Genomic DNA, 144,179 nt, shown 5'->3' on the forward strand with positions numbered 1-144,179 from the left:
GGGGAGTGGTTGAGCATTTGTCAGAAGGTGGTAAACAGTTGTGTTTTGCAACACTTGCTCTGTTTATTCTTTTTGTTGTTACTGTTTTCCTATTTGTTTATTATTATTTCTTCTTTTTTATTCGTATTAAACTGTCCTTTTTTCAACCCACGAGTTCTTTTACTTTTCAGATTTCTCCACCACCCCAGAGCTGTGGGTGGGGAGTGAGTAAACATCTGTGTGATGCTTAGCTGCCTGCTGAGTTAAACCACAACAAACATCATCTCCTCTTTCACTTCATTCAGACCTATGCAATACTAACAACAGCACATTTCTTAAAACTTTAATTCAGTGAATTTCACCCAGCTTTGGGAATAATGTAACCCAAAGGACTAATTCCAACTACTCAAAACCAAGGAAATTTTGTTGCCTATTTGTAACAATCTTTTAGCACAATGATATATTAACATCTTCTGGACTGCAATGTTTTTGTTTCTGAAATTCTTAAATTTCAACTTTCTTAACTCACAGCTAAAGATGCAGTCAAGAAAATTGAATGGAGAGCAGATTTCATTCACCTCTTTTTGTTCAACTGAGAAGGACTCTCCAGCATCCTTCCTCTTTCAGCATTATGAAAATTTAATTCAACTGAACCCTAATCTCCTTATTTTTCATTTTTTTCCTAAACCAGCCCTCTTCCTTTGCTTTTGCTTCCTAGAAAATATTGCATTCACATAGACACTTGACACTTTTTTTATACAAGGCTCACACTTAGTCTTGCATAGATTTGAATTATCAGTGCCTAAATATATAAAATGGATATGAGGACTCCCAAATACGTTCCATCTCATCCATCATCAACGATAATAATTCTTCTTTTTCAGATCAGCTGTCTGTGACAGTTTAAAGCTCAAAAAATAGCCATTCAAATATTTGGTTGTCCTGCCTGCAGCCCTCACTGAAAAACTGGGTATAAGTTGAAGCATTAGTTAATATTTTAAATATTCTTTCAATTTTTTTTTTTTTTTTTTTTTTTTTTTTTCCTTTCTAGAACTGCCCCAGGCTTTCTCTACTACTGCATTATGTGTGCATTTAATGGATGTCCACATATAGCTGTAGCTCATATGTCTAAGGATTGAATCGCCTCAGTAAACTTTTTAGGTTCACAGGGCACACAAGGGATTGTCAAGGAGCTGAGATTATCTAGCATTTGATTATACCAGTGCTGATATATGACTATTATTTTGACATTGCAGCTTTGAAAGTCTTGAAAAGTACTGTGGAAGAGTACCTAATCAAATAGTCAATGTTATTTTACACTGTAAGAACTCTCTAGGATAAGAAAGACAAGAAAGTAAGTCAATAAAAATAATTAAACCATGAAAAGATGAATATTCTTGTTCATATTTTACCTGGTAAAGAGATGCATTCAAAAGCAATTCTAAAGAATCTCAGAAGGTTTGAAAAAAATTGGTTTAGGAAGAAAAAGTGCAACACTCTCTAAAATGTGCACCTTACTTACAAACTACTCATTTTTTCCCCCCTAAATACAAGTGGTCAGAGGGGAGGGGAATTGGACAGGTCTGGTTCAACTCAAAGGTGCAGAGAACAGAAGAAGAGCCAAAATGAACAGGCTGAATTGTTTTTTATTTGTGAGGTCTGCATTTACAGGAAAAAAAGATCTAGGATGGTAGAGCATACCACCTCTACTGTAGGATACGGAGAGGGTGACTACAGGTTGCTTTTTTCTTTTTTCTTTTTCCCAGTTGAGATGCCTGGGAGGTCTTTCCAAAGTGCTGTTTTAAGAAATTGAGGCTAGATAAGGAAAAGGAGGATGACTGGACCAGAGCTTCTACTTATTAGCCTCGTTCTCTCTTTGTAAACGAGATTTATATAGGGCATATGTTCTGCGCTTTTTGTATAGAAAGGAATTTTATTCTTACTGTAAAACAAATGTCAGATCAGTTCATATTTAACTGACTGAGAACTTGCTTGAAACTGCTCCTGACCCCATTACTGAGAAGATGTGTTTGCCCTCTGCCATGGAGACTCAATGTTTATGGGCCCTTGATTGCCCCTGAGTCACAGACTGCAATTGTGTTCAGAAGTGGTTTGGTTTGCTGGTTGTTGTTGATGTGTTGTTTTTTTTTTTTTTCTTTTTTTTTTTTTTTTTTAAGCTGCATTTGGTGCAGCAATTGTAACTGTCTTTTTCTCATAGAGACCAACCCATAATTATCCTTGCCATTGCTATCCTCTGAGAAGGAGCAATTCAAAGCGATGATTTCAGTCTTTAAAGCTTTATGTACCTGAAATCCCTACAAGTTGAGATTAATTTCTCTTTTCCAAAACAGGAGCTGAGAGATCAGTCCAAAGTACTTGAGATAGCCTTCCCTGTGTATCTGGAGCTGAAGGACACTTGTGTTCAGTATTTGCTTCCTAATTATTGACTGACCCAGTTCATATATCAACTCCTGTTTGTTAAACAGGTTGAGATCTACAGTGCTAAGTTTTGAGGTAGATTAGTGAGAAGAGTGTTAGTGCCACAATGCCTTACAGGTAGATGATAATGATGACTGAGATGGAATGTAACTTCTGATTGTCTTATTTTTTACTGCAAGTGCTCTCAAATACAGCTGCTCAGTGGGAGTTTCATACCAGTTTTCTATTCGAGTTTTTTAAAACTAAATCCAAACTTGCAGGATCTGTTTTTCAGATCTGTTTTTCTTCAAAGAAAACTATATAACCCAAATAATAATAATAATAATCATTATTATTATTTATTAACAGTTGAGTTTGTTTAGGAGGTATCACAAGAGCAAGGATATGTTAATAGATCTTAGGGAGCACCAAGTCTAGAACATATTTTTCCACAATCACTGTGAGACTGGAAGTTTACCACAGGAGCACAAAGTCCCCAGGCACTGAAGTATGATTTTAAGTATTTTCTTTCATAGCTATTCCCTAGGTTAGCACAGTGCATAGCTATGCACAAAATATAGTAATTTTCTTTAGTACAACCTATCAAAAACTACTCTGAGAAGATTTATTCTTACATTTGTAACAATGATTTACAACAATAGCAAAAAATTGACATATTTTAAAGAAAAAAATAGAGAAAGTATGAAAATGGAATATCAGGAAACTGTTATCAGAGTGACTTTGTCAATATCATTCATGATGTTTCAGGAGGTAAAATTATATCTATCAAGAAGACTTATGAACACACCTGCTTGGACATCTTGGCTCCAGTGCCTTATCTGAAGTGCTAAGCCTGCACATTTGATAAAGAGTGATAGCATATCCCTTTATTCTTCATCAGAATTACTTATTATCAGCATAGCATGAATATAGTAGAAAATCTAAATCAAAACCCCCTCTATTTATCTTTACCAGCCACTTTCAAGAGTTTCTCCTGTCCCACATGTGGGAGATGTGATAAACCACTGCTACTCCTCTTCAGGCACTGAGATCTGAAGTTTAGCTAACAGTAAACAACATGCTACTCTGGCCTTGCTTACCTCACAAATCAGCTGCAATATGACCATAAATATAGATGATAGCTAATGCTATACTCTGTACTATTAGATGTGTGGTTGTTTCTATTCCTTACCTATAAAACCTTTAAAATATTCCCTTTCCTAGTTCTTTTCAGGAAAGCTACTTCCAGTGCAGTTCACTTTATAAAAATCACTTTGAAGCAGAAGGAAAGATCATTTGGCCCAGTAGCACTTGGATAAGGATTTAGTATAATTCCATTTAGGGTCTTCAAAAAGTACCTCAGAGATACTCAGTAAATCAATCAGCTGTGTCTGTTGTGGAAATCTACAATGCCAGAGAATTTTGACATTAAACTTTCCAGACAGGTTCACTCAAAGCAATCATTCTCAGGGTGAAATGTCTTGCATGTATTATTTGGAAATATAATTAATATTTTTATGCTGCAGTGTATATTGCTAGGGATGGGTTGAGGATTACCCCGAATGAGGGAGCACCACTGTATCAATATGCTTGATAGTGCTTTATTATTTTTAAGAAGCCACTGTCATTATGCTTTTTTTTAGGGGATAGAGGTACACAAGAAATCATTTACTGTGTCTTAAAAAAAAAAGTGCAATGTCCTAAGAAATGTCTTCTTAGGACAAGAAAAGGGAAGGGGACAAAAAGGAAAGGGAGGAAGGGGAAAAGGAAAACAGGAAAAAAAAAAAAAAAAAAAAAAAGGAAAAGGGAGGAAAGGAAGGAAAGGAAGGAGGGGAATAGGGAAAAGGATGGGGTAAAAAAAAGGGAGGGGAGAGGGTAAAAAAGAAGGGGGGAAATAGAGGAAAAAGGGGAACGGAGGAAGAAGGAAAGGAGGGAAAAGGAAAAGAGGGGGGAAAAAAGGGATAAAAGAAGAAGATGGAAAAAAACAAAACAAAACAAAACACCCCAAAATAGAGAAAAGAAAGAAGGAAAAAAAGTGAAACCAGGGGGGGAGGGGTAGAGAGCTACTCCACTTTTAGCGCGGCTGGGCGAAAGCGGGCTGTTCTCTTGCTCAACCGTCTCGGAGTTGCCCGTTCATTCCAGTAGCTGTGCTCCGTCCGGCAAAGAAACAGCCTGGCGCGGCGACGGCGGAGCCAGCGGGCCCCGAACCGGCGGCACAAGAGAGCTCCGGGGAAGAGGCCGGGAGCGGAGGGGACGGCTCTCCTCGCTTTGCCGCGCCTCACCTGCAGGCAGCCGGGCCCAGGTGCGCGGCAGCGGCCCCGCGCGGAGCCGTGGCGACGCGGCGAGGGGAGGGGAGGCGAGGAGGGAAGGAGAGGAGGTGCTCCGGAATTGGGGTCCGGGAGGGCCGGCCGGAGAGCGAGAGAAGGGGGAGAGAGAGGGAGGGAGGGAGGCGGAGGAAGCGAGGAGGGAGGGAGCAACGAGCCATCGCAGCTTTCCCACTCGCTCTCTCCGCTGCTCAACTCCTCAACTCTCCCGTTCTTTGCCTGGACATGTCTTGAGAAAGTTGGATCTCTCATTTTGCCTTCATTTTTTCCCCCTTTTTTTATTTTTTTTTATTTTATTTTTATTTTTCCCACCTTCTTCCCCGCTCATCTCTCTTTTTCCTCCCGCTAGAGCCGGAGCTGCGGATGGCCGGCAACCGGAGCACCGCGCTGTGCCGGCAGGGCCGGGCGCTGCGCTCACTGCGTGCCGGGGCCGCGCTGAACTCCGGGGCCGCGGGCAGGCGCTAGAACTGCGTGGGCAGCGAGGCTGTGATCGCTGCTTCTCCGAAAGACAGCAAAACCAGGGAGAGTAGGGAGAGGGAAGTGTGTGTGGAGATGAATTGAGCTGGAGCGGACTTTGAGAGGAGAGCGCCGAGTCCAGCTGGTCTGGTGAGTTCTTTGTTTAATGAGTTTGTCAGCAGCAGGATTCTCGGGAAGGTGGTTTTCTTGAGTCGTGGTGCTACAGTGAGCGGATTTTAATGAAAAGGCTGTTTGCGCTTCAACCCGTAGATTCTGTAGTTTGAAACTGCAGCATACCTATGTTCCTGCATATATGCGTACACACACATGCACGTCTGTATCACGCGGAGCTGACCCGAGCTGTTTCGCACCTGGAGCCAGAGGCAACGCAGCACCGACCTGCAGCCCTGCGTGCACCGATGCCAGCGCGGTGCAGCACAGCGTGGGCCGGACTCGGCCGCTCCGTACCGGGCTGCCCGCCGGCGCCGTGCCGGCTCCGCTCCCTGCGCTGTGCCGTGGCGCCCCCTCCCGGCCGCCGCCGAGCTGCGCCTGGGGGTCGGGGGCTGCCGGGCCGGCTCCGGGAGTGTACGCCGGGGGCTGCGGGGAGCGGAGCCTCCTGGCTGTGGCCGGTGCGTTCTGAGGGGCCGCTTCCTTCTGATCTCCAGCTGTGGGGCGCACCGGGCTCTGCTAACAGCACCCTCTCCACCCCCCCGGCAGCTGGCTTTATTTATTTATGCGGCTCATAAAAGCCGTGTCGGGGCTAATGTGCCCCCGCCGGCTTCCCCCGCCCGCAGCCGCGAGCCCGCTGCGCTGGGATTCCCCGGGCAAACGTTTGCTGGTTGCGAAGTGCCATCACTTATTTATGAGCGGAGAACTCTCCAAGGAACGTTTGGCAGTGTTTAACGTTGGATCGGCCGGCTAGCGCTAGCCTCAGCGAAGCGGGGCACCCACTCTCCATGCCGAGGGTTGGGACGGAGCCGCCGCCACTGCCGCCGAGGGGAGTGAAGCGGGCGGCGCCACACTCGCTGCCCCCGGCACCGCTCCTGCCCTGTAGGCGGCCGACCGCTGGGGTGCGGTCGTTATGCGGCTGCTGGCGGGGAGGGGGTAGGACCGCGGGCTCTGCCAAGGACAGCCCCGTAGCGATGCCGCCCGTTTTCGGTGTATTTTGGAGATGTCCCTCGAGGTCCCTTCCAGTTCCTGCGGCCGAGCCTCGGCTTGCTAAAGTTTCTCAGTCGCCTTCCTCAGCACTTTCCTATACTTGAAAGCGCCGTTGTCCCCGTCGCTCCTCCCGGCGGGGCTACAGCCGGAGGCGCCGCTCCCGTCCGTCAGCGTTCAGCCCAGCCCCGGGCGGGGCGGATCCGGGGTGCGGGGCTGCCGCCGTGTCCGCGGCCGCTCCGGAACTCGTTTCTGCGGCGCTCCGCGGCCGCGGTCCGGTACGGCGGAGGAATACGGCTCCGGGGGGCGCCGCGGCGTGGAGGGGGAGGAGGGCAGCGGCGAAGAAAGGAAAGCTGCGCGGCGGAGGCAGCATGCGGGGCTGGGTTCGGCTGGCGTCCCCGACCTGGAGGCATTAAGCGTGGTGAGAGGGGGGTTGGGAAGTTATGAGAAGTTTGGTATGGGGCGGATGGGACGGCTGGGACGAGAGCGGTGGTGCCGCGGCGAAGCCGGGAGGGGACTCAGCGCCGGCGTAGCGGGCGGTTGGGGCGCGCGGAGCCGGTCGGGACGCAGGCAGCAGGTTGCTTCTAAGTTTTGTCGAGGAAAAAAAGAAAAGGGTGGTGATAATATTTCCCCCCAAGGCAAAATGTCTGTCTTCGTCTGCGTTCAATGGGTCATTGTGAACTTAATTCCCTCGCGATGCAACGGGAGCGGTTCGCGGCGGAGAAATGTCCCGGGGTGGTGCTGGCCCTTTGTTTGCACTTCGCCCGGCGTCCCTCGTTGCTTTCCTCCCGCATTCCCCTGAGCGATAAGGAGCAAGGACGCGGCGCTCTTCTTTGGGTCTGTGCTACTCAAAGGGAACGGAGCGCTGTTTGAGGGTGGCAGTCAGAGACGGAGGATCGCCCCATTGGCAGTGAAAGCACCCCTGGTTGTAAACTTTACTTTTTTGGCAGGAAGAAAATGTGTTAAGACATCGCGAAGTGATCCAGGCTTCCACCAAGTGGCTTCCCTGCAGCTTAAAAACTTAGATATGAATTTCTCCTGGATGTTGCATGGGAAATTGGAGACTTGCATCTATTACCTGGTGCTTCCTATGACCTGTTGAAACACGTGGAAATACTCAGATGTTTAGTCAGTGAAATACCGCATTTCAGTGTTGAAACGACTTTATTTCAGAAGGTTTTGTTTGTTTTCTGAAATCCTGAGATCTTGTGCTTAGGGGAGGTGAGCTCCAGTAATACAGCAGGCTCCTGGGTTGATAACATAGTACGAGAAAGGAGTTTATATGGCCAAGTTATCATTGGTTTTGGTAAAAGCAAGCAAGAAAAAAAAAAGTATAAAATCCTAAAGATTCGTGCCTTTTATTGGTTTGTTTGTTGTTTGTTTGTTTTTTAGATAAAGCTGAGTATTGGCTCAGTAAAACTGTTTTTGTCCTCTTGAATTTTAGGGTCGTGTTAAATTTTGACCACACTTCTTAATTCCCAAAGATCTGTTTTTCCTTGTACAATGGGAGAGCTCAGTACAAGATACGCTGCTTGCTGTCATGTGCAAATAGTTACAGTTCTCAGTGTGAAACCACCTTAGTCAATGTCTTCACGTGCTGCCTGAATACAGCGGCTGTGTTTTCCTTTTAACAGCAGAGTTCTGGACTGCATAAATCAAAGCACCTCATGAGATTAACCTCTAAGGTGGTGAATGTAAGCATGAAACTCTCTGGAGTTTAGTCACAAGCTGAAACTGTTACATTAATCTCTACGGCAGTGTACATTTTTTGAATAACTTACCAGCTTTACGAATGCAACACTCCTATATGCTTTCATCATGTGTTGCTTTTCTGTCTGCCAACTCACAGAAACCCCTCACTGGTGTCTCTCTTCCTCCTCCCCAAAATAAAAAGCCCTAAGAAACTTTTTCAGTGTTGATTTAAAAAAGAAAAGTCTTACTTTTAAGTTTTAATTGGAAGCTTAAAGATGTTGAAGTAGTTAAACCTGGCTTTTTTTTTTTTTCTGGTGGGGACTACATCAATAAATGCTATTAAACAATGGAAAGAGAAGGTGTAACTGTAGAGTTGTACAGCTGACGAAGTCTCATGATCTCCCCTCCGCTGCTACAATAGACACCCTGTCATAACGGTTTAATTACTGCAGTAATAACTTTTCACTCTGTATTTGTATCAGATGGCATTACTCACACATGCTGATAAAAACTGACTTTAAAGTAAATTGGTGATGTTTTTATTAGTAGATACGTCTTAGTGTTTGAAATATTGCAAATTAAAGAAACTGATGCATGTGTGTCAAAAGACATAGAGAACAACACCAAAGTGCTACCACATTTGTTAAAAGTTAGTGGTGCCTTTCAGAAGGCAATCACTGTACTGGCAGCACCTCTTCTAGTGCTGCCTGGTGTTTCCCAAGCTTGGTGTTAAAGCCATGCACAGGGTTGTCATCTGCCAGTGTAGGTGATGTTGCTCTGTGTTATGGGCTGGACTGGCCTTGGGAGTAGGAGTGGAAGAGCAGTTGGGGTCAAGGCTTATCCTGACAGCTTTTTGGCCCAGTCTTTTTCCACACGTGGTTTTTACGTGATTGGTGAGGATAACTCCTGCAGTGTATCCTGTTGGTACCTTATATATAAGTTAGAGCTTGTTTTGCCCGTTTGGCATTTTTCTGTTTTACTCTGTTTGCCGCTTAAAGTTACAAGTCTATATACTGCAAGCATTCTGCTAAGAGAAACAGGCATATATAAGACCAGGATCTTATCCAAATTTTCTGCATTTGTAAATTTTCAGTCTGAGGTCTGCCAGCCCTGCCAGTTTCTCTTTTTCTCTTATCTTTATCATGAAGATGGTGCACATTGCTAAGTTGTGAGTATTTTTTCCCATTTCAGATTATGTTAATGAGTTAAATCACGTTGTTAATGTAGTAGCTAGTAAAACTATGATAGGTTTCCCTACAGTTAATATACATATAAGTAATGGTCCTTCCAAGTAGAATATCAAAGTTTGTTGGAATGTAGCATTCCAGAATAAATACAATGTGCTTCTTATAAACCTAGGGGTATGGTGTTTGTTAAGCAAACAGTTCCATTATGTTTTGAAAATGGATGCAGAAAATCTTGAAGTGGTGATACTCCAAAGATTTTTAAAAAAGTAAAACTGAGGAATTTGAGGTGTAGTATAGATGAAATGTTTGTGAAATTCAGTTATGCTGGCTTACTGTTACGAACCATTTGAGTTTAATCTAACACATAAGCATCCTATCTGAATGTTCTCATACTTTCCCTTAGTAATTAACTGTCTTTGCATTTTTTAATACTGTGGATATTTATCAAGATTATATTATGTGTTGATAATCCTGGTTCAAGATTTTTTGGTTTCTGGTAACTCTGCAAATGATGACGCAAGATAAGTGAAATGTAGCAAATATCTAACTTATTTTTGTGTAATGTACTCCACTGAGCAACTGAGTTGAGGGATGCTATTAAGCTGTAGGTTGTGACTCAGTAGACCTTGGAATTTGATGCTACAAAATGGATCCTTACTGGTGGTTGAATTAATAGTCTGCCTGTTGCCAGCTCTGAGCAGACTCTACTTGAAGTTATTACAGAAAATAAGCAAAGAGTACTTAAGGTATTATAGAACAGGAAAATGTTTATGTAATAGTAAAACCTACGCATATGTTCAACTTAGAATTTTAATGAAGAACTTGGGAATCTTAGTGTGGAAGTCCAATGCATCATAATCAAATGTGTCTGAGATAAAAGGAGCAAAAGATAAAAACAACAACAAAAAACAAAACAAAACAAAAAACAAAAAATCCAGACCCATAGTGTTTTACTTAGTAAATACACCATTCCTGACAGCTTATTGCCAGCTGCTGGTAAGTATGGGCTGTGAGTTACAGAATGATGTAGCACCCAAGGTGCACATACTCTCTGCTACTGAATGTTAATAGACAGTAGGCCCAAAATACATCCAGTTTGTACAAGAGTGCAAAATGAGTATTGGGAGTTTAAGGAATTGCATAGAAGTGATTTACAGAGAATTGTTCTGATAGATGAGAAAGACGGGAGAGTAACTTCTGTTTGCCTAGGTGTACTCCTCCCCTGAGTGGCTGCTTCCCACAACTTTTGGAAGGCTTTCACCAAGGAAGTTGGGTGGTTTTAACACCTGTATTTATTTGCATAGAGTGGAGCTTCTTTCACCTGTCATGGTTGCAGGTCCTAAAACTTCCACAGTGAGAGTTGTTTCTGTTGATTACTTAAAGTGATGTAATCATTTCTGACACATCTTTTAGCTAAGACTAATGACTTCTTGAATTGCTTGGAGTTTAAAAAGTACTGATATCAGTTATTTTCATGAGAAAAAGTTACTGCAGTAAACGTTTATTTAGCAGCATGTTAAGAGAATGAAGTCCTGGAGACCCAAGTGTGTGTTTAAGGACAAACCATAGTCTAGAAAAAACAGTAGTGTGAGGAGAGGAAAAAAACTGTTAATCCATTGACATGGTGGTTATTTCAATGTTACACTCATTTGCCCTACTAACTTTTCATTCTTCCAGACTTTTTCAGTAGGGTTTCCAGCTAGTAACTTAAATTTTGTTCTTTGCTATAGCCATAGCCTTAATCAAGTAACTTAATTGCTGTATTTGGAAGACAGACTACACTTCTTTTTTCTTCCTAACAGAAACTGACTGGTTTTTATTTCTTCTTTCAAATTTCCTGTAGCTCTGTGGGTCTGAGTTTTAAGTCCTTCTCAAACTCACTGATTTAGTAATAGCTGTGACCAAATTAGGCGCTTCTGAGTGCTTAGAGTGAACTGTTGATACAACCAGGTTAATTTGCTGTAATTCTTTGTGGTGGGTAGAAACGGTCCATGGAATTTCAGCCAGTCTGTGCTCTTTCAGGTATCTAATTGAGCAGGTAGGAATGAGAGAAGAAAAAAATAACAGCGAGAGAAAATGTGAGTGGGTGAAAAAGGCAATATAATGGGACACTTTTTAAGCTGAGATGAACAGGAGCAGTGAAAATGGGCACTGAGGAGAACGACAGTCAAAGGTAGAGAGGAGGAAAACCAGGGATAAAATGTGGGAGAAGAAGTCAGGAAGAACGAGAGAAGAGCACAGTTAGGAATTAGTATCGATAGTTGTATAACAAAAATCAGCCAGGGAAGAAGATGCTAAAAAAGAGGTAAAGGAAAAATGTTTAGGATTTGAAAGAAGGTCAAAGGAAAGAATGTGTGCTACTTAATAAAATTAATCAGGTTAAAGCTAAATTGCTTTTTACTTGCTGGAAATAATTTTTTCTCCCAATACTTTTTTTTTTTTTTTTTTTTTTTTTTCTCTTTTGAAAGCTTGAGCTTTGTTTAGGAGGCATTCTGAAGCTTTAATTTATCCTGTGAGATTTTCGGAAGTAACAACTAGTATGGATGCTGATAAATATCGTAGTCTTGGAACATCTAATTTCTGAGCTTTCTACCTTTCTTTATGCATGGATTTAGACAATGAAAATTATGCCTTTTCCTTCAAAAAATAGTGCTAGTGAGGGCATGTCTCCATGTCTGTCTTGCTGTTCTGGACTATGTCATTTCTGGAGTGTGTTTAAAAGAAACACATCTTAATGGTCTTTCCAGTTATTTTATTAGATTCATACTCCAATAGCTCTTGATGATAAATTCTTGAATCTGTTTAGGGAGAGGAATAAAGGATTACGCTTCATCCCTTACTGATGGTTTTACAGCTTAGTGGTGCCTGGCTCTTTTTTTTAAGTTGTATGCACTGCTATCCTCTATTCTTAAAAGGAGACTTAGAGCTGGCAAGAATACAACATGTGTGGAATAATTTTCTACTTGTAACTTCTGTCTGTATGTATTATAACAGGTGCTTATAGTGTATGTTGAAGAATCAAGAGAAAATCCATTGTAGTTTCAAGCCATATATTGCAGTTTACTTCTGCATCATTGGACATAATTCATTTTACAGGCTAAGTGAAATGAGGGAGAAAAATTTTCTATCAAAAGACAGGGTTTCATATGAACTAGAGGACTGGAGTGAAAGTTCATCACAAAGTGTTTCAGATGGAGTTAACCGTGTGTTTTCCTTGCATCATTATAATAATTCCTAAACTTGGTCTTGGGGGTTCTTGAGATTTTGGGGTCATTTTAATTTACCTACTTTACTATAACTAAGTCATGTTGAAACATTCTGCAAAAAAGGGTATAGCCTAGATACCTATATAGTAGTTTTCTTCAAAGTGTGATTTCAAAACTAAGTATAAAAGTTATCTAAATAATATTTGAACATCTGTAACTCTTAATGCTTCTTTCTCTTGTTTCAGGTTTTTTGTAATTGCTGCCATGGGAAGATACTTGACTATGATCTTGCTGCTGATGCTGCTGGTGCAGCATTTTGAAAACTGTGAAGGAAGTCAAATATCACATCATGTTTCACCAATGCAATTTACACAAGCGCAGTATAATGCAACTGTGTATGAGAATTCTGCAGCTAAAACTTACGTTGGACATCCAGTGAAAATGGGCATTTATATTGTGAATCCATTATGGGACTTAAGGTACAAAATTATTTCTGGTGACAATGAGAACTTGTTCAAAGCTGAAGAATATGTTCTTGGAAACTTTTGTTTTTTGAGAATACGGACCAAGGGAGGAAACACAGCTATCCTTAACAGAGAGGTAAAAGACCATTATATGCTGACTGTTAAAGCAGTTGAAAAAAATACAAATGCTGAAACGCGCACGAAGGTCAGGGTACAGGTACTGGATACAAATGACTTGCGGCCTTTGTTTTCTCCAACATCTTACAGCGTTTCTTTGCCTGAAAACACAGCGATAAGGACCAGCATCGCAAGAGTCAGTGCGACAGATGCAGATATAGGAACAAATGGGGAGTTCTACTATAGCTTTAAAGAAAGAACAGATGTGTTTGCTATACATCCTACTAGTGGTGTGGTAGTTCTAACTGGCAGGCTTGACTACTTGGACACTAAGCTTTATGAGATGGAAATTCTTGCTGTGGACCGTGGACTGAAGCTGTATGGTAGCAGTGGCATCAGCAGTATGGCAAAACTAACTGTTTATGTAGAGCAAGCAAATGAATATGCCCCTGTTATTACAGCTGTTACGTTGACTCCATCAGAATCAGACAAAGATCCAACTTATGCAATTGTAACTGTAGAGGACAATGATCAAGGTTCAAATGGAGAAATAGCATCATTGAATATTGTTGCAGGTGATCCACTTCAGCAGTTCAGAACAGTGAGATCTGTGCCAGGAGGTAAAGAATATAGAGTCAAAGCTGTTGGTCATATTGACTGGGAGAGCCACCCTTTTGGATACAACCTTACCCTTCAAGCTAAAGATAAGGGAAATCCTCCACAGTTTTCATCTGTAAAAGTTGTTCATGTGACGTCGCCACAATTTAAGTCTGGTCCTGCCAGATTTGAAAAAGAGATATATAGAGCTGAAATAAGTGAATTTGCCCCTCCGAACACGCCTGTGATAATGGTGAAAGCTCTGCCTAGTTACCCACATTTAAAATATATGTTTAAAAATACACCTGGCAAAGTAAAATTCAATTTAAACACTCATACTGGTCTTATTACCACTTCAGAACCCATAAAAGCACAATACTCCTCCCATTTTGAACTTGAGGTTATGACAAGTGACAGAAGAGCTGCTGCAAAAGTATTAATTAAGGTATTAGGCATGAACAGCAATCCTCCTGAATTTACTCAGACAGCCTATAAGGCATCGTTTGATGAGAATGTGCCAATAGGTACGAGTGTCATGAGAGTGAGTGCAAAAGATCCTGATGAAGGGGAGAATGGTTATGTGACCTACAGTATTGCAAACCTAAACCCTTTGCCATTTGTGATTAACCATTTCAGTGGGATTATTAGTACCTCAGAAGACTTGGATTATGAATTGATGCCAAGGGTTTACAATTTAAGGATTCGAGCTTCTGACTGGGGTATACCGTATCGTCGAGAAGTTGAAGTTCCTGTGACTATTATCTTAAATAATCTGAATGACAATATACCCCTGTTTGAGAAAATTAATTGTGAGGGAACAATTCCCAGGGATCTTGGTGTTGGAGAACAAATAACAACTGTATCTGCCATTGATGCTGATGAGCTCCAGTTGGTAAGATACCAAATTGAATCTGGAAATGAGCTGGATTTATTTAGTCTAAATCCAAATTCTGGTGTACTTTCACTCAAACAGTCTCTAACAGATGGCCCAGGTGCTAAAATGTCCTTTCACAGTTTGAAAATTACAGCTACAGATGGAGAAAACTTTGCAAAACCATTGTATATCAACATCACTGTAGCTACTGGTCGCAAACTGGTCAACTTGCAATGTGAAGAAACTGGTGTTGCTAAAATGCTTGCAGAGAAGCTCTTACAAGCAAATAAATTGCACAATCGTGGAGAAGTTGAGGATGTTTTCTTTGACACTCACTCCTTGAATATGCATACACCTCAGTTTAGAAGTACTCTTCCCAGTAGCATTGAGGTAAGGGAGGATCAACCTGTGGGCTCCAGCATAATACTTCTGAATGCTACTGATCTGGATACTGGCTTCAATGGAAAGTTAGTGTATGTTATCTCTGGAGGTAATGAAGACAGCAGTTTCATCGTTGATATGGAAAGTGGAATGCTGAGAATTTTGTCTCCACTTGACCGAGAAGTAAAAGACAAATACAATCTGAATGTTACTGTCTATGATCTTGGAATACCACAGAAGTCTGCCTGGCACCTTCTAGATATAAGAATTTTGGATGCTAATGATAACCCCCCAGAGTTTCTACAAGACAGCTATTTTGTGGAAGTGAGTGAAAACAAAGAGCTAAACAGTGAAATTATTCAAATTGAAGCTACTGATAAGGATTTAGGGGCTAATGGAGAAGTGAAATATTCTCTTCTTACAGATACTGACAAGTTTGCTATTAATGCTGTGACAGGAGTTGTGAAAGTTGTCGGGCTTCTGGATCGTGAAGAACAACATGTCTATTTCTTGAAAATAGAGGCTAGAGACCAACCTACCGAAGAACCTCAGTTATTTTCAACAGTTATTTTGAAAGTCTCTATAGATGATGTTAATGATAATCCTCCTAAGTTTATTCCTTCAAATTATCATGTAAAAATTCGAGAAGATCTTCCTGAAGGAACAATTATTACATGGTTAGAAGCCTATGATCCTGATTTAGGCCAGTCAAGTCAAGTACGATACAGTCTTTTGGACAGTGGGGATGGCACTTTTGATGTTGATAAACTAAGTGGAGCAATACGTATTGTACAAAGACTGGATTATGAAAAGAAACAACTTTATAATTTGACTGTACGGGCCAAGGACAAAGGAAAACCCGTTTCATTATCTTCTACGTGTTACGTTGAAGTTGAGGTAGTTGATGTGAATGAGAACTTGCACCCTCCACGGTTCTCTGTATTTGCAGATAAAGGCTTTATAAAAGAAGATGCCCCTATTGGCTCCTCAGTAATGACTGTATCTGCTTATGATGAAGATGAGGGACGAGATGGGGAGATAAGATATTCCATCAGAGATGGATCTGGTATGGGAGTTTTTCGAATAGATGAAGAAAAAGGTAAGGTGGCTTCCTGTTGTTTTTATATTCTAAGTAAAATAGTATGCCAGCAAAGAGATAGCAATCTGATAAAGCAGACAACCTGCATTGTCACTGTTGAGAGAGATGTTGCTGGGAGAAAAAAGAAAACGACACTAATAACATATACTGTTCCATCTATTGTTTTGGTGAAATTGCATGTATATATATGATAAGTAGTTTTCCTTTAGTATCCTTGCTTTGATCCACCTTGTTTACAGCTATTCTTAGGTCTTAAAATCAGATACAGAATGGAGGTTTCCTTCATGCAAGTAGAGTTGGACAGTGTGGGACATATAAAGTTGAGGGAGTAAAGTGCTTTCTACCTAAGGAATTAATCCTGACATTCTTATGCTTTGCAATCCTTAACTACGCCTCTGTTACTGCATTTAGTAGTGGTATGCATGTGTGATACTTCCATGCCTGCAGGTTTTTATAAATATATCTTATAGTTTTTATGAGTGCCCATTTGTATTAGTAATCACTACTTCATGGAAAGGCTCCTGTCAAAGAAAGCTGCTTTTAAAAAGCTTATGTGAGTCAAGCAGATTGAACTGTTGACTTATCTCATTAATGATGGATAAATTGAGAAGCAACTGTCAGAATTACTCCATTGTCATGTGTTCAGAGAAAAATATAATTATGGCTGAAATAGAAGTGTGGTGCCTTTAATATTTTGCTTGCACATCTCTGTAGCTACTTGTTCTTTTATGTCTGATAAAGATAAAGCTCTGATACTGTGCTACTATCTCGTGGGGTATGCGTGTGAAGAGGAGTTGCTTTTTTTTGCTTTTATCTTAGGGAACAAATTTTTCCTAAGATGCTTGAGTGGGGAAGAATGTGGTTTTGTGTTTGCTGGGCATGTTTTTCTTCGTATTTTGAACTAAATCAAGGAACTGATGATGGAATGTAGAGCATCTAAAAGCTTGACGATGTAGCTTAAAATCTGTCTCAAATTAGTGGGCTTTTTAATCTTTTTCCTGAGGAATCATCAGTATTTTTACAGAAGACAGTCTTAATGGAATCTTTGTCGTGCTCTTCAAAATGATCTGATTTTGATACAGGAGCAGGTTGATATTTAGACAAGAAAGCACATTAAAGAATGTGTGAAAGAGGAAATCTGCAAGTGACTTGGTGATTTTTTCAGCTTGCTAAGGGGCTTTTCTGACTTTACCCTTGAGTTTCCCTCTGTCTTTGAGAGCATCACACTACTCTTTCCTTCACAGTTTGATAAACTGAATTTTGGAAGCTGTTTGATGTTAGAAACATCACATAGTTCTAGGCATAGCATTTTAGCTGGCTTTCAGATTATTATTTCCATGTTATTATGTGGTGTTTGATTTGTTGTTTTTTTTTTTTTTTTTTTTTTTTAAACTATTCTACATTTCATAAGATCCAAACTGTATTAGTGGTTGATATTTTTATCATTTATTCTAAAATTTTCCAGAGAGTGCTTAATGTAACTTTGCCACTAGTTTTTGAATACTTTTTTTTTTTTTCTTTCTTTGAGTCTTACCTTTGTCTTACATCAGGTAATTTTCATAGGTTGGTTGTCTGCAGTTCTCTCCAAGGTCTCAGAAGTAAATCTCTTACAGGGGACCCTAATGTCATAGTCTTAAACTGAGGAACTGCTTTGATTAGCTTGTGTAATTCTTTAAATCTCTAATGCTTATCAAGAAGACACACACACACAAAAAAATGCATTAAGAATGAATTTGGTAGTAGATTATATTTTAACTGTAATATTTTTTGGCTCATGGTAGGGGAAAGCAGATGTCAAGATGATTGCAACAGTTTCTGTACCACCTTCCCTATGTTACTTTGTTACAATGTAAGAAATAGGGTGCATGCATGTAGGTCACCTAAAAGGAAGTATTTTACTTATGTAGTATAATAAAGTCACAGACCACATTTCCTCAGGAAGTTATAGCTACTAAAAGTATGACTAAAGTAAACAAATTGTTTTAATGAGTTTAATTTGAGGTTCAGCCTTATGCTATCTCCAGCTTATATATTGTTAACTGTAAGCCAAGTGAGTGAAGAGGGAGATCATAACTCATTACTTGGCCTTTTCTTTCATCCCTCTTGTAAGTATCAGCAGATAGTTACTTCTAGAGAGTCGAAGGTAACCTTACAGAAGTTCTCAGCTAGACATAAGCATTAGACCATCTATGATTATGATTCTAAATTATAGAATGTTTCTTGTTTTCACTACCACTTTAGAGCTGAGAAGGATGGACAATCTGTTCTGTTTTGCTGCATACATCATCTTGATGTTGATGAGTCAAATTCTTGCTGAGATTATGAAAATGAAACTGCTGGTTCTCACCATAGTCAGTGAAGGGTTAACAAACACTGTCTTCATCTCCAGAGACAAAGTGGGAGAGCATGTTGAGAAGTGTTGCTCACATTCAGTCTTGATGGTAGAACTGAAGTTAAGTGTAACGGCTGATAGACTAAATCAGACAATTCAGTTTCACAGCAAATGAGTGAATCTAAGAAATAGAAGCAACTGCTGGGGGAGAACCTGCAGCAGAAACTATAAATTTATGTAACTGAGGGAGCCAGCAGACTGGGAGTGTAAGTGCCCTAGGACAGTGCAGTGTTTGTAGGCAGTGGGAAGCCTGTTGTAGGCAATCCTGAAGCCTGTTGCTGAGAAACAAAGGAAGTTTCAAACTGAATTTCCCTCTATCCCATTGTGTTTAACCAGCTGTATACTGGAGCAGTCAGACTTGAACTCTTGTGCTTCAATGTATGAGGTGTTACACATAGATTCTATTCAGATTTTTCTGATGATGATTTAACTGAGTTAATAAACCATGGCTACTAGTTTTACAAACATTTTTATTGGAAATTTCCCACTAGGTCAAGTGGCAAGGCTACCTATCAACAAGTGTCTTCTGAACTTCTACAGATGTGGATGTTTTTCCAGAGCATAACCTAGATCCAGAATGGTGTATGGCAGTCTGAAATTTATACATGTTAAATCTATTACTGATGTTTTGCCATGTAATTAAGTTACTTGTAATCAAGAATCTTAATGTTCAGTGAAGAGTGAGGTACTGTATGTGTTATAACAGTAACAAAGTTTCAAATGATGAAAGTAATTTTCAGGCTGAGAAAGGCACGCTATCATACTTGAGCAAGGATCTGTTCAACTTGGTATACCATCTCCAAAGCTCTGAGAACAAGAGCACAGCAGACAAATAATATGTCTAATAGTTTCCCTAACTGGTCATTTTCTGTTTGTGGAGTACTTGTTTTAGATAGGGTTTGTAAGTATTCAGTAGTGTTTTCTTTAGAGTTTTCTTTCTTTGTCTTTGCTTGAAACCATGTAATCTCAAGTGTAGCCTTACTACCATATTGAGAAAATATGATTTGTTTTGATAAAGATTGTTAAAGGAACAAGTAGAAAGTATGAAGGGGGACGTACAGAGGAAAATTCATTTTACTGCACTCCAATCTCCATTTGCATAAAACACTATCAATAAAGCTTAATGAGTGGGAGACAATATTTTTAATATTACCAGAACCATTTCCAGCAGGAAAGACAGTAATTCTTATAGAGAATGAATTGGATTTTAACTACATAGAACAAAGTACTGAATTATACTCTTAAAAGGTAGAGCACTGCTAACAAATAGTAAGTATGTTGGCATTTCTTTGTAGTGTTCTCAAAATTGCTTCAGTGAGAGTGCAGAGTATAATTTACACTTGTACATAAGGGGCAGTTTCATATTCTGCGTCTTTGGTGTTCATTGGCTTTTGAGCATTTTTAATCATCCCACCACTCACTCGTCTTGAGTTTTAATAATAAAGACAGGCATTACCAAATACTGAGCACCATGATCATCAGTGGGGCTGAAAACTTAGGCACCTGTTGCATATGTAATAAATCAGCAGTGTCATTTGAAACAGAAGCCAGATGGCCTACATCTGGTGTAACTGCTGTTGCACCTTTAAACTAGGGTGGCTGCACCCAGCTCATCTGTTGATAATGGTCTGCTCTGGTGCTCTTACGAAGGGTGGCAGTTGGTACAGGCAAAACTCAGTTCAGCAATATTCTAGTGTGTCTGGGAATGTTTTCTGGGTTTTTTTTGTACTGATACAGCTGTAAACCTTTTGATTGTAGAAGAGGCGTTTTTAATAAAAACTGAGACCAGTATGATTTTGGTTTTAAGTCAGTTGTAGTTGAGCAGCCTTACAAATATGGGACTTTCCTCACATTTTTTAAGTGAATAGTTTATGTTGAAGTTTCACCTAACATGTACTCCAGTTTGTTACTTCATTTGTGTACATCATAAATATTACATAAATATGTACAAAAACTTACTTTCACTCAAGTTAACTTGAAGTAAAGAAACAGAACCTAAATTTTCCTTAATTTCCATTTTTCTACTGTATTTATTGCAACCATGCTGCTGTCAGAGTCATACAGTGACTGTTCTGTTTGTTTGGAATCGTTGCAGATCTATCAGTTTATAAGTCCATGAACACTATTAACAGCAAAAGTATTGAGCAAATCTTTTTCTAAGAAAACCGTGAAACAGGAGATTAAAAACTGTGATTGATGAGGTGATGTTCATAATCAGGAGAGAATATTCCTAGTGGGCTTGATATGGTGGACTGTGAGAAGGTGCTTTAAAATTTAGTCTGCTTATATTTGGCAATGACATTTCCTGCTTAGCTTCTGTCCACAGATATAGTCTAATTGGCACACAGCTTTTGACATTGTAATTCCTTATGTGAATATTTTGACTAGATCAAAATGACAAGTAATTGGGAAAAAGACTTTCTCCTAAGAGGGATTTCACATAGTGTTTTCTCTTTGCAAAGTTCAGTGGTTCTTTCCACTCTTTGAAGAGATAGACACCTTGTAATTCAGCTATTTCTAAATACTAAATTGTTGCAGGTTTTTTGCACAAGAAATTCTTGCTCTAGCTGGTTGAGATGCTGATGTTAGTGAAGCTCCAAGTGCAAACTAATTTCCCAAGTATCTGTTTAGCTTCTCAAAAGTTTTACACCTCACACCAAATTCTGCGCTTCTGGGTTACGTTGTTTGCTGAACTTCTGTTAAGTGATTTGCCCTTACAGCTAAATTCTTTCAGTAACTGAGCTATAAATGTACTAGAGTCAGAATTTTTAAGGTTATTCCAATGCAGTTTGTTCAAAATAGACAAAACCTTCTAGAATTATTACTAGATTCTATAGATTCTAACTTAGAATTAAGTTCTTAGGCCTATGGTGTTGATCTGGAAGGTTATTTCTTATATAAGAGGCTGTGTTAGCACTTCAGTTAGCCATTTAGATCTAAAAGGTGACTAATATATGTGCACTAGAGATTTGGGTGAAATTCGAGATGAGAGTAAGAGACGTTTCTCATAATTGAAGGCCTTACGCAGGATATTCCTTGGATTCTGGAATTGCTTGATCAGTCAGTGGCCACATTGGCATTTGGAATTCAGTTAAAGTAAATTAAAGTGAAATTTTTTGAATTCGTGATAATGTCTTTTATGTATTAATGGGATTAAAGAGTATGGATTTTTTTTTTCCTTGAAAAATGTTGTCATTGTTATTAAAAACAAGCACACAGAACTGTCCTTATTGTGGAAACAGTAAGCAGCTTAGGTAAGAGATGCAGAAAAATATTCTCTTGGCTTTCCATGCAAGAGGCATTTACTAAATAATTTTAAAGAATATTATAGAAAGGAGTGGGAGGGGCAAGGAGAGATTAATTTGATAGATGTTTCATCTAGGAAGATTTTTCTGCACAGTTATCTGTTTTTTCTAGTATTACATTTATTTTGTACTTTAACTGGGCCTTTCCTCTCTTTGATATTGAATTGTTAAAGAATAGCAGCGTAAGAACAGGTTGAGTTTGTATAACTGAGATGATATATTTTCATTTCAGCTCTTCCTCTTGCAGTCTTGCCTTTGCAGGAGAGCCCTTGAACTCCTCCAGAAGAAACATTTTGTTGTGGCAGTAAATAATGAAGCCAATTATATTACCAAGCCCATCCTATCTTTTATTTGGCGATAGTCAGGCATGCAGTAAATGGAACAGAGCTGAAACCCTAGCTCAGTCTGCACAGTGAAAGAGACAATTGCATCTGTTTTGTGTAGGACATTTAAATAGAGGAGGCATATTTATGGTGGCTGATTATAGATATCTTAAAAATAGCCTACACTGTTTTAGAAAGGGATATTATTTTCTTCTTTCTAGGTAATGATACCTGTTGGTTTGAATGTGCTCAGTATCATCTTGAAAATAACAGTGAAGATTACACAGTGGAAGATCTGTGTGACTTCACTCTGTTATTATGGCACTTCACTTTGGTGGCCTTGAGCCAAACTTGGGCCATTCTTCAAGAAACAAATTGTTATGTTAAAAAAAAAAAAAAAAAAAAAGGCAAAAAACCCACATTCCTCCCCCCCCCCAGAATTTGTATACTTCAGCTGTGCCTAGATTGAGTAATAATTTGAGTTCAAAAACATTTGTTTAAAATTTCATGCGACTAAAATATATTTTCCACCCATTTGTTACGGTTTTAATAATAAGGCATTTGGCACAAATAGCTGTAACCGCAGCTTACTAAGAATAACTGTTGTCTTTAAATACCTTTTAGTGATAAGGAAAACTGGAAAACTTAAAACTTTTTTTTTTTTTTTTTTTTTTTTCTTTTTAAGAAGCGTAGAACCAGCTAAATACAATTTTGTGTCTGTTTGAATAACTGAAATTTAGATTTGGAAACCTACTGTCAACTAGAGTGAAGACTAATCCAAAGTTCTCTGATAACCAAAAAGCAATCCAGAAAGCTTTTCCCTAAGATAACTGTGGGTGTGTGTTGTATTGCTTTATTGCTGGAACCAGCAGCCTGGCTGCCTGGCGCCTCCGTTTAGTCATGTCCATGTTCTGAAGGAATTGTCTGGTTAACCTGTAATCAGGGCTACATTTTGCAGCTTTGCACTACTGTACATAAGGTCTAATTGTGTTCATTCAGGCTAAGGTCTGGCAGTGAAGTTGCTACTGGGTTAATTTGTGGGATGATTCTCATACATTTAAGCTTCTGATCAGATGAGTCAGATGTGTTAGAGCTAAGCAGGGCATTTGAAGCTAATGTTGAGAGAGATTAAGAAGGCCTGGGTTTGTAGCAGGGTCACAAACGTTCTATCTGTCCTGGAGCTAGCTGATGACCTCTCTTTTTTTCAGTCTTTGAAGGAAATTATGATTTGCATTTGTAGCAGTGTTAGATCACTAAGTGCTGTTTGGTTGTTAATGTTGCTTTTTAGAATGTCTTGGGAAGAATCTGAGTTTTACACAAACATATTCATGGTGTTTTGCTGTGGCTGGGGGATCTTTCAAAGCAGTTTTCTTTGATATCCTGCTGAGCAAAACATTACCTCAGAGTGACCAAACAGAGATTCCATACAATCCCTACCTCTTCTTCTCCCGCTGAAAGTGAAGGATTGTTTTGTTGTGAAAGGTGCTGAGTGGGCTACAATTTGGTTTGATGAAAGCAGAGATGCCTAAGGGCTGCCTCTCTGTAGGAGATGAGCCCAGGCTGAGACACATGTGGTCTTAGAGATTACCTTATAAACAGCAATCAGTTCAGACAGCAGAGTACATATTAAGGGCCTATTAACTTGTTTAGGCTTCTCTTTGACTTGAAAAGCACTTGTGAGAGAGGAATAATAGAAGTGTAGGGTTGCCAAAAGCTATCGAAGGTGCATCTTGCCATATCGCTGTTGGTACATCTGTTGAGTTGGGGATTTATTTCCTACTAAGCATCTGCTTAGCTTTTGAAGTACATATTAAAGTCAAAAGTGAGGAGCTTGAAAATGATTACATAATGTTTATTCTTTTCTTTGAAGATTTTAAACTTTCATCATACAGCGTTTGGACATATTTAACAAAGGACAAACCTACATGAGTACTTGGCAAACTTCCACAACTTACAACATGCAGTAGTTGCAGCTTTAGATCTTGGGTCTAAAAATACTTTTGGCCTTGCTGCAACTATAGTTTGTGGGCCCATTTTACAATCTATGTATAATTCTTGTTACATCTGTGGCTTGATTGCTTTAGTCATCTGAAATGTGACCAAGAAGGAATCTCTATGGTACTCAACAAAAATAAAAGATAAAAACCTCTAGCATTCCAGTGTCATCAAGGAGTGAATTTTGGAAAAAGAATCTAGCAACAGACTGTAAGAGGTAATTTTCCTGTTCAGAAAGCAGGCTTCCCCAAACTCTGTTTTATTCATATTTCTAATAGCTGCTTCTATTTAACTGCAATTTACTTGTGAGCCAGGATAAATTGATACATTCACATTTCTTGTAAAGAGCTGACTGCCAAGCTGGTAGATGCAAGTGGTCTTGACCTACCTACCAGTAGTTTGAGCTCTTTCTGCTTAGAGTTGTATATCTGTGCAGAGTTGTCATTGAGGCATCACTGATATTAGACGTGCATATACTTTTTAGAATAATCTTCACTGACAAGGATTGGTTCAAAAACCTGCACATACAGTAAACCAAGCTTTTGGGTACTTACACAATAGGCTATTTTTATTTTTCTAATGTTAAAAGCCTGTAACCACCTCTATACACAAAGCAAATAAAGAAGTCCTGGGACTATTTATTTGTCCGTATTTGTGTAGAAATTCTTACAGAATTTAAAGATTAGAGGATTTTACATTTTGAGAATTTTTATATAATGAAGTGTAGGTAACAAAACCTTCTGATTTTAGTGTAATGGTAAATGTGCCTGAATGTTACAGATTTGCTGCAATTGCATGGGTGAAGAAATGAAGAATTTGTAACCTAAGTGCTAAAAACGAATACAGGCTTCATGTGTTGCCTGTAGTTCTACTGGTATTTATGCACAGAGGGGGTTCTTGGTAGCTCAACTTGAAAGAATTGCAGTATTAAGAAGCTTATGATGGAATGTATGAATGGAGTTATGTATGTGAATTTTTATGCTAATTCTTTTACATTAATAATAATCTCCTAAATTTCCCCAAAGCTACAAAGGTGATGTGAGTAGCTTTCTCAGTGGCAATATATCTCCATTCTACAAATTTTGCTTTTCCCCCCAGATCCTTTGCGTGTAGATTTGCCATGACAGGGTATATCCTGTCTCTATGAAAATTAGAGATTGCTGTCTAATGATAAGGGCTTAATCTGCAACGAATCAGACATGTGGAAACTTCTGTCTATGGAATTTTCTGTTTGATCTGAGAGGAATGCCCTTGCTGTGCCCTTCCTGTAATGAAAGCAAGGTAGAGTGAATCAAAGTGATTCTAGATAAGATTGGAATGTGTTCATTGGTTATGCATCTATTATATTTGGTGTTACAATTCTGGCTATACGTATTTTTCTGCTTCAGAGATTAACAGCATAGTTCTTACTTTTAAATATGCCTTTTTTGTTCTGTTTTATTAAATAACTTTTTTAATTGATTTAATAAGTTTTTTAATTGATACAATTGCTGAGCAAATTACTCAGCTTTGAACCTGGGAAGTGTCACAAAGACAGATATTGTTAACAAAATATTGAACATCCTGTGATTACACAGCAGGTTCATTGTTACTGTAAATAATGTCACCTTGTTCACTAAATCCTCTGTCTTAAAGATGGGGGTTTTTTTGTGTATGTGTAGCATTGTGAAGAACGGCTAACAGTTTCTCCCCCAGTCCTTTTTACTCAAACAGTTAATGATTAACAAATGTCCAGCTGCCTGTGCAAGGAATGTTAATTACTTTGGGTGGGGAGAAGAGGTGACTGCCTTTGCATAAGGAAGTCTGATACCATAGTTCACTTTAAAGGTAGTTTAAGGGAGTATTATAGTACCAATTTCAGCAGATTAGTCAGAAATGTAACTCTCTTCAATATGTACTACCACACCTATGCTACTAGCTAGTACAGGTAGTATTTTTGATTGCTTGGGTTTGTGGAGAACACCTTAAAGTAAAAAGTGTCTAAAAAGGGGTTGCTTTTACATATGGGGAAAACATGACTCTGAGGGGAAAAAAATATGAATCTAATCAGTTCATAGCTCTCCCTAGGTCATAACACTTTCAGTTAGCTTTCCAAAGGGAAGCTTGTGTTAAGTGAGAACAGAAGCCTGGGGATTAAGAACTGTGCTTGCAAATATTAAAAAAAAAATCATAGAATGAGCATTTCTCAATTACCCTTGTTGCTTGCTTAAAAAATACTTGCAATGAATTCTGATGTTTTGGACTTACCTTTATTTGTCCCAAAGATGGTAACAGAAGAAAGACCTAGTGAGTCGGCATGGAAGAATGTTTTCTTCAAAATAATGTGAAAGCAAAGAAAAATACAGGTGCTACTGTGTTAGTGAAAGATGAGCTGTGAGGTTGTTGTTGACTCAAGTCACAAGTCAATTTTGATGTGCACAGTTTAATAATAAGAGGATGATGATGGAGTGAGAACAAGATCACTCCAAATTTAATCCACATAACCTGCACTAAATATTGACCTAGTATGTGATGATAAGAGCAAATGGAGTTAGAAACGTATGTTTTTAAGTCCAAGGATGATTAAAGATATCTTTGAAATTTTTTTGCTCACTCTAATTAAGCACAAGAATTGCTAGCATTTTTTTGTGAACTGTCTTGCACAAAAATGAATATTTGGGAAAGTCACATGATACAACTCTAATTCTAGTTTCTGCAAATTCTGTGAATTTCTTTAAGCAGGAACATAATGTATTCTGTGTCTATGTGGTATATCAGATACATACAATATTGATGTTCTTTCCTTTACACTGTATGCTAGTGTAGAAAAAGTTGATCTAGTTTTTACTGTTTCTCTGTGGCAATTAATCTTGTTGTTTGACCAAGAATTACACATTTGCATTCACATCATTCATTCTCTTTGATGTTTTTACTGAAGATCCAGAGTTATCTTCAATGAAAAATGTTTTAGTGGGGAGTAACTAATTTCCAGCAGAAATTCTAACAGAGTTGCTTTCTGGTCTGCTCACCTAAATCCTTGTAGGTTCTATTATTAAGCAATAAATATAGAGCAAATGAAACTTACCGATTATTTTTCTAGTAGTTAACATGCCTTAGCTTCTGGCATCTTCTGTAATTTTTCTTTCCTTCCAGATAATTTCAAATATAACTGTGCAGGCAGTTATCCATTATTTTATGTGAACGGGGAAAAAAAGCAACAAAAAACAACCACCAGGGAACTTGCAAATAACTAAGCTTGACATCTGAGGAGTCATTTCTAATTTTCTAGGTGCTTCTTTCCTTTTTAGATGTTAGATATTGATTCTTCAGTATACTTGTGATGATTTACTTAAATGTGGAGGATTTCTCATCTACTTGTTATGATACTCATCACTGAAGAAAATGAATTTTTCTTTTAAATCTCTTCTAATTTCTTCATCTTCATGATTTGCCTATCCTGAAGTTTATATTTGTGCATAAACAATGCTTCTTGTTTATTTTGATTCATGTGCAAAGGCAAATAATGTAAAATTTGTACAACAAGTACTTATTGGTGTGGACTCTCCTCTGGATATGTGAGTAGAAATAAATAATTATTTAATTAAAAAAATTGTATAAACAAATGGATGATTTGAAGGTTAACAAAATGGTGTGTCTCAAAACAAGGACAGATGTCTTTTGATGTCACTGAATCCTGGATACTTTGATTTCATGACTTCAGTGATTTCCTTTGTTCTCTTCACTCCCATACCCACAGGTACACCAGCTCCTCGTACAGACAAATCTGCTTGGGAACAGCGTTTCTGTTGGCAGTTATTAAATGCTGTTGTGTATATAGCTACCTGGTGCAATAACATGAACCGCAGTAGCAACCTGGCTTGCAGTTTTTCACAGCATGCGGCTTGCCTTTTCATATGTATCAGTGTCCTTTCTTGCTCAGACCTGCTTGGGGAACTGTCAATGTTCACCAGCATTTTCCGCACCTGAAAATAGGCTGGAGACTGAAAGCTTGAAGCAAAATTGCAGTAGTCCAGCATGAATTAATGTAGTTAACATGCATGTGCTAAACTACCAGTTTTGCTGTGAAGCAAAATGACCAGTGTTGCTGTGAAGCACAGCAGTAATTGCTTCTTGCTACACAATGGGACTGCTCTGTCAAGCTTGTTGGGCTTTCAAAATGACTTTTATGGAAGTAATATGAGGTAGGCTGTAATTGTTCAAGCTGCAACCAAGAAAGGAAGCTGAGAAAAATGCTCAGTATGTAGGAAAAAGATTCTTGGGATATCTGGAACAATCTTCTTTATTTAGGGCAGTCGTAAAACATTGAGATTTACAGACAAAAAGTGAATCTACTTATTTCAGGACTGTCCAGGTATTTTAATAGTTTGCAGAGGTCTAAACAACTCCATCCTTCTGGATCAACAAATTAGTTTCTATACAATTAAACACATTGCTCTGGTGTGTGATTGCCTTCCCTGTGTGTCTCATTATTTTTTTTTTGTAGCCTCTTCTTCTGCCTAAGGGGGACCCAGGTTAATCTGTCAACTCCAGTTAGTCTTGAAATTCCTGAGGCCATTTGCAGAGGAATTTCCCCTTCAGAGGCTCCCCACTTCCCAGTTAAATTTATTGGAGTAGTAATATAACTACTCACAATGTCAACAATTCCTTAGAACTAGGAAAGCTGACGGTTAAGATTTACTGAATGAAGCTGCAGTTCTTACGTATCTGCTTATTCATTTATGTGTGCGTACATGTACAAATTCTTATAAACACACCAACTTAAATATCTTCTGCATTTCTTCTATCCTTGCAAGTACACACTCAAAAAAATTTGATTAACTTCTTTACTGCTCTGACTAAACAAATTCCAGGCCTGTTGTACAACCCTTCTGTTATTTCTTAATTTCAGACAACTTCTATCATAGTTCTACAATTGCATGACCAAGAATCAAAAGAGTAGGATTTAAAGTGAATAGTGTAGCTACTATTATTCCAAAGATTTTTTGCTTAAACGTAGTTACACAGTCATCAAATTGAAGCAATTGTATTTCTTGGGACACAGAAGCCAATTGTCTAGCTGGAGGAAAGAGTCCTGAGTAAGAGATAACTGGACCTGTTTTACATCAGATTTCTGCAAACTTTGTTCATCCAGCAGAGTGAGATGATGCTTTTGTGGGTACTGAAAACAGTGTTTGGCACAGAATCTGCTGGCAGTTTGTTCTGTTTTCACTAATACTCCATAAACCTGTTGTAATTCTGATGTAGCTTCCATAGTGGAGTCATGTTTTTCAACGTTTTCTTTCAAACGTTAATAACAAAGCTTGTTTTCAAGCTTGCTTTCTTTTCAAAGAACTATAGTTTTTATGTGGTTGTATTACAGTAATTTTTCCAGTTGTCAGAGAAGTTAACACTTAATCCCCTAATGCTGGGGCAGAGGGTGGTATGTACCTCTGCACTGAGTTTCAGCAACATGGAACTTTCCTCTTATAACAATTACAGTGCCTGTCCGAAACATACAAATAGTCTAGCTGAAAGAAATAAGCTGGAGCTTTTAAAATAACCGTAAATGAGGCTGACAATAGGCGCTGTCTGCCATTGTCCCAAAAGAGTTTCTGAACTGGAAGTAATCAGTTGAGTTCTAAGGCAATCCCATCAGGGATCTTCTAATTGCGGAAATTCCCCCTCACCACCCCATGACTTCCTGAAAGTTCAATATTAGTGTATTATTACTCTTAGCCCAGAGTATGTAGTACCAAATCATAATTTCTGTTCATAATCTTTTACATAGGTAATTTTAAGAACATGTTTTTAGAACTTTTTCTCCCCTTTATAACCAGGCTAGGTACTGTTTTCAGTTCATTTCGCTTGTTTTTGCACAAATGTACTGAGAGCTATGTGGCAGGAATTGCAAGCCAAAATGTTACAAGGTCTAATTATTTATAACTCTTTCTTTTGGACCCTAATTTGTTCTGGTTTGCCAGCTTTACTGGGATGTGCAAAATCTGTGTTCTTAATGGTATAAAATACATTCTGTGTTTGCTGCAGAGCTTTAACTGTGCATATCTTTTCTCCTAGCTCTTTGTACTATCTTTAGGTGCTTGGTTAACTGATAGCTGCTCTTAGCTATTGGTCATTCTGTATTTCTATTTTCAAATATCTGTATCTATCTTGTTTGTAAGCTGCATGTGGTGAAAATCAGCTGTGACCCTTTTTCTCCCCTTAACACAATTCAAATTACTGCCATCTGTTCAGAGTGCAGAAGTGATGCATAAACTGTTCTGTCCTTTAAGTTTTATGTCAAGTCCTGGGTTTGGCCATATGCTGGGCTTGTCTGGATGCCAAGTTTTTGTCCTAGAATTTTTTTTTTTTTTTTTTTTTTTTGTATGAATGCATTGTAATTTCTATGCATTTGCAAAGGTGAGTCTGCCAACTTTGACATGACGTTAATAATGTTTGAGTGTCCCAAAAGGTAGTCTCTGTTGTTGCATTAGTGTCATATGCACAAATGGTTTTATTTTTAATGCAGTAGGTTACATCATGCAATTTGGGAGTTTTGGAAGCTTGTACTCATATCAGAATTACTTAAGTTAATTAGATTTGGTTATACTTTTTGTTACATGTAAGTTCAGTGGACTTAAATTTGAGATGCAAACCAGTTCAGAATTCTGAAATCATAACTTTCATGATTTTGTGAAAAAAACATAACATTTACTATGATTCAGGCTTACGTTCAATTTGGCTTTGTTCTGATAAAATCTCAGATCCGTTCTAGTGCTGATTGTAATGCTTTCTGTATCATAAGTTCTGCATACTTTGGAGACCTGTAAGATCTACTGAGATGTTCTTTCCCTTTAACCTCTTTCAACTTGGAGTAACTGGTCCCTGGGAAGAGAGCAAGCATTGGTGGACATGACTTGCTTGACATTCTTGCAGCTCCACAGGGAAATGTCATCTGCTAGTTAAAGAACTTGTGCAAATTCACTGCAGTTACATCAGCTTGCTAATACTGCTAGTGAGAACTTACTTGAAACTTCCTAAGCAGTGATTTATGATAGAAAATGAGCCATTTGTCCTTGGAACAGAAACAGAGTTGCTTTCCATTTAACACTGCTGTCTAAGCATGATTTTTTCAGCTGCTAATATACAAGACACAACATGAAATGAAAAGAGCTTTCTTTTCCAAAGAACTATAAATACGGAAATTTCATTCAGTTTTCTGGGTCTGCCTTTATAAAAAGTGACAAAAGGCTTGTGATTCCAGCATATTAATTTTAGCTTATTTTTAGTTGTTTTATTCCCTAGTGATTCCTGGAAGAGATTTTTTTCAGATGGTTCTCTGAAGCAAAAATTGTAAGCTTTGTTTTGTCATTATTTGTCTTCATTAACTATAAAGAACTAGTAGTTATAAAAAAAAGAAAAAACATGGTTTTAAAAAATGGAGTAAGACCACTGTATGGAAACTTACTAGAAGTAAACATGTAAAATATGGAGATGTAACCAGCTGTAAATACTAAAAAAAGTAATTATGGTGATGATAGTTGCTAGTGGATATTACTTAAGGACTTTCAGGGTGCACGTGAAAACCTTAACTCTGTAGCCTGCAAACATAACTTTTTGTGAAATTTTTCAAGGTTTGTTGGTTGGGAACATTGGCTTTTTTGTAGGTTTTTTTGTTTGTTTGTTTCTTTAAATTACTGTTATTATTGCTGTTCAGAGAACATTGAAGTAGGGCTAACCAAGGTACTTATGAAAGGTAACATCATAATGTTACTTAGAAGAGAAATCAGAATGTAACTTGAGGTTCTGATTTACTCAGGCAAAATAAAAGAATCTCTGAGTTGTTGAAAAGAAATAATGAAGCTATTTCAAACTAAATAGAGATTTTAACAATGAATATTCATATTCCTCAGGTATATTTGCAAACAAGTAATTTGAATTCTTCATGAGTTATGCAAGATGCAATATTGAAGGCTTGTTGCTAGGTTACAGTCTTGCTGTGTGCTTAATTAGATGCTCTTGGAGAAGAGAGAAGAGCAGTGAACACTTCTCTCTCGTTCATGTATGAGTCAAAGCCAAGCAGTAGCTGCTCACCCTTTCTCCTTTTTCTTAGAGCTGCAACCAAGGACGATTTGTATTCTGAAACAATACAGTGTAGCTTGTAGTGCAATTCAGATGCAAGAAGTCTGATGTGTGAAGCGTTTGCGTTGTCAGTGATAAGTTTTAAATTGCTCTAAAGTTCAAGAGTAAATCATTTTTCTCTCAGTGGCTGTTGCACTTCTGTAAAAGCATAAACAAGTAATGCTTCCTGTTCTAAGTGTGTGTGTGTGTGTGTGTGAAGCAGGTAAGAAGGGCTAGCACTTTTCCAGCACTGTTTATTTATCAAAATAGTTCTCCTAAAAGACAGAGATTGTGTATCATTTTTAAAAGTTCACTCTGCCAGCCGCAGGTCTTTAGTATTTCACGACTCAGAGTGCAGAGCCTCTCCTGGCATGCTGCCGTGTTTATACAGTAGACGAGCTGACATTTCACTTCTGCAAAAGGAATCTCATTCCATTCCTTCTAAAGAAGGAGATTGTTTCAAGTTCACAGGATGGAGATTTTGGTCTTTTTCAACTGACATTTTAAGTGCTGACTAGTTCCTTGTCTCTTGTGACAGGGCATATGTGAAATCTTTAGTGCTTCAAGGCAGTTGATTTATTTAGTACAAAGACCAATGTTTTATTGTCTTGTCTTTGTTTGTTTTGGTTTTGTTAAATCATTATTATTTGTCTGATCAAATAATATTAAATTTTATTGGCGTTGAATGCTGTTTTAGAAGAGCTGTAGTATTGGGGCTCAGTTGTTCCTCACAAACTGGTGCTTGGTAGAGGCCTGAGTTACAGCAGCCACAGAGAAAGTACAGGGTTTTTCACTTGGGAATTCAGAATGTTCCCTATTTCAAAACTTTTTTCTTTGCAGAGTGGCAGAATGCCCTGTGGTGCATGACGCTGCTTGGCCGTATGTATGCCTATACTTGGCTACTTCTTCATGGTGTTTCCCAGTGTTGGACTGTAGTGATGGCCAGAGGTTATCTGGTCCATCAGGAATATAGATAAACTGACTGGAGGACTTTTGAAAAATTGTTTCAAAAGTGGAAAGAATCTGAAGTATGTCACTGGTCATAATTAGTACTAGAATCGCAATGTATACCAGGTACTACAGACTGGTATAATTATTATGCTCCAGTCTTCTGTGAGTGTGTGCCGTAGCTGTTAATGTTTGTAGATTTTTATTTTTATTTTTTTTTGTACCCCCCCAAATAACTGCGAAGGAGTTAAGGAAAGAGGGAGAGAACATATGTATTATACAGTATTACACTTGCCAGTTGTCCTGCTTTGACTATGCCTCTAGAAGTTACTCAAGGGGAAATGGAGGACAAAAGAGTATGGATGTTTCTCTTTGAGTCCTCTAGGGACTGCTGGGAAGCAAATAAGCACTGTGTCATCTATACCAGATGCTGTTCCTTTTTTTTTTTTTTTTTTTTTTTTTTAATATTATTTCTATCAGATCTGCTACAACCTTTGAATTTATACAGTCTGATGTGATGCATTTCATTGTTTTAAAGCAACTCTGCAAAGTTTCACAGAAGTTAAAGCAGAAACTTGACTAGAAAACCTGTGGACTTCTGGAAGATGGGATTCTTTGGACCTTTGTCTGCATAAAAATTGATTTCATAAATACCAGTAACTTTCTGGGAAATATGTGCAGCCTATACAAATGCAGGAGAGATTCAGGTAGTAAGCAGCAGTATGTGCTAAGCTGTTTATCACCCCTCATTCTGTTTTTAATTGAAAAGATCGTGTAGACCTTACTGATAACTTCTATTCCAGTGATTTATAGTTTGGTCAGACCTCAAGACAAAGTTACAGACTGATGTATACACAGGCTGCTGCCACTGAGGGACAGTATGCCTCTGGTTGCAACAATATATATCTGCTTACTTGTGAGTCTTTAGCCTGTATTGGTCATTCATTGATGATCATATTTGATCAAAACCTGTGTTTTAACCTGTTGTTAAAATATTTTCCTTTTTACCCTGGAGATGTCTTTTAAAGCAGCTGAAGAAGCTTTTTTATTTGCCCAGTTTATTAGAATTCAGATTAGTTAAGTTTGTAATCAGATTTCAAGAACCGTGTTCCAGGCCAGGGATTTCTCTTACTTTGTTTTAGCTGTCATTCCCAGGGCAAATTCAACTAAACTGCGTTTTCATGCTTTGCTGAGAAATGATTGCAGGTTTTGATTTCCATTATAGAATCATTAATATTGTTAATGAGAGTTCTCATGGATAAGCACACTTAAGGAGGATCATCCCTTGGAATTGGGGGTATTATAGTTTGAGCGTTTGTTAATTAGATAGAATTGGCTTATGCAGGACTATCAGATTTGAGATGGATTTATATGTTTATTTTTGTTTTAAGAGTGACTTTGGTTGTAGTGATTTGGGCTATGGGATTAAAATTGGAAGTAGTGTTAGTTTCTGGCAAGGTTGGATTTAATGTTCCAGTCTTAGCCCAATAGCCATGTTCTTAAACCAGCCTCTTGCTCCCTACTGACTTCTGTCTTGCTTGTATTATATTGTATTTTTTCAGGACTTTCACCTTCTTGTAATGAAATCAATAGAAAAACCCTATTGTATCAAATGGTAAGAATAACTAGTCTAAAATTTTAGACATATGAAGATTGTGAAGTCAGCTCTGATGTTCTCTCGTAGATGATTGAGAAACATTTCATCAGAGCTCTTTTGTTCTCCCCTCTGGTGGTTAATGACTGATGAATAAAAATATTTTTATCTAAGCACCTGAAAAGCTTAAAGATTGCATATCTAACCAAGTGAAAATATTTTTTGAATTCTCATTTCATCATATTTTATGACCAATAATATTTACAGGTCTTTGGGATTGCCACGTATGTTGAAGGTTCTCTAGTGGTGCTCTGTGGGAGATTTATCTACTTGTCTTGCTACATAAAAAGCAAATGGTTTGTAAAAGTTGAAATTACCAATTTGCCTCGGCGTAGAGAACGGGAAATTCGCTGACTAAAGATTTCTTGTTTGAATGGGCGAAGAGTTAGAGAAAGAACCTCCAACATACTGAATACATAATAAAAATACTTAAGCTGTATTCCCTAAATGTGCTTTGCGCCACTGGAAGAAAAAAGTGAAAATACTTCTTAGAAGCCAAATCATGCTGCTGAAATTGATGATGCTGATTAACATCTTGCTGATACCTAACGGCTCTGGCTGAGTGCAAGATTAAAACAAATGAACTCTTTCTTGGATTGATTTATTAGTTTTTTGATGTTTGAGTTCCCATCAGTTTCCTGTTCTCTGTCTTGAGAACCACTAGAGCTACAAGCCAGTGACTTCGTGAATTCTATAAGTATTGGCTTTCATAGCTTCATGCTGTAAAAGCATGAAAAAAATATAAAAATAGGCTGCTGTAAGTTAAAGCTTGCAAAAGGACTAAGTTGGTAGACGAGTAATACTTTAAGAACTAGTTCTCGATCTGTGAGTGGGTGGAAGTATCATCATCATAGTGAAAAGAAAAAAAATAGTCGTCTTTGTTCTTATTTTTTTAAAAGGTACACTACTGAAGTTTACATACATTTGTGTTCATTGTTGTTGCGTAGAAGTCAAAGATGAAGCTGCAAGTGTTCCCATAGGCAAAATCAGGAACGATTTAGTGTTAAACTTGCTGAAGCAGGAATGACTTCAGTTGAAGTAATGAGAAAATGATGGTGTTTTGTAATGGCTGATGTAAGGTCAGCTTGTACGTTAGTTAGAGGGGTAAGGAAAATCCACGTTCGTGCTTTCTGGCAAAAGTGCTGCTGCAAGACCTCAAGAAATTCAGGTTTTGGTACTCACTGACTGCCCCCCACCCTGTACAACCTCTGCTCGGCTTTGTGCACTGGCTCAGTACCCTGCTCCATTTTGTTGCTGGGCAGCAGCAAAATGAAGAGAGCTGAGTCACTGTTAGTGCACTCATCCCATCCCTGTCTGCTCTGGGAGCTGTGAGTAATGTGGGAGAAATATATGTGGGGAACTCCATCACTCCTCAGCAGGTGGGCACAGAGGGGAAACTCTTTGACGTGTCTTTTATACTGGAGGAATGTTATCTTGAGTCTTCATTCATAATATTGTCATAATAATCCCCTTACTATGCGTAATGTCAAATAAATTTTCTAGCTTGCATACACAGCTGTCCAGTACATCTGTTTTAAACTGTAAGTGGGATGAATGATGATGATTATTATTATTACTTTTTTCTTTTTTTTTTTTTTAAGTAGTCTTTATTTGTAGGAAAAGTTTGTTCAGGAATTAATCTGTTAATAAGCATTAAATGTAAACAGTTACATAGGCATCTTTTGTATGTCTGAATGGTCATAAAATGTTTTGTCTAGTTTTTTTCTTGTAGATTGGGATTATAGTGAGCAGAGCATACAGAAAAAAAAAATTGTTCATCTAATAGTTGTATTTGTTGAGTGAGAAACATGATAAAAATGGAAGAGTAATTTTACTGGAAAACATTTCACGTTGTTTCTATTCATGCAGGGAGTATGGGTGGCCCTGTAGAAAATGGGAAATGTTTGAGTATTAGAGCTCCCCTATTGGATAAACATCTGTATAATATGATTTATTCAGTGGTCTGGTGGTCAGACAAATAAAAGGCCTTTCATTGGACATTTCTGCAAAAGTCAGTATAAAATATACAGCAATAACACCAGACATGCAAGTCTAATTTGAAATGAGAAATGAAGTGATAAATAAAGCTGGCCATATTTGCTCTGTTGTACGGCACTGCCTTTTCATCCCCATAATGTTTTTACGAATTTCTTCTTGAAATACTTGTTTTGGTGTTGTACTCTTTATTTTTCTTCCCCTTTGCCCTTTTTGGGTATGCACACTTGAGATGTGACAATTTGCAAAGGCAAAATTGGTTGGATTTGCTTATTTATTTATTTATTTGACTTGAGGTAGGCTCAAATGACTAAGATAGTAGAAACTGCCTCTTGGGAAGATTGCAGGAGTGCTCCAATACCACGAGTGTCTCCCTTTCTGTTTCTTTAAAATCAGACAAAGCTATTTTAAAATGAATCTGCCACTTCTGATGTAGATAGTGTTAGCAATGCAGCACAGGTGTAAAATGATAATGGTTGCTCAGTGCAGCACATAATCATGCCCACTGTGTTCTGCACAGATCACAAGCAATAGAGCAGCATTAATGGGAGCCCTGCTAAGAGGGAATTACAACAGCCAGTCTGGTGTTTGGTAGGACATGAAGGTTTTACAAAATGTTCTGAGGAATGCAGGGAATCTACCCACATTGAAGCTGAAATGCTTTTGTACCATATCCAGCATTAGGTTTACAGGTGAGGTCAGGATAATTCACACGTGTTTTTACTACCAGGCAAGTCTTTTGGCTGAAGCAGAGACATGCAAAAGGTGCAGTGTAGAGTTACGAAAACAGAGTCCGCATAACTCCTTTTTTGAAAGAACAGATTTATGGTATCCTATTTAAATTTATTCTTTATGTTAGCATAAGAAACTGTGCAAGTAGCCACAGCACAAACCTAGTGGCTTTAGTGGATTTATTTTTTTGTAACAAGACTGCCATCAAAAATTACGAATTCTGAAGGGGAGAGATTGGGACTGTAAGATGTAAGTGTCCTTAAAATGAACGACTAGATCTGTTTTCTGGTGTTCGTCTGCAAAGAAGGAAATTACAAAGCCATCAGTCTGCTTTCAAGAAAGCTGTTACAGACTGTGTAATGCCTGTATATTTTCAAATTGCAGTATTACCTGCCCCTCCTTTTTATCCCAGTTCCGGTTTGAGACTATACAAAAGCAATTTCCACACTGACACCTGGTGGTAGTTCTGCAATGCTGTGTTGCTGCAAATGCTACACATGGCTGTACTGCAGCTTTAGGTATTAAGTGCTATGTCTTGCAGCCCTTCTGAAATCTTATTGACAGCTTAAAATGTGGGATGATGTCCATCAAACCTTTATGCTGCTTCCCACAGAGCAAGGAAAGTAATGAGCAAAGGAGTGATTCCTCAATATTTATCTCATTTTGCTGAGCTTAAATATTGCATAATAAAAAAAGTGTCTGCGGTGCATGAAACTGACTAATTATAGTTAGTTTCTTTCCTGAAGAAAGAAAGTGTAGCTGTAAAAGTGTAGTGGCATAGTTTTTTGAGGTCCTGTTCTACTGACTGTATGTACTATGGGGAGAGTAGATTAGCTCAGGTCAAGGGCTGCATCACACACAGTCACATCGTGAATGTATCTAGAGTCCTGGAGCCATGATGTTTTGACTCATCTGGGCTCCTTTACTAATTAGGCCTGCTATGTGTGAGTATGATAAATAAATTAACCAGAGCTATGCCAGAGCCTTTTGAGATGAGCACAGCAAATGGATGTGCTGCAAGGTATTACTCTGCCCATATCCTGTTATGTATCAGGTTCAGTAGCTTCTGTTTGGAAAACATCTCAGATAGGACAACATGTAAGAACAACTGGATCAAGAAAAGGAAAACGCAAACTTCTATGGTGTCATGGCTCTATGAATACGTATTAACCCCCTGTCAAATTCATGCCATGTCATTACTTTTTTTATATATAACATATGTTATGAGCATACTTGGTAGAGAAAGATGTTTTTAAAGTAGATCTGAGTTTCCTTAGCTGAGTTTCCTAGTGGATAAAAACTGAAGTCCCTCCTGATTTATTTAGGTTTGGTTCAGACTAATTCCAGTGTGAGGTTTGTGAATTCTCTAGCTGTTCCTTAAATTAAAGTTCATTTCATGGGTGTAAAATTGAGCTAAGTATTGCTTTTTATTGACAAAATAATGGCAGACAGTGGTTGGTTTTAATGATATGAAGGTTAATTTCAGATCTAACTTCTCTGTGAGATTTCAGTATGAACCTGAATAGTTACACGTATTATGAAAACTCAGTTAAGTAATTCATTTAGGCATGTAGATAAGAATATTTTACATTTAAGTAGCTGCTCTTTAATATGCATAATGGTAAACAGTTCAAGAGTTTGGCAACCAAATCAGATAGTTTAATATGGTATAAAATTCATTATAATCAGTGATGAAGAAAGAGGGGCATTCAAGGCCCAAATTATTCATTATATTTTATCTTTTAGGCAAAATAGCTTTTTTGAATAGTGTTAATTGATCTAATAAATCTCAAAGGATGGTAGTATATTGTTTAATTTCTGTAATATATAATTGCTAAAAACTGCTATAGCGATTGTTATTTTGTGATTTCAGGTTAGTTTTCATATTTGTATCTATGTATTAACTGAGTTTGTAGTATCAATGTCAGTTCTTTTGAACTTTCTGATTTGTCTGGGATTTTTTTGTTTTTTTTTTGTTTTTTTTTTGTTTGTTTGTTTTGTTTTGTTTTTTTTTCTTCTTTTTAAGCTTGTTGTTTTCTCTGTTTCTACACACTTCTGTGTACTGATCATTTTGTCTTTCTTTCTCCTCCGGTTAAAACAGGCATTATTGAGACTGCTGATCACCTGGATCGTGAGACTACTTCACATTACTGGTTGACTGTTTATGCAACAGACCAAGGTGTTGTGCCTTTATCGTCTTTCATTGAAATCTACATAGAAGTTGGGGATGTTAACGATAATGCTCCTCAGACAACAGAACCAGTTTATTACCCAGAAGTCATGGAAAATTCACCTAAGGATGTGTCCGTCATTCAAATTGAGGCATTTGATCCAGATTCTAGCTCAAGTGAAAAATTAACATACAAGATAACAAGTGGAAATCCACAGGGATTCTTTTCAATAAACCCCAAAACTGGTAAGTACAGTACAGTATTTTAAATATGAGTGAATCAATGTTTTTGCGTAAATTCATGAAATGGGCAAGATTATGTCTCTGGTTTAACATTGTTGCCGGGCCTCAGGTAGTTGCAGAGATAACCTGCTAACTTTGTACCAGTAAATGATACAAATCAGTAAGTGTATCTGAGAGTAAGTAAAACAGTTTGTTCAGAGAATTTAACTTCTGCACACCGCCCCTTTTGAGGTAGTTTATGTCAGAGTAGCTCAGGTTTAAACTGGTCAATGTCCATTTGGATTTCTAGTGCAGTAAATATGCTCTTGGAATTTCTTAGCTTAGCTTTATCAAAATTGTTTTTAGCAATCTCTGTCTTCCAGTTTGCATGCACAGCTTTTAAGCCTGTTCCTACCCCTGTCCCCTCCAGTTAATGTTGGACAAGACAGTGCAAGCCGTTTATTAACTGGATGTTATTTACACACATCTTCCATAATATTAAAAAAGAGGTTCCTGGCTAGATAGGACACAGCTTATCTTCTTATATGTTGCACTTGCTCCCTATGCTGAGTACAAATTACAGGAGATTCAGTCAGAAACTTCTCAGAATCCACAGACTTAGACTTAGACAAAGGCTGTATGTGGAAAGGCAGAAAAAAGTCACATTCATTTAGCTGTTGCTCATGGTTAGAATTTCAGGAGATCTAAATGAGCAACAAAACCCAATGAGTAAGAAGCATATTTAGAAGATTGGGTTTACACTAGACTTCTTTATGTTTCATAGAATCATAGAATCACAAGGTCGGAAACGACCTACAAGATCATCTAGTCCAACCACCCTCCCATTTCCAGTGCCACAAGCTACTTTTAAACCATATCTCGTAGCTCCTCATCCAGGCGCCTCTTGAACACTGCCAGGGACGGCAACTCCACCACCTCCCTGGGCAGCCATTCCAGCACCTGACCACCCTCTGAGAGAAAAAGTTTCTCCTAATGTCCAACCTAAACCTCCTCTGGTACAATTTCTGGCCATTTCCTCGGGTCCTACTGTTTGCCTGGGAGAAGGCCAGACCCTTTTACACCACAGCCTCCCTTCAGGAAGTTGTAAAATGCAGTGAGGTCTCCCCTGAGCCTCGTCTTCTCCAGACTGAACAATCCCAGCTCCCTCAGCCGCTCCTCATAAGACTTGTGCTCCAGACCCCTCACCTGTTTCTTTGCCCTTCTCTGGACACGTTCCAGGGCCTCAGTGTCTTTCTTGTAGTGAGGAGCCAAAAACTGAACACAGTGCTCGAGGTGCAGCCTCACCAGTGCTGAGTAGAGGGGGATGATCACCTCCCTGCTCCTGCTGGTCACACTATTTCTAATGCAGGCCAGGATGCCGTTGGCCCTCTTGGTCACCTGGGCACACTGTCGGCTCATGTTCAGCTGAGCATCAACCAACACCCCCAGGTCCCTTTCCTCTTCACGCTCATCCAACCACTCATCCCCAAGCCTGTAGCACTGCATGGCTTATTGTGGCCTAAGTGCAGGACCCAACACTTGGCCTTGTTAAACCTCATCCCATTCACCTCGGCCCAGCAATCCAGCTTATCTAGATCCCTCTGCAGGGCCTCCCTACCCTCAGGCAGATCGACACCACCTCCCAACTTTCATGATTTTAGCTCAGAGTGTAAAAGAATTGCATGTTATATAAGCTGCAGTTGCTGCGTCAGCAAAGCTCTTGAGTGCAAACATAGGTATATTATTAGGAATTTTTTTTAACAATAATTTCTTTGTCAGTGTGTTCTGCATCTGCTTGTGAGACGTTGCCAACAGGTGTGCAGGAAATAACATAAGGAAAAAAAGGCCTTTAGCATAGTTAAGGCCTATAGTTGCTATACTTACAGAAATGTTTGTTTTACGATAAAGGCAACCTGAGATGTAAAACAAGAAAAATTCAAAACCAGTGTCCTAAAGTGAGTGCAGTAACTAACTATTTTTATTTCTCTTTCCTTGTGTGTTCCCACATGATCTGAAATGAAATTTTTTCTGGTCGTTCTATGTACTAGCATTCCTTTCTTTCTGTTTTTGCAAAGTACTCTTGCCTACTCCTTTGATAATCCTTGTCTCAAAATATTGATTTAAAAATAGCAGAAATAGTCTGAGAGTTACCTGGAAAAAACTGACTGGCTTTGGTGCTCAAACTGCAAGTGAACATAAGCTCTGCCTACATTTACACTTTAGAATATAATTGGCCAACTACTGTGGGGTGTCATGTAGTTATTTTTTCTATACCATGTTTTTGTTTTTGTTTTTTTTTTCTATACTTTTTGCTCTGATCCTTTCTATCTCATCTCCTGCTTTCCATATAGTTGCGTAATGTTTCCGATGCTTGTTGTGTGGACACTTGCATGTCTGCCTCACTATAGTTTTGAGGTGAAGAAGCATCTTTATTTTTTTAGGAAAAAAAAAAATCTGTTCAGGAGAAGATTGACTTATCTTCAGATTGTGTTCATATTTTTTCACATCAGTATAGTACTGCTGATCCCACTTATGTTAAAAAGCGAGCTTAAGGGAGCTTCACACTAGATGTTGAAGTGATGAGGAATACTTAGTAGAGTACTAATAAAGATTTTCTGTCAAGTGAGTTTCTCACCTGCCTTTATTATGGCACTGTACTGTAGAATTAAGCTAAGTGGTCCAGAGGACTTCTCTCAGGTCCACATTACAGGGGAAAAAACAAACGAAAATACATAAGCCATTAATTAATTAAGGCAGGGTACAAGTACTAAAAAACAAATTTCTCTAATTTACCTTCAGCAGAGGAGAAAATGTTGTCTTTAAAGGCAATTAAAATCACACTGGTGGGTAAATTCCCTGTTATCTGCTATTGTTAAAATTATAATGCTAGACAGACAAAGATAATAAACATAGAGAGGAGGGAAAGAGAACAGGTGGATGGACCAAGGATAATCCTCTTGCTGTTTTCTGTTGTGTTCCCAGAGTATGCTGAAGTAAGTTCAATGAAAACTAAGTAGCTAGCTCAAGTATATTGTCTTCATACTACGTAGGACATTGCATTTCATATAATCTAATGCTCAGTATTCTTTTTTCTTGTATGTGTTTGGTTTGAAGCTATTAATCTGCCGTAGATACTGATGTACTCAAAGCTTTTTTTGATCACTGGGGTTATCAGGTTTGTTACTTCCCAAATATCTCATCTGTCTACTGAAAATCAGATGCATTTCACCCAAATAGATCTTATTAGTGGTAAAAGCTCTTTCACTAGGACTCTTAAGGAGCTTGAAAATCACTTTAAAAGACATCTGTTGTTCTTGTTGTAGTTATAATACAATGTATTTTTTATCTCCTTCAATTAACTAGAATAAAATATGTTTGACTAGAATTAGTGAGAACAAACCCTGTCTCATTTGCTTTTGCAAATATGTCACCCTTTTGGACCTTGGAAGCTATCATGCTTTAACATGTTTGTCTGAAGATGAGAAACCTTCACAGGGTCCCAGGATTCCAGTCCAGCTTCCAGTCAAACAGGAAGTAGAGCTGAAATGTGAATTAAGTTGTTAACTGTATAACATCATAACATTGAAAGTAGCAGAGTAAGAGGGTTAAACATGTGTTATGTTTATTGCTTTGGTTGGATGTGCAGCCCCAGAGGCAAATTGAGGACTGCAATGGCGTTCGGTCCAAGTAAAGGAAAGATGAGTGTTTGGATTCTTAAAATACATGGTCAGTGACTAAAAATACATTTCAGCTGATACTATGTTGTTGTCTCTTCTCTGTGTTAAGGATCCATCTTCTTCTGTCTTTTATAGAATTTAACACTATGGTGCATGGCTAGAGCTCTTACCCACTAGAGTAATAGAGATTATAAATAGCAATAACCTACCTATAATTTACATCAAGTAAAATGTGTTCTCTGTGTGTAGCTAGTTCATTTCTAGCATCTAAACTAAGATGTGTGTGACTGCCTTTGTGCAACGTGCCTAAATTTTAGATGGAGAAATTGACATGGATCTGTGTGGAGAATAGTTCATCTTTCACAGGAAGTTTTTGTGAAAAGATCTGTTGGTTTATTGATCTATTACCAAAAAAAAAAAAAAAAAACAAAGAAAAAAAAATGGTGCTTGCCTAAGTGTTATCATTTATCTGCATTCTTCTTAGAGTGATCTGTTTCCGAGTCTTCAGTAAATCTTCATTGGCACTTGAAAATATCTTTATTATTTTAAGTATGTATAAATAACTTCATTGAAAATAAATGTTACTACATTTTTCTTTGCATGCAGAAGTGATATTTCACTTTTTGAAACAGAATATACAACAGGACATTATATGACATTTTGTAATCTTTTCAGATATTCTTGGCCTTCAATTAAAGCAAATGAAATATTTTCTTTAGTTTTGGAGTTCCCATACAATGGAGAGGAAAAAAAAAAAGATGCTGTACCATGTAAGCTGCCTATGTGTAATAAGAATAGTTACCATAATATTGTTTCTAGGGAAGAACTAGAGCTTAAATGAATTTCATTACTTTCATTATCAACTTCAACACAACTGCGGATGAGTCTGTGGATTCTCCATCCATTGGAAGTGTTCAAAGTTGGGTTGAATGGGGGCTTTGAGCAACTTGTCCCTGCCCATGGTAGCAGGATTGGGTGAGACCTAAGAATTGATTCCAACCCAAACTATTCAGTTATTCTATGTAAGTTATAGTAGAACTTTGTTTAACTTCTTGTGGAATAGCTTATAACTAAACATGGAAGGAATTGACAAAAATTATAGAGATCCAAGTCTCTAATGTATTAATGTATTTGGGTATAAATAGTTGGAATTGGCAGAAACTGGTATCTATTCAGAACTCACATGCTGGGACTAAAATGCTTAGCCTTACCTCTTTAAACTGGAGTTTAAAAGAGCAGGGAGTATCAGGAAAGATTTGCTCCTTTAAAACCCTCATCTAGTGATCTAAAGCAAAGGATTATGTAACAGTAAATATTTTCTGTTATTGGTTCTTCAGTGCTCAGTGTATGCTTTTTTATGGTATGTATAATGGAAAGTAGTTCAGTAATTTTTTACTGTTGATTGCGGATGTGAAGTTTTTTTCTTTGTTTGTTTTCACTTTTACATTCTGTAATTGCCTTCTAGCAAGGTCACAAGTACTTGAGTCAGTGGAATTCCTCTGGCCTAACACTGCATCTGTTTTCATTTGGATTTTATTGTTTTGCCATGTCCTTATTTGAAAGATGGCTAGTCCTCAGTGATACAGGCTTTGTTATACTAATGCATCAAGCATTGCTGAGATAAGGAGTCTGAAAGAAGCCTGTATTGCTTTCTTGTAGGTAGTAATATCTGCAATGGAATGGCAAAGCAAAAGGAGTTCCAAATTCTCCTCAGTATCACTGAGCAAGAGCTTATCAGGAGATACAGAGAGAATCATAGATATCATAGAGATAGGAGGGAGCACCCTTGCATATTTATTTTATTACCTTGTCCTGTGACCATTTTTTTTATTACATTCTGGTTCTTCTGAATTTTTTTTTTTTTTTTTTTTTTTTTGCCAAATTGATATGCTTCCTTCCACTCCCCTCGGATGTATGCTACATTTATTGTACTGAGTAGATTTGACTTGGAGAAAGAAAAGTAAATAACAGTTTTTCTAGTAACTATCCCTGGCTTCAGAAATTGAAAACAATAATGGCAAATAAGGCAGGGAGCTACTGAATGTTGTGTCATGTAAGAATTTGAGATCAGATTTGCAGAAATGCTGAGAGCAAGAGCATAACTTCCTATGCCTTGGTATGAGAATTGGTACATAGCTTTGAAAATTAGGCTTGAATTTATAACCTGGACAGGAAATTAACCAAATTAATTTTGAGTGCTCATTTCACAATATTTCAATTTTGCTGGTATAAAACAGGAATAATTGCACTACCTAACTGCACAGGAGTGTTGTGATATATCCCAATTCATATTTATGAAGAACTTACTTTGTATTATCTTGAGAATTCCACAGTCATTCTTCTAAGGAAATTAGTAATCTGGTGGTACAGGAGTTAGGCCATTTAGATAAGGCCTTCTTACAGGGGGGTTTCCTACACAGACGCTGAGTGATTGCCCATTTTGGAATCTACTGTATCCTGTGCTCTGTCCCTTAATATATACATACAAGAAAGTGAAATTAATATGACTTAGTCATATTAATATATTTTGTATAGGATTTAATACTACTTGATTCAACTTTTGCTCTTAATTTTTTTCTATGTTCTCTTTTAACATCTGGTGTTTCCGAAAATACTTATACTGAAGTGATCCTGTGGCAATATAGAATTGTGGCAGGTTGCTTCCTGAAATTATATCATACCTCAAAACATGGATTACAGAGTTAATATCAACCTTCAAGCTGTGCTGAATTAAATTTTTAGGCACAATCCTACCATATACTGCTATTTTAATATAAAAACTTTGTTCTGTCAACATTAAAACAACAATTAAAAATTGTGTAACATTGAATCTATGGATTTTGTTCTCTGTTTCTCAGTGTCTTGCAATCATTAAACTTTGTAAATTTATAAAATATTAGTAACTCTTGGAGAAATCATATGCTTCACTCAGTTGTATCCATTTTACACTGTAGCCTTCAGAGCAGTATCTTTCTTGTGTGTGTGGCTGATTTGGAGACTGAAGTGAAATAGGAAATGAATACAGCTGCATACAACTTCCATGGGTTTCCGATAGCACTGGAGAGTGACTCAGTGAGGAAGTGAAGGGGCAGTAACTGTACAATAGAATGGGCTTACTTCTAACAAAGGAAATCTTTGTTGTTTAACTATGTGCAGTTTTTAATCCCAATTGAGCTAATATTTTAGAACTTGAATAAAACAAGGACTACTTCATTGCACACAAATGGGATTCAAAGTTAAATAAACCCCAAATATTGTAGTTGTTTTTCTTAATGCTTTAATTCACAAACAGTGCCATGCTCAATTATTGTTTATGTGTGTCCCAGAGCTCAGAGTGTTTAGCAGCCCATATGTGCCCAACTGTTTGCTTGTCATGTGCAGAGAAAATAAATCACTTTGGTACATTATCTCTAGAAGAGATTTTTTTCTTTACCTTTATTGAATATGTGGATGGAAATAACCCAGATTCTTGTTAAAATTCTGCAACCGGATTGGATTACAGGAGTAGACAAAATACTGTATAGACACACATTTCAAAAGAGTTAATTCTGCAAAAATCTAATTTTGGCTTGCTTTTAGAATATTGTTTAAAACATTTGAAGATCTGTGGTTTAACTAGTCATCTTATTTTGAGACCAGTGGACAAACTTATACCTGTGAAATTTTTAATAATATCTTTATGTTTTTTCTGCAATATCCTGGGATTTGACACTGGAAAAAATAGAAAATTTGCTGTTACAGGTAGCTTTCTTAAAAAAAAAATAAAAAAATAAAAAAATAAAAAAGAAAGAAAGAAAAAAGAAAAGGAAAAAAAAATTGCAAGTACTTATGTAGGGATTATTTCTTTTAATTTGTAGATGTTTCTGTATTGGTTTAAAAAATAAGAATATTCAGCTATACCTCTTTAGAAAGCGGAGCTGGGAGAAACAAAAGGGAAGCAAAGTACCAATGCAGTAATCTTTTCCCTCTGCTCTTTCTGTCTTAGAACACCACAGTCTTCAGGTCATATTCTTCATTACAAATATTGCGTAATGAAGTGGAAATTTAAAAGAAATTGGAGCTTTCTCTACAGAATAATCATTTAACTTCCTCGTGTCCTGATGCAGAAGAGATATTGGAGGCATATTCCTATATATCACATATGCCTTTTGAACTGGAATATATAATGTGTGAAATTACAGTTTATATATTGATGAGGGATTGTTAAGAGCCACTTGCCAAGTACCATCTTTGCACAGTCTAATGGCTTTTGCAGGTATCTTTCTTTCCATGATAACTTCTCTGAGTAGCATGACTGTAATGGAGTTTGTATATGTAATAACACTATGACATTAGTATTGATTGATTTCCTATCAAGAAAAGTTTATTCAGTCAGAGGTAGTGCCCATATCAACAGTTAGATTGACTTGATTTTTGAGTGATGAAGATCAATAGCAAAGTTATGTGAGCTATGTCTAAGTATTGAGATGTTCTGTTTTATGCTGGTGATATTTAATTTACGCATTCTGGTCCAGTGGGTGGTCTCATTTGTATAAATATAATCTCAGATGTGGCAGGATAACTGAGATCAAAACCGAGCCTTTAATGCTTTGATTCCTTAGTTGCTATAGAAAGCAAGACCATATATAAAAATTGTACTTCTGCTCAGTTTTCAGGCATCCTATAGGGTTATTTCAAAACTTTTCACTGAGAGGCACTTCCTGGTTATGGAATGATAAATGCTACAACTTTTCATTAGACATTCTTATTTTCTACTTAATTTCGAACACACCAATATAATTATTCAGGAAATATCAAACAGTTCTCATGATTTGAAAAAAATGAAATCTCACGGTACTGTGTATTTTTCTTACTCTTCCCTCCAGTAATATGTTTCATTGTTTATGTAAGATTTTATTAAATGCCAAAAAGAGTTCAATAGTTGGTCATATTACTAAATTGTTCTCAACTAATGCTGTCATTGTTTATTACTTACTGTGACAGCACCAAAACAGAAGCTGTTTAGCATGCATTTTACCTAAGTTAATAAAAGCAGTTGTATTGCATGAAAGCAGTTTTGACATCAAAGCAATAGGCAACATGGAAGCCTGCTCTGATATTTTCTTTGAAATTGTATATTCTTAATTATCTCTAATAAGTTTTAAAATCTCCCATTGAATTTCAGGATGTTTGTGTAGCAAGGTTCATTGCTATGTATGAAAACTTGGATTTTTATGATTGTACCTGCTAGCTAGAAGTCTTGATGAATGCTTTGTTAACTTAATGCAGGAAGATCAAAATTAGACTTTGTTCAGATACCTTGCATTTCAGATGTTTATGTATATATATATATATATATATATATATATATATTTAATAAACCAACCATTAGCAGCTTTACCAGCAGAGTAAAATCCAGAGAGTTCTTTTTCTTTCCTTTGAGAATTTGCCTGTCTTCATTACTCCACATATGTATTTCAACAAATTTATGAGACATTAATAATGGAATTGTAAACTGTGACAGAGGGAGAGGCCTCAGGACTAACCCAACTCTTCTAACAATTGATTTTAAATATTTCTCTCAATTAACTGTGGTGTTCTTTTTTTTCTTTTTTTTACACGTCAGTGCTAGCCACAGTCAGCTAAAAACAGTGTTTGCAAAGATTACTGAAGATGTTGTTGGGTGATTTTATGGAAATAATTCTACACGTACTTATTGAAGATACAGGTGTCAAAATGAGAGAATAAAGAAGAAAGATGAAGATAGGTTACTTAGAGAATCAATTCCTGATAGAATTTGGGTGTGGCCTTAGTATACCAAATAGTGTGGAAAGCAAGGGTATTTTTTGCAAGGTCAACAAGGACATAACAAAAGTTTATAGTTTTCTATTGATAATAAGAGCAAAGTTGATTCAACGTCAAATTTATTATCATTTCTACTAGCATGCTTTGAATAATTGTATTCAGATATTGGGTTGTTTGGTAGTTTTTTTTTTCACTCAGAACTATTTTAAACATTTTTAGGTACTGTTTGTTTCTGTGGTTTCATAGAGCTCGTGACTCCCAGTTCTATTTTTTTATTTTTATTTTCCCAAGTACAGAGAAACAAACTACTAAAAGAATGTGATTACCAGTGAAACTGGCTATTTACTAAGTGTTCTCAATTACTCAGAATGCTGAATCTTAGGCTTAGGTTTGTTTTGCTGGTGTCTTTATGGGCTGTGAAGTAATTATTGGTTCAATCATTTTCATAATTTCCCAAGCAGTTTTGATAGTAAAATAATTACTGCAGAAGTAATTATACCATTGTCTTAATAAACATAGACTGAACATGAAATACTCCATGACAAATTAGATAGACAATGCTATGTAGTTAATTTCGTACATTTGAGCTATTTCCTATTTTCCTATAATTATCACTAAACACAGATTTTATACTTCATCCAAAGTTTAGTTGAAGTTCCACAGTGTTTGACTCATTTATGGAAATTGGTTTTTTTTCCTCCTTTTACTATGCATCAATAATCTTTGGCGCCTTGCTTGCCTTTGCTCTCTGCTTGTATTTACCAAAATGGTTAATGAGCACTCTGATCAGCAAATTCCAGATCTTTGTATCTAGCTGCTGTTAAAATAGTTCAGATTCTTACTAAGTGCAGTGTGCACACGGTGCTTACAGGAAGTTACATTTTCTAGTCGTTGGATTGAGTAATTAAATTGCCCGGCTACTGATTAACTTTGTATATTGTTGGTATGAAATGTCAGCCATAAGATGAAGTAATTTACTTCTTGCCCCTAAATACAAAGATTACAGTCTGTCGTAGTAATTTGTAACAAATTCATAAGCACTGATATTATTGTACTTCAGTAAATGCCTAATGTGCTGACACAGGCAAACCCCTATGGACTACATTCATTATCTTGACATGGGTTGGATCAAGATCTCAATTACTCATTTGTTTTTTTTTTCATGGAGTACTATGTAGTAATAAGCAGACCATTTATTCATTGGGTGTGCCAGAAATGATTTTTTGTGGATGAAATCCAGAGCGGATTTATCAGCATCTGAAACAGGAATATAAAAGAAGACAATCTGAAAAATCAGTGGAGACTGGAATGCTATGAAGCATTTTAGACCTTTCCTACCTAAATTTACTAGGAGCATGTACACTGTGGGAATGTCCTTCTGCCTTAGCAGCTGCAGGTGGGAAGTGAAGGGGGAAAGCTCTGAACGATGGTGCTGGCTGAATGCTATCATCCTGTATTTAACAGGAAGAGAAGACTGATTTCAGCACAACTTACAAGAGTGGGTCCCTGTTTAACTTTTTCTAAAGCTAGCTGTTTATAGGGTAGTACATCTTATTTTTGTAAAATAACCTGGTCATGCATAAAGCAGCATTCCTTATGCCACAAAAGTGAATATCAGCTACCTCCAAAAACCTGCTGAACACAAGGGACTGGAAAAAGAAGGCCTCAGTGGCTTCATTATTTTTACACTTGTCAGTCTTTTGTTAGAAGAAGAAGAGCAGAAGAGACACAACCACATTTAAATGATATGGCTGGTTCATTCTGGTAATCCTGACTGAAAATCATGGTTTCAATTCTGTTGCTGGTTTTACTGAGAGCTAGTAAAGTACTTAGGGCATGGAAGAGTTTGAAAAAGAAGTCAAGTTACTAAAAAGCAATCTTTAGGACCATGTAGGCCTTTTTTTATTGTATACTCTCTAGTATCATGGTTAGGATTTTTGTTTTTTGAATTCATCAGCTTGCATGCATAATGCTGATAAATTATAACATTTTACTGTCGAGCTTGAAATCGTCTGTATGTAGGACATACAATTTATATTTTATCAGCTGTAATGCTGAAATCTATCCTTTCAAGTAAAACTAAAATCCCTCTGCTAAGACTTTCCACTGACTTATTGTTATTAACTTGTTTGTTTACTTTGGTTGTGAAGCCTTGTCTTCTTGGCTTACATAGAGACAAGATTTGAGTATAGTCTTGCCAAAAGTGCATGCATTTAAACACAGTAACAATTAAGAATTCTGTTAGAAATAAAACAAACCTTTTTCTGGTGGTCACTGTGAAGTTGATTGTAAACTTGAAATCAATTGAAAGAAAGAAGACTGAAAAAAATTACTTGTCTTTCCATGGCAGTGATAAAACAATCATTGTGCTCATCAATCATTTTGTCCATCCTTTCAGAAAGTGTTCAGATACTGAAAGAAGTTCCGAACAATGTCATAAGAGATCTTCCTGAAAAGTTCACTGTATTTAATTATCACAAAAGATGTGACTTGATCAGATAAATGCTTCCCTGAGAAGGAAGCTTCTGATTCTAGCGGACTGTGTATCAGACAAAAGAAGAATACATTCCTCTGTTTGGAAGGAACTGCAAGCTTGAATTGTGTAAAATACACTGTTTTTTAAATGATCAGTAGGAAATCCTACATAGGGGCATAACACATCTTTATCTCCATAGGATACATAATTGACCATAAACATATAGAATGTTTGCTGTGGTTTACCCAGTATGTTAGGATTCTGTTACGCAGTAGTCAAAACTAGATTATCAGTATAGCCACATGTGAATTTTAAATCCATTCTTAAACTCGCTTGCTGATGCACACGTTAAGATGCCGTAAAGAAAATCCCAAGGTAATTGCATTAACATTCATTGGTAATTTGCCATTTGAATCTCAAACTGAAGGATGAAAGTGTAAATAATTAAAGTAAACTGATGGAAAGCTTTAAATTGAGTTACACTAATGCAGTCTAGAAAAATCATTTCTGCTGACTGGTTGTGATTTGCTTTCAATAGAGAAGACAAAAAACTCATCAAGAAAATGGGGCTGTAGAACTGTGACCTTCCTTATCAGATCTAATTCCAGTGTATCTGTTGAAGTTGTTGATAAAACCATTATATATGCTTTCCATTTCCTGAAGCCTTGAGTGCCAATGCGTTCAGACATCAGAGAAGCTGTATTTATTTTCGAGCAGTACAATTCAAATACTGTTATACTGCATTGAAACTAAGCCTATCAGTTCAAACTCACTGGAAACGGTTGTCAAGTCTACTGACCTGCCACCTGCTTCAGTCTCTGAGTTGTGGAAGGTTACACTCTCAGCTGCTCACTCCAGTAGGAACGGGGAGACAGTGGGAAAACCAGAAGAAGAGAAAGCTCATTGATTGTGATAGAGGCAGGGGGATTGGCTGACCGACTACCATCATTGTCAAGCAGTAATTTCAACTTGAGAGAAATTAACTTCATTCTTTCTCAATTAAAATAGATTTGGGGAGTTAGAAACATAAATATTAAAACAGCACCCTTCCTTCCCAGGGCTCACCTGTTCCTTTCGTAGCTCCCCCACAAGCAAAACCATCCAATGCATGCATCTTTACCAACTGAAGGGTGGCTTTTTTGTTGTTGTTAGAAGATATCCAGAGCCCTCACTATCTCAAGATAAATGTGCAGTTGAAAAATCTATGTGTATTTTCATACCTATAAATGCGTACTTGTAGCAGAGAATATTTGGTAGTCATTAAGTGGGGCTAAATTCTTCCTGCAGAGATCATTATTTCTGTTACTGCTGCAACAATCCTTTCTATGAAGGTGTGTAATTGCATAGTGTTAATATTCTTAGTGTGGTGCCTATCTACTGTTTTACAATTTTTTAAAAGTGTTTGCCATTTCAGTATTGATTGGAGGTTATTGTTGAGGTGTTATTTTTCAGATATGGGAGTGAGATGCAGAGGTAATGGGATATAACTAGGCGCTGAGATGAAAGCTTATGTGGGACAGAATAAATCTCTGTTAATATCAGCTCCCTTGTGCTATTTTTTGTAGTTGTTCCAAATGTAGCAGTTTTATTTATATTTTTATAATTTAATTGCACTTTGTCTATTTTAATACCATTAAAAATGGAAATCTGAAATAAATTGTATTTGGATGCGGTTCTAGCTATTCTGATTTCGTGGTAAACCTGAAGCCGACTGTAGATATCCTCAGAATGTAATCACTGACGAATAAGGAGGGAGAACAATGCAGTTGTGTTACCTGGCATGTTGGCGTTGTTTTTTGCATTTTTTTAATGGATATTTACAGTTAGTTTCAGTTCATTACAGCACCCCTCCAGCTAGTGAGGCAGAACAGCTGTGGTTTTATTTAGAGACTAAATTATTCAGCTGCTGCTATAAAAATGTTACTGTTGAGGTGAGTTTTGAAGTATTACTGAATGAAAGGATTGCACCAATTTACTAGAGATACCATTTACTCATCATTAGCTTAGAAGTGTTTGTTGTAAACTTATGTTTTCCCCAGGCTGTCTGACCCATCTTGACATAGTGTGGACTGATTCCCAGGTGGAATAATAGAGATGTAAATTACTGGAGCTCAATGTTCCTGTTGTGTTTTGGGAGCAGAGAAGCAGTGTTGTGTGGTAAGGGAGGCAGAAAGAAAATGAGAAAGTGTGACTGCAAAACAAGGCTCTGTGAGTCAGTTCTGCTTATAAATGAATGCTTTGTCACAGTGATCTTTCATTTCTCTCATTCAGCAGTGAAGAGATTCTCTACAACATGTAATAAGGATTTCAAAACTGTAACTGGATTCTGTTACACACTTCTTCGGAGATTAATTAAAAATCATCTTTCTTTGTCACTTCTCTGTTTGGCAGCACTAGTATCTAGGTAGCCAGGGTTCATCACAATTCCAGACAAGCAGCAGCAGTGTGTGTCAGATGCTGTAACACAATATACTACTGTGCATTTAAGAACAGAAATTTGGCTTTCCTTTTATGTTGCCTTTTTCATGTATTTAAGACATGTATTTTAGAATACTTGATTAGAATTGAGAAGCTTCACTGTAGATAAAAGATGTAGGAGGTGGGTTACCAGGAGGTTCGTGGTGGTTTGGGTGGTGCAGGTAGTAGTAGCATCAGACAACGAAGAATACAGAAGTCTTTACTGCAGTTATGGTGGGCATTTCATAGTGCTAGTATGAATGGCTTTGCTGGTTGTTTCTTGGACAGAATAGGGACAGGTCGCTTTGGAATGGGGGCATTTATTGATCAGATGAGAATTTGGTGTTTGCAGAGGCATGGATTTTCATTTGTTTGTATAGAGCAAGGGGCAGGGCAAAAAGATAACTGAACTGTTACAGGATCAAGAGAGGGATTTCAACCTAAAAGTTTGAGAGCTTTAATTTGCAGTTGAAAGAGCAGAATATTGGCTTCTGTAACACGGAGCTGACTTACATGAATTCCAGGAATTTTCCCCAGCTGCTTTAATGGGCAGTCACAGAAGCCACAGTGCTAGAGTACATAGGATTGCTGGACTTCACTGTCTATAATTCTGAGAAGCTCTAACTGCTAATTAAACCTCTTAATGCTACACTGAGCATTTAGAACATACAGAAATTTGGAAAAAAAAAATGAAAATCTTAATGATTGCTGTAACCAAGTCTTATACAGTGTTAAGCTTTAGGCAGTCATATTTCACTCAAGCTGAAGTTTCACTTAGGAAAGTGGCTAGCACTAAAGGGTTAAATAAAAAGAATGTCATGCATGTGTATGTGATTCTAAATCCAGAAGTGTTACATTTCCTTTGTTGGCACTAGTTTCTGCTGAATTTACAGGATATATATGGTGAAGACTAAGCCCTTCTGTTAATGTCTGAAGTGTTTTAACACCAGTGTGGCATGCTTGTTTGAAAAGGTTGGAGGATTTAACCAATGAAAGCATTGTATGTTTTATTCATACCGGATATTTGTCTGCTTAGCTTTTTGAGTTGTCTTGACCATCTTCATTAACAGAAATTATATATAGAATTAGATTTATTTTAACAGAGTACAGTACTTAGAGTAGGGGAACTATGGATGTGATTCTGTTTGGAGCACATGCAATGAGAGATTTTTTTTTTCCCCCCCCAAAGCTGGCATTTATATCAACAGTGGATCCAGTCTTTATGACTCTCCTGGGGAAAAAGTGGATAGGAAACTGCTGGAAGTACTGTCTTTCTGCTTGCCTGTATTAGCAGTTTCCTACTTGCTACTGCCATGAGAGATGGAATCTAACATTGTGCAGTGGATGCGCACTGAATACTGGAAGTATATTCATAAAAATGCAAACATATTGAGATACTTCTGCTGGAATTACTTTATTCTTCTGCTTTTTTAGATCCTCTCCATCCTCAACCCAGATGTTCAACAGCTAACTCCCTGAGTGGCTGTGCTGAAATTTACCTTGCAACTCTGGTGAGCTTTAGGGGATTAATGCTTCATAGGGTGTCTCAGGCTGAATCTCTCTGGAGGTATTCACTCAAAAAGAGTGGTTGAAATTGCTTGTGGTTCTTGAAGTCACCTACAAGTCCCTTTGCTCTGTGAAATCATTTGAGGCATCTGCTCTGCCGTTTGTTAGTTTCCAATTAACAGTCCTGTGCAGTTCCCCATAGAGCCTATAAAAAAGAAACAATGAGGCATGGCCAGCCTCAGTCAGGAAGTAAGGAGAAAACTTTATTTAGAATGTGACAGCAAATATTTCCAGTTGTCACTGTTCACAGTTCTGTGATCTCTGAGGGAAAATGTTACCCCGTAAAAGTTAAAACTTTATGTACCTTCCACCCCCTCCTAAATTCACAGTACCACCCCAATAGTTTTTCCTTTTTTGTTTCTTTATTTTGTTTTCTTTTTTTTCATTCCCACTTTCTTTGGAATTAAGGATGATTACTTCATAATACTAAAAATAGATATCCTAAAAATAACATACAAGTCTTCTACCTGTTTTAAAAATATAAAAACATGAAGTAGAAAAAGTTAATAGAATTTTGTTTGGAATATTTAAGTGTATGATGGACTTGATAAAATGAAAAACTAAATTTTTTGATAAGCAAGGGCCAATTTGGTCATAATTGAAATGACTGTTGTTTGTACTATTTTTTAATTAATAATAATAGTTTGAGTATTTGACAGCCATAGAATTGCCTTATATATGTTTTGTTCATGTTATTTAGTACATGCTGTCTATTTTGTTGGAATATATAGGCTACAAGTCTCTTTTGACAGGAACTTTGTGTAGCTATGCACAGATGGTGTACAATTCTGTTTCCGTTGGCCTTTTTCTATTAAGCAAAGTTGTAATATTTATTCATGATGTTTTTCTTACTTAGATACTCTGTTTTTATCAATTGAGAGACAAAAATGAAACGTTTTTTTGTTATAGCAGACTAATAACTGTGTTGTAATAGCATGTGCTGGATTTCTAGTGCAGTGAAAATTGGGTGGTTTGGACAACAATAGTGTCTTGAGACAGACAGAACTAGTGCTGTATCTGAGCTAATGATTATTTGTTTCCAGGAACTGAATACAAATGGTGCTGTTAGTTTGGTTTCTTTGCCACACAAAAGCCATTAAACTGTTTGCAGGTACAAGTTGGCCCTACAAATGCTATCAGTGGTGTGTTCACTTGGCACTAAGCCTGAACTAGGAAATTTTGTTAGACCCAACCTGGCTTTTCAGAGTTCTTTCTCTTGTATCATTGCATGCCTGGCACAATTACTCCCCATCATGGGCAATTACATTCAGTTGTAATTGAAAGTTGACTGAGTTAACTTCTTATGAAGCTCAGTAGCTGAAATTTTGAAATTGCTGTTAGGGAGAGTTAATTTTGCTAGGATATTTTTGCATTTAGATTTTTACTGTATTTTTACCAACTTTTCATTTTCTTAATTTTGAAGAAAAACTTGTAATATCTTCCTAATATTTTGTCAAACTTGTATCATATTCATGCAGCAAATGTGAAATCTTGCACCAAAAAGTCCTTCTCTTTCTCTATTACTGCTATGAGCAATACTGTTTGAGTCCTCCATTTTGCACACACAGACTATTGTTCCCCAGCATAAGTGCATCTCTTCAGGTCATCCATGTTGCTAAAAACACAAGTGGATGTTTCTCTTGAAGTGATTATTCAAATTATTTGCATAGTGTATGGAATCACTCTTTTAATAAGGTGCACCCCTTTGAAAGTTAGACTTAGTGAAAGAAACATCCATTTCTGCTGTCAGAAACATGATGTGCCAAGATGTATTGGAAAACAGAACTGTGTCTGTTGTCTAAGGGCTACTGCAGCTCAGCTTTCAGGTAACAAAGAACATTTTTAATGGCTCTTAAGGATTGGAAGCCCCTCAGCCATTCCTTTTAATGAAAATTCATGTGCTGCAAAAATGGAGCAGACCACCTAAGAAGAAATTAAGATCGCATGTACCAATGACTATGAGCATAACCTAACCCCCATCCAGATTATTTTCTTGAAGGATCTAAATAATTATTGTTTCATGTTACAGGTCTAATTACAACCACCTCTAGGAAACTAGATCGGGAGCAGCAGGCAGAACACATATTGGAGGTAAACAATTTATTTGCTTCTTTGATTAACAGTGACTGTAAGTTCATTGTTCTTTTTCAGAAGGTTTTTCGTACTTGATTACCACGTGAAGAGTTTAGAGAACTGGAATTGGAAGTAATTTGCTTTCGTGTTTGTGAAATATATTGCAGTGTACAATACTATCTGTTAAATACTATCAGTGTGTTGGGACTTTTTATTAAGAATGAAGATACAGATGAAGGCAATATTTTGTTTCTATTTCTGCAAACCAAGATTTTCTTTCAAAGAATACAAAGATATGATTGCTACAAGGATGATCTTTTTTCTCTTCAGAATAGTCAATATCACCCTTTTGAATACTGACCAGTTAACAAGCAATGCAGAAACATTATTATAAACACTGAGAATGGAAAAAGATTGAGTAGACATTTATTTCTGCATAACATGTTTATCAATCATGTAAGTGCTTATAGCGAGAGCAGGGTTAGTCTGTTCTCGCTGGTGACAGGTGACAGGACCAGGGGAAATGATCTCAAGCTGTGCGAGGGTAAGTTTAGGTTGGATATTAGGAAACACTTCTTTACAGAAAGGGTTGTTAAGCACTGGAATAGGCTCCCCAGGGAGGTGGTTGAGTAGCTATCCCTAGATGTGTTTAAAAACCATTTGGATGTGGTGCTCAGGGACATCTTTTAGCAGAAGGTTGTTAGTTAGGGCAGTATAGTTAAGTTGAGGTTGGACTTGATGATTTTTAAGGTCTTTTCCAACCTGGGTGATTCTATGATTCTAAGTAGATCAGTTGTCAAAATGTGGATGGTAGGGTCCAAGAACATAAAATTTGCACCCAAATCATTTTATTTAGCTTATTTAATTGATATCTGGAATTTATGTAATAGATATTCTTCTCTGACGTGCAATGTGAAGGCATTATCCTTCACCTGAAGTGAGGACTTAAGATGTAACCATCACTATAAATATTATAGTTAAGATTTGGATCCTCTTTTGTGCTTTTTCTTCGGGATAAAGGTAGGGAACTGCTAGGTTGAGTAATCAAAGCTAACTTTAAAGCTTCTCTAGTTCTTTTTCTAACTTATCTAATCAAGTCTGGACTTCCTCAGTGTTTGTGAAATCTGTGGAAATGTTTTCTGATAGAAATGCAAACAAAAGACTGCATAGACTTGGGGAATGAAAGCCTTGACAGCACAAAATAGTATTTCGCAGAACTCCAGTGTAGATACAGTGTTCCTGGCTCTTTTCTATCACTTTCATGTACTGAAAACTAAATTTAAAGAGCTATTGGGGCAAATTTTAATTGTAGTTTTCATTTTGGTAGCAGCTTTGGAAAGAACTCTTTGCACTTAAGTAGTAGCAGTAGGGTGGAATTTCTTCTGCAGTGTGTTTCTAGTAGAAGCAGTAGAAGCAAAGTGAATTAACTGGCAAATCTGGTTTACTACTAGCAACATTATTCCTGTAAATTATAAAGCTACCATATTATTCACTTCTAAATTGCCTCTTGAAATCTGCTTGTGTCGTTTTCCTAAAGCATTTAATGCCAGTTGTATCTCATTTCTGTGACCCTCTTCTATGTGGATAGGTTGTAAAATTGGTATCTAATGACTTTTGCTTCTATGCATAGCATATTGTACTGACTTTTCTGTTGGATTTATACAGTTAAATAAATTGAGCTGTGGATCATTCTCTGGCTCTGAAACCACCAGGCATAGTATGGCTTTGAAAGTGTATAACAGATCCCCAGAACAGACTGGCCATGTCCAAGTTGCCTCTTGAGAGTGGTGCCTGAATTATATGAATTCTTAGATTGTACCTAGTCAGCATCTGAGAAAATGCTGATCGTTTTGGTCATAACTTCTCAGAGTTCATACTAGTGGTGTAAAGTTGAGTAGAAATGCTTGTGTTCCAGATCCTGATTGGTGTCATCCTGCCAACACAATCTGTAAGAACAAAACTTTGCCTTTTGATATTACAATAAAATAAATAAATAAATAGAAATTGAGCAAATTTATTGTATAATATTACAAGATATCGTAACATGTACAGAACTCAGGCTTTTTTAAGGTTGCAGTATCAGACAGTGTCACACAACGGTACATAGTCTACTTTCAGTGTACGCCATAAAGAATTAAGCTGATCGCACTTAGTTTGGAGCATTGATTACTTGCTAGTGGTATTCTTTGTAACTCATCATTCTTTCTTCATTTAGAATCCCAGTTAGTTATTAAAGTTTTAAATAAGAGGTTGCTAAGCATCCAATGCCAAAATCATTAACTGCAATGTGATAGTGACAGTGTGGCCCAAAGTAGCAGTTTTTCCATTTGTTTGTTTTATGTTGACATCTTTGAAAATGGGTTGGAAAGAAACCCAGAAATGCACGGAATGATGGACAGTATTATAAGCCACTTGAACCTCAAGTGCTGTGCATCTGGCTAATTAATTGAGTATTGAAATGTTGACCAGATGGGTAGACAGGTTTATTCTTTGTTTGCTATTAAAAGTGATATTTGATTGCACTCCTGCTTATGTAGTAGTATTTAGTATGTCCCATTCCTTCTATTCCCAGCTTGTAACTATTTTCTGAGTGCCAGTTGGATAGCTTACTTCTAATGCAATTATTTCAGAGTTAATTTCATGTTATTCCCTTATATCTTGGTGTTCTATTTGTTATGTCAGTAGTGTCTCCTGTTGCATCAAATCAAACTACAATTTGTCTTTTTTTTTCGTGGCTCAGGGCAGTATTATGTTAACAAGTTATTCTGTACTCTCTGAAAATTCCTCTTCTTATATGTGTGGGTTTTGTGAACTGGAAGATACATGATGTTGTTCAATTCTATGTACTAAAGAGAACAGATAATCATATTTTGAAATCCTGCAATCTATTAGAGATGAGCTTGAATATTTCCATTTCATGTCGCTTAACGTGTTTTGTCATGATTAATCGCTGTTATCATTTACACCTGTTCATTTCCTACGTGCTTAGGAATGATACCCACACTTCATTTCTATTTCTGTATTTCTTCCTAGAAAAAATGGGAAAGGACCAGAAAAGAGCATATCAGATTATATGCAAAAGTAAAACCATTGTCAATCATATCAATAATAAATTCCTCTTCTAGTCAGGGATTTCATCAGGGATTCAATTCTACTCTTCAGTCAGTAGACCTGCTTTGTATCCATGTTGTATTTTTATGTTGAAGACAGAATGAAGTCAGAAAATGATGGGCCTGCTTCTGTAACTCTCTGATTGACCACACACTTGCAGGGGCAGGAAGCTGGAACCTCCATATCTTTTTCCTTCTTTGAAACAGGTTCTAAATTAACTTAGCATATATGCCTTATTAGCTTATAATTATTGATAAATTATTGGCAATTATAATATTGTTGAATAATAATTAAAAATAAATATATATTGATGAGGGATTAAGTAAGAAAGAAGTAAAGTAAAAAGGTAAGATTGCTACGTATGAAGTGAGTTTCTCCATCAGTTTGGTCTGTTTCTAGTATGTAATGTCTTTTCTATGATTTTTAGCTTCAAATCAAGAAATATTTTAATTTTATTGAATTTTTATTCACTATCTGTATAACTATCATTGTATTGGTGCTAGCATTAACATTGCAGATTTCTCACTCATTTTGTGGCTTTGTAGTAGAAACTGACTACTGCTGGAAGAACAGACTTAGTTTCATTTCCCATTTCATTTAGGCTTTGGAAATAAATTATGTATATTCCTTTAAAAGGCTATTCTTTATGCTTATTTCAAACAAGTTAGTGATTATGTCCTTAAAATGTAGAGTTTTTAATGTATAGGCCGGTCAGATTTTGGAAATTACAGCCTTATAAATTGCATTTTTTGAGGTGTAAAATCAAATGATAAAATTCAAAAGTTGCAAGGAAACACTAGGCTGAAAGTATGTTAAGATATTACAGTGAAATTGTTATCAGAAATACTATAAATTTGTGCTGTTCCTATATTCAAAAATCAATATTTCTGTTACAATGCTACAAAACTGTGGACTAGATTTAATGTGTACCTATGCTAAAAAATAATAGAATCAACTCTTACATGGCATACATCAAGCATTATAACATTAATATAATAGCTGAAAAAACCTTTGTAATTCTTTCCTAACTATTTATCAGATAACTTTATTCAACAGTCTTTAAGTAATTGAAGTTAGAGGATTCATTTACAGCTGTAGGGAAATGTGATTTAGAAAGAGCATTGTTAAAGGCTGCAGTCGAATTGAGCACTAACCCTGCATTTTTTATTTTTTTTTTTAAATAAAACTAGGTAACAGTAACGGACAATGGTATTCCTGCCAAATCAACAGTTGCACGGGTGATTGTGAAGGTTTTAGATGAGAATGACAATAAACCTCAGTTCTTGCAAAAGTTCTACAAAATCAGACTTCCAGAGCGTGGAAAGCCAGAACGTGAGAGGACTGCAAGGAGAGAGCCGATCTACCGAGTTATTGCTGCAGATAAGGATGAAGGCCCTAATGCAGAGATCTCTTATAGCATTGAAGAGGGCGATGAACATGGCAAATTCTTTATTGAACCAAAAACTGGAGTGGTTTCGTCAAAGAAATTCTCTGCAGCAAGGGAATATGATATTCTTTCAGTGAGTCAAAATCTTGTATATCATGAATATGTGAAGTGTTCTTTTATCTGTACTTCCATCTCTTTTTGTTCAATAGCTGGCAGATGAGAAGCTGGAGAGACTGCAGTATCTGAAGAAAGAATCAACAGGTCCAGAAGTATTGTTTTGTATGGATTGTTTTCTTTTTTTAAAGGATGATTTCAGATGTTTGTATCAACAAAGAGAACCAAGAAGCTGCTGCTGTTTTCCAGAACTTGACAGATAATGAATATACTGAGGGAGCATAAACAATCATATTAACTCCCTTTCAGGAAGAAAGCAAAGTAAAAGTGAATTTATGGTAGTGTTTTATGCTACTATCAGGTGCTACATGCTTTTTGTCTTTTTGCTCCCTAGATAATGAGAGGCAAGTAGCACCTTGAGAGACAGTTATCCTTTTGGGATATATCTCAGAAAAACAAACATGTCCAGAGCTTATTATTACTTTTCCGATTGTGTCATAATGATTTATATGATCCTGTAGACTAAAAGGTGTGTTTGTTTCACAGATTAAAGCTGTAGATAATGGTCGACCACAAAAATCATCAACTACACGGCTTCACATAGAATGGATTCCAAAGCCCATCCCACCCACAGAGCCCATTTATTTTGAGGAAGAATTTTTTTCTTTTACGGTGATGGAAAGTGATCCAGTTGCTCACATGATTGGTGTAATAGCTGTTGAACCTCTTGGAATACCACTTTGGTTTGACATAACGGGTAAGGATGCCTTAAGGATGTTTATTATTAGAAACGAATGCATAGGTTCTGAGATACTGGAGGACTCGTGGCTTGGTTTCTTAACTATTCTAATCAGAATTTGGTCTGTCTTCAGCTGTAGATATCTTTTTTTGCACTTCAGAATATTTGTTGCAGTTTTGGAAATGATTTGTAAGTATTGTGCCAGTGAAATTAAAACAGATCAAATCAATTTCATAAGTTATGGGACAGGGAAAGAAAGAAAATGTCAGTTTTATGCAACCTGAGACATACTATACTATTCACACTGATTTCTTTTCTTTTGGTCTGCTCCTCAGTCTGCTTGCTTTGATTCAATACTTTGATTTTCTATTCCTAACCCCAACAAACTTCATCCTGTACATATTTTTTACAATTGTAACACATCTTAACCTCTACCATTGGAAGTGGTGTTCTTAACAGTAACATGACTATGCATAGATGCTGTGATTACAAAATGAATAGTAATTTTTGAAATTTAGACTTTTCTCTAGACCACTGGGCTTCAGGAACCCACTGTATAGTTGATACTATAAACAAGTTCTGATCTGTGTTACGTTTCAAAACCAAGTCAAACAGCAGTGCTTAGTATCAAGAGTGAGGCCTGTGGTAAACTGTTTCTGGTGTTAAGATAGCCATATCAAACAGATTTTCTATCACATTCACAAAAGACAGTAGGGACCTTTTCATGGTAGTCACTGTTGAAAATTTTTTCCCTGATTAAGTTGTGAAGTTGTGAGATATTGAGGAGAGCATCTTTTAAAAATTATTTCTTTCAAATTTAATAATTTTATATGTCTGCTTTATTGGTACATATATACTAAGGGTCGCTAAAAACAGCAACAGTTAAAAACAAAGTTTGTAAAAACTGATACATGAAACAGGAATATGCAAATACTAACTGCTTGAGGATGTTCTCGGAAAACTTTCAAGCTCTTCTAAGAACAGACACAACTCTTCCCTGAATGCATGCTTCACAAATGAACAGCATGTGGCATGATTGATATCACTGCCAATCTATAAATACTTACATAGTTTTCATACGGTTCTTTTTAATATATTCATGAGAAAAAAAAGTTTCTGTCCAAATTGATCATAGCCCAATAGAAAGAGTTTGAATTTAGACAAAATATGTGGATAGATCTGTAAAATTTTGTAGAGTGCAAAGGGTTAAAGATGCCTCCTTGCGTTCTCATAGGGGCAAAGCTATTTTTATTAGAGATATTTTGGGACTGAGACTAGTCTTTTACTGTTCTCCCAAATATACATGCACATAGACATAGGAGCAGAAAAGGAAAAAATACAAAAATAGCTTAAGTGAGTAGAGTTGAAGTATGAGAAGGTTCTTTGTGTGCCATTTCAAATATGGTCATCCAGTAAGCAAACAAAAATGTCTTTAGACCAGAATGAGACCATTAAAGGAAAGGTTAAGGAAGGGAAGTTGTCAGAAAAAGGTGAGTAGTTGACCAAGATGAGAGGGTCATAGAAGAGGTCTTTTCTTTGTGGTCTCAGTCCAGAGTTTGGGGTCTTGGTAGTAGAACTTGTTAACTCGATTGGGGATGTATTTTTCTATTGTTCTTTTTAGTTCATTTTAACTGCTATGCACTCCAAGTGTTGTATACATCTGAAAGTCGTTCTGATGATAGTTTCATTTTGATTTGCTGCTGTAAAGCATGCAGCACAGTTGGGACATTTAAAGTATTTTTATTTTATGCTTAATGCAAAAAACAGATGCTATTTTTAAAAAGACAGCTACAGAAAGCTTCAAGGGGAAAAACAGGACTTGTCCATAGACTGTAAAAGAAATTATTTTATTTTGACTGCTTTCTAGATGAAAGTGTTTTGAAAAGTGTGATATGTGATCATGTTGCCAGCCTGTCAGCTAATTTTATAGCTAGTCACTTTACTGCCCTCTTCTAATGTTTCTAATAGCATGAATTAATTTGATTGACAGCTTTCCTTTGTGTTCTGTGCTTGCTTTCCATGCTTTCTTTCTTTTTGGCTGAGCCAGGAGACAAGCTTGCTAGTGAAGTATTTTACATCTTTCAGATGGCTTGTGACCTGAACTGTACAGCAGAAGGTATCTGCTGAGATCACATAATTTATTACCAGATTATGAGATCTGAAATGAAAGCGTACATTTATAAACTATTTATTTTATTAACCCTTCGGAAATCAAAGTGCTCACAGTTGCATTTGTGACAGGTTCGTTTTTTGTTTTGTTTTGTCATCATTACATTTATATGGCATCAATTCAGAACTTCAGGTTTTGGCTTTGTCCAAAACTGTTGCTGTTACACTTTCAGTGTACCAGACACAGAAGTTTGGGTTGAGTTCTGCTTCACTGGATGAACAGATACCGTCACTGCTATAAAAATATTAGGGAAGGTCTTTATGATTTCCTTGAAAAGGGAAGATGATGATTACAGAGCTTGTCATTGCATTGAGAAAATTAGATGAAAAGGTTCATTTGCCTTGCTTTTCCCTTAAAATGGCAATGACTCTACTGAGACATTAAATTCTCCTCGCTGCCTGAGAAAATGGTGTTGCATGGCAGCTATGAAAGTTAGAGACTCGCTTTCTGAAGCTGACATCTCACACAAAGCCAAATAAAAAATTTCACGTAAACCTGCTCCAATCAAAGCTGCTGTCTTTCATGCTGTTCAGTTCATATCCATTCAAATGATTTGGAAAGTGCTGCTGGACTAGGAAGAGGAAATGGCTTTTGATGAAACTAGAAAAATATCAGTATCTTTGTCCTTGTTACTACTCATCTTAAATTCAGTGAAGCAGAATTCAGCCCACCTTTACTAAACTGATATGTCTGTCATGAAGTTGAACTTTCTGAAAGTGAATGGGGGCCCATTTCAGTATTTACTGTTCTTTCTTAGATAAATTTGCCAACTTTGAAATTTTACTCTCTCACTTCTAGCTTTGGCTTTTCCTAAAAGACATTCAGTGATTTACAAAACACGACATGTAAAAACTCATAAATTAATAAACAAAAAGAGGATGCTGGTTGTATCTGAATGCTATCCTTAGGCAATTTAATTAGAAGAAGGCATGTACACAATCAGGAGGAGTTGGTTTGCCATATCAAGCATTGGTTTGACCAAAATAAAAATTGAATCCTCCATTTTAGACAGCTTATTGAGAGGCCTAAAGCAATTCTAGTTAAATTGCAGTATTTATCATTATTAACAATACTTGGACTTAGTGGACATTGTATTCTCATAACAGTATGTTCAGAGTGGCATGATAATCAATTAGATGTTTAAATGCAGCTATTGATCTACACAGTTATTTAACTATATTTCAAAGGGCAATTTGAAAGTTTTGCAGGGAAGGATAGCTTGTTTCAGAAAGAGATAGGCATAATTAATCATTGATGATTTAAACACTTAGTACTCATCTGAGATCTTATCCCAGTAGAGGCTGGATAATGAATTCTTCAGATACTCTGCTTTGACATGAGTATCCTTTGGAGATATTAGAGCTCTTTTTTTTACCTTGGCTATCTTCATATATTCACAATATTCACAAATATAGTAATTTATATTCTGATTCAAAAGACACAAATGTGATAGCATTTCTTATTTGGATCTTTTGTTTATTTTGATACAGAGCATGTTTTTCACTATCTATCCTGAATGTCTGCCCATAAAATAAATCACATTTCACCTACTAATTGTCAGTTTCCCACAGTTTGTGATCTTAAAATTCTGATTTAAAAAAGAGAATCTTGTCTAAGAATGTGTCTACTAACTGTCCACAAGCCAGACAAATCAGTTTCATCCAAAACTAATCAGTTTTAAATATCTGTAAGTAGCAGCACATTGTATTACCAGGAAAAAAATGGGTTTAGAATAAATGTGTATATATAAGTATGTGTGTATATAATTCCACCTTCATTAAACATCTGAAGACAACATGACCATATATGAAACAGTAGAATGATACTGTGTTTTATGAACCTCTCCCTCTCCTAATTTCCTGAACAAGGTGGCAACTATGACAGTCGATTTGATGTGGACAAGGGTACTGGAACTATCATTGTTGCTAGACCTCTTGATGCAGAACAGAAATCAAATTACAACTTGACTGTGGAGGCAACAGATGGAACCAGATCTATCAGCACTCAGGTAATGGACCTTCTGAAGTTAGTAGAAGGATGAATTTGTAGCTGCATGGGGGGAGGAGTTACCTTCAATCTTTATGTTTATGTTTTGCATGCTGGACAGTGAATATTGTATATATAACTTAGGGAGTTTTTGTAAAACAGAGCTGGATTCTGATATTCCTAGAGTCGTGGTATTTGACAGTCCAGGTGGAAGGTCTGTTAGTTTGCTGTAATCTGAGTCAGCAGCTTTTAATTTGTGTCATTTTCCTACATTAGCTAAATAAAAGAAATTGAAACAATGCCCTTTCATGCATGATTTACTCAAAAGAAAAGGATTAATATTTCTTACCTGAATTACCCCACTTTATCGTACTCCCTCCTAACCTATATATTATATGATTGCTTAGCTTTGATTTTGAAAGATCATTGTAAGACTTGCTGATTATTTTATTTTTTTTTTTTGGTCTAAGATCTGTGGATGACAAATCGTACAATATCCAACTCCTGTATTAGGAAATAGAGTTGCTCCTTCTGCATATGTGCTTATAGAAACAATGTTTAGAAAACAGCATCTTTGTGTATAGTCCAGAATAACACTTTCAGTGGAGGTAGAGATTGCTGCTTTCTGTAGAGTGTTTAGCAATCTCTGACAAGACAAATGTCTTTAAATCAGTTCCTTACTAAGATCCCATGGCAGTGGCAAGTATTTGTAGTTGGGCTGATGGGAAGTTCTGTAAAGCAGAAGCTTCTTGTAACCTAATGGAAATATCTCATAGTAAAGTGAACTGTGAAGATCCCGTTTTCCCGATCTAATTTCTTCCCCTAGCCCAGAACCTGAATATAGTTGGTTTATTAGAGATAGGTGTGAATGGAGCTGTAAGCATAGAGGAGCTCTCCTTTTATTCCAGAGGGAAAAGAAAGGATTTATTTACTGAATTAAAAGTGTTGGATTTGGATGAAGATGTATCCATGTTACCTGTAATTAACTTGCCTCTCTGTTACAGACCTAAGAGCAATCTACGCATTGCTGTTTTTATGTTCACAGATATCTTTGTAATGCATGTAATTTATTTTGTTGTTGTTCAACTTTTTTGCAGTGTATGTTCTTCTGGTTTTTTCACCCTATGTTGTTGTATGTCGTCCTTTCAGCCAGAGCAAAAATATTCCTTGTGGACATTTAGGATTTAAAACAGTCTTTCATTGAGATCACCTTATTTGATAGGTCAAAAACACTAAATGCTGTAGTCAAAATTTGCAAGAGTAGCAGTTTCCCTTTGAGAACTTACTTTTCCTTTAGTGGTGAAGATTATCAGTGATATTCCAGGTGACATATCTCTAGATACTACAGTAAGTCCTCCCACAGCAGAATGTGAGCCAGAACTCACTGGCTATCTTAACCATGGTGCCATTGTTGCTGATGCTGATAGCCACCATAAAAATTTTGGAGAATCCTGCTGTAAATTTATTGCCTAGCTGTAGTAAAAATATTGACTGGATTCGTTTTTACCAAATCCAATTTTCAAATGCTGGAAAGATGGTATGATTTTATGTGAAAAAAATAGAAGAATTCTAAATGCAGTGAACTTAATTTGCCAGGCAAGTCAGAAGACAACTGGTGGCTTTTGTTTTGTTGGGTTTGTTAGTTTATTTTTTCAAGAATTCAGTCAAAATGCCACCATGCAAAGTGTGTTACAGTTACTTGGGAGTTAGTAAGCGATGAACTTGTGGTCTCAAGTGATTGCAGACATTTTACTCAGTGCTGCTGCTTTTATATAGTTGAATTGACATTTGCATCCCAAGCTGTCACATTTGAGCCATGATCTGTTTCGTACACTGAAAGAAGTTGGAATTGGAAGGTCATGAAAATACTTTAACCCTCACCCCTTCTCTTCCCCTGGGTCATGTGATTCATTTAGTTTTTCTCAGAAGTGCACAATGTCGCTTTTGTCCAAATTCTTTAAATGAATTTGTTGTTTTAGCGTTTTGTAAACTGAGTGAATATTATGAACATTTGCCACAACAGTCATCTGCAGAAGAATTGGAATGGCAGTCTTAAATTTATAGTCCTTTATTTCTGTGATTGCTTTTTGTATGATTTTCTTTCATGTCTTTACTTTTCCTCTCTCAGCTAGAGTTGGCAAGAATAGAGCTTGTGGTTTCTGTTACAAGAACACAGAGACTTCTTTCTCATTATCCTCATTTTTCCCCTGCCTGTGGGATAAGCGCAAGTTAGCTGTTACTGTTTGAGTCTCATGTTACTGTGGTATGCAGATTGGGAAGCGTGGATTAGTTCAAACTCTGAAACTGTTGGTGCATGTACAGACTCTTGATTTTAACTGTTTCTCTGATCTCCTTTGTAACTCTTTGCCCACCCAAATCGATTGATCTGCTAAGATAGCCCTGAGGACTAGAGTTAAGAAGATAAATTTCAGGAATGAGGCTTACTTTTAGGGGAATTAAAAATGTTGATGTGAAATCAAAGTTGAAGATGTTGTTTATGGCTACCAGTGTGTATGTTCCATTATTCACTGTACTTGCTGCTGAAACAACTGTGATTAAAGTTGTTATGTTGATATTCTGTAGAATGAACAAGCTGATAAACAGTTAGGAATGACAGGCACAAAAAGTTCGAATACTTAGCACACATTTTTGGATCAACAATATGCAGTATGCAGCTATTAGCTTGCAAAGTGGTTGTAAACGTTTGAAATACAGTATACAATTTAAGAGGCCTTGATTAACAGCAGATTAAGTAATTTTGTGTTTTGGCTTGAAAATGCTGATGACATTTTCAAAACATTGAGGAGGGGGACGAGAAACAAAGAAAACGTCAGTCTCATTGTAAATTGTGTTCTGAACGGACTTCAAACTAGAGGCTTGTGCTGGCCTTGGGCTCTTAACATCTGGAGAGTATTTGACTCTTTCAAGGCTGCAGTTAAATAGTTTTTTGAAAAATACAGAAGGAGTAGGCGTGGAGGCTATTAGAATTTTGTATGCATCTAAATGCCAAATGCATGATGCAAAACAAGGACAAGCAAATTCCTTGCCTACAGTAGTGGTATTTGTTTGACAAATGATGATTAGGAAGGAATATTATTTGAAAAACAAATCAATGTACTTATGTTTTCAGATTATAATGTTTTGGTCTTAAGTAGAAAATGCTATTCACAGGATATGAGAAGCAATATACGAACTATTGAGTTAATTTTTGAAAGTAAATAACAAATCTTGTTTTGAGCTATGCTGCTTCCAGACTTTTCTATGTCTACCAGTTCTTTTCATTAGAAATAACATTTAAAACAGTGTAAAGCTAATTGCAGCATTTTGCTTACTGCTGTGCGACTGTAGAATATTTAATCTTGCCTCATCCAAAATTTATGTGGATATTATGCTCTGGGGTTGATAAGTCTTCATTGACTGAACATGCTTTTAGGCATGTGATCCCCATAATGCTTCCAGAGACATTTTGGAAACAGAATTTATATTATTTATATAGTGTATATACAGCATTTATATTGTCTCTGAATAATGTAACTTTTTGCTTCTGAACTTGAGTATAAACATGCCAAAATGACTAAAATGTTATTATGAATGGAGGAAAATATTTAAAACTCAACAAGGAGTCAAAAAATGCAAAATTATGTTAGAACAAAGGAACATCACTTAAGTATTACACACTGAGTATGTTTAATCAGTGGCACATCTCTTCTCTGAAACACTAATAATCAGTGCATTGCAATGCAAATTTGGATTTCATGAATCATAAATTAATGTACTTCATGTTCTGCCCTGAGGTAATCCTGGTCTACTTTGTTCTGTATGACCAGGCTGTATTAGCCTCCACAAGATCTGCTCATAGGCTTGCACGTTCAGTCAAGCTTCTTCCGTTCCACACTATTTCATTTCAGTGATGGCATTATGGTCTATTAATGTCAAACTTTTTTATTGCATGCCTCTTGATATTAAACTTCTTTCTTAAGATATAATATTCATATAATTTATTTTAATTTAATCTTATAATTTCATTGACATTTTACGTTGCTGTCTTTTATTATACATTTTACTTTAGAGTAGAACAAGTTCTTCATGTAGTTACTTCATTCTCATGCACACAAACCCATCTCTTGCTCTATAAGGCTTTAATAACTGCATGTACAATTTTACTTCTGTATTCTGTTGCCTTTTATTTAACATGAAGACCTTAACAGTTTTGGTGACTGTTTGGCCCTGTCACATCTAGAAGAAAATGCTCATGTAGCATCTGTCACTTAGCATCAGCAAAAATTCTCTGACTTGAAAGCAAGGTTTCCTTGTTTGTTTGTATAATAGTTTAGGTTAGAAGATATCTTGTAGCTCATCTAATTCAGACTCTGGTGGCTCAGAGCAAAGCAAACTGCAAAACTGCATCAAGTTCTTCAGGAACTAGTCCATTTCTGTGTACCTGAGATGACAGGGCTTCCACCACTTCTTTGGATGTGCTTTTATGGCAATGTTAGGCAACCCTCCTGGAAAAGAAGGGTTCTTATGTCTAACTGTAGTTTCCCTTGTTGGAGCTTGAGAGCATTTCATCTTCTTTCACTCACACCTCTAGATTTTAGTGGCCTTCCACTGGTTCCATTTTAGTCTGTCATGATCTCTCTTCTTGCTGAGCTCCAGACTGTAACAGATCTATAAAATCACAGGCAAATTGAAGGAGAGTGATCACCTTAGTAAAGCAGCCCAGTGAACAGTTAGCCTTCATTACTATGAGGGTGTGCTTTGATTCATGTTTTGCTTGTCCATAGAAATTCAGGGATGGGCATAAAGTAACAAAATCACTGACTGAAAAATGGATAGATAAAAGACTTTTTCAGCTGAGGCAGATGGAATCTTTTGATTATAAGTAAATTTAAAACAATTGCATTATTGATCAAATTTGAGTTGTCTTTACCTCTATGTAGAAAAACTGCATGCCTGAGCAAGTGATTTGAGTAATGAACAAATAATGTAATACCTGAGCAAGCAACTTGCAATGATTGAGTCACTCTGTTAATTCCTTAGTGATATGTTTGTTAATAATATAGTTGGCTTCATATTCACAACATTCCTGGTTTTTAACTTAGTACCTGCACGCAGTTTTTTTGTTTTGTTTTGATTTGTTTTTGTTTTTGTGGCGCTGCATTCTCAAATTGCTGCTTTTCTCTATTCATTTTTTGTATTTCAGAAGCACAGATGGCCATGTCTTCCACATGGAAGATTCACCTAACACAGTTGCTCTAGAGTTGCATTTCCTCTCACTTCCGTGTTCAATCTAAATTTCTGTATTTTCTCATTTGAGGGAAAATGCACACAAACTTCAGTAATGATTTTGAATTAAATTAATCAAATTTTACGGCTTTATCTTTTTGCTTATGTTTTTCCAAGTCGGAACTTAATAATCTTTTATGAAGTAGGTAGCAAGTAAAAAATGGTTGGGGTATATTCATGTTGAGAGCATATCATCCATGGATTAATTGTGTTGAATACAGTCTTTTAAAATTTCCTTTATACAATATATATCAGTGTAGTTTAATTTATATTAATATTGGGTTTTCTGCATTTTAATTTCTTAGCTATCCTTATTTTGTTTCATTTTTAATTTTCCTGAGCATGTAAGTGCTCATGAACTATGTAAGTTTATGTAAACTATGTAAGTGATTGTATTGGACCATTCCATATTTTATATGAACTTTTTTCTGCCAGGATGCATTAAAATATATTGTATTTATTCATCTCTAGTCAGACAATCAAAAAAGGGCATATTTAAGGTCAAATGCTTTTCGTTCTTGCTGTTCATTTTCCAATTGAATTTATTAGTGAATATATTTAAAGCCCTGACCTAAAACACATCTTGGGTCACCTACTATTAATTTTCTCACTACTGAAAATCGGTATTTATTCTAACTTTTTCATCTCTAAGTTATTTCTAATCAATGACAAAGGAAAAAAAAGTACACAACAAAGTCCTTAGTTTCCATAGCAACCTCTTGCAAGGGATTTTATCAGTGTACCCAATAATTACATTTCTTTTCTATTTGTTCTGTATCCTGAGAATTCTGGTAGATTTTCCTTATTAATAGCAGTGATAGTTTGCATTTGTCATATTGGATTGTTTCAGACAGTGAAAAACTATGCGTATGAATATTTTCCAAAATGTATAATGGATTATGACTCGTTTATCTGAAATACCAAAGAATATGTGTACTAGAAAAGTCATGGGGCTGTGCTAACATCTGCAGATGCTACAGACCTCTCTACTATATGACAGTGGAGCTCAATGTTATTAATAGTGCATGTTAAACAGGGGTATTACCATCTTTTTACTATTATTTTTCATGTAATCCAGCACGAGTGGCTCCATCTTGTCCTGCTGAATAGTTTTCATTTTTTCCAATATCTCATTTTAATTTTGTTTTGTGCCGGGTCACTCTTCCTATTTTCCTCTGTGAATGAAACTGAGGCAAAATTGTATTTTAGCACAAGCTTCTTCTTAGTTGCTGCTTATATTTTCTGATGATCTTGTTTACCCACAGATGGTTTTGTGGTTTCAAATAAACTTAAAACTTTTTATTCCTTGTGTAGAATTTCATTCCATATCTGGCTTCTAATTCTTAACATTCCACACTTACCCTCTTCACCTGTGTTCCTATATTACATTTTATATGCCAGTCTGTTTTCTCTTTTATCTGAGTGAAGTTGTCCATGAAAATAACTCTTTCTGGTGATGGTTATTTCAGCTAGCAGAGTGGGTAACATCCCAGTTTGGGGGAATATCCTTGTATCTTACAATAGAAATTTACCCAGAAGTTATGCACCCCAGTTCTTTTTGTCCCCACACTCTCACTTCAGTTCATCAGGCTACACTGTGATGCCTGCCTCCAGGGTTTGGTGCAGCACTTTGTTATTTCTATGAAGCAGTCTTTCTGCTGTTACTTAGAATAAAATCCTTCTAATGTTCTTGGAAGCTATTTTTGACTTTGAGGAAGATGAAGCAGATTCAGATTTAGTGAGTTGCATCTTCTCTGTAAATCCTACCTATAACTCTCTTCTCTTCCCTGGAGGAAAAAAAAAAAAGAGAAAAAAAAAAAAATTTCTTACATTGGAAGTATGTGCATATATGGTTTGATTTTTAATGATACTCTTTTTCATTCCTGTTTACTATAAATTATTAAAGCTTTCCCCTCCCAATGTATAATTTCAGGTGTATATCAAAGTGATAGACACAAATAATCACAGGCCTCAATTTTCTGCTTCAAAATATGAAGTTGTTATACCTGAAGACACCGTACCAGAGACAGAAATTTTGCAAGTTAGTGCCACAGACAGAGATGAGAAGAATAAACTGATATATACAATACAAGGCAGCACTGATCCCATCAGCCTTAAAAAATTTCGTCTGGACCCTGGAACTGGATCTCTTTATACCACAGAAAAACTAGATCATGAGACAATGAACCAGCATATTCTCACAGTAATGGTAAATGAGCACAGTATTTGTTCTGTATTCTATAACATGTGCTTCTTAAAAAATCTTTTATTTTTCTCCCTAATGCAATCATTTATTTGTACATTTAATTTGTACTCAATCTTTGTCTCTGACTGGTAAAGATTGAACCTTAAATAATTAGTAACATTTGGTGAACCTCTGAATTATCAGTGATAATTACTGGTATTATGCTAATTGTTTTAGGTTCGAGATCAAGACGTTCCTGTAAAGCGCAACTACGCTAGGATCATCATTAACGTCAGCGACACAAATGACCATGCACCGTGGTTCACCAGCTCTTCCTATGAAGGCCGTGTGTATGAGTCAGCAGCTGTTGGATCAGCAGTCCTCCAGGTTACAGCATTAGATAAGGACAAAGGAAAAAATGCAGAAATTGTATATTCTATTGAATCAGGTATGTTGACATTCTTATATCTTCAGTTTGTTTTTAAAATGATACTTGTCGTGCTTTGTTTCAACTTTAGACACGTAAAAAACAGCTGTGAGAGTACACATTGTATTTTGTGTCATGTATTTAAAAATACAGCCTGAGAGTGTTGAAAAGAAAACTGCAATGGTAAACATTTTTCATCTTCCCTTAATTATTTGTGTTGCTCTCCTGAAGGGAAAGATACCTTTGAACTCTGAAAGAGGCAGAAAATACAGAATTTCATACCTTATGTTCAGATCTGAAAGAGCTGATTCTTTTTGGGAATTTATGGTATAAGTGAAGCAAAAACGTGATGAAAAGAGTAAAATAATGAGACAAGAACTTTGGTGTTTAGCACATTGTGAAAGAAGGGAGCTCAAAAGTAGTGTTTGTATACTTCTGAAGAAATAACTACTAAATTTTGCAGTTTAAGTTAAAATTTCTGATACAGGTAGCATGGAAGGTCTTGTTTTGCCTGGTTACATCTGGGTGATTTTAAATTGGGATTGCTATTCTGGTTCAATAAAACATGTAAGAATTCCTTTAATAGCCAGTCAGTTTGTCACTGAGAGACCTGAGATTGCAGGCCAGAGAAGAACATTGGATGCCACTGCTTATTTTATGCTTCACTGTATCTTTCTGAACTTACCTTTAACAATGAAATTTAAATGATGGTGATTTTCAGTAGTGTGATTATGGGATGGCACTGACTGAGTTCACTTAGCATTTGGAAGTCAGTTCTGGTTCAGTTTGTGAAATCTAAATACAGGCCTACAGTTGCTCAGGTCCTGAGCTATTTAGGCTTAATGAAAAATAAAAATGTCATTTAAACTTCATTAACTGGATGCCTACTTTCAATTTAGAAAGTAATTTAAAAATAAAAAATCTCAGCTGCAAGCATAAGCAATTGTATATTAAAGAGAACAGTTGCTAAAATTTATTTAGTTATGGTTCCACACAGGGTGATATGCACAAATGTTTTATTTTTGTTTGACGTCGGTTACTTTGCAAAGGTGTAGGAATTGTTTATTGTAAATATTTTCATTTTTTTCCATCAAAGCGTTGACATAAAAACACTTTGAAGCACTGTGTAAAAGAAGCCATGATTATGGTTGCTCCAAGACAAGGAATATATTTGATAAATTCCTTAGTATATGTATATTTTTTTCTATAATTTGAGGATATATGACTTTTCTAGGCAAGACATGAAACTTTTCTCTAGCCTTTCCTAGTTCAGCAGTGCATGTGTTAGAAATGACAAAATGCTGCAAGAAAAAGATTCTGTATGCATGCTGTCTAAAATGAAGTTACATGCTGCTCTCTTCCTTTCTTCTAGCTTTTTGTAGGAGTAAATGTAAGACTTTGTTAGATTTGTTTTATAGGAGAGTGACCAACTGGGAGGCTAAAGCATTGTAACTGATGTTCTAAGCATATGGATAGAACATTCTTTAAATGTTTGTAATGGCTGCTTAGATTTGTAATTGCATATTCTAAGAATGCCACTGTGTTTAGAGCCTCCGCTTAAAAAAATAAATAAATAAAAGCTGATCTCTTGCCTACTTGTATGCATAACTCAGAAGTTCTTAAAATTTTTTTCCGTGCTGAGATCATGGCTCTAGTAATACAAATTTTAAGGAACTACAGTATTAATCTTACTCTATTTAGTACATGAGCTGAATATTTTGTGCAGTGAAATACAGCCATGTATTTGAAAAACATGAAGAAAAATGGTTATCAAGCGTCAGCTTGTAATAGTCAGAAGATAGTATTTTTCTCCTAATACTTGATCACAGGGAATAACTTACCTATATATTAACATGAAGTGAGAGAAAATGTGAATTTTGGTCCAGTTCAGAAAGGTTCATTCTGAAGCAGAGATTTAAACAATACTTGCATAAACAACTGAGATTCAGAAGTGCCATTAAAACACTTCTTTTTTTAGAACTGTCTAATTATTTTAGATCCTGAAATGGGACCTGAGTTCCACTAACGTTAATTTCTGAATATAAGTTCTTTTCAGCTTCAGTAGGTACTTAAGTAGGCTTAAGCACAAATTCAATAACAAAAATAATTTGAAGAAAACGTATGATTTATAATGTTGAAAATTGCAGAATACTTGCCTTTTCTTTTTTTTTAAGGAATAGAATATTTTACATTTATTTTTAAGTCTTGAATAGTTTAGTGTTTTATGCAGTGTTTCTACAATTAAATTTAGAATTTCTGCAAACTCTTCTTTACAGAAAACTTTCCAGAGAGGCTACAGATGTTTCTTAAACAAAATTAAGAAACTTTAACATTCTCTATTTTCTCTTTACTTTGTCATTTTTGTACAATAAACAATCATTCTTTAATTTTCTTAATTACTTTATTTTTCTTTATAGGGAATATTGGAAATTCCTTCGTCATAGATCCTATCTTGGGTACAATTAAAGTTGCTAAAGAATTAGATCATAGTAACCAGGAAGAGTACAACTTGATGGTAAAAGCTACAGACAAAGGAGATCCTCCAATGAATGAAGTGACTTCTGTGCATATATTTGTTACAGTTTCTGATAATGCCTCGCCAAAATTTACAGCCAAAGAATATTCTACAGAAATCAGTGAAAGTGCTAGCATTGGCAGTTTTGTTGGAATGGTTACAGCATACAGTCTGTCTTCTGTAGTTTATGAAATAAAAGATGGTAATATAGGAGATGTCTTTGCTATCAACCCAAACTCGGGTGTCATTGTTTCACAGAAGGCACTGGACTTTGAAACTTTGCCTGTTTATACACTAACTGTGCAGGGAACAAACATGGCTGGTTTGACTACTAACACAACAGTTTTGATACATCTTCGGGATGAGAATGACAATATACCAATTTTTATGCAGTCTGAATATACAGGACTCATCAGTGAATCAGCTTCAGTTAACAGTGTGGTTCTGACTGACAAGAATGTCCCATTAGTAATTCGAGCTATGGATGCTGATAAAGAATCAAATGCTTTGCTTGTTTATCAAATTGTTGAACCATCTGTCCGCAAGTACTTTGCCATTGATTCTAGCACTGGTGCCATTCGGACATTAATGAGTCTGGACTATGAGGAGACAAATATTTTCCACTTTTCTGTACAAGTACATGATATGGGTATTCCACGTTTATATGCAGAATATGCAGCTAATGTTACTATTTATGTAGTTGATATCAATGATTGTCCTCCTGTGTTTTCAAGAGAGGTGTATGACACATCCATTTTGGTTCCAACCTATAAAGGCGTGAAAGTCATCAGCGTAAATGCCACTGATGCTGATTCAGGCATTTTTTCACAACTAATTTATTCCATTATCGAAGGCAACATTGGAGAAAAATTTTCAATAAATCCCAAGACTGGAGATATAACAGTACAAAATACAACTCAGTTACGAAGTAGATATGAATTAACAGTGAGAGCATCTGATGGCAGATTTGCAAGCACTGCATCTGTAAAAATTAATGTGAAAGAAAGCAAAGTAAGCCAACTGAAATTTACACAGAGTTCTTACTCTGCAGTAGTCCAGGAGAATTCCACTGAGGCAAAAACAATAGCTGTGATTACTGCTATAGGGAATCAAATAAATGAGCCTTTGTTTTATCGTATTCTAAACCCAGATAGCAGATTTAAAGTAAGCCCAACTTCAGGAGTCCTTTCAACAACAGGAATACCATTTGATCGTGAACAGCAAGAATCTTTTGATGTGGTCGTAGAAGTGACAGAGGAACATAAACCATCAGTTGTTGCACATATTGTAGTTAAAGTCACAGTGGAAGATGTAAATGATAACGCTCCATTTTTTGTCAATCTTCCATATTATGCAGCAGTTAAAGTAGACTCTGAAGTAGGCTGTGTTATTCGACGTGTCACCGCCGTAGATAAAGATGCAGGCAGAAATGGAGAAGTGCATTACTATCTTAAAGAGCATCATGAACATTTCCAGATTGATCCCTCTGGTGAAATCTCTCTGAAGAAGAAGTTTGAACCAGACACAGTAAATAAGGAGTACCTGGTCACAGTAGTGGCAAAAGATGGAGGAGAACCTGCTTTTTCTGCTGAAGTTATAGTCCCAATTACAGTTATGAATAAAGCTATGCCAGTTTTTGAAAAGCCTTTCTACAGTGCAGAGATACCAGAAAATATTCAGCTTCATAGTCCTGTAGTACATGTACAAGCAAACAGCCCAGAAGGACTTAAAGTGTTTTACAGCATCACAGATGGAGATCCTTTCAATCAGTTCATGATCAACTTCAACACTGGAGTGATAAACGTTGTTGGCCCTCTTGACTTTGAGTCTCATCCAGCCTACAAGCTGAATGTCCGAGCGACAGACTCCCTAACTGGAGCGCATGCAGATGTGTTTGTAGACATAATAGTGGAAGACATCAACGATAATCCTCCCGTGTTCACAGAGCAGTCTTACACTGTAACTCTTTCTGAGGCCTCAGTCATTGGAACATCTGTTGTACAAGTGAGTGCTACAGATGCTGATTCTGGAACAAACAGGGGAATTTCCTATCATTTGATTGAGGATGACACTGAAAGTCATGAGTACTTCCACATAGACAGCAGCACTGGACTCATTCTCACAACAAGAACTTTGGACTATGAAAAAATTCAGCAACACAAGTTACTAATAAGGGCCATAGATGGTGGCATGCTGCCCTTGAGCAGTGATACTGTAATAACTGTTGATGTGACCGATCTAAATGACAACCCTCCTCTTTTCAACCAATTGGTTTATGAAGCTAAAATTAGTGAACTGGCTCCTCATGGACATTTTGTGACGTGCGTGCAAGCTTCAGATGCAGATAGGTCAGATGCTGACAAACTGGAGTACTCCATTATGACAGGCAATGACCAAAAGAATTTTGTAATTAATAGTAAAACTGGCATTATCACTGTCTCAAACCTACGCAGGCAGGCACTGAAGCCACATTATATTCTTAATGTGTCTGTTTCTGATGGAGTTTTCAGGAGCTCGGCCCAAGTTCGTGTAACTGTAACAAGTGCTAATATGCACAGCCCTGTTTTTAGTCAGAATGAATACGAGGTTGAACTAGCTGAAAATGCTCCATTGCATACTTTAGTGACCGTAGTTAGAGCAAGAGATGAAGATTCTGGTACTTATGGCCATATCACTTACCACATTATAAATGACTTTGCCAAAGATAGATTTTATATAAGTGAGAGAGGGCAGATTTTTACCTCCGAGAAGCTTGACCGGGAAACACAAGCAGAAAAAGTAATTGCCATTAGTTTAATGGCCAAAGATTCGGGAGGAAAAGTTGCTTTCTGTACAGTTAATGTGATATTAACCGATGACAATGATAATGCTCCACAATTTCGAGCAATGGAGTATGAAGTAAATATTGGATCTAATGTTCCACGCGGAACTTCTGTCATTAAAGTCTGGGCATCTGATGCTGATGAGGGTACAAACGCAGACATCACATATACTATTGAAGCGGAGTCCGAAAATGTTAAAGAGAATTTAGAAATTGATTCTTTGTCTGGTATAATTACAACAAAAGAAAGCTTAATTGGTTTAGAAAATGAGTTTCTAACCTTTTTTGTTAGAGCTGTTGATGGCGGATCCCCTCAGAAAGAGTCAATTGTTCCCGTTTATGCTAGAATACTCCCACCAGAAGTGTCTCTACCAAAATTTTCAGAACCATTTTATTCTTACATGGTTTCAGAGGACATTCCAGTTGGAACTGAGATAGATATTATCAAAGCAGAGCATAATCAGACTTTGGTGTATAGTCTGATTAAAGGGAACACTCCTGAAAGCAATAGAGATAATTTTTTTGCGATTGATCGACAGACTGGGAAGTTGAAACTTGAGAAGAATCTTGATCATGAAACAACTAAATGGTACCAGTTCTCAGTGCTAGCACAATATACAAATGAAGATTATAATGTTATTTCCTCAGTAGAAGTAAGCATTCAAGTAAGAGATGCAAATGATAACAAACCAGTTTTGGAATCCAATCCATATGAAGCTTTCATCGTAGAAAACATGCCAGTTGGAACAAGAGTGATCCAAGTAAAAGGAACTGACTTAGATTCAGGACTTAACGGGCAGGTCACTTACAGCTTAGATCCTTCTCAAGAACTAGATGTTATAGAGTCTTTTGCCATAAACATGGAAACTGGCTGGATTACCACTCTCAAAGAACTTGACCATGAGATGAGAGACAAATACAAAATTACAGTGATTGCATCTGATCGAGGTGAAAAAATTCAGCTGTCTTCTCTGGCTGTGGTTGAAGTTACTGTTACAGATGTGAATGACAACCCTCCACGCTTTACTGCAGAGATATATAAAGGAACAGTCAGTGAGGATGACCCTTCAGGAGGAATAATTGCCATCTTAAGTACTACTGATGCTGATACAAAAGAAGACAATAGACAAGTCTCTTACTACATTACAGGTAACTTTTTTTGAATAATGTCAGAAAAAAAATCACTTGAGGTGTCCTGGAACTATATGCGCTATAACTTAATCCTTCAAATTTTTGAAACATACTTGAAACCATTTAGCAACAAAGAAAGAAAGTGTATGTCTTAAGATTAAATATCAGTGGGGATGATTAAGGGGAAAAAGAGTTGGAAAACAACTCTTTGGCTTCCTGTTTGATATGTGTTTTGCTCAACATGCTTCCCTAAGTATTCTGTTTAGTTCACTTATATTGTATTTTATAAAGAAATATATATTTGCACTGAAATCACCATTGTGGTTAAAAACAGAATCAAAGAAATACAAAATAATTAACTTCCAGTGGAGTATTATAATGTTTTTCTTTCAGTGTCTTACAATGTTATCTATAATGCTGCTACATGAATTCCTACATTGGTTTTTATAGATTCTATTGGCAGCAGTTAAATATTTTATCAAAGCCTACTATTTCTATGTGAAAATTAAAACTTTTTCAAGTACAGCCACACGTGGAAAGTGGCTGCTCTAAATTTGTATTTAAATTTTTATTTTATTTTATTTTTAGATGTAGTTTAGTGTTGATAGAGTAATAGTAGCATTCTCTGTATTGTTTTTAATTCAAAGTTTACTTTTATATTATAGGAGGTGATCTCTTGGGACAGTTTGCTGTTGAAAATATACAGAATGAGTGGAAAGTTTACGTCAAAAAGCCCCTGGACAGGGAAGAAAAGGACCATTACCTTCTAAATATTACAGCTACTGATGGAACATTTGCTACTAGAGCTGTGGTGGAGGTTAAAGTCCTTGATGCTAATGACAACAGCCCTGTATGTGAAAAGGTAGGCATAATCTTCAATGTCCAGTTGCTTCCATAGGCAAAATTGCACTGAAATTGCTTCTTAGGAGACAGATAAATGGGTGTTCCTTTAATGTTGGTAACAGAGCTTTGGACTACTAAGAATTCTGTCAAAGCAATTGGGCAAGTTTATTTAAATAAATAATCAAAGACAATTCATTGATGTACTTTTAACACTAGCTGGGTGTTTTAAGAGTAGTACTAAAATAATTTTAGGTCACTTCTCTTGTTTTAATGCATACTTTCCCCTGAGGAACTGTTTTAATCTGCTTCTATTACAGTTTGTATGCTGTATTTTTCTGAAGGAAGCGAAGTCTCAAAAGATGCTGAATACCATTGCTTAGTTTTTACCATTGCTTGGTGGGGAAGGGGAGGGAAAAGAGTTGAAAAGCCTGGAATGTTGTCCAAAATCAAAGATCTGTGATCCACAATTTTTTTCTTTTTTTACTAAGTCATCTACTTTATCACATGATAGTTTGCAAAAACAGATATGAAATATAACAAATGGGAAAAAGGAAAACAAGAAAAGAAAAAAAGGGGGGGAGAAGCAGAAGTGTATTATAAGCAAACTGGATTTTCATAGACAGCTTCCTTTAATTTTAGTAATGGGCAGAAAGGCAAAATGTTTTCTTCTTTTGGGAAGGATCAAATATACAGTGACTGATTCTTTTTATTAGTCTGTGTTTATGTTGATCAACATGTACATGTGTACAAAAGATTGCCGTTAACTGCAAACTAGTAAGTCAGTGTTTTTAACTTTACTGCTTTGATAATATTGATGTTATCTATAAGGCTCAGTCTTTGTATATTAGCTATATAGTGCTATAAATGTGTTATATGAGTGCTTAGTGCCTTTTAAACTGGAAGCTTGTATTTCAGGAAGTGCAACATAAAAGATGGGTATTGGTGTCTTCTGGATTGAATCTGACCTAGGCAAGATGATTTACCAGAAGAGAAAAAAAGGAAATTGCTAAAAATTCAGACCTCCTTGCTTGGGAATGCACTTAATTATCAGTTAATCTGTTACATGTGTTCAGAGTTCTCATCTGTGTTAACACTCAAAAAGTCCCTATAGTTTTAGTAATAATTGCCTTTGAATAATGTAATAAATGTGAAGTAATTAATTGGAAAATTTTAAGTCCTTGTCATTTTCAGTATTTCATCCTCTGATTCACTTCACGTGTTCCCAATATTATAATATAATATATATATTGTTATAAAACAATATTTTCTCAACTGCCATTCTCTCTTTGCATCCCCTTTCCAAGCCTATTTACTCTGTGTGTTAAGTCTTTGAATGAAATTTAAAACTTTTTCAGGCTTTATACACTGATACTGTTCCTGAGGATGCTCTTCCTGGCAAACTGATAATGCAGGTATCTGCTACAGATGCAGATATTCGTTCCAATGCAGAAATTACATATACATTACATGGCCCAGGAGCAGAGAAGTTTGGACTCTCTCCCGACACAGGTAACAAAGCTTTATAAACAAAAGGAATCAGGACTTCATTTTATAAAATGTTTTATGACTACTTTATGATACACATAAATGTCAGTATTTGAAGCTTTTCATTAAGAGTTAATGTATTATATGAGTTTGTAGTACATAAATATATTGATTAGAAGCTAGGGAAAAGGCAAGTGTTTAATACTTGAGAAACTAAAGTAAATAGGGCAACTGCCCTGAAGTCAGAGACTTCATGCAGAAGTGATTGGAGTAAAAATATGCCATGAATTTTTGTACTATTTATATTGTATTAATAGCAATCAGAGTTGATAAACTAAAGATAAGATAATCTTCATTCAGATTCTCCCTGCCATCGTTTGGTTTGGCATGTTAAATGGGCAGAGGTTATAATGAGCAACATGTTTCCTTTCCATAGTAAATGCCAAAATTGGCAGGTTTTTTTGAATCATTGTATATAATAAAGATAAGCTTTTAACTTTCCTGACATTGTTTGCTTTTCATGATATTCACTACTTTTGAATTATTATGTAGGCCAGTGCAAAAACTCTGTGCACTGGAAACTGCAGTAGATAAGTAGAAAGGGAGTTAATAATGTAGAAAAAAAATTAACAAAATAGATACAAAGTTATAGCAGAAATATAGAGAAGGAAATAAGCACACTTTAGTGACAAAATAAATGAAAAGGATCTTACTTCAAGGAGATTGACTTTGAATGTCACCCGTATGCTGAGCTAACAAGTTGTCACATAAATTCAGAATGTTGGGGCTAGCATACTTGCAAACAGTATTTCAGAATGTTTTTTGAATCAGTCAAAAGGAGAAAACGGCTACACATTGTTCCAGGCGTGGTTAATGTCACTTTGGAAAGAAAATGTGTGTTAGACTTCTGGAGATTTGTCTGTAATAGCTAATTTGGTTATATTTGATGGTGTAAATAGCTCTGTTTATTCACTGAATGTTGGAAGATGAGGGTGAAGTCCTTTCCTGTGGACGGAACACAGCCAGGAAAACAGTATGCGAAATTTATCACATTTTAATTTACTTTACATGATAACACTTTAATTTGTGAACGCATGCATGTTGTCTCTACATTGTTGGGTACTCTTACTTTAGCTGATTTCTCCTTCAAAAGCGATGGAAAAAAGAGACATGTATTCAGTATGACCTGAAAAGGCAGATCACTGACTTGGCCACTGATTAAGCTATTCTCAAAAAGAAAATTGTTGTTTTGTTTTGCTGAGTACAGAGGTATTAGAAAAGAACATGTTAGGGATATGTAATTTTTGCAACTTGCATGAACTCGTATTTGTTATTCTGTTTATAGGTGAACTGAAAACATTAATGCCACTCGACCGTGAGCAGCAAGCAATTTATTACCTTCTAGTGAAAGCCACAGATGGAGGAGGAAGATTCTGCCAGGCTAATATTATTCTGACTCTGGAAGATGTGAATGATAATGCCCCAGAGTTCACAGTTGATCCTTACTCCATTACGGTATTTGAAAACACAGAGCCTAAAACACTTTTGACAAGAGTGCAAGCAACAGATGCAGATGCGGGTATGCATTCTTTGACCAAAACTTTTGCCTTTTTAGTCTCAAAGTTACAGTAATGCTTATTTAATCTTATTCTGAAAGGTGTTAAGTCTTTCAGGGGAACTGACAGGTGTTTGATACCTCTCAGGAATGGACTACTGAAAGATATACTTCAAAGGCCCATTCCAAATGAACTATTCCATTTTATTCCAAAGCATATGTTACCCTATTAAGATTTTGCTGTCTCTGCTGTTACTATTTAGTTAGGAGTATTTAAGTGAACACAAACTGAAAATGACATTAGAAAGAGTACATTCTTAAGCTTTGTTATTGTAAGGAAGAATAAAACGGCATAATGTCATTATGATTTCCATATATCACAATATTATTAATCAAATTATGGATGCCTTATTCTTTTGAAACAACAAACTTTCTTTGTGCTATAATAGTTAGGTTGCTCAGCTGGAAGGTAGTAGACAGGTGTTTTCACATTTCCCTCATCTTTGAGACACAGGAGCAAAATACTTGGCTCAGAAGCCAAGTTTTTTGATTGCTCTCCTTTACAAAAACGTTGCCGGAAGTTATATTCCTGTCAGTTTTGGGTTATGGCTCCTAAATGAACTCATTGGAACTGCATCTAGTTATTTGATAAAGCCAAACTCTTCCATATCCTCCCATGTTATTTTTTAAGCCTGCTAAGCAGATGTTGTTGTTCTAAGGTTATAATTAGATTTGTATTACAAATCGTTTCATATTAGCTAGTACTGTGACTGAAGCAGAACCATGCTTCATGTTTTCTTATCTGGCAGAAAATTGGTGCAATGGAGGGCTAGCTTAACTTTTTAAATTAATTACATATTTTTGGAAATCATTCTGCCCTTGACAGAAGCCATTAATTTCTGCTGAAATTTACTGTAGCATGAATGATAGTATTTAACATGCACATTTTATTCTTATAGCTGTCAGATCTGTTCTTTTGTTGGCGTATTTTGTCTACTGCTTCATGCTCTGTAACTGTTTTCAAAATACAGGGATGAACCGTAAAATCCATTATTCACTGGTGAACTCTGCAGAGGGCCAGTTCTCTATTGATGAATTCTCTGGAATCATCCGGTTAGAGAAGTCTTTGGATCGGGAGTTGCAAGCTGTGTACACACTGACTTTGAAGGCTACAGATGAGGGTTTACCTCGAAGGCTGTCTTCCACAAGTAGTCTCATAGTTTCTGTTTTGGATATAAATGATAATCCACCTGTATTTGAGTATAGGGAGTACAGTGCAAGTATATCAGAAGACACAATGGTTGGGACTGAAGTTCTCCAGATCCATGCTGCCAGCAGGGACATTGAAGCCAATGCTGAAATCACGTACTCAATAGTCAGTGGGAATGAACATGGAAAATTCAGTATTGATTCAACAACAGGTAAGAATGTAACTGATCTTGCAGTAATGCTTATTCAGTCTTATCTTATCCTGAAATTATGTGTTAGTTTAAACAAGAATAACACCATACTGTGTTTTGCAGTAATGCACGCAAATACATTGTATAATGTATGTGCATCATCCTTGCTGTAAAGGCAGTGCTACCGTTTGCTCACCCATTTTGACAAGGTGCTTAACAAGCGAGAGTAGAATTTATTTATCACTCTTATTTATTATTTATTTCAGTTATATTCATATAGTTGACAAAAGGTAAGGTTTCCTAGCTGGAATTTTTCTACACAGAGGGAAGACATGGTTCTGTAATGACAGAAGCCTAACGTTTTTGGTTTTTTTTTTCACAAATGCCATGTAATCAGAACAAGCATCCAGACTTGGTGAAAGAAAGATCAGAAATGAAATTGGCAGGGAAAAGTAGATATTGCCCCATGAAGACAATCATTCCAGAGAAGCTTGATGTGTCATTAAAGAAAGATTGGAGTATTCTATTCAAGTATATATCTAGCATGATGATGGAGATTTCAGGCTCACTTGTTAATCAGATTTAGTCTCTGGAAGTGGAAGCACTTAGCTTATTTGGAAAAATGTACCCTATTAATGGCAATAATTTGTTAAAAATTCTTGTAAACTTCAATTATAGCTTTTATTTTCCTATATAGTTATTTTTCTAGAATTCATTTCTGCTGAGTTTTTTTGCTTGTTTTTGTTTTCAAGTAAGATCCCTATCTGAAAGTCAATAATAGTTAATATATCAGTGTAATTGAAATTATAATTCTTCCTACTACTTTTTCTAGCACCTGCACGGTACTGTACTGTACAAGTAATTTGCCAGTTTAACTTACTCACAGATTTGAAATGAGTAAGAAAATTCCAGAGAAACACTCTTACAGCAGCAAATTAATGCATATATTAGTGACTGAACTATTTTAAATATTTGGTTAAGAATTTTCACTTTAAGTGAGATATTTCTATTGATAATAAGTCATGGCCAGACATTGCTCCTACTTTCTCTGTGTTGTCCTCTCCACATCTGAAATAAATGTTAATGCAAGGAAAGTCAGGGTTAAAGGTATTTTTGTATTTTCAGTTAATCTTAATTTAAAAAGTTAAAAATAATTTTTCTAAATTTCTTCATTATGCTACTTTCTACAATTATAAAATCCCAGCCTGGTGATTTTAAAGTAGAAATCTTTAATAGTAGTGGCATGAACCGACCTTCTGTATGTATCATTTCACTGTAACAGTGAGTTTCTGTGTGTTTATTTCCTCCAATAGGAGCCATTTTTATCATTGACAGCTTGGACTACGAAAGTTCTCATGAGTATTACTTGACAGTAGAAGCCACAGACGGAGGCACACCATCATTAAGTGATGTTGTAACAGTGAATATTAACGTAACTGATATCAATGACAACACTCCAGTGTTTAGCCAAGACACATACACTGCAGTAATCAGTGAGGATGCTGTGCTTGAACAATCGGTCATTACAGTACGTATTTTCGCTTTTTTCCTTTGAAATACTCTGTTATAACAATCGTGTTTTCAGTCTGAAAGGAATAATTAATGATTGGAAGATGAGCATAAATTAATAAAGATGTTTGCCACAGAGTTAAATGAAATTAATTTTTAAAAAGTTTGAAGCCAGAGACTTGAAATATTATGGGAAAGTGGATAATGTTTTATGATATATTTTGTTCTCCTTGAGAAAACAGGAGTAATTTTCTGAATTTTTCCAAAAATTAAATGATGCTAGTATGTTCTTAATGTTAGGATGTTTCTCCTAAGGTCTGTGTAGTACTGTAATTCATTAGATGAAAACATATTCATTTGTGGAATGAGTTTGTGTGAATGATGATAGAATCTGTATAGACTTGTTTTAAATGAGACTGTAATTTCCCTTAGGTTATGGCAGATGATGCCGATGGACCTTCAAACAACCACATTCACTACACAATTACAGATGGCAATCAGGGAAATCCTTTTACAATTGACCCTTCAAGAGGTGAAATAAAAGTGACTAAACTTCTGGACCGAGAAAAGGTAAGTTTTTCTATACTTTTTTGAGTATATTATAGGTATTGAATTTATTATAGGGTTTTTTTTGTTTGTTTGTTTTTTTGTTTTTTTTTTATGGCTACAGTTTTGGGAGTATATTTCTAAACTATCACTTTAAATGTTCCAAAATTAATGTGTGTGTCACTCCAAAAGTAATGCCTCCTATTTACTTTCATGGAAACTATAGCAGATATGAAGAGCACAATAACACTATTTGGTAGAGGAAAGTCTCAGCAACAAAACACTATTTTTCAATATGATCACCACTAGCTACACATGTTTGACAGTGATGAACAAACTGTGCTTGTAAAAACTTGCACCAGCAGAGGTGACCCACTGTCCCTGTTACCACTGCTGAAATGCACCACGCGCTGCCTCACTGTGCTCACATCCACCATTTGATCTCATCAATGTTCAGCAAGCACTGATGAATGTCAGTGGGTGCCATTTTTTTCTCATGAAGGAATTCAGTTACACACTTTTGCTTCATATGCATTTTGATTTCTATTGCATGGCAACAAAATGTAAGGGAATATTATTGGGAAGGTTGAACATCCACCTCTGAAGTCGTGGAACAGGGTAATAAAATAGGAGTTATTACTTTTGGAGCAGACCTGGTACAGCTGTGACAATATGATCATATTTTTGTCAGTACTTTTTGAGACAGGGCTGGGGGGCTATCTGTGGGGAGGGAAAAATGATCAAAGATAGAAAGGCAAGCTTTACTGGAGGTTTACACTAAAATATTTCTTAAAAGAAAAAATGAGTTGATTGTTCTTTCTTTGTTCTTTACTAAATGTATGTTTTTGGTTTTGTTTATAATTTTTAAATAGATTTCAGGATATACCTTGACAGTTCAAGCTTCAGATAATGGAAACCCACCTAGACATAACACTACTACAGTTAACATTGATGTTTCTGATGTAAATGACAATCCTCCAGTATTCTCAAAAGGAAACTATAGCGTTATCATCCAGGTAAACTAGATGCATACAGTAATGCTCTAGTAATCAAATCAATAATATTATTTGAATGTTGATTTGTGACTTGAAAAAATTTTGTGGGATATGATAAACCTAATGTTTCAGTTTTATTTTCTATATCGTCATTTTCTAATTAAGGTCGTTAATGAGACTGTATACTTGAATAAGTGTGTTAAGATTTACAAAGTCCATATTGTGCAGTCTATTTGGAAACTTACTTTGCAAGGAGATTGTGTTCTTTTACTTTGTGTATGTGTATATATAATACATTGAGTTTGAATTCATATTTACAGTGCTCTTAACATCATACAAGCAGGTTAGAATACATAATAATTTTGCTATTTCGTTTGGATCTTTGAGCAGGTATTCTGCACTTTGACCCATAGTTTGAGGTCATTCCTATTGGCCTCCTCTGGGATCAGAAGCAATTAGAACAGGAGTAGTATTTCACAGTGCTACATACCAACTCTTTGACTGATTTTGCTCCTTAGTATGGTATTAGTGGGGCGGATTCTCAGTGGCCATCAAATATTTGCCTGATTCAGAGAACTCTCTACTAAGGCAAAGATAGCAGAGACAGCTTCCATACTTCTTGCCTTCCCAAATTCAGTAGAGAATGAGTGGAAGAGAAAGAAGCAATAATTATTACGATCTTGGTTCTGATAACATGTCAGCTCAATCCCTTGGGTCCTTTCGCTGTTGCTGGTCCTTGGCCTTGTGCAGTAGGTAAGCAAAGATCGGACAGTAATGTCTGGGAATCTGTGCCTATCTAACATACCACTTCTATTCAGGACCATTACATGATTTGTGAAGGCACCTTTCCAAAAGAGGGTAAGGTAATTTATTTCTACCCAGTGTTTAGAGTATACAAGTAAGATGTCTTGAATTAGTGTGCTATCAAAGGTATTTTGCTTTCCTCAGTTCAAATCTTTTTTGAAGTCAACGTAATTAATATTGGTAATGTTTCCCCCACTCAGCTAAAAAGGTAGACTTTGTTTTATTGTTCATTCATATTAACCCACCCCAGTATGAGGGACGCAGAGAAAAAGCTAGAGGAGTTGCCCAGAAACGTTGGTCTACATCTCCTATACACTGAGAATGGACAAATACAGACAAATGGCAACTGGCAATGTTCTTAGCTAGTATTAAAACTAAATAAATTTAGATGTTGAATTGTAAATAATACTTAAAATCTTGGTCCTTGTCTGGTTTTCTTAAGAAAAAAAAAAAAAAAAATAGGCTGCCATATCTGATAAAATTAACGACAAAATTTCACCTGCTTACTCTCTCAAGAAGAAAGTATTCTTGTTACTGAGAGTTTTGCAACTATAAGAACAGCGTTTTTTATTACTATACTTTGCAATGATACTTCTACTTTTTTGGCATTTAAAATTTGTGTATGTATAAAATCTGGTAGATACAATATAACACATGTTATGGGAGAGTTGTTCTCAGCTTGAGGTAAGGTTGGGAACATCAGAGGCTCAATAAGCCTAAGTCTGTAAAGAGTCTGAAACATCAGACATCAACATTATGCCAACTTGAAACTTTATAATACAAACTTTTAAACTTGGATTTCGTATTTTAAGCAGACTGTGGCTTTATTCGTGTGACAATAATTTGAGACACAAGGGGTGAGATGGAGTAATACGTTTTTGTAGTCCTCCCACGAAGGCACTCAATTATGTTTAGTGAGTGTTTTAGCTACATTTGAAATCTTTGATGACTAGGTAGTTAATCTTCTGTAATTTTAATTCTGACTGAAAGTGGAAAATGTGAAGTTTCAAGGTTAAGCTACCTACAACAATCTCATACAAAGCTTTAGAAAAGAATCAAAACCTATGAATTTTTTTACTGTTTTTATCATTCTTCACAGAGTGTATTATTCGCTCTTAAACAGTCCTTGTCATTCTGATTTCACTGATAGTTATTGGCTGATTTGACTGTAATTTGGTTTTCTTTCTTTTCGTGAAAAGTGAATGTCAGTATATACGTCCAAGTGCAACAAAGCTAATGTGATTGTGTAATGCATTTTTAGGAAAATAAGCCTATTGGATTTAGTGTGCTTCAGTTGTTGGTGACAGACAAGGATTCTTCTCACAATGGTCCTCCTTTTCTTTTCACCATCCTGAGTGGAAATGAAGAGAACACTTTCCAGGTTAACCATCAAGGAGTACTGACAACAACTGCTGCTCTGAATCGCAAAGTGAGGGATCACTATTTACTACATGTTAAGGTAGGATACACTACGTCTAGCTGCTTTGTAGTTTAAGAATTAAACTTTCTCCACTTGTACACAAACCACCACCTTTTCCTGTTACTTGGAAGATAATTTGTCTTTCTGTTACGAGATCATGACATGCTAAGTAGTTATTTGAGGCACGTCCCTTCCAGTAGCATGTTCAGACAGTCTGTTGATTTAAGTGGAATAGTACTGCAAATGTAATAGTGAGGTGAACTAACTGTTAGCATTTGGTGCCAGTGAAATGTTGACAGGGTGAGTGCTTTTGATAAGGCTTTTCACATGTGGTACATATTTTAGCTTACACATTTTGCTGTACTCTGGCATCTGTCTGGAAAAGCCGGCAGGGGAGAGGTCTCTTGAACCACCTCCTGTTCACTGCAAACTCCTGCCCCCGCTATTGCTTTGATGCTTGAAGCTGTGAGCTGGAATACATTGATACAGTGGCAACAGGGATTTTAAAATTTTCATGGCATGGCAGTACTGACATTTTTCTGTAATACTACATTCTTTTTTTGAGGGCAATTGAAAACATGTAATCTTTTTTTTAAGTTTGGAAAACCAAGTCAGTGAACCTTTCACATAGCATTCAACCTCACTGTCTGATTCTCATAAGCAGAAGCACTGTACTTGCAGGTCTCAGAATTTTGCTATTGCAAAGAATTCAAAAATGACCCTGGAAGGGTGTCTGTGTACACTTGCAACAGTTGTGCAGAAGGTCGAGGCTACGTCTGAAAATCAGAATTACAGTAAAGGATAGATAAGTTAGATAAGTTCTCTAAAATGGCACCTTAACATTAGAAAAAAAAAAAAAAAAAAAAAAAAAAAAAAACCTTTTTTAAAAATCTTATCTAGTCCTTTTTTGTTCAGTAATAAATTAAGAAACTGTGACCAGGGGATTTAAAATTGATAGGCTAAAGTAGTTGGCCTTAATTTCCAAATACCTCATTTCCAAAGATACTTTTTAAGAAAAGTTCTCACCTTTATTTTCACATGAGTTTATATGGCCTTTACATCTCTGTTATTCTCATATGTAATATTGCACATCATTTCTGAATAAGGGTGTAGAATTTTACAGCAGTACTGTTTGCTCAAGAGTGTAATGAATTTTGTCTGCAATGGGGTAATAATGATAGTGTATTTATAGAAAGTTGACCTCTTTGGGGAACAAAAAAAAATTCCCAGAGGTACTGTGATTTGTTTCTTGAGTCACTGAAACATTGTATCAGGAGACATGAGTATAAGTAGCCATAGGTAAAGGCTCCTTTTAAGTTTAGTTTAGGATTTAAGAATATAGATTAGAAAGGTGTCAGGGACATAAATCATCCCACTGTCAGTTATTTGCTTCTCAGTAATGATCTGCTAATGATCTGGTGAGACAGATTAGCCTTCAAGTGAAGGATCTATTGGCCTTCCCAGGTTGTATTAGTCTAAAGCAGGATTCAAAGGTGGGCTTTGTCACACTTACATAATATGCTTTCCAAATTCTGTACTGTTTTCCCAAAGCCGTGTTTTTGTTTAGAGAAGAGAATATCAAACAGTATTTTTCCTATGTGTGCTATTCATAAAATACAAGATTTGTATATTGCATTTTATATTTTTCTCTAAACAGTAACTGATTTAGGACATGAAGAAAAGCTTCTTCAAAAGAGAGGGTGGTCAGGTACTGGAACGGGCTGCCCAGGGAGGCATTGGAGTCCCTGGAGGTGTTCAAGAAACATTTAGGTGTTGACCGAGGGACATGGTTTAGTGGGAAATACTGGCGATAGGTGGCCGATTGGACTGGATGATCTTAGAGATCATTTCCAACTTTGGTGATTCTATGATTTATATGTAATTTGCTTCTAAAGTGTATTCCTGTTAATGTACATGGCTGCAATTTTGACTGCTGTGTGGACTGTTAGACTGTCTTAATCCCACTTCATGGTTTAGCTGCACATTTGGCCCTTCCTAATGTGTCTGCCTATTGTTAAGTACAATAGATCAATCTAACACTTTTCTCTTGATGGATTCATGCAATTCTTTTCATTTCCAAGCCACCTAGACGGTATAATGCCTGTAAGCAGTCTGTCAGTACTTCAGCTGTCTTATCTTTAGCACAGCATCAGTGCTAAATGATCAGTGTCATTTTTTCTAGAGAATGGATAAAGGGAGAATTTTAATCACACTCAATAACTAAATAAGCATCTTAAAGCAAAGTACTCATTTAGAACAAACACTTCTCAGAGTTTGTACATCATTATAAGACTGCACTAAAGTCATACATATGTATTTTTTTTGTTGTTCTATATTGCCCAATCTTAATATTTTGTACTTGTCTCATACTTTGATTTAGAAGTTCTTTGCATGGATTCTGGAAATGCATCACTGTCTTTCAGTTGCCATTTATCATCACTTATTATGATCATTTCTTTTAAATTGACATAGTGCTATAATTTGCAATTATCTTTTCTTCAGTAAGTCACCACACACAAGTTTGAAGGAATCTAAGACTAAAACTACAATTTCTGTATCACAAGTCTTCAGGTTCAATGACACACATAAAAATAGATACATGACTTTCTAGGGAAGATATTATTTCCTTTTTCATGGAGAAAAAAAGAAATCTTCTCAAGTCTCTAATTTCTATACTTTCTTCTTGCAGCTCCTAGGTTAATAGCTGTACATGATCCATTGTTGCTTGGTTTTGTTTTTTAACTGATCTTCACAGTAAAGGGGGGCCCCTTTACTGTACTCACAGCTTTTATTTCTCTCTGAATGGATTGCTGAGGCAGTGCTCTTCTTATGTTACGGATTTAGTTGAACTCAGAAATCTTCCCTCTGCCATACACACACAGAAATCACCACCACTAATAAACTTTCACATGAGCCTTTTTTTTCTCAACATGTACATGCCACTCAGATTTGCTTTCCTTTTTTCCAAAGGAAATAGACTATCCATTAACAAATGTCTCATAGCATTAGCGTGTGAAATGTTCAGCTATGAGTCATACGGTCTCTTTTGTGCTGCACTTCTGAAGTCTTTAGTTTAAAACTACAGCAGATTTTTAAGCATCTACATTATTGAAAGATAGCTTCTTCTGGGGGTCTTGTTTCCCACTTGCTGTCCATTTGTTACAATTTTGCTCGCTTGTTTGTTTTAAGTATTTTTGTGTTTTCCCTTGGGCTTTTGTGCTGCAGATAGACTGCCTGCCTTGTCTTGTTTCCAGGCAGAAATCTAGGCAAAACAAAACTTTGCCAACATAAGCTTGCTCCGTCTCTCTGTCTCTCTCCTTATTTGTGCTTGGGTAACTAGAGGTCAAGCTTCTAGCTTTGCCTTGTGGAATTACTGATAGAAGTATGTAGTTATGTGAGACACATACCTAGCCTTCTAAAAATTTTGTACACATGTTGTGTTCTGGAGTTATTTTCTTTTGCTTAAATTTGTCTAAAAAATCAAAAGCAATTCCTGTGTATAGATTTGAGGAGTGCACCATCAACCTGTAGTCATGGTACAATTATTTCAACGCCTTTTGAACAGTGAAGGATATCTTATGTTCTCTGAGCCCTGCATATTCTCTCTGTTCCTTCACATCATATCTACGTTATCTTTGCCTGTTTCTTTAGTCTCATTTTCAGTAATTGCAAAAGAGCACTGGGAAAAAGCTAGAAGGGAAACAAGAACTGAGAAATGTAAAGTGAAAGAAATAAACCCAAAGGAATACTCTTTATTATTCTTATAATCATTTTTTTCTGTTCCCTCCTCCTAATACCTGTGTATGCTGGTATGGGATGAAAGATAAGGGACATGATGTTTAAAAGACTTTAAAATTGAGCGAGGCTGATTCTGTTAATTACTGTAATTGTCTGAAGCAAATACCATCACAGATTGGGTTTTTTTTTCCTCTCCATGATTACTAATCATGAAAGACAGCATAATTAACTGTAACTTTCTACATTCATTGTTTTTCTTTTGCACTACTATTTGGCATACTGCATTTAGATTGTCTGCAAGACCCGTCTACTAATAAGTGGTGAAATTTGTTAGAAATTTAGACTCCATGAGTAATTTTGAGTTTGTAATTTGTTTCCATGCTTGCCCTAAAAAAGCTTCGAGCACCATCTGCTGTCCGAAATCAGCTACTGTGCATTTCCTCTGCATTTGCTATAAGTGCTAGTAGGCTTTCTTGCACGTAGAGGTATTAAGAACACCTCACCCTTTTAATCTTGGAAGAAGTGAAACATGTCTGCGTGTGTGTGTTTAAAATAAGTGTTCTAAATTTTCAGAATTAACTTGTCATAAACCTGAATTTGCAATTTTTAAAAATCATTTACCCATAAGAACTTTTGTATGTTTGTGTGTGCGTTTGTAGAAAAATGCAGCATTACTGCATAATGTACACATACCTACAACAGAATTTGATGAGATAAAGCAAAAAATCTAATTATAACTTTGTCTTCCACTAGGTCACAGATAATGGAAAGCCACCGTTGTCATCTCTGACATATGTTGATATTAGAGTTATTGAAGAAAGCATTTATGCTCCAGCAATTCTGCCTCTAGAAATCTTTATTACAGCCTTTGGCGAAGAATATTCAGGTGGTGTCATTGGAAAAATTCATGCAACTGACCAAGATGTTTATGATACTTTGACTTATAGCCTGGACTCCAAAATGGAATCCATGTTCTCTGTTTCCAGTACTGGAGGCAAACTAATAGCACATAAAAGGTTAGATGTGGGACAATACCTCCTAAATGTCACTGTTACAGATGGAAAATTTACAACTGCAGCTGATATTACTGTGCACATCAAACAAATCACACAAGATTTACTAAATCACAGCATTACAATACGCTTTGCAAACCTTGCTCCTGAAGAATTCATTGGTGATTACTGGCGCAATTTCCAGAGAGCTTTAAGAAACATCTTAGGTGTGAGGAGAAACGACATCCAGATTGTTAGTTTGCAGCCTTCTGATCCTCCTTCAAACCTTGATGTCCTCTTGAATATTGAAAAATCTGGAAGCTTTCAGCATCCAATGAGAATTTTGCTCCACAAGATAAATTCTTCTGTGCCTGACCTAGAGGAGATTCTAGGTGTTCGGATAATTGATGTTTTCCATAAGCTTTGTGCAGGCCTAGACTGTCCTTTGAAATTTTGTGAAGAAAAAGTAACACTGGATGAGAATATCATGTCAACTCACAGCACAGCCAGGCTGAGTTTTGTCACTCCTCGTCATCACAGAGCAGCAGTTTGTCTTTGTAAAGGTAAGGAAAGCAGAAAGGAAAACTGTTCTGTAACCTGCACTGCAATATTCACCGAATTTTATTTAAAATAAGGAGTAATTCTTCTCTTAAAATTAGATAACAAGACTTTATACAATATATGCTTATGTGAGGTCATTTTTTTTATACTTACATCTTCATTATCCGTTTTATAAAGGACTTTTGTTGCTTTTTCTAAATTGCGTGAATAATGACTATTCAGTCTTGTATGCACAGAAATAAGTTATTGCAAAGTACTTGAGTATATCTGGGTTTCTGCTAAGAGAAAGATCTCATGCAGCTTCAAAACTTAGCTATGAATGACAGCTTGAACCAGGAAATTAATATGCATTAAAAAAGATAAAAGCTTACAGATTTAAAACAAATGATGAATTTGTCTTTGGCTCTTAGGAAAATGAGATGGCTTTTTAAAATCATTCATTAGCACTGCTGGCTGAACTTACATCTGAAATAAATACTTCAAGCCCCTTCCTTTTCTGTCTCAAATACACACTCTTCTCCTCTGCTTATGTTTTATATCTATGTACTTGTGGGTGTTTTTTTTTTTTTTTTTTTTTTTTTTTTTTTATGATGTGTGACAGTATGAGTAAACCTTAAACCACAGCATGATTTTCCAAATTTTTTCAGTTGAATTGAGATAACTATGAACATCAGCCATTGTACACACTATTTGCCTAGTCTGTATTTGTCAATCACGTCTCATGACTATTATTCACTTCCTTGTTGCCTGATACTGAGGAGTATCATTTGGGTTGCTGTCAGCTCCTGTTCATAAATGTCCTTTTTTCACAAAATACTATTACTGCCAACAGAAGAAAAATAATATATTTCATTTCACAGAAGGGAAATGCCCTGTGGTGAATAGTGTGTGTGAAGGAAACCCATGCCCTGAAGGTACTGAATGTTTAGGAGATCCAAAGGATGGAAAATACACCTGTGTTTGCCATGACAGCAAAACTGAACAGTGTCCTGGTAAGAAATTTGCTTTAAAAAATTTCTCCATAAAACCATACTATTTTCCAGCCCTGTGTTAACGTGTCATACTTTTCTGTGTCCCTTAGCATCGGTGGGCTCTGCCGTAACATTCAGTGGGAACAGTTATGTGAAATATCGTCTCATGGAAAATGAGAACAAAGAAGAAATGAAGTTGACAATGAGACTAAGAACTTACTCTGCTCATGCAGTTGTAATGTATGCTCGAGGAACAGACTACAGTATCTTAGAGGTACATATCTCCTCTTTAATTCATACCGACATTTCTGCAGAGTTGTTATGAGAGTTGCATTCAAGATGTTTTTTTAATACATCCTGGTGGCCAACGTTTATAAGGTCTTTTAATATGTAAAAAGAATCTATTTTCTTCAGTGTTAAAAAAAAAAAAAGAGAAAAAAGAAAAGATCTACTTTAAATACTAGTTTTAAATTTATTTGTTTGTGATACTCTTCAAGTCCAGACAGAAAAAAGTTTTTAAAACATGAGATATTAATCACTTAAAACACAAGCTACTGCAATCTTTGATGACAATCTAAGAGTTCCTTATGGTAGGGAAAAAAAGTACTATATCCATTTTAATTAGAAGGATCATATGAAGTGAATCACAATCACTGCAAATGTTTAGAATACATTGCTAGTAAACTGTCCTTTATGGACACCACCATCATCTTGTCTCTGTAACAAACGTAAACTTTTAAGAGGCCCCAGTATGTTTGACTTTTACTTTTTGCAGTGTTTCTCTGTGCTCCATTTGTTGATGATGTGTCTTTCTTCTATAGATTCATCATGGAAGGCTGCAATATAAATTTGACTGTGGCAGTGGACCTGGCATTGTCTCTGTTCAGAGCATTCAGATTAATGATGGCCAGTGGCATTCAGTGTCTCTTGAAGTAGATGGAAATTATGCACGACTTGTTCTAGACAGGGTGCATACTGCATCTGGTACTGCTCCTGGTACACTTAGGACACTAAACCTAGATAATCATGTGTTTTTTGGTGGTCATATTCGGCAGCAAGGTGCAAGACATGGCAGGAGTCCTCAGGTTAGCAGTGGTTTCAGAGGCTGCATGGATTCTATTGTTCTTAATGGACAAGAGCTCCCCTTAAACAGCAAGCCACGAAATTATGCACACATGGAAGAATCTGTCGATGTGACTCCTGGGTGCTTACTTAGTACCACAGAAGGATGTTCAAGTAACCCATGTCAGAATGGAGGCATCTGCAATGCCCTGTCAAATGGAGGTAAGCTGTTCTGCTAGTTTTCAAAACTGCTTTTCCACTTATCTGCCTTGGAAGGCCAAGACAATTTTGCAAATATTTTTTGCTTTTCTAGAGAGTTGTAGAAGGCTGTTGTTTGCCAGGGAGTAAGGCTATGTCTGCCTGTGTTCTAGACACTGAGTTCCTTGGAATAAGAAGTAGGCAAAACCCATAGGATTTAATCTTCAGTGTCAGTCAACACTGAGGTCCGTTCTCTGAATGCCTACTTTAGAACTTCTGAAAACTTTCTGAAAACATTATGGCAAGCATGATTTCTGAGAGATAAGTGACAGTTAACCTTCAGTCACATGTCAGAAAACATTTCCATTAGACTTTCCTTCATTTTTCAATAGAATGTTTCTATTTCTGTCCTCTCTCTCTCTCTTTGAACAGGTAGGTGGGCAGGGCAGATTTTATCTTGAATCTAGTAAAGCTATGTGCACCTTTCAAAAAGAATGTATTTGATTTCAGGTTACTACTGCAAGTGTGCTCCTTTATTCATGGGAACTCACTGTGATGTAAGCGTCAACCCCTGTGCTTCCAATCCCTGCCTTTATGGAGGTACTTGCATCCCAGTCAGCGATGATTTCATCTGCCAGTGCCGAGGACAGTACACAGGCCAGAGGTATGTTTGTATGGTTTTTTGTGCAAATGAACCCCTTACAGCACAGAATATGAATATAACACTTTCTCTGTTTTTTTAAATCTCTTTGCTACTTCATGTTCACACTTTGAAACCCACTGAGTTGGTTAATGTCAGCCCCTATATTGCAGCCTTGAATCCTGCTATACCTAATACTATTTATGCAACTTACAGTAAGACAGTGGCTCTTCTGTTATTGTTTTTTTTTCTCTTTTGAAGGTGCCAGCTGGGTCCATATTGCAAAGACAATCCTTGTAAAAATAGTGGCAAGTGCATTGACAGTTTGGATGGACCTGTTTGTGAGTGTGAAGCAGGCTTTCGGGGAGAAAGGTGAGTAGATCATTCGACAGAAATGGAAATTTTATCAATGTTTAACAGTTCAAGTTGATAGAAATCTGGAATGGTGATAGAATAGCAAGTTGCCTGGTAGTATATGATACTGCATATTAAACGTATTTAGAATTGTTGAACAAGGAGACTACAGCAGTGATTACTGATGTTAGCTAACTATTGTTTCTCATTTCTGATTCTGGTAGGTGTCTGACCGATATTGATGAATGCACAGACAACCCATGTCTTAATGGTGCCCTTTGTGAGAATACTTATGGTTCATATCACTGCAATTGCAGCCATGGATTTGGAGGAAAGCACTGCACAGACATTGTTCTTAACAAATATGTTTCAACTTCTTGGAACATTAGTTTAGCTGAAGTAATTGGAATTATTGTTTTCATCGCTGGAATATTCTTATTAGTTGGGATTTTTGTTGTTTGCCGCAAAGTGATGAATAGAAAGAAGAAACACCAACCAGAACCTGAAGACAAGCAGCTGGGAGCTACAACAGCTTTCTTGCAACGACCTTATTTTGATGCAAAATTGAATAAGAACATCTATTCTGACATCCCACCACAGGTTCCTGTTCGTCCCATTTCATACACTCCAAGCATTCCAAGTGACTCCAGGAACAACCTTGACAGGAATTCTTTTGAGGGGTCTGCAATTCCTGAGCACCCAGAATTTAGTACTTTTAACCCAGATTCTGTGCACGGCCACCGGAAAGCTGTAGCTGTTTGCAGTGTAGCACCAAACCTGCCACCTCCACCTCCCTCCAACTCTCCTTCAGACAGCGATTCGATACAGAAGCCCAGCTGGGATTTTGACTATGACAGTAAGAAACTCTCTTAGTTTTGTTACCTTTTAGTTAAAGGTGTGTTTGTGGCACAGTTTTACTATGAGCTCAAAGCCTGGTCTGTGCCTGCTGTGGTAGAAAAAGCATTAAGATTTTACTAGTTCTCGAGTCTGATTCAGCTTCATATACTACTAAGTTTTCTTAGAAGTATAGATCTTAGAAAGCTTTAATTTCTGTTGACTCTTCTAATCAAGTCTGTTAATTGCCTCACCTGAAACTTTATCTTCCAGCTAAAGTAGTAGATCTTGACCCCTGCCTTTCAAAAAAGCCTCTGGATGAAAAGAGCTCCCATCCTTATAGTGCTAGAGAAAGCATGTCTGAAGTCCAGTCTCTTAGCTCCTTCCAGTCTGAATCATGTGATGACAATGGTATGTAAACTCTAATCATTCTGTAGTGCTTCTTATGTTCATTCATAATGTCTCTGCATCTAAATCGCTCTTAGTATTAATAGGAGTTACATACATCTAATATATATTAAGTACACAATTTAATATATATTAGTATTTATTTTAATACTCAAATCTGTTAGCTTTTTTTTGGCTATGTTTATTACTTTACCTTAAAATTACCTATATATTCATGCCAGTGTTAGAATATTAACAGTGTAAATGCAGCACAAGGTATTTAACACTATATGTTAAAAGCACATTCAAATTTAATGATTAGTTATCTTATATAGAGTGAATTTAAAAAACAGCCTTTGCCTATGCAACTACAACTTCAGTTTTGGCGTTCAGCTTTTAGTAAAGCTTTCTGGTGTTACAGTTTCATGTGTTTCCTTCTCTTTTTCTTGCTGCGACCTCAGCTCCCATATGGATCAGATCAGTTCTGAGTGAGAGCAGAGTTTAAGGGATTGCTTGTAAGTTTGATTACTTTAGTAATGAAGGAAGCTACAAAAAAGGAATTTTATTATAGTAGAGCAGTATACTTGGCTTTCACCATGATTATAATGAATTAATTAAAAAATTAATGCTCTGAAAAAAGCCAATATGAAAATTAAAATAAAATCTTGTAATCACAATCCTAGTCCCACAAAGCATAATCAGTGTACTTATTTGAGCATTTTATTACTATTATTGATTGGAAGTCTTATTTTTCTGTTACAACAGATGCTTTTACTGTTTGGTCAGAATGCATCTATATATTCAGAAATATTTTAGACTGATTGGATGAAGACATGGTTGTCTAATAATTTAATTTGCTAAGTTCAGGTGTTCCGACTCTATTCCAATTCCTGCTTTTGTCTCTCTATGGTAACAAGAATTTAAAATTTCTTTAGTTTAGGAGTTAAGAACATTCCACTTCTTAACAAGTTAGAGTGGTTTGTTCTTTAATAGAAGTCTGTTAATGATTGGTGAAAGTAAAATGGTATGCTTATAGTACTCATCATTTATTAGTAGACTTTATATCAACTTTCAACTTTTTCCTGTGGTATTAAGTGTTGTGCAGTACATGTTCTCCCCTCTCCTTCATCCCATACATTTCATACATGCCTACAGGTATTTCTTGTCATGGATTGATTACTCAGTAATGCATCATTCTGAGAGAAATAACTGTAGCATCATAGAGATTGTTCCTTCCTCCTTTTTTGGTAGATTTTTAATTGATTAGTTTGAAATCTTATCCCTGAGACCTGCAAACAAATTGCATGTGCTTACCTCATCCTACTCTATAAATCTTTCTCCCTTCTAAAAGTACATTTGGGAGAGGAAGCTATAGCAGATTAATTAATCTATTCTGATTGTGACTTAAAAACCACATCAGCGACATCAATCTGATTTTGTCATTCCTACTATCCTTTCATTGCAGTGAAAGATTCTACCTCTCTGTTGAGGGGGAAGAAAACAGCAGTAGGAAGCCTGTTCCTTAATTAGTCCTTAATTCACCACACATCAGCATTTGTGGGGTGCCTGGGCTTATTGCAATTCAGATGAAGTATTGCAATCCAGATGAAGTATGGTACAAACACTGTATTGAATAAATATAAAAGCAATAAAAAAGTAAAACAATTTTGTGCTTGTGCAGAATTTCAAGAATAATTATAACAAGTACCTTGTTATGTTCATAAAGAACAAAAGTCAGGTTCAGAGATGTGTTTTACATGTTACATGCAATTGCTTTCTAGATAGTGTGTGTATGTATATATATTACACCAATAATCTTCATTTTTAAAATAATAATGGACTACAATTTTACAGTATTTTTGTATACCTGTATGCTGTTTAAAATGATACTAACTATAGGTTTGTTTTAATTTGCTCCTTTTATACCTTTTACAAGCTTCCGTAGTGACTGTAATACACCTTGTCAATGCTGTTGTTGACTCGGTGGAAAAAGAAGGTATATACATGTTTCATATTTATTTACTGCTTTGGCAGAATAATGCACGTTTTTCTTCTAGTAATGTAGCATTTGGGAGTTATAAACTATTATTTACTTACATTTTCTCATAAGCATTAGTAAAAAGTATATTTATATGGTATGTGTATTTGTATTTTCATATGTATGCTGTATCTACCCTGCAGGCATGTTTCAGTGTGGGGGTTTTTTGGGGGAAAAAAAAAAAGACTGTCATAAAAAGATATTGGTGCTTACTGTTGTCTGACAACATTCACAATAAAGCTTTTGGCAGGCAAAGACAGCATCAGAGATAATCATGTGCACCAAAATAGATGAAAAGTCAGCAGTCCACAGTTCCATTTCTTTCCCCATCCACCCTGTTGGCTTTGGTAGGGCAGAATATGAGTAGCCCAATACATTCCTCCCTCGTCATCTTGGATGAGCTTGTCTATAGCAGAAAATAACTGACTTATAGTATGCAATTGAGGTGTACAGGCATGCACGTCCCTACCAGCTTAAGTAGTTGCTTACTTCCTGTTCTTACTGAGTATCTAAAAGGCATGTTTGTGTGTATATATGTATGTACACACACTTGTTTGCATATATCCATCTGTGCCTTAGAAGGAGGCGCAATAGCTATTCAATGTATTTTCTTTCTAACATTTAAGAAACAAACTCTTTACAAAATAGTAGTAGTAATAGAAGTGCCGCTGGGCCTATACACACACTAACCTCTCAATCAGCTTACATAGAACTGGAATTTTCAATAGCTTGCTCCTTTAGATCTCCACTGCAAGTCTGTGGAGGCTACTTCTGAAGTGATACCCACAGCATATGTTTCTCATTTCTTAATAAAAACAAAATAGACTAGGAAACCATAGAAGTCCTGCTGAAAACAAAGCCATTTTAAGATCATAAAAATATTTACAGTACCTAACGATTCTGTTTGGCTTCTTATTTGAAGTACATGTTCTCTAGTATATGCAGAGACATGAAAAAGTAGGCAAATGCAAAGACTTCTAATCACAGAAGAATATATCATTAATGTTTACAAATAGATCATAGTCCCCAGTGCTAAAAAAAATTGTAATGCACAGTAACTTAGGAAAAACTAAGAGGAAAACTAAGATTTCAAGACTAGAGGCAGCAAAAGCAAGTTCTCAAGACAGTTGGAAATATTCACTGTTTTAGTATCAGTGTAAAAAAAAAACAGTTATTTTATGCATTGCAAACCATCCAGAAAGGACAGAGATTAAAGATGTCCTGCTCACCTGCTTCTTAATACTTGGAAGTTTCTAATGTAAATAAGCATTCATTCTTTGAAACATAGTGGGTAAAGAGTTCTGCTTTCGGGCATCTCAGAATGGTGCTAGTTTGATTAGCAGAGATCCTTGCTCCAACCTTCAGCAAAGGTCAGGCTCTGAGACAGATGGTCTTTTCCTCAATTCTCAAAAAGTATCCTAGAAGCATCAACTACACAATCTCCTGCTGTGATAATTACAGGCCTGTATTCCCTGCACTGCTCCTCAGAGAAGGCTGTAGCTCTCTGCAAACAGCAGTGTTGAGTGCAAGAGGAAATAGAGCTCCAGCGTAGCGAAGTGTCACCTAGGAAGATAAGTACATGAAGTTCTAGTTTGCTGTTGTATTTTGTGTTAAGTGGTCTTTAACCCAGAGTAGCCAGTCATCTGCCTATTGAGTTCAGTTTTGCACCCAGTTTCCCTACAAAACCAAAGAAGCTGTTTTTTAAGTAGTCTCGTGGTCAGAACATTCTCCCAGTGAGGAGACCAGAGATATTTGAAGGGTCTCAGACCTTTGACCTTTCTTAGATACAAGTTTCAATTCTTAGGAGATGATTCTGGAATCAGAATAGGCAGGCATCCCTCCTTTCAGACCTCCATAAGGAATTACTGAGAAAGAAGGGTTTAAAGTTTGTCAGCACAGGTGCAGTTCTGTGCTAAGCAGAAGTTGTTGGGATTGCTGTATAGCAACAGGTAGATCTCCCATTCACAGTCTGTGGAAGCTAGATTCTAAAGTGAAAGTTCCATCTTCATCTGAGACACTAGAAAGTATAAGTCCTTATAGATACATCCCTGTATCAAAAGCCAAGAGAGTGTGGAGCAAGAAAAGGATCAGTGTTGTTACCCCTTAAAGAAAGTTCTAAATGTGATGAAATGAGAATTTCAGACTGTGGACTCCAGTTTATGCCATAACAAGACAGTGTCCCAGATGGGCTTTACAATTGACTCAGCAGCAATTCTACAGCTAGTCTAATAAAGGAGGATCCGAGGAAAAAAAGCCAACTTTAGTACTGCTCAATAGAAAGCCATATTTACCTAGAGTATACTAAAAACAAAGGTAGCCTCTTAGTGAAAATCATTATATTTGTCTCCGTATTGGTTCTAGTATTTGATTCCTAACAACAGGTATTTTCTCCTTTTTCTTCTCATTCTGCCAACTAAAGAATCTTTTGCTGTTCCTGACCTCAGCAATTCAAGAGGTGACTTCTGCATGCAGTTCATTGATATGCACCAAAATATTTTTGTTAACACTTGGTTTTAACACAGACTTACTATCAATTGCTTGCTGTGCATTTGTCTGCAGTGATTACTCTTTCTACTAGATTTGCACCTTATTCCAGTTTTGTATTAATTTTCCTTTTTGGTATTCAGGTTAAAAATCTATACACACATAGGCATTTTTTAAATGACGTTAGGCTTACACCTGGTTTTCAGCAGAGCAATAAAACCTTATTCAAGGGAAGGCTGCCATGCATGATCAAGCCTGATTTTGTTCTTCTGTTCAAGTGTGGAACATCTTTACATGTAGAAAAAGAGAAAGGAATTTTATCAGAGGTGCGGAAGCATGGAGAGGTGCAATTGTTTGAGATATTATAAAGCCTAACACTAAAATTCAGCCAAGTGGTAAAGGTCACTTTAAGTAGCCTGGTTACTTTACCAGTTAGAAATAACTTCTTTTACATAGGAAAAGCAAGGTTTATTTATGCTAAACATATTCAGAAGAAAACCGGGCATTGGTTAGCAAGCCAATTCTAATTACTCAAACAACAACTGATTAAGAATTTATCTGCACCAGAGAAACCGTTGATTATTTGCTGACCTATAGCTCTTCTCATTTTAGGTGAGATGTCTGAGAAAGTTTAAAAGTTTAGATGTGAATGATGCAATATCTAATGCATGGCATAATGTAAAGTTTTGTTGAATGTCTTTTGTGGAGCCAAGCACACTGTTCTCCAATTAACAAGTAACGTCCTAATCACAGTGACTGCCTTGTCTTAATACATGCGTTGAATTATCAGTTCAGACTGACTTGAAGATGAGATACTAACACTTTTTTTTTTTTTAATGTTCACTTTTTAGGTTATCACTGGGATACATCAGACTGGATGCCAAGTGTTCAACTGCCAGGTATCCAAGAGTATCCAAATTATGAAGTGGTTGAGGAGTCAGCTCCCCTCTATACAGATCCAAATGCCATCGATACAGACTATTACCCTGGCGGTTATGACATAGAAAGTGATTTTCCACCTCCACCTGATGACTTCCCTGCACCTGATGAGCTTCCACCATTACCACCAGAATACAGTGACCAGTTTGAGTCAATACAGCCTCCCAGAGACATGCCAGCCTTAGGTAGCTTGGGTTCTTCTACAAGAAGCAGGCAGAGGTTTAACCTTAATCAGTATCTTCCCCATCACTATCCTGCAGACATGTCTGAACCTCAGACCACAACCAGTGGTGCCAGTGGCAATTACAGAGAACCTTATGCTCCTTACACATTAGGGTACAATAGAGACTTCGAAGCTCCCACTGTAGACAACATGTCCATGTCTGTGTATGCTTCCACGGCTTCGTGCTCTGATGTGTCAGCATGCTGTGAAATGGAGTCTGAAGTCATGATGAGTGACTATGAGAGTGGAGATGACAGTCATTTTGAAAATGTGAAAATTCCTCCACTTGATTCCCAGCAACACACAGAAGTCTGACACTCACACTCAACAAAGTGCCTGGACTCTTAACAGACTTAATCAATTATAGAACAATTTTCAAGAGCTTTTTCATTTTCTTTCCTCTACCCCTCTTTTCCCAGCCTCAGTGAATGCTTCTGTTTCAGTGAGCTAAACTGGCATGGTGGCATTGGATCATGCAGTTCATTTCACTAAATCATCTTATTTCCATTTCCTGACCTACTATAATTGGACAGTTCCAAGAATTCCACTGACTGTGCCATTTTTGAACGTGTTTTTTGTACTTGCATTGTCTATGTTAAAAAAATCACATACCACTTCTCCATATTAGCATGATGCATATATTTATATAGTTCTAATGAAAATTAATTTCCTCCTACTTTTTGTAAATTTTATGTACAGTTTTGATTTTAATAGTTTTAACTAGATTTTGTAGATATTTTGTGAATTTGTTTTCCCACTGAAAATAGTGGTGTTTGTGTGCCATTAAAACTAGCACCCTGAGTTATTATAATCAGGGCATCACTGTATGTATTCCCCCCAAAGCCAAGGTTTGACATTTCATTATGAGAATTTCAACATATTCACACAATTCCAATTGTACATAGGTTAGGTCTGATATTTTTCTGGGTCAGCTACATGGAAATGTCTTAAGTGGGTTGCTGTATTTTAGAACTGTAAACATTTTTTCCCTTCTTGGAAAGTGTGTTGAAGACCCTCTGCATACCAGTTTAAAACCAAAACCACCATGACACGGTTTTTATAGTGTCTGTATATTTGTGATCCAATGGTCTTGTAAAGGTTTTTACTGAAAATTACCATTAGCCAGTCTTTCTTACTGACAATAAATTATTAATAAAATACTTTAGCCTTGCTCTGTCTCTGTTATATAACATACAATTGACAAAGCAATCAGTGCAGCATTTTTAAGTCTATGTTTTGTACTGTATTAAGTTACTTGCACAAAGCAACACAATTTTCTCTCCTCAGAAACCAAAATGCAGTTGTTAGAGATGCTCACTAGATGGCAGTATGTGTCCACTTAATGGTGTTTTTAAAAGTAATTGGGCCAGTATGAATAAAGATTGATGGGTATCAAACTTCAGTAGCCTTCTCACAGTTTGCATTTAAGCATATAACATCAGCTATTATGTAGTTTACTGAGTAGTTTTTCTGAATTTACTTAGGTAGGGATGTTCATTTCTGTTTATTCCTTGACTATGCACTTCCATGTTGAAATTTCTGTGCTAGTTTCTGAGTTTGTGAGTTTTTAAGCAGTGTTTTAATTGCAGACTCCTGTATTAAATTTACACTGAATGCAAGTCAAGACAGCATACCGTTTATCTGTAGAATGCCCAGCTACCTTTTTTTTTTTTTTTTTTTTTTTTTTACCAGAAAAGAACAAAACCCCTAACACAGTTCTCCAGCTTAAATTTGCTCTGACCATGAGTGAAAGGAGTAAGATAATTTTCTTTTACTTCCTGCACAAGGAACACTAAAACTCATAGCAAGATAGCACATCAGTGTGTTCTTTATCACAGCTAGAAATCTTTTCACCTCCTTTTTTTCCTACTGCTATGGAAAATTCTTCAGCTTGGAATGGTACAACTGCAGATCCTGTCAGATTTCATGACAGTCAAGAGCTCAGCACAACACACCACGTCCTCAGTGTTAATTTGCTAATATGCAGGTAAGAATCTCTTGTCATATGTAAAAAACCTAAAATGAATGGGCTTAAAACTATATTCTGGCTTTATGCTGCAGCTTTCATCCCCAATAGTAGAGTTTTCTGTACATCAGACTCATTGTTAAAGCATTTTTTTTTTTAATCCCAATAGCCTTAAAAGAATCTTATAGAACTGAGTAAAGGGTATAATACTTTCCATATTAATTTTGATCACTGCTTAAACTTTGTAGCTCAAGAAGAAATGAATGATGAGTTACGTAGCAGTTCTGTTCAAGATTTCTTATTATCTGGCTCTTGGTAGAAATGGAACCTCTGGAGTCAGTAAGATGAAAGCAGTACATAGACTTGCATTTTTTCTTACTATTACTCGAATAAAGATGAAAACTGTACATAACTTTTCTTAAGCTAATGGTTTAGAACAGAAATATTGGAAAAGAGATTTTTGAAATTAAGAGATACAAAGGACAGGAATCAACACTTTCTTAACTATCATTTATCAGTATTGAGGGAACTGTCTCATTACACTGCAAACAGCTCCAAACTTTCTTGCCAAAAATAAACCATAACAGAAAACCTTACATAGAAAAGTGTCATAATACTCTTTTCTCTCTGCAAGGCCAATGCTGTTAAGCAGCACACAATTTCGTACCTCACAGTGAAAAAAAAATAAGATAGCATCATATAGCAGTCACAGAAGCAACAGGCAGTTTCAACTCCACAACAGCTTAGAAGCTGGTGTTTAAAGTAAGACCACATTAAAAAAATGCTCCCTTTATAGAAGTGCCAGGAGCTATTATCAGCAAACTCAAGTCCAGTAAGCACAACTAAACCCAATTTCCCAAATGCTACTACACCACTACACAAGAAATTTTACCAAAGCCTTAGGAGTCCAAGCTACAATAAAACAATCTCCACCAGTTAGCATCCATGGGATGACAGAACACAGCTGTATGTATCATGGGTTCATCAGTTCCTCTTCTTTCCTGTCCCCAGTATGCATTTACTGCCACTAGTCTGTTTCTTTAAATAGCTGCTATTTAATATTTTAAGTTCACTCTAGCTCTGTTCTCACAAGAAAGGAATCTGTTGCCAGATGCGGACTGTTTTCTTGCCACGAGCTGATTACAGGGAAGGGGAAAAGAAAAATAATCAGTGACATAGCACACATTTGAAGCAATGGACTAAGATGCAACTTCAAAGGTTTTATGATTGTGTGTGGGAAATCTACATCACTGCAAAATAAACTCTTACACAAAATATTAATAGTCATGCAAGTGCCAAATACAAATCAGCTGTCATTTAATAAATTAGAACTCCAGAATGATTTTTACTACAGGATCCTTTAATGTAGTATTCCCTACATTCAAATGGTACAATCTGTACATCTGTAATACTCATAAAAGTTGAGTCCAGGATATATAAGCACAGTCTTGAACATACTTGCAGTGCCTGAGTACTCATGAAAAGAATCTATTCTCTAGAAACAGATATTGCCTCTTCCAGACTGTTCACCATTACACCATACAAAGTTCACACTTTCTCTTGAGAAACTGCTAGACGAAGTTTCTGTTAGTTTACAAGTTCACAGACAAACAAATGAAATGCAGACTAGATAAATGCAAAGGTCAGACTAGATGATCTCTAGAAGTCATTTCCAACTTCAAATGTTTTGTGATTCTGTGGCAACTCAAGACTTCTATCTTGTAACAGCATAAGACAAGCTCACTGCAGATTTTTTTTTTTTTTTTTTTTTTTTTTAGGTAAAGATAAATAAAATCATCTTGCAACTTTTAAGGAGTTGGCATGTCCATAGTAAAAAGTCTTAACTTTTTATCTTATTCTTATCCTGCATTCTCTTTTCTTTGCTGAAAAATACCAGCTCATTCAGCCTCTCCTCACACAAAAGTTTCCAGACCCTTGATGATCTTACTGACTATGCTGGACTCTCCAGTCAAGTCTCACTTGTACAGGGGAATAAAAAACCACTACCATATTATCCTACTTATTTTATTAAAAACACCTATGAGCTTGTAGAATTTAAGGTTTCATTGATAAGATTTGGGTAAAAGTTAGTACTGTTCTGTGCAATTTGTATTTTATTTGGACTGTAGGATGCATTATAATTTTGCCTTGGAGCAGAGAATGAGCATAAATTCTACCTGATTAACAGTGTGAGGTAAAAAACAAAACCAGAAACAAACAAAACAGACAATCCTGTAAGACTTCTATCAAGGAGGATGGGGTTCAAGTCCCTCCTCCAAGGATATTTCATAATAAAATGGAATTAATAAATTCAGACTGTCCTCCAGCCTCTGCTCTGCCTCCGTGCAGCAAGTCCTGTCCCACATTGCCCCAAGGAAAATTCCTTCACTGTAGGAACAGATACAAATGTAATCAACTTAAGCCAAAAACAATACTAAATCATTGCCTACCTGAAGTAGTCTAGGTCTCTACACAGAGTCTTTGTGCTTCACAGCAAAGCTCTGCACTCCACACACAAGGGGCAAACAGTCAAGAATTAGGTTCCTCAGTTACTTTCCATCTGTTGGCAACTTTTAGGATTTCTAGCTACTACAAGCCCTCATAAAAAAAACCATGAAGATCCATTAATCCAAACACACTAAAATAGCCATCATTTTTGGCAGCGTTGTTCCTTTCACAGCCAGGATCACAGATTCACAGAACTGTAAGGATTGGAAGGGACCTCTAGAGATCATTGAGTCCAAACCCTAACCAGGGTTTGGATGGAGAAAAAAACAAACAAACAAACGAAAAAAACCCCTGCATAGTATTTAGCATTACACAGCAAAGCAGGAAAGCAAGTTCTTCATCTAGATCTTAGAGACAAAAGTCTACAAGAAGGCTGTTATAATAAGAAGAACAAGAAGGCTTATAAGACTGTTTTCATCTCTCACACAAAGTAAATAAGTGTCTGATCTTACTGATAACTGAAAACTTACTGGCTACCAATGCCCATTTGCTATATCTGATCCAGTCTGATCTGAAAGTATTATAATCATCACAAATTTAATAAACCTCTGCACAGAAAAAAAGACAAAACAATTTGGCCTTTGTAGCAATCATATAGGAGTAAAGACTGTTAGTAAGAACATGGTATTACGAACATTATAGCAAGAGGCTTTGCTTAATGAGTTACCACCAAAGCTGAACCATATTTCATGAAAGGCCTTCATAAGCTTTTTTCTGCAAATCACTTCTCAGTTTCTTCATATTTTCTTGTATGTTTGGAGAAAAAGCTTTCACAGTAAGAAAGAGCACTGACAGGCCCAATTAATGATGGTATGATTCATTTACATAATCCCCAGAGCATCAATCTGAAATCCCTCTCAGAGTTTGCATTTAACTTTTAAGAAACATAGAAGGAAAGACCGCATTGCATCAGAAAGTTTTGGCTTTCTAATTTCATATTTTTCTGGATAACTTTAAACAGAGTCACTTCCAACTTCCAACATAAGACTTCAAATTTGTCTAATTCAAACCATGAACATCAGCTGATGGCCATAAAGATAACAGGACCTTCTGCTTTGATTTTCAGGGGAAAAAGACTTCAGATCTCTAAGAAAATGGCTAAAATCATAATTAGTGATATGAGTGCAGAGAGGCTTTGTGCATTAAGATTTCTTTGTTTTAAAATCAAACCCTACTCTATCCCTTTGAAATTTCATAGATCTCACCTACAAAAACTCAGTGTAACTGTTCAGAAACACAAGGGTGGGAGGAATGTTTATTTTGCCTGAGTCTTCAAGTGCTTAAGTCACATCTTTCACTGGTCACCCACCCTGGGAGATCCTGCAGAAGAAGGCAGAAATACTGGGGCAACAAGGAAAATTGAAAGATGCATTTTGTATCCCAAGATAACTGCAGAAGCAAGAAAATAATAGCAGGAATAAAACTCAAAACAAACAAACAAATCAAAAATGAAAAAAAAAAAAAATCAAAAATCAGAGCCAGTCATGCACAAAAGAAAAATGTGAGAAATTTTGAAAGTCAGAGGAATACAATTGCAGAAAAGTACAGCTGAGTTTCCATTTAAGTCCAAGGAAGTATATTCTAACAATAATTTCAAAATCTCTTAAGAGACCTCACCTTCCACTTTTATTTTGACGTTTACATTTGTATCCCTAAGGTTTCTTTTGAATCAGTTGGGTAATTCTTGCTCAGCAAGCAAGCTTTTCTGACAGCTACGCTGTGGAGCTGCACTCCTCAAATTGAAGTCCCGACTGACTTGGGCAGTAGTTGATCTTTCTGGGCTGCCCACAATATCCTTCCCTGTAAGGAAAATAACTTCCTTTTAACAGAGCTATTAGGATAAATTCCTATCACTATTCTACTGCTACAATTTCCCTATTGGCCACCCCAAAAAATCCCACTACCAGGATTTAATATTATGAAGAAGAAGTGAGCAGACTCAAGTTTAAGCCTCCTCAGTCTCATGAGGACTGCAGTTCATTCTCCTCCACTACCTCTGTTCCAGCCAAGGTTCGTAAATCCTTCTCCCATAACTCTGCTAAACTGCCCACAGCCACTTTGCAGATTAGCAGAAGTCCCAATTGCTCCCTCCTGAGCCACATAGCACAGGCACACAGTAGTAAGGACTGAATTTCTGTTCTCAGAAAACAATAGTGTTCACACATACTGTTAAACAAGTGCAGAAAAGATCTTGCATAAGAGGCTGCCGTTCAGTTCAGACACTACCAATGCACTCCTCCAGCAGGGAAAAAGTACTAGCTATGCTACATCTTGGATGCCAGGGAATATTTCCCTATTTCTGTAGTAAAGCACATTATCTTAAGCAGCTTTAAGGATTTATCTTTCTTTGGCTAAAACTAGTCAGCTTTCTTGGGGAAAAATGCAGAAATATCTTCCCTTGCATTCATTTCTAATTGCTGTACCAGAAACTTCTTTAATAAAAATCAGTCTATTTAAAGACCCCATACAGAAAAGTCATGACTTTAATTTAAAAAAAAAAAAAAAAAAAAAAAAAAACACCCACACACCAGAAAACACAACTATGCAGCTTGGGTAATCTCTCACCTTACAGATTCTTAAGGAAAGCATGCAGCATATAAATTCTATCTGTCTGTGCAGAGTTGGAGAAAAATGACGCAATATATAAAGAGGCTATTTTGTTTGAGTATGAGTTCTGCTCATGTCTAGAAACAACTGTACAAGGATGAAGTCACATAACTTCTATAACAACCTTAATTAGGCTTTGCCATGTAGAATAGCTAGACACATCAACAACCATTAGCAGGCAAACACCTAATTGTCTCAGAGATTAGGTAAATTGAATCCCTTGTCATTAAAAAGAGAGAGGACTGTGGAAAGGTGGAGACAGGGTGAAAAACTTCACTCCCTCCGTAAGCAAAAATCAGGTTCATGACCACCTGAGGAACTGAACATTCTCAAATTTATGGGTCCCAATGTGTCCTACAATCCTGATAGAATTGGTTGATGTAGTCACCAGCTCTCTCTTGTCATAATTTGAAAAGTCACAGCAGTCAGAAGTTCCAGGTGACTGGAAGAAAGGCAGTGTCGCACCTATTTTTGGGAAAGATAGAAAGGATGACCCAGGAAACTGCTGACCTGTCAGCTTCACCTCCGTGTCACAAAAGATGATGGAGAAGATCCTCCTGGAAGCTATGCTAAAGCATACAGAAGACAGGGAGATGATGTGAGACAACCAGCATGGCTTCACCAAGGAAAAATCCTGCCTGACCAACCTAGTGCATTTTTTTGGTGGCCTGCGTCAGCAGAGAAGCGAAGAGACACTGATGTCATCTACGCGGACTTCAGGAAGGCCTTTAACACAGACCTTCACAACATCCTTTTCTCTCAAAAGGAAAGGCATGGATTTGCTGGGCATACTATCCAGTGAACAAGGAGCTGGTTACAAGATGGTACCCAGAGAAGCAGTCAATGGCTCAGTGTTTGGATGGAGATTAGTGATGAGTGGCATCTCTCAGGGACAATGCTCTTCAATATCTTCATTGATGATAGTGGGATCTAGTGTATCCTTAGCAACTTTGCAGATGACACCAAGCTGTACGGTCAACACACCTGAGGGATGGGATGCCACACAGAGAGACCTAGTCTTGGACAATGGGCTCTGGAGAACCACATCAGCTTCAACAAAGCCAAGTGCAAGGTCTTGCAACTGGGTTGCAGCAGCCCCCACTGATCATTATGAACTGGGAGTTGAGGATTGAGCATAGACCAGCTAAAAAGGACTTGGGGGTACTGGTGGATGGCAAGCTGGACATGAGCCAGCAATGTACTCTCACAGCCCTAACAGAAAGCCAACTGACCCTGTGCTGCATCAAAAGAAGAATGGCCAGCAGGTAGAGCAAGGTGATTCTGTTCCTCTTCTCTGTACTTGTGAGTCCTCACCCGGAAACTGTGTCCAGATGTAGAGTCCTCAGAACTGGTGAGGCATGGATCTGCTGGAGGGCATCCAGAGGAGGGCCACAAAAATGATCCAAAAGATGGAACATCTCCCCTACATGGACAGGCTGAGAGCTGGGGCTGTTCAGCCTCGAGAAGAGAAGGCACCAGGGAGATCTGATAGCAATCTTTCCTTATTTAAAGAGGGTCTATAAGACAGAACAGGACAGAATCTTGAGTAGTATCTGTTGTGACAGGACAAGGGAATATGGTTTCAAATTGAAAGAGGAGAGATTTAGACTGGGTGTGAGAAAAAAAAGTGGTTGTTTGTTGTTGTTAAATACACAATAGGGTAGTGAAGCACTGAAATAGGTTTCCCAGAGAAATGGTGGATGCCCTGCCCTGGAGACATTCAAGGTCAGGCTAGACCAGACTCGGAGCAACCTGATCTAGCTGTGGATGTCTCTGTTTATTGCGGGGGAGTTGGACTAGATGACCTTTAACGTTCCTTTCCAACTCAACTGATTCTATAGTATGATCTTTGTTTCTGTCAGCCTGGATCACAAAGATAAACCTGCTCCACTGTTTTAGGAGTAGTAAATCCTTCTGCTTTACTGAATCAAGTCAAGACCATTTGTATATAAAGGCAAAAATGAGATTTACAGTAACAAAGAGATCACTGGTACTGAGAAACCATGAAGAAAAAAAGATCTTCTAGATGAAATCTGATCCTAATTATTTGAAAAAGGGATCTGGTGGTGAACTAAGCATTTCAGAGTACTTCACAATTAGTTTATTCATTGTTTCACCCTTTCAATATACCATTCTTTACCACAGGGTTGATTCCATAGTTCATCAGCTCTGTAAATACACATATCATTTCTCTGATTCCCATTTGTGTTGGTATCTCACACACACCCTCACAATATGTAACTTCCAAACATGGCCTTGCCACTGACTACTTCATTGCATAAAATACTCTGTGAGCCCCTAAGAATATAAGTACTTGTAGTACAGAGCATGCAATAATACTGTTGAAAATATACCAATAAGCAAAGCTTAATTTATAAATCTGTTGGAGCATCACAAGCTAAAACTGCCTATCACCATGGTCGCAAAAGAGAAGAATCTTTTTAAAGTGAGCTAGAACCAGGAGCTAAAATGCAACACACATTTTACAGAGATGTTGTATTATCAAGCTTGTCTCATTTGTCCCAGATTTGTACCAGATTTGAAAGACAAAAAGGACACTGGCATTGAAGAGAAAGAAAGGCTATGAATATCTTGAAGGAATCTCTACAGGAGATTGAAGCTGTAAAAACTGAGGAAAATAAAAAGGAACAAATACTGGGAAGTGCAGTGCAGAGTAAGATGAGACTGGAAGGCTTGAGGAAGAGTTTGCAGATGTCAAAAATTAAAGTTTGCTTTCAAATGCATTAAAAGAAAAAATTCTACCAGAGACACTATAAACATAAAACTAGTGGATGATCAAGCTACAACAAATCCCAGCAAAATCAAGACTAACATGTTTTCAGCATTATGTCTGTGTCTACTATGGAAGAGGTTGAACATTTTCTCTGCTTTCTAACACCTCAACCTGAAGTATCACACAGTCTTAGGAAATTAATGAATGAGAATAAACAGCATTGAAGATAACATGGCACTAAACCATTACTTCTGAAGCACTTAAGCCCACGTTATCCTGGGCAGAGCCAACTAAAACTGCCACAGTACCACAAGAATGACAAAGATATACAGTTAAAGACAAGAGACCAGGCTAAATGTACCAAGCACCAGGTTCACATGGATGTAGCACTTAAGGGGGAAAAAAAAGCAAATACTAGTATCAGAAGCACCAGGAAACAAGAACATTGAGCTGGTCAAACCACGCAGTCTGGTCTTCTGCTTGTAATAGGACAGCTGAATTTAATCAAGCAGTGCCAGTCTGGGCATTCATAGATTCTCTGTACAACCCTTTCATGCTTCTCTTGCTCCTACAGGTAAGGGACAAAGGAACACTTGTCAACATGACCATTATCAGAATGCTCATCCAAACTGTTCAGTTTAACCTATTATGAAAGCAAATCTTACACAGACACTGCAATGGAAAAACTTAGTCAGCATCAGGGGACAAAAGCTGCACATTTCTGCTTTTATTCAGATAGCTGTAGGACAGCAACAGCAATTCATGATCAGTAAAAAAAATGCTGCTAGCATTAGTACTCAAAGATAACCAGATTTGTTTCTGGAATGATGATTCAGATGAGTTGATTCTGGAAAAAGATTTATGCTACAACAAGACTTTGAAAAAGAAAAATGGAAATAAGAGGCCTTTGTGTAAAGCAGTGTTTTCACCAACGTTTCCCATGTGAAGGACAATAATTTAAACAGCTTGGAATACTGATTAAAGGTGCAAGAGAGCTGTGCTAGTGCCTTTTCCCCATTTCTGTGAATTATTTCAATTCTGTTTCCTGTGTTTTGTTAAATAAAATAAACAGTTGCTTTTCTCTTAAGATGAACTAAAGATTTAATTGACCAAAGGTGTTTTTTTCCTGCTCTCCTCTAAACATTTATTTTGCAAAATAAAATAACTTCCCTACTGCTGTACTAGATGGAATTTTCTGTTTAGTGTCTTGACCAAGGAGAACTTACCTTTACTGTCCTGTTCCTGAAATTGCTTTTCCGATTCATTACTATGTGGCGATACTGTTAACTGTTTCCTACAGTGACAATCCCTCTACATTCTTCTAAGGTAACACAATACTGGAGAAACTGTTTTCTGTGCTAGGAACAGGGCTTTAAAGAAGTCACTGCCACAAGAGAACTCTTGAATGTTTTTAATTTGCTGCTTCAAGTCTTACAAGATTAGAAGCAAAATATTAGTTGTAACTTAAAATCCATTACTACTTCAGGTATTAACCATTATCGTACTTGTCCTACTTCTCATTCAGCTAACCTTACATATGCTTCACTTCAAAGAGTAAAAAAACATGTGAAGATGATACCGAGATCTACAGCCTGAAGTTAATAGCACAGAATTCTTAGTGAATATATACTATAAGTAAGGATAAAATGCAACTGAATTACATTCTGTATGCTTTCAGGGAATGTTAAAAGTTAATGCTGTAGCCTTCTAATATAATTTTCTGTTCACTTGCATTACTATACAGTAAAAATGAGACAAGAAACACTGGACTATCTTTTCATTAGACTTTACAAAACTAGGTATTTTTTCAATTCAACTAATAACAACTACCTATTACACTAGATACATTTGGGACTCAACAAGATTTTACCCATCAATGCTTTTCTATTTCAGTTCTACATTTGTGAAAAGTAAAGTGCTGACATATCCAGATAAGTATCCAAGAGCAACACAGGGCAATGCAAGTGTTAACACCACAGCCTTGGGAAATACTGGCAATCATAATACCAATAGTCCTATTCCATGGACTTTTTCCAGTGCTTCCTCCAGAGCATTTCACAAGCCTCTCAATCAGCCTGAGACACAGATATGCTCGTAGCATGTGGAGAAATGTCTGTTACTCTTGGTAGATCAAACACTTCTGCAACATCATTCTTTGTAAGTTAGGCCTCACCACCACTAAACACATCACCTTCAAAGTACACTACTGGATCAGTAAAACAAGAGGAGTAGGACCCTTCCAACACTGCCTGATGTTCAGTTCCAGACATGATGCCTGCTATGCACGTTCTTTGTTGGCCACCAACTTACAGAAGAACTCACTGCTGGCCAGTTGCTGCCTTCCCAACCACTTCAGAACAATAATGGGTTAACAAAGTTGTTCTAGGGACTAGATAACATCTCTGCTCACATTCCCTTTAAAAGCCCAGTTCTGTTCTCCATTAAAGCATTTTACTTTACTTCTAGGTTGTTCTGTAGAGCACAGCCCAGCAGGGAAGCTGCCAGGTACCCGGCACCACAGCAAAACAGATTTCTCTGATTTTCCCTTCTTCCTTTCCTTCTGCTGTTCACTCTGACTAATGCTGTTATCTTAACACTGCTGGCAACCTCACATGAAGCAAGCAGAGCCACCTTCCAACATTTGTACTTCCATTCAGCAGTAGCTGAATTTAATCAGTGCTGCATACACAGAAATTCTGAATGTCAGAAGCCTTTCCTCATATCACAAGGGGCCGCTGTTAACTGCTATGGTGAGACAAGAGGATCTGCAAAGCACTGCATACATTATCAAGCAAAATTAATCAAATCAGAGCAATGAAATGGAGTGACAAGAAGTGCAGAAACAGCTCCTGAGCTTTAGCACATAAAGGTTTATTGCAGGTAAATATATATTTATGTGGTTTTATTTGCAGGACCTGGCTTGCTGCTACTGCTATCAGGGAACAAGAATCAGCATAGCAGTACTACATTGCTTATTAAGAAACCATAGAATTACAAGCAGCACATGAACTGACCTTTAGATACTACAGATGGCATGCCAGCCTGAATTAGTGAAACTGGATGTTACACAGCAATACTGTCACGGTTGCTCGGCATATAAATTAGCAAGGGAAACTCTTCCCTGAGGAAAACAAACACGTGAAGGCTCAGAACAAAAGTAACATGCGTGAGAACTGCAGCTACAGCCAAAACACTGGCTCTGACATTGAACAGAACTGGACAGATGAAAGACACCCAAGGGACCGCTATGCTCCAGCTCCCAGGATGACCTCAGTCTCTGGGGCTGAACTCATCATCCAGCCCTGCATATATCTGGTGTGACATACAGAGAGCAATACTGCTTTTAAGATTATTTATACTACCAAAGCAGCATGACACTAAAGGAATTGCACTCTGAAGCTCATACTTATTCCCTGAAGTATCTAAAGAACATTTATTCCTAGACATAATTAAGATGTAAACACATTTTAAACAGACTGGAATTTCTCCTTCAATTTGCAATCATCAACAACAGACTGGTTCCTTGTACCTAAGGCATCAGTTCAAAGATGTTTTCATTATTCTGTTTTTTTAATATTGATTTAGGAGCTGGCCCAGCTGAGCTCTCAGCCTCTCAAGAGGAAACTAAAGAAACTGCACCTGGCCTTTTCATCTGCATGTCTAACTGCACTCAGTGTTGTTTGGGTAGGAGAAATAGGTATCGTGTAAAAGACACCCTACTTATGAGATCTAGAATTCCAGAACACTACTTTGGACTCCAGTGCAAGTTGTTGCTCACATACCAACAAAATGCTTGCCCAGCTGCAGAGAGGAGGCCCTCCGCCCATTTTTAGAGAGACAAGAGAATTAGATACCACAGTACATACATACAGAAGAGCAACCACCTTGCTTCTCTAGAGCAAAAGCTTAAACAAGAAAGCAAATTATTAAAGGCTTATCATACAATTCCCACAGGCATTCCTTGACTGCAGAGCAAACCAACTGAAGTTAGATGTTAGAAGGAACAACATGCAGTCCAGATTCTGTTTCACTAAATGGTATCAAAGTATATTATGGCTCATCTTGGCAATAAGACCAACAGAAACAAGCTGCAACAAGACCAGTACTGATATCCATTCCTTAAACATGCGTATACATACCAGCTTTTCCACCTCCTCAGCAGCAAGCAAAATTAGAAAATACCTTTTGATGAGTCCATCCTCACATCTCACCAAGCAGCTGCTGGCTCACTTCATCAGATTCCAGCACAGCATGGCTCTTCAGAGGATTCCCACCTCACACACAACCCCAGCAAGATGAGAAACCCTTTTAGTAGCCCACCTCTGTAGCAGGACTTATCCAGAAGACCTTCCCCTTTGTTCTGCCTGCTCATAAATGAAAAGTCACACCCTCTCCACACCTATGTCCTATAGCAGTAATGCTACCCATCAGGTACAGCCCAGTGCACTGAGGACACCAACTCTTATTAACTCCTACAATACCAAATGGCAGCGTTCTGCACAGATTTCTGGGAGAAGTAAATTTCCACCAGGGATCTGAATAAAGTACATATGACAACATGGAAGAGTGAAAGAAAAAAAAACACCAAGTCCCTCCCCAACCCTAGACTTAAGAGATTTGTGTGTTCAGTTAAAAAAAGGTTTAAAAGGAAATAACAATCCTTTTACCATTAAGAGCATTCTGAAACAGCTCAGAAACAACAGATGAACAGTCCTCTGTTTTACTAATCTGACCAAATAAAAGTTTATGTCAGAATGGGACAGATTACTCTCTCTCTTCCAAACACATATGCTGCAATCTGCCTAAAGACCTCTATGTTTCCTTTAAACGTGATCCCACAGTTTGAATTCCCAACCTGGCTAATCTCTGTATCCTACACATTCCTCTTGCCCTTGTGTATTTGTAGTCTTCACAGAATTATAAGCAATATTAAATTATCCTTGAAGAGGTACTATTTTTCCCCCAGCAAATCCTCTTGTTAAGCACTCTTGTTAATCTAGTTTGTTAAAGAAATTCTCTTCCTATATTTATGTCATAAGAATTTAGGTCAACAATAATAATGTTTTCCAGTTACACATTTTTTGCTTGTTTAGAGTCTCATTTCCTAAATTGCTCACCTTTCTCTTTGTTGACTCACCACCACCATATATACTGACTTTTAGCATCAGGCTGAAAGTTCAGTATTTTCCAGTTCTCTGTCAGCTAACAAATCTCAGAAATCCTAACATCAACTCTCCCATGACTGAGTCAACTTTTAAAACACACAGTTCATTGGTTTTAACAACATATTTTTTCTCTTACACCAAACACATTGCACTGTTCCACATGACACCAAGTGCAGAGTGGTCCTCCTGAAATAGCAGTCTTGTAGTTGTAAACAAGGCAGAGTTTGTATTAGGTTCTCTGCATTATTGCCTCATTTATAAAATATAAAATGTTACATAAAATATTTCTGTTGTTTTTTACCTCTCAAAAATATTTATTTCTTGCTTCATTGTTCCTTTCATTTTTAAAACATTCTCTGCTGCCCATTGAGAGACATCTCAGGATGTCACTGGCTCTTTTGCTTTAGTTGTTAGCGTATTGTATCATCATGAAGTATATCCATTTTCTGTACTGTACTAGCATTCTTAAGGTTGCACAGAAAATACATACGTGGAGAAAGAAAATAAGCTTAAGAAGATCACTTAGTTCCAAATCCCTGACAGGTAAGTGACAAAAAACCCTACAAAGCACAAGTACAGCTCTGAACATAGCCCAGATGTGCTGTCAAAAACACATGAGACCTCCTGCCACTAAATGTATTCAGTGCACCATGCTCAAGCACTAGAGTCAGCCTCAGACTGCATACACAGGCTTTGCAGTTTTTTCCCCTTTCCTCCTGCTGTTAATTCCACCTTCTGACCTCTCACGCTGCCTTGTGTTCATACAACCTCGCACACGAGACCTTCTCAAGACCAAGGAACTCATGTGAGACAGCAGTTGAACTTACCAACAGAAAGTATTCAGTTTCTGTTGGCAAAGTCCCATCTTTCCTTATGAGGCACACATTATGGCACTCTCTAAAACAGAAAAGAATTGCTGTCCTATCTTGCAACCAACCCACAAAGATTTTGGAAAAAATTTCCTACCTTTCATATTTCAAGCACACACACATATCCATCCATATCCTCCCAGGCTCCTTCCACTACTATCTCTGCCTGCTTACTCTATCTTTTTATACATATAAATACCCCACCTGAGCAAGAGTTTTAATAACAACATTGACCTGACAGGATTGGAGTATTTGCTGACCCTTCTCACAGACAAGCACCTGACATGGATACCCTTCTCTCAAAGTCTCTGCTACCTGGACATTATTGAATTATATTGGCATATGTCTGCTTTGCAGACAGTTACAAATTCTGGAAGGTATTAGAAGGAATTCAGCATTTCACAAGATGGATGAAATAGTGCCATGTTTAATAAATACAATGATTTTTTTTCCTGACAGCTAATTATTATGTGACAACTGTATTCACCAGAGAACAAAACTTTATTCCCTTGATAACAGGACTGAAAAAATAAGAAGGCAACACAAGTTATTTGTCTTCATGGATTCTTATAACTAAAAGCTGTCATTCAAGACTGCATCTGTTCTGCAAATAGACTGAAAATAAAAGTGCACTGGTGCGGTCCATTTAATAATATACCTATGACCTCAAAGTATTAATGTTAGGAGGTACCTATAGCAACACATACTTTATTACACAAAAAGCAATTTAAAAGAAATACACTAACTCTCCTACCAATGAAAACAGTGCTTCTTGTAATACAATTTACACTAAAATTAAGGCTTGAAGATTCTTCTTAAGCATTGTAGGACATATTGATCTTCACTAAATTTTAAGTTTATCCTATTTGCTTTAAAATTTTCTCCAGAGGACTGGCAAAAAATACAAGTCTATTAACATATAGGGTAATAAGAAATGAAAAATTGATTAAATATATATTTATATTTGTTTCCCTGATTTTGCTGTTCATGTCACTTGAGACAGCTAAGTCTTTTTCCACAATTCATCCACCCATTGTCTCTTCTTTTCAGGATCTCAGAAATGCCTAAATACAATAGCTATCTGGTATAAATATCTCTTGATAATGTTTAGGCTCTCTAACACCCAAAATGTGTTTTCAAATATCATTTACTATTCTCTATACACTATAATCAGCATATTGTAGTCATGCCACCGTCAAAGGAGATCTTATGCATTTTTGTTGCTGCATCTCCGAAACGATAATTGGAAACTATGGTTGCCCTTTAAAGATTACACAGGAAAAAAAATAAAAAACACGAGTTACCCCTAAAATATGTCTCCATAGACATATTTTCAAGAAGCCAGCAAAGGAAGGAAAAGAAAGGTGAGCAATTTCCCATTTCGGAAATAAAGTTCAGTAGAAAAGCTAATAAAATTTCTAAAATTCACCTGTTGTAGAGGAGAAATTCACAAACTATGAAATAAGCGGAAGAAAAATAAAAGAAAATATCAGTTTCTAATCAAATTAGATGACCAAGAGAACATCAAGAACAAGAAGCAGAGGGAGACAGGAATTTAAAAATGTAGGCAAAACAACTGAAACAAGTACAACAGGAAGAAGAGAATGACAGGTTCGGAGGTCAGTGTTCTATAACAAAAGATAACAGAAGCATGTTGTGGTGAAAAGAAAGCGCAGAAGAAATAGGTGCCCCATTTTTTTCATCAACTGGCCCCCACAGTGTTTAATCAATTTCCAGTGCATGAAGCAAGGAGCTCAGTTCTCTTCTCATCTTCTTTACCACCTTCTTATTCCACCCAAGTCTTCAACAGATGCTGAAGACCCCCTGTTCTGTAAAACCCTGTGGCTCTCCTCTGTTCACTAGTCTAAGTGTACATCCAAAACTCAATTGCACCGTGGGTTTGTGCTTTTTGTTTTTGTTTTTTGATTGTTTTTTTGTTTCTTGGGTGTTTTTTTTTGTGTGTGTGTGTGGGTTTTTTGTTTTTTTTTTTTTTTTATGTGTGTGTGTATGTGTAAATTCTTTCACTTTTGAGTGGAATTTGAGGGGAGCTAATACACACAAAAATATTGAAGTTCCTTCCTTTCCCCATCTCTTCTATTACCTATTGCAGACCGTGTGTAATGTGTTCTTTTTTTTCTCTCCATCAGACTGGAAATACATATTATCCTCCTCATTATAAGTTTTGTTTCCACTACTCTGAAGCTCACCTTTTGCTTCAATGACAACATATTTTCTGGGCTGCTTCCTCCAACTTGTCTCTGTAATAAATCAGTTGTGCAAGTAAAGCACACACTGCATGCTCATTAAAGGCAGTAGCACACACATACTCAACATGGTCATGCAAACACAGGTTAATCTGAACTAAGTTATGGAGTGCAGAGGTATTAAATAGGTAGCGACTCAGTAAGTAAAACTGACTTTTTTTCATGTGTGTAGTTTCACCAAGAAGCATGAGAACTTGCCCAACAATTCTGAAAAAAATATGTTTACAGCATCCCAAAGCTGTCATCTTAATCTAGGTTGTCTCCTGCACAGACTAAAAATAAAGAACAGTTAATCTCTGGGCTCATCCCTGATGGGTCGGTGTACAAGCAAGATGTACCAGTTTTGCCCTGACTATTCTCCAAGCTTTTTCCATCCGGCCTTTTTATGCTGCATAGCAAGAGTGCTCCTTATGTACAGCAATTGCCACATCTGCAAAAACCATATGAGGAAGAAGGTGATGGAAGAAAAGGTTTAAACTATCTTCAGTATGTGCCACTTGTTTTAGTCCCAGTTCCAGGGCACAGTGATTCCATAAAGCATTGGCATTGTGTACAGAACTAACTAGATTGGAAGCAAGAATTATACTTAATGAGGGCTTTTAAATTCCAGAATAAATGAGTAAATATATATTTTCCGTCCCACTACTGCGTATCACAGAATCACAGAATTGTAGGGGTTGGAAGGGACCTCCAGGGATCATCGTGCCCAACCCCCCTGCCAAAGCAGGTTCCCTACAGCAGGTCGCACAGGTAGGCATCCAGGCAGGTCTTGAACATCTCCAGAGAAGGAGACTCCACCACCTCCCTGGGCAGCCTGTTCCAGTGCTCCGTCACCTCACTGTAAAGAAGTTTTTGCGCACATTTGTGCAGAACTTCCTGTGCTGCTGTTTCCGGCCATTTCCCCTTGTCCTGTCTCCACTCACCACTGAAAAGAGTCCGGCCTCGCCATTCTGCCCCCCACACCTTAGATATTTATAGACCTGGATCAGGTCCCCTCTCAGTCTTCTTTTCTCAAGGCTGAACAGACCCAGTTCACTCAGCCTTTCCTCATAGGAGAGATGCTCCAGGCCCTTCACCATCTTCGTGGCCCTCCGCTGGACTCTTTCCAAGAGATCCCTGTCTTTTTTGTACTGGGGAGCCCAGAACTGCACACAGTACTCCAGATGAGGCCTCACCAGGGCAGAGTAGAGGGGGAGGATCACCTCCTTCGACCTGCTGGACACGCTCTTTTTAATGCACCCCAGGATGCCATTGGCCCTCTTGGCCACAAGGGCACACTGCTGGCTCATGGCCAACCTGTCGTCCACCAGGACACCCAGGTCCCTCTCCGCAGAGCTCCCCTCCAGCAGGTCATCCCCCAACCTGTACTGGTGCATGCAACTGTTCCTCCCCAGATGCAAGACTCTACACTTGCTTTTGTTAAACCTCATCCGTTTTTTTTCATATTGACATGTTGACTTTCTTCAAGTAAAAAAATGATAATGGGAGAACTGAAAATCATTCCAGTAATCACTGAAAGGGTAACAGTAAAATTTGGAAAGGAATTTTTATATTAGCAAATCACATAACGGATTAAAAAAGCCAAGTGTAAGCAAAACTAATAAATACCATGACATCGACTGTACTTAATTTTCTGCAACTCTCAATATACTGCAACCATTTAGAGTATATGCATCAACCAAGTATGAGTGTTTGTAGTGGTGCGAAAGTATCTTGTGAATCAGTCATTCAAAATACTATTCCCACTTAGGTTGTTTCCATGTTTCTCCCCTTTACAGTTCCTAAATATTGCTAACTGTCATGTTCCCCTAGTCCCTAGAAAAAGGAACTCAGTGCTACATAATGAGATTTCATAGTAAGTCCTTACACAGAAGCAGTGTTGACAAACAGATTACTAACAGTGTAGAAGACTAACGTGGAATGAAATAAGCCTCATACTTGTTTTGTGTGGACTATGCTTCGGAGATACATCAAATTAAGGATTAGGATATTAGTAAACAATAGCAAAACCTTAGCTCCTGATTCAGTGAACATTTTTGTTAGCAAAAACAGACATGGAAAAGGTGGGTACTAATTTATTTCAAAGAGAAAATCAATCAGTAAAAGGGAAAAAAAAAGCTATTGATCTTCCTATCACTTTTCTCTGTACTGACATTCTCAAGATAAATCATAAAAAATTCAGTACTTTTGACCAAAAGCAGAAAATAAAACTAAGCAAAACTTGTAAAAAAAAAAAAAATAAATAAAAAATTATACGCTCAATTTATTCTACATCATTTGAAGAGTGAAAAACATTGGGATTTCAGATTATTTATTTTCCCATAAAATCACAATCGCTTAGTAATAACGAAGTGAGACAGCTAAATCTGCTGTCCTTTCAAGTGATATTATGCCTACTTTCTTTATTAGACAGATAGCTGTACACCAGAGACTATCTAAGGTGGATTCAGTGCACAAACAAATTCTTGGTCAGTGGGGATACAGAACAAAATCTCTCTATAGAAGAATTAAGAAGTAGTAATAACTCCACCATTCAGATATGCTAGCTGTAACCCTGAATTACACCCTTAAAGATGAAGGGACAAGCTACTTTATGCCTCTATTACTTTCTTATCATGTCAGCAGAATTTGTTACAAAATCCTAATAAAAAGGGCTTTTTTTCCTTCAAACACTGCTTTGTTCCATTAACTAGATGAAAAGCACTAATTTATTGCATACGAAATGCTGAACATTGAATAGTTATCAGTGGCTCAGATTGAATAAGCATAAGCAAAATGAGCCTTTTTAAGGGATGATATGTGGATACAATGCCATAGCTACTGCGGTTTATAATAAGCTCCTGTGTTAAATACCATGGAGGTGTCATTATGTATTTTTCCCTCTTCTTCGATGTTGCTTTATTCAAATATATATAATGTAACTTTGGAAATGCCATTCCTTGCTAATTGCTCTATATAGTTTCCTCATCTCTTACAGAAATAATACATTTAACTTGAAATGATTAGTGTTGACTTCTTACAATGTTATACTGTAGTTCAATTGCTCAGGCATAAATAGGAGGATGCCATAGGAATCAGAGTCAAATGTCGGCTCTCCACTTGCATTAATGGAATTGCAAGTTTGTTCAAAAAATAAACGCAAAGAATCTGTGAAGCCAAGAAATGACAGTTAAATATTGCTAAATGCTGCTATGAAATTGAACACAAAAGTTTCATCAGTACTAATTCAGGTAAGTTCCATAAGTTCAGCATATGTCATGTGAGCTATCCACAGTGTCCAGTCAATGTCTTAGACTACACGAAAAGTGTAAGACAATTTTATATGATGGTTAATTGTCCTTACGTATGCAAATAAAACTAAAAGCAATACGTCTGTTCATAAACATAATCAAGGTTGTATGGGAAATTGCACAAATCATATCCATGGAGTAGAATCTCAACTTTAGAGAACAATGTATCTTCAGTGGACCTTGTAGCAAATCGCCACTAAAATTAATCAATTACGTCAGCCATAGATATAATCAACATAATTGAAATTGACAGTGATAGAAATTGCTACCTATTATGATCCAGCACAGATGTCTTATGAATAAAAGCCCTTAATTTTCACATTTAGGTTATTGCTGGATATGTTGTCATAACTGAAAGTCAGAAAATCAAAACTTAGGTATGATGAAACGGATATTACAATGCTGGCAAAATGTTTAATTCAAATATTGCTAGTAAAAACTCTTACAGTAGTCTTAAGTTTTTAAGCTATAGCAGTTTCCTTGAGATAGATGATGATTACTAACAGTAAGTCAGTCTTATTTATAAGTCTTTTTTAGTGGTCATATAAAAAGATAGATACTAGATTACTTCTAATGAAGTTTTTAATACACATCATGGTTGCTGAGACAGGAAGTGGGATGTATTAGCTACCTTTCTTTGGCAGTTTTATAGACTTGGGGAACCTGCCTACCAAGACAGAACTCAGCTTTGAATAATTTAGCCTGATGAGCAAAGCAGGCATATATTCTTATCATCCGCTAACCAACTGGTTCTAAGTCTTAACAAAATCAGCTAGAAATAATGATGGGATGGAAAACTTAAATGACCTGTCAGTAATCACTTCAAACTGCTCTCCATGTAAATGAGAAGATAGTGTTGGTAATGATGCTAGTAAGGAAAATTTCTGATTAGCTCACTCTCAACATGTGATAATAGAAGCAGAAAAAAAGACCAGAAAATACTGTCTTTTTCCTTTAAGTAGGAATTGCCACGCAGTGAACAAGGGGATTTGCCACAAATATATGTTAATTTCTGCCCTTTGAAATGTCATAGAAGCTGAACTCATAGCTCCATCTTGTCCACGCATGCTAAAGTACATATGCTAAGTCAGTTAACGGTTGCAAAAGGAGAATTACTGAAAAGGAAAAGAAATTAGAAATAGGGTTAGAGTTAGCAAGAGAGCTTTATTGGCAGATCCTTACTGCTATTTTCATTGGAGTTGCAAAGGGTTAACTGAGAATCTGCATCTGTAACAAATCCTGCTAAGGCAGTTATGGATTCGTTTGTCAAAACAGGCTTGCCAAGAAGCTTGCCCTAAAAATGAAGCTTCTATGGGACTGACTCATTTTCTGGGTATAAGAAATCCAGATGAATTTGCTGATAAATGTCTCCTTGTACAAGATTAAAGTGCAGGACTTTTCCCTTTAGTGGTCATATAATTGTACTACAGGTTTCATTCTTGCCATTATCTTCTTAAATAATTTGAATGTATTAGTTTTGCTTTTCCCCTCTTCAGAACAATGAACAGGATTAATCCTTCTGTATCAGGTTAAATTCTAATAAAAGATAATGTGGCAGCAATACAAATTCCTTTTACAAATAAAACAACTCAGAAATCATGATAACTTTCTCTGACTGCGTAGCTTAGCAGCCTGTCCCAATGCTGCTGTATTGTGATAATATTAAAAAAAAAAAACAACAACAAAAAAAACCACCTCATTTCATACATCAGGAACAAGAGCTAAAATCTGATTCTAGTATAAATTGATATCCATAGACTGATTATATTCTCCTTAAGGACTTTAACTTTCAAAGGTACTTGGCATTCTAATTACATAGTGAACATGCAAATTAATTATGTAAAGGAATTATTGTGTCCAGCCCTGTTATCTTAAAAATTACTCATTCCAATTAAAAAGAAGTTCAAACATGTAAAGTTCATCTATTGTTAGCTTCAAACAGACAAAATATTCTAGGTTCAAATTAGCTTGCAACAGATGTCATTTTTTCTAGCTTCTTACTAAACAGATCAGCACTCAATAGAACAAACATACCCAGAATGTTCTAAGAGGTGTATTTTTTAAGTGTTGACATATGAAGTAGTTGGCACCTTCTGTCAGTTATGAGATTACAAGCAGAAGAAAAAAATACAGCTTTTCACAGTTTGTGATCCATATCAGCTAAGCATGCATGATGAGTTTTCATTATTTCACCCCAGATGCATGTGCAAGGTGCACATTCAAGCCCATAGCAAGCTCCAGTCTGGGATATGATCAGTTCAGCAATTTGTGAGAAAAAGATGTTGGAAGTCACTCAGCACATTTGAAAAGCAGCTCTCTAGAGCAATAACATGAACACAATGAGATATGTAGGATTGATTTTTGGAGACTAAAATGAAACTGTGAATGTGGCCAGCTATTGTTCAGATCATGAACTTGCACTCGACAGGACTTACTGCACCTGCTAACCTGCACAATCTAGGCCCTTGAAGAGCTGGTGTTTTGGCAGCCAGTACAGCCAGTACACACTTTAGCCTCTTTTAGTACATCTTTATGATGCTGTAAGTAATGCTAATTGAGCTGTGCCTGCATTTGTTAATACTAAACCTTCATTTGTTGATTAGCTATTCTAAGCACACTGTTCTATTTTCCAGATGCATCTCTTCTCTTTTTTGCCTTGCTCAGTATACATCAGAAATCTAAAATTAAAATACTTCTTAAACTTTTACTGCTAGGCAGGTGCACAGCATCTAAGTATAGTATTAAAAAATTGTTAAGAAACCATACAGGTACTCTTGAGATGAAACAGACTCCCCTTAGAAACATGAGTAAAATACACCAAATAGTTGAGCTTCCAGTAGTGCCAGCTGTGATCACCTATGATTGTTCTCGCTGCAAGCTAAAACCAATTCTCTGAACAAAATAAGTAGTTTATCTTTACTTTGGGTCTCTATATTTTTGACCTGATTATTATTCTTTTAATTCTTACTTTGTGTTCTCAGAGAAAGCACAGTCTTGGTCTACAAGGAGTAAGATCAAATGAGAAATTGGTCCAAGAAACTATGCCTCAGAGAGCATAGATGTGTTCTGCTCAATCACAAAGAAGCAAAATTACTTCTGGCAGATTCTTAGCAATACCAGGCTAAGTATTCACAGGTACACCAATAGTCACATACAAAAAGAAAAGCTGAATCCACCCAACTTGTGAAGAGGCTTTCTAGCTGTACAGCACTCCTCCCTAAAAAACAATCTAGGTTCAAGAGACATTTCCCCTTCTGTTGAAGGTAGGTTGTGTTTCTTCAGTATAACGATGGAATAACTGAAAACCAAAGCATTTTCTGTTTTGGTCTTCTTTGTATCAAATACGAAGTTCTATAAATGAGAGTATAATTATTTCAATTTTACAGAAGGAGGACTAATCTATACAGAGATCAAGTGACATAGTGTTAGGCTAAAATATGACCTAAGTTTTTTTCTGTCCTTAGTATAAAGCTGAAGCCTCTTTGATACCAGCATATTCAAACACATATCAAGCACCAATATCAGATATGTTGAACTTAGTAGTTTGCCAAAATTAAATACTAGTTACAGACCGTTAGTACATTTGAGAAACAGGTCTTGAGAGCAATACAGCAAACCAAATGGGATATGTAAGACTAAGAGTATGGAGGGGGAGTTTTAAATGGATATTCTTAGAAAAAAAAAATTATGCAATCATACATGACATCTCTCCCACACCTTGCTTCTTTTACCAGTTTCAATTAAAAAGACTTTCTTTGGGTTTTAAGCAACATAAAAACTAGCAAGACAACAGAAGTAAAGGTAAACAACTTGACTGTAACATATCTGGTTTTACTGCAGTTTTATTTGTAACTTCCAGTTAGCCACAGCAATCCAAATGTCATGGAGTACAGAAGATGAGAATGGCTTACTAGAAAGTCTCAGAAATCTGGGCAAAACCAAGCTTCATTAGTTTTGATGCTCATGCAATAGCTTGAATTGCATTCAATATTATTTCTGAATAGCATCTGCATTTAAGTTCAAACAAAATTTTGTTTTCGATAATCTTCACAGCTATAGGGACAGTTGAGTATTGTAATCAGTGCCCTGTGGATACTATATGTAAGGCATCCATCTGTAGGTGGACAAATAAATGGGAGAATAAGTCAGAAATCAGTTAGGTTGGTTCTATCACAGAATAATTAAATACCTTAGATAATTTCATAGTGATTCTTCTAAGCCAGTTCTCTTAAATGAAGAAAAGAACTTTCCGTTATAAAATTATGAGCTTTATGCACAATTATTTCCATGAAAACAACTACAACTTTGATGGAATTATTTTCACTGAGTTGTTTTTATTCAAGACTACTTCTGTGACTCCACAATCAATGACAAGGGACTACTTGTCAAGACGACTTCTACTTCTAAAATAATTTCCATTCAATCTCTTGCAACAGGGCAAAATGTTCTCCATTTATCCTTTTCTCTTTCTTCAGATATTACAAAAAAAATAAAATCAAATTTTAGCATTGTTTTTCTTTTTATATTTAGATAGCCCTAAGTTTGTATCTTTTCCTTGAACTAATTTTCTCTCAGTCCTTCCCATACGGCTGCTTATTCTCCTCAGTGACATGATGAGTAGCCAGAATCTACTGTAATCCTGCATAATTTACATGCTGGTTGTGTATTATTCACACTTCATTTGATCTGCTGTCATTCTTTCTTAAAATGGCATAAAACCAAGTTTCCCCTCTTCTTCAAGAAACTAAAAGTATTTGAAAATATCATAATTAAAAACAATAACTGAAAACTAATTACTATTCATTTGTAGTAATTGCTATTGGTAAAAACTGATAACTACATATAATAGAATGCCAAATAAGCAAAAATTAGCAAAGACTAATTTTAAAAAGTGCCGCCACACAAAATGGGCTTACTACTACTTAGCTAAATCAGTCAAGTCACAATTAATCAAGCAAATGCTCAATCCTGGAAGAATACTAGATTTGAAGAAAAATGCCAAGCATTAAACAAAATGCAGACATTAATTGCCAGATTTGGGTTTTGGTTTAATTATTTCTAGAATTCCCACATTGCCATTCTTAATGATGTTAACTTCCCACTGGCATTGTTTCCACTTCCTTGGTTTGTGAAAGTGACAAAGACCTGGAATTTTCACATTACAAAATGCAGATAAGCTCTTGTTCTCTATCTACTATTTGTGGCACAATTTGCCCATTGTCCTTCTGAAATCAGTGGCTTCAGAAGGAACACAATCAGCCTGGAACTGGAACTTCAGAGTTAAGAAGCTTGCTGCTTTGTTCATTATTCGCTCCAACAAAATCTAAAAAGATCCGGTAGGATGCTGAATGCAAATCAGTGCGAACTTGATCCTTTGGGCACTAAAAACCTTGAGAAAACAGGATGATTTCTGCTTCCCTCACTTCAGTAAGTTGTCTTGGGGCTACTTCCAGTTGTTTATTGGAGTGTACAAGTGAGAGTGGCTTTCTGGGTGTATCATCTTTTCTTTATGACTATAATAACCTCAAAAAAATAAGCATATATCTCTTTCTAGAAAGAAAAAAAGATGTCTTATAATCCTAGGCTGAAGCTTCGGGATTGGAACTGAAATGAGCTACTGGGAATGCAGAAATTACATTGAGATTGATTCAAAAGAGGAGACGATTTCTGTGAGTAAGCATGAAGAACAAAAGTGGAAAAGCTGGAAAAGGTATTTTTCCAAATTCAATAAAATATGGAGTGAAAAGCTTTGAAAAATGGTGATGTTACAAAGAAAATGAAGTTAAGAAATTTTTTTTCTCTACAGCTACAATTAATGGCAAGAAAGTTATGGCAATAAAAGTTATAGAAAGAAAAATGTAATGAGTCTGGTAACAAGTACTGTAGTGTAAACATTAGAATCCCAGTTTATGACACCATACTTATTATTTACATACCCTGAACACTCAAGAGGGATTAAAAAAAAAAAAAAAAAAAAGTGTGCTGTGAATTGCATAAAGATTTTATGAGCTTATTCTGAATGTTTCGTTTCTATCATAATATTATGCAGCAAAGTAACGGCATGAGCAGAGTGAAACTCCTAAATTTGAGAAAATCTCACGTCTTGTTTACAGGTTCAAAAGGTTCAGTATGTTCTGTGGAGGCTAAAGACAACTAATAAAATATCCATTAACAATTTGGTAACACTTATCCCCTAAACAAGTAATTCCTTAAGTTTCTGTACAATTTAGTTTCAATAGCTCTGATGTAATTCCCTGGCAGTAAAACAAATCATGCTATTTCATCAGATTATTAAGTTTTGTATCACAGATTGAGCTATAAATACTACAAATTCTTATATTAAATAGAACCTTTTACAGGATCTTAGTCTGGAAACACTGTGCATATAATTACACTCATGTGAACTGTCTTTAACATTTTTCTGAGTACAGACTCAATGCATAACTTCCAGATTTTCAGATTACTGTCTTTCATTACCATACACGCTGTCTTTGTAGGGCACTTTTACTTTGCAAATTATCTTTTGTTTGTTTTAGAATGCAAAACAGTTTCAAAGGAACCAGAAATATTTTTAAAACATGAATTACTGATGTCACACTTCTAAGCCAATACATTAAAATGGTATCCCCTTAGCAACTCTGTGTACTGAGTGATGTTTATCGTTGGATTAATTAGCAGGACTTTTTGTTTTGTTTTCCATTTATTTGTTTTATCATTTATCTTCATCTTTTCTGTACAGATGTTAGAGGTTTCTTTTTTTACAGAAGATAGTAGTAACTACCATGAATCAGCATCCTCTCAAGAAGCAGAGATCACATGTCAATAAATACCTCTGTCTTATCATACCAGGCTGAGGCTTCAGGAATGGAAGTGAAATGAACTACAGGGAATGCAGAAATTACATTGAGACTGGTTCAAAAGTGGAGAGGATTTCTCTGGGTAAGCATGAAGAACAGAACAAAGCTGGACAAACAAACTGGATTTCTCTGCAAGAAGAGAGGGATGTGTGGAGAAAGAGAACATCAATCCTAAATAAAGCTGCAAGATGTTACCTGTGAGATAAGCAGTCACCCATGCATACATCTTGCCATGAGGATGTATAAGCTGGCAGATCAAATGAACACAATCAACCCTGAATAGGATGAATGAGCAGGCACAATATGTAGATAATGTTAGCTGAATTTTTGGAGCAGGCAAGACTGAGTTTAGCAGTACTGCTCGCCACTGACTTCAGTAATGTCTCATGATCTTCCATCACCTCTCCAGCATTTTTCTCAAAACACAAATTAAGTGAAACAAGTCCCTTTTTACATGTCCAGAATAATATTAACTACAATATGGATGTCATCACACTGGATATCTTCACTGGCAGTTTCAGAAAAGATTTCAGGCTCCATTTGTGAGGGCAGAATTGCTCTCTCACACATCATTGTCCCTGAAGTACACAGGTACATAGAGGCAGAGTGGTATTTCTCTTCCTTGCATGTATTGCATTTTTTCCAAATACAAGAGAAAATTTCAGAACAATTACTTGTCTCTTTGAAAAGCGCTGTGTTTGCTTGAAAAAGTAGTTGACTAATGAGCAATACTAAAGGTGTTGAATCTTTCCTGAAGGACCTCTGATTAATCTGTTTAGTTATCTGATGAAACCATCACATTTGTTGTCTTTGATATCACCTATCAGTCTGTGTCACTTTTGCTGATCTTGTGGTTTCCTCTGGCTAGGTTTTGTACTCACACTTGTCTCCTAACTAGCTAAGGATTGCTAATACTGACAAGGATGTAGTCTGATGGAACATATTGGTAGGAAATTTCTTATTTCCCACAATTATGAGTATATTCCCAGAATAATATTTCTAGTTATGCCAGAAATTTTCATGGAACCTCTTTTTGTGAAAGAAACACAAAGTTTCCAACTATACATTTTCCCCTGTTGGTGCTTCTGTCATCCTTAGCTTCCGCAGGGTTTTCTTGTGGGACCTCCTTAATTCCCTTTTCAGAGATCATTAAGGTTGGAAAAGACCAGGAAGGTCATTTAATTCAATTATCAGTCCATCCCCACCAAACCATATCCTCAGTGCCACATTTACATGTTTCTGGAAAACCACTAGGGATGGTGACTGCAGCCTGTTCCAGTACCTCACCACTCTTCCTGAGAAGAAACTTCCTAACATCCAACCTGAAACTCCCCTAGCAGAACTTGAGGATATTATCTCTCGCTCTATTGTTACCTGAGAGGAGAGGCTGATTCCCACCTCACTACAATCTCCTTTCATGTAGCTGTAGAGGTGCAGCCTTCCCTCAGCACTACTTTCACCAGCAAAAGTGGACTTCGTGGCCAGTGTGTACTCTTGTCACAAGCCAAAGAGGAGGGGAGGTTCTGAACCCTTCTGAGTCTAAATTGCAAACATGTGACTGAACATCCCAGCAGTGAGAAAAATGTCAGCAGCCCCCTCATGGTGCAGATGCCCTTTCTTTGCATCTAAACTCTGGGCTGATCCTCATCACCACTCTGCCTTCTGATTAAAAATATCTGACCTTGTGAAACTTCACATGTCTTTCTGGGCTGCCCCCCCCCTGTCCAGTGAAACACCCGTGGAGGTCTGCTGAGGACCAGGCAGCTGTCTGTTTCCACGTGTCCGACCTGGATCTGATGGCCCCCTGCTGCCAGCTCTCCCTAATTTTAATCTTCTCCCACAGCTTGATAACCTATTTTCATGCACCTACAAGGACACAGAGTTGTTTTCTTTCAATGTACCAACATCTGTAAAGGGGTGGGGGCCCAATGTATGCTCAATCCCCAGCCCAGAGGCTGCAGTGCCACGGCACCTACGACAATCTTCCCTCTACTTCTAGCTTTGCTCTGCAGAGAGCAACCGGAGGGACTGTCTGTGGTGCCCGTGCATCTCTCTGCGTCTTTCGTTCACTAAGGGTGAGGGGATGTCGAAATCGAGCAAACCAGCGCTCCTCGCGGGAACAAACAGCCTCCTGCAGAAGCTGCAGAGCTCCGGACTCTGCAGGAAGGGGCAGCCCTTAGGGAAGTGCTGCCACTGCAGCCTCGGAGGTACGAGTTGCCGACAGTGCTATTTTTATCGAGGTCTCCTGAGCAGGGCCGGTAAGTGAAAAACCCGCAATAAATGTTTTTAAATGCTCCTGACGATGGCTTCAATTATTCATCACCACTGCCGTTGTAGCTATAACATTTCCACCACCGAACAGGCAGGTCTGATCTAGCGACGGAGGCAGAGCCCTATGGAGCCCCGAGGTTTCGGATATCCCTCCCGCCACAGCCTGGTAAAAAGCCGAGGGTGGGGGAACTGGGGGGGGGAGTTGGGAAATGCCCGGTGTTCTCCCGCACATCTGTGCTTTGTGAAGCGCGGCGCGCAGCCAGTTCCTTTCTCAGCCCCTGCTGCCTTCAGTGGGAGAGTTTCTCTGCCTGATGTGCTCAGAATACTGTAAGACTCAGAATCCTCGTTTACAGTCTGCCCATTTTCTTCTGCAACGCGCACTCAACGAGGAGCACAAAGTGACTCCCCATTTCCTCTGCGTTGCTTTTAGGGAGTGGCGATCACAGCCCACGCGAGCTCTCCCTGCGCTGCGGGTTGGGGGGGAAGGGTGGGAAAGGGGAGGGGGGACGCGGGGGCTGCAGGCAGCGTCGTCGTCCCCGTGCAGCGGAACACGTGCCGTCCCCGGCCCGCCTGCAGCGAGGAGCTTTTTATAGCAACGGGAGCAGCTCTGAGACCTCGCCTCACTCGCGCTACTCTGCTAGTGCAGCGTTACCTACATATGGGGGAGAAGGGGAGGAGAATTCAGCCCGCACCTAATTAGGAGATGCGTTAACCACGAGAACTAAAAAAAGCCCAAGTGCTATACAGCACGAACAGCGAACCCATCGATCCCTCTCCCCGCCGCTGAATGAAACAGCCGACTCTGAATGGGCGGCAGGGCCGGATGAATGAATGGGGAGCGGGGTGCGCATGAATGGGGGAGCCCAGCGCCATGAATGAACGGGGAGCGGAGGGGACGGATGGGACCGCGGGAGGTCGCTGTGGCGCCGCCGCCGCCGCCCGGCAGCTGGAATCCCCCGGCCGCGCACGTGTTGGCGCGGGGGCGGCTCGGTGTCACCTGGCGGCAGCGGTGGCGGCGGGCGGGGCGGGGGAGACTATAAAAGTGTCCCGCCGCCCTGCGTGCACACTTTGGGGAAACTTCTTAGGCGGAGCACAATGGCTGGCTCCGTGCCGTTCTAGGGCGGGCAGCCCTGCGGCGGAGGGTGGCGGCCGCCGTCCGGGCGCCGACAGACAGGAGGGAGCACGGCCAGCTCTCTCCCGCCCGGGGAAGCGGCGGCGGGATGCGAGCGAACGGCAGCGAGTTGAACGGCACCGTTCTTCCGCGGGACCCGCCGGCCGAGGGCTCCCCGCGCCGACAGCCCTGGGTCACCTCCACGCTAGCCACCATCCTGATCTTCACCATCGTAGTGGATCTGCTGGGTAACTTGCTGGTCATCCTCTCGGTGTACCGCAACAAGAAACTGCGGAACGCGGGTAAGGGTCGCCGGGGGTTGGGGTGGGGGGAAGCGGGGGCCGCTTTGTTCTGTGGGAATAACTTTGCCCCGACTCACAGGATGGAGACGGGCTTTCCTCGGGCTCCTCCCGAGCCCCAGCGGTGCCGGGTGCCGGGACGGCGCGCCTCGCTCCCTGGCTGCTGCAGCTATTTTTAGCGCCAGCCACCGAATCGCGGTGCTATTTTTAGCTGTCGGCGGCTCCCACCTCGCAAGCAGAAGGGGAAGGCATGGAAGCCTCTAAGAACGAAACTGAGCACGGTGCTGGGGATGCTGCTCTGACACTCGCTGTTAGTCTTCATACTATTCTGATCGGGTTGCTTCTAGTTAGAGAAAGTGTCCGCTTGCAGTAGTAAGGTTGTTGCTTCAAGCCGAATGTTGAATTACAGACGCTGCAGGATTCAGAAGAAAAACAGACACGTGTTTCAGGTTCTTTGGTCACCTCCTACTTGCTATGATACCAAGTCTTTGTGGAATCGGAGACGTCTGACAGAAAACAGGTTTAAGCATGTTCTGAAAAAAACCTGTAGTTTTGACAGGATAGATTCTGTGATGTGTACTGCTTAAATCCCTCTTAGTTTGTGGATTATTGGTCTGACAGGCAGGAACTTCCTCAGATTCATTCTGCTTTATCACATCAGGCCAGCTGCTGTGCACGTGTACCAGCTCTGTGCGCTCAAAACTCCACGTATCTTTCACTGAAAGAATATGGGAGTGCATGAAGGGAGCTGTGCTGTTAATGAAAGCGGGATTTCACTCCATGACAACTGAGATACTGGTTTTACTTTTTTCTAGTCATGACTGGCTGCCAAGTTATTTGGTAGCCAGTGGTTTAAAATTCATCTGAGGGGGAACTTGATGCCTGGCTTTGCTACAAGCTGTGAGAATGAAGCTGGCACACAACTTTCTATGGCTAAGCCTGGTAATTCAAGTAGATTGTACTCTTCTTTCATTCAGCTGAAATACAGGAGCACTAAAATACAATATCAGAATGAAGGCAAGCTGAGTTCCCCCCCCCTGTGGTTGCTATTGATCTGCATTCCAAAAGCTGTATCTTCTTGCTTTCATTGACAGAAACTGCTCTCACCGAAGCTGATAGGGCTACACTGTGTGATACTCATCATGAGATGAGAATCAGACTCAAGCAGGTCAAGTCAGCATTTGACAACCTTTGTTTCTTGAGATTTTCTGATGAAGAGAGAAAGGGTAGAGTTACCCACGTCACTGGGGTTATTTCAGGGGAAAAAAAAAGGTGTTATTCTACTCCCCCTTAATAAGTATGAACTTCTCCACTTTTGTGGGGAGTTTACCAGAAATGTCTGTTATAACAAGTCTGAAATAAATGTGGTGCCTCTTCTCTGGAAACATAACTGAATCATGGGGTCTTCTGTGTGTGCATATTCACTACAGTAGTTTTTGTATAATCCCTCTTGAATCTTGACACATGCTCACTTGCTCATTCTTACTGCATCTCTCATTCTTGCCTTTTCTGTCACAGTGGCTGTCATGAACTGCAGCAAACTGGAAACAGTTTTCTCCTACAGCTAGGAGAAGAGCATTCTTCTGAATACAAATTATTTTAGACTGGAATATGGACTAGATACTTTTCTATGCTCTGAAATAAACAATTATTGAAAACAAATAAATACTTAGTATATGATGGGAAATTTGTCTGTGTTAGAGTGGGGGAAAAAAAAAAAAACCAAACAAAACAAACAAAACAAGCAAACAAACAAAAAAAAAACAGTAAAAGTAACTTTGAAGTACCTGATCAGGTAGGTTACAAGTCCTTTTCCTCGAAGGAAAGGTTCTTAATACGTGGATTAACTGACACTTTAATACGTGGATTAACTGACACTTAACTGACATAAGCCTCAATAATATGTGCAAACTATTTTTGTCTAATCTGGCAAAAATCTGTTACCTGCAACTTCATTTATGTGAATGCTGCTGTTAATCTTGGCATTGAATTCATAAGTGTTTACTCAGGTGAGTAAATCTAAACACAACACTTTACAGAACCCTGTGAGTAGGAAGGAGTGTCCTGATTTTAATATCACTAATTCAGGTTATTCAAGAAGAGATAACATTGAAAAAATATAATCTAATTTACATATACAATTAATTTTTAACTTGCAAATTATAAAGACAGATACAACTTTTTACAGAGCTATAACAATAAAGAAACTTTTGACTTTATGAACTTTATAACATCCTATGTTAATAAGTCTTGCTGGCACATTTATTGAGGATAAAGGACTCAGGATGAAAATTCCACTGGAGAAAGGTCAGGGAGGAACAGAAGATACCTCCTGAAGAAAATATCTCATTGAAGACACTCTTCTTTTTTTGCAAGAAAGGACTAACAGAAATGAGGATTATTTAATACTTTGTCAAAAAGGTGGATTTGGTGGGGGATTCATCTTTGCATATAAAAATATATTTGGAAGATTTCTGCAAATTGAACCTGTGGATGTATGTTTAAAAAAAAATGCACTGGGAAGTAGTAGACTAGGAAAAAAAACTTCTCAACAAGTGGTATAACCTTCTTGTCAGTCAGAAGGTTAGTAAAAGACACTGATCAAAGCAGAGGAGTCAGTATCTCAAAGAAGTTTGTCTCAGCAAGCGAGGAGTTTCTGATACTACAAACTCCTTCATAGTCACAAGCATGGCTTCAGTAGATGCTCTTCTAGACAAAGAAGCTGATGATGCAACTGGTAGGATTCTCTTTTATTTAATGTATTTGAATTGTAATAAGTTTTATATTTCTGGTCTGTTTTTTTTAATGGTGGCTTTCTAATCTTGACAGGCACCTGACACCAATTCAGTCCTTAAGGGAACAGCTGCAATTTAATGCTGGTCTACAAAGACTGAATTTGGTTTATGATGTCTGATCTTTCAGCTTTGAAAGAAATTTTGAGGGGAACATTCAAGGCATAAGGATTCTAATACCCACGTTTTGACAGTATGTCCATGCAGCTTAAACTTCAAATTGATGTGCTTTCTTTAATTCATTTCAAGAAGAATGAGAATAGCTCATCTTAAAAGGAAATTTGCTGTAAATTATCTTAATATGTTTCATTTCCCATTGCTAACATTCATAAATCTAGAATAGGGTCATTCAGCAGAAGTTCCACCCTGAATTATGAAATAAGTGGATTTAGGAGAAGGTAGATCAGAGAAATACTAGTAGTTTTTCCTGTCAGTGACTGCTAGTATCCTTATGCCTTTGCTGTTACCCACATCAAGAAAAGCAATGCATCAAGAACAAAGTGAGGGAGCAGCTGTAGGTCTTTAACTATGAAGTTTAGTTTGAAGCTCAGTGCATTAAAATGTCAGTTAATGCACACCTACAATTTTGGTGATGGAGGGGCTGGATACTCAATGATTGTAGGATTGGACTATTAAGGCCAATGAATAAAGCTCTCTTAAGAGCTGTTGTCCCTCTTGTTCTTTTCCTTTTGATACTGTTTTATTGGTCCAGTGGTTTGCCACTTCTGGATATTTTTTGTACTGATGTCTAAATGTGCCCTGATTATCCCTCCAGAAAACTTCTGTGACAGCTGGCAAGATAATAGCTCCACTAGCCTCATTCTGGCTCTTTTGTTTCTTGTCTCAGTAGCAACAGGGGGCTAGTGGCCAAGCTTGTAAACAACTCTTAATGCATCAGGGCAGAAAGATGCATTCATACCCTTCTCTCCCAGCTCTCTTCTGTACTAGATGTATCTACCTTCTCCTGGTTTCCCATTTCCTTGGCCCAAATGTTTTGATAATAGATCTGTAGCTTTTAGTTCTACTGAAGAAGGTGGAGAGGAAATCTGAAATTCGTCAGGCCACACAGTCCTGGAGAAGCAAGATGTATTTAATTCTGTTCATGCTTAAAGTTAAGTGTATGTTAACTACTTCTCCAAATGAGATGGAAATGAAAAAGGAGAAACTTGAATGTGAAGTCTGCCATATCCGCATTATGTCCAAACAGTTCAGTAAAGAAAGTGCACAAAAGAATGTGTTGGAGAATAATCCCCAATCAAAATTTGTTAAGATCAGTGGAGTCTTTGATGCAAGAACTAAGGAACATAGCTATCTAATACTATACTACCTTAAATCTGGTATTTGTTAAATAGCATGACCACTGCAAAATTAGAGGTATTAACTATTAGAAATAAACTTAGAAGGTTTCCAAATTGTCCTTCTATAAAATTATATACTCTGAGCAGTGTAAGAACATGCTTGAAGAATGTTCCTCTCAGTGTGTTTTGCAGAGTATGAATTTTCTATTTAAACTGGGAACCAGCTTTTGATAATCAGATGTGAGATCTCACTAGCCTTATCAGAATATGATTGTTCTTGATGATGTTTTCTTAGTTTTTAAGACAATTTTTAATAGCATATCTAATGCTGTCATTTAATCTAATAAATGAAACTCCTGTTGTGAACTCAAACTAATGGAATTATTGGTTTTATTTCAGGTGATCCTTGGACTTGTTTTTGTGTCCTGAGAGAAAATGGGTAGCCTGACAAGTATTTGACTCAAGAGATAACTTACAGAAGAT

General features: G+C 37.2%; 2 protein-coding genes across 6 annotated transcripts in view; both read left to right on the top strand.

Moving 5' to 3' along the window:
- Positions 1-6,668: 6,668 nt before the first annotated feature.
- On the top strand, positions 6,669-108,836 carry FAT1 (FAT atypical cadherin 1). Of its 5 annotated transcripts, XM_042811547.1 has the most exons (28): positions 12,663-15,949; positions 39,492-39,806; positions 57,772-57,833; positions 62,117-62,446; positions 62,974-63,184; positions 67,205-67,344; positions 74,542-74,817; positions 75,031-75,241; positions 77,638-81,705; positions 82,353-82,549; positions 83,886-84,039; positions 85,361-85,594; positions 86,602-86,991; positions 88,284-88,498; positions 88,912-89,049; positions 89,898-90,041; positions 92,086-92,283; positions 96,736-97,537; positions 98,396-98,527; positions 98,617-98,780; positions 99,328-99,790; positions 100,277-100,430; positions 100,668-100,778; positions 100,985-101,616; positions 101,868-102,005; positions 103,918-103,977; positions 106,439-106,474; positions 107,355-108,836. In XM_042811547.1, the coding sequence occupies exons 1-28, from the start codon at positions 12,682-12,684 to the stop codon at positions 107,978-107,980; spliced, it is 13,869 nt and encodes a 4,622-aa protein (XP_042667481.1). In that variant the 5' UTR covers positions 12,663-12,681; the 3' UTR covers positions 107,981-108,836. The 5 variants fall into 5 exon arrangements, with proteins under 5 accessions (XP_042667478.1, XP_042667480.1, XP_042667481.1 ...); XM_042811542.1 differs by lacking the exon at positions 103,918-103,977; XM_042811543.1 differs by lacking the exons at positions 103,918-103,977; positions 106,439-106,474.
- Positions 108,837-139,416: 30,580 nt separating this feature from the next.
- The window catches only part of MTNR1A (melatonin receptor 1A), a 47,428-nt gene continuing 42,665 nt past the window's right edge, over positions 139,417-144,179 (top strand). Inside the window, exon 1 of the mRNA XM_042812362.1 lies at positions 139,417-139,609. Within this exon, the coding sequence (XP_042668296.1) occupies positions 139,417-139,609 (193 nt within the window). The remainder of the gene's footprint in view (positions 139,610-144,179) is intronic.

The sequence above is a fragment of the Centrocercus urophasianus genome, unplaced genomic scaffold (assembly GCF_019232065.1).
Source record: "Centrocercus urophasianus isolate 14NV4802_14NV808 unplaced genomic scaffold, USGS_Curo_1.0 seq_13, whole genome shotgun sequence".
NCBI classification, from domain to species: Eukaryota; Metazoa; Chordata; class Aves; order Galliformes; family Phasianidae; genus Centrocercus; species Centrocercus urophasianus.

What these genes read in the sequence shown, in the direction of transcription:
- FAT1 (XM_042811547.1), top strand. Translation starts at nt 12,682, where the DNA reads ATGGGAAGATACTTGACTATGATCTTGCTGCTGATGCTGCTGGTGCAG. An exon ending in TTGAACAATCGGTCATTACA is followed by an intron (nt 88,499 to 88,911) that starts GTACGTATTTTC and finishes AATTTCCCTTAG; the next exon opens with GTTATGGCAGATGATGCCGA. An exon ending in AACTTCTGGACCGAGAAAAG is followed by an intron (nt 89,050 to 89,897) that starts GTAAGTTTTTCT and finishes ATTTTTAAATAG; the next exon opens with ATTTCAGGATATACCTTGAC.